Source organism: Cornus florida, unplaced genomic scaffold, assembly GCF_030987335.1.
Source record: "Cornus florida cultivar Cherokee Brave unplaced genomic scaffold, ASM3098733v1 CherokeeBrave_3.0.0_Hap2_Chr06, whole genome shotgun sequence".
NCBI lineage: Eukaryota > Viridiplantae > Streptophyta > Magnoliopsida > Cornales > Cornaceae > Cornus > Cornus florida.
The window spans coordinates 106990900-107107839 of record NW_026775576.1 but is presented as its reverse complement, the minus strand read 5'-3'; the positions used below and the strand labels follow the sequence as shown (position 1 = coordinate 107107839).

General features: G+C 35.9%; 7 protein-coding genes across 8 annotated transcripts in view; all 7 read right to left on the bottom strand.

Moving 5' to 3' along the window:
• Positions 1 to 8298: 8298 nt before the first annotated feature.
• On the bottom strand, positions 8299 to 9416 carry LOC132313749 (NDR1/HIN1-like protein 3). Its single transcript, XM_059812676.1, has one exon. It carries the CDS (start codon positions 9174 to 9176, stop codon positions 8490 to 8492), a length of 687 nt encoding a protein of 228 aa, XP_059668659.1. The 5' UTR covers positions 9177 to 9416; the 3' UTR covers positions 8299 to 8489.
• Positions 9417 to 16363: 6947 nt separating this feature from the next.
• Positions 16364 to 17340, bottom strand: LOC132313748 (NDR1/HIN1-like protein 1). Its single transcript, XM_059812675.1, has one exon. It carries the CDS (start codon positions 17195 to 17197, stop codon positions 16565 to 16567), a length of 633 nt encoding a protein of 210 aa, XP_059668658.1. The 5' UTR covers positions 17198 to 17340; the 3' UTR covers positions 16364 to 16564.
• An 11163-nt stretch (positions 17341 to 28503) lies between these two features.
• On the bottom strand, positions 28504 to 30254 carry LOC132313746 (NDR1/HIN1-like protein 10). The gene is made up of 2 exons (XM_059812673.1): positions 29357 to 30254; positions 28504 to 28696 (listed from the first exon to the last, which is right to left on the bottom strand). The coding sequence occupies exon 1, from the start codon at positions 30104 to 30106 to the stop codon at positions 29384 to 29386; it is 723 nt and encodes a 240-aa protein (XP_059668656.1). The 5' UTR covers positions 30107 to 30254; the 3' UTR covers positions 28504 to 28696; positions 29357 to 29383.
• Positions 30255 to 40091: 9837 nt separating this feature from the next.
• On the bottom strand, positions 40092 to 62032 carry LOC132313745 (exocyst complex component EXO70A1-like). The gene is made up of 11 exons (XM_059812672.1): positions 61785 to 62032; positions 61527 to 61622; positions 60518 to 60723; positions 55702 to 55953; positions 55192 to 55330; positions 54902 to 55114; positions 43800 to 44005; positions 42564 to 42761; positions 42379 to 42478; positions 40544 to 40791; positions 40092 to 40352 (listed from the first exon to the last, which is right to left on the bottom strand). Exons 1-11 carry the CDS (start codon positions 61944 to 61946, stop codon positions 40235 to 40237), a joined length of 1938 nt encoding a protein of 645 aa, XP_059668655.1. The 5' UTR covers positions 61947 to 62032; the 3' UTR covers positions 40092 to 40234.
• A 7556-nt stretch (positions 62033 to 69588) lies between these two features.
• On the bottom strand, positions 69589 to 74009 carry LOC132315112 (protein CHROMOSOME TRANSMISSION FIDELITY 7). Its single transcript, XM_059813870.1, has 6 exons — positions 73194 to 74009; positions 72605 to 72863; positions 72436 to 72531; positions 72226 to 72294; positions 71381 to 71730; positions 69589 to 70220 (listed from the first exon to the last, which is right to left on the bottom strand). Exons 1-6 carry the CDS (start codon positions 73373 to 73375, stop codon positions 70079 to 70081), a joined length of 1098 nt encoding a protein of 365 aa, XP_059669853.1. The 5' UTR covers positions 73376 to 74009; the 3' UTR covers positions 69589 to 70078.
• A 575-nt stretch (positions 74010 to 74584) lies between these two features.
• On the bottom strand, positions 74585 to 109361 carry LOC132313744 (uncharacterized). 2 transcript variants are annotated; one of them, XM_059812670.1, is made up of 21 exons: positions 109154 to 109361; positions 108703 to 108766; positions 108527 to 108599; positions 108057 to 108179; positions 103476 to 103645; positions 102174 to 102323; positions 101535 to 101681; positions 100587 to 100647; positions 92659 to 92981; positions 91107 to 91238; positions 89722 to 89838; positions 89441 to 89527; positions 88975 to 89097; positions 88685 to 88805; positions 88466 to 88591; positions 86017 to 86151; positions 82285 to 82433; positions 81931 to 82071; positions 80278 to 80601; positions 77160 to 77301; positions 74585 to 75076 (listed from the first exon to the last, which is right to left on the bottom strand). In XM_059812670.1, the coding sequence occupies exons 2-20, from the start codon at positions 108757 to 108759 to the stop codon at positions 77215 to 77217; spliced, it is 2646 nt and encodes an 881-aa protein (XP_059668653.1). In that variant the 5' UTR covers positions 108760 to 108766; positions 109154 to 109361; the 3' UTR covers positions 74585 to 75076; positions 77160 to 77214. The 2 variants fall into 2 exon arrangements, with proteins under 2 accessions (XP_059668653.1, XP_059668654.1); XM_059812671.1 differs by having other exon boundaries at positions 109165 to 109361.
• A 5910-nt stretch (positions 109362 to 115271) lies between these two features.
• The window catches only part of LOC132314780 (aluminum-activated malate transporter 8-like), a 2934-nt gene continuing 1265 nt past the window's right edge, over positions 115272 to 116940 (bottom strand). The window contains exons 5-6 of the mRNA XM_059813600.1: positions 116729 to 116872; positions 115272 to 116046 (exon numbers count right to left, since the gene is read on the bottom strand). Of these exons, the coding sequence (XP_059669583.1) occupies positions 115558 to 116046; positions 116729 to 116872 (633 nt within the window). The 3' untranslated portion in view covers positions 115272 to 115557. The remainder of the gene's footprint in view (positions 116047 to 116728; positions 116873 to 116940) is intronic.

Sequence of the window (116940 nt, the reverse complement as noted above, 5' to 3'; positions counted from 1 at the left end):
ATAAGTAGGACTTAACTTTTTATAGTTAATCCAACTCATTCCAAAATATGTAGGATTTAGTATTTTACTAATCCATCCCTAGTATGCCACCATCCCATACCGGTGCACACAATCCTCCAAACAACGTAATTGTAAAAACAATAATTGTTATCTATTAACCATTATCCAGGATATGCATAAATATAGTTTAATACATATAACATAACATTAGGCATTCATTACAGAACCTAAACATCACATTCCAACTATTTAAATTACTAATATGAGTCATACCATTTAAATCCTCCATTTACCATAGTTAACCAAAAATAGTATAAATAGTTATCAATTACATTCCAAAATAAGCACAAATACAATTTCACATGTGTAAAACTAAATCATGCATCCACTAATAGAGTTAGAATCCAAATCCCAGTCCTTTAAATTTGTAAAATAAGATTACACATTTTACCTCTCGAAACAGTACCATACTGGTGCAATGTATAACCGATTTAAACACCAGTTAACTCCATTTAAGCATACACATAATTAAATTACTATATGCCTAAACCACAGCTGAAAACATGATTCTCAATTTAAGATTTTGCAGAGAAATCAAAGTTTCAAAAACAGTAAGCAATAGAAGTTAATTCTCCAATCCTCCACCTACAAACTCTTTGTTTAAGCTTAGATTAATCCCATCCTCAATATCTAAATGTAGGGTTGCTTCCCAACAATTTTATAAGTCTTAAGCAGTGAATTACATTATTCAGTAGCACATAAACAGCCTTAGAAAAATCCAGTTTAACCAAACAGACCTCAATTTATCAGTTTTACGTATTAAAGGAGAAAGAGAAGGCTCTAAAGAGAGCCTTCTCCATCTCAAGGAGAGCTTTCTCCACTTCAAGGAAAGCATAACAGTCTGCAATACCAATCAATTGTTCAATCCTTCACATATAGATCTTGGTTTAATCTTATGTTAATTCTGTCCTCAATATGCAAGAGTAAAACATACTTCCCAACATTAATACAAGCTTTTAGCAATGCATTACACCATTCTGTGACCTTTAAACAATTTTAGAAAACCCCGTTTCACCAAACTGTCCCTAAAAAATCTCGTTTCTGTATGTTTTGAAAGAGAGCAGGCTCTTAAAATGGGAGCCTACTCTATTTTTTCATCTAGAGCCGGCTCTATGCTCTTAGAGCCGGCTCCACAACACCAAGAGCCGGCTTTCCCTTTTAGGAGCCAGCTCTAAGAGGTTTGGGAGCCCTCTCTCCCTCCTCTTAGCAGCCTCTGTTCGTTTCATCTTCCTCCTCTCCGATTCCGATGATCCCCAGTCCTCTGTAGTAGTTTTTAATACATGTTTTAAAGTCCATCCAGATTCCATATTGGTCACGGAACAAGAATATACAACCAAAACTTGAATTGAAACACAAGTTGTTACACAACGGCAGTAAGGTTTCAGGTTAAAATTTTAAAGCAACTAAGAATAGATTTATTTCATGAATTTAATTACAGATTAAACATGCATAACAGATGTAATTAAATCTTAGTTTAATCCCTGGAGTCTTTCTAAGCATGCATAGAACACATATTAAAGGGATAGAATAGAACAGAACTTGCCTTGAGTTTTAGATTTGAAACTCTAATTCACCGTCTCTGAAGGTTCTGTTAATATCCTAGACTGTAGTTCCACACAACCACGCTCCTTCTTCCTTAAGCTATTCTGTATAACACTCAACTCCACTCTGTGTTTCTTTCTCTGTATTTCTGTATCTCTCTATCTCTCTGTTTTACAGAACGTTGTTATATTGTTCTTGTTTTTTTGTCTCCAAACCATAAACCACGGTAATACACATATTTATAGGTTTATCCCAGCAACCTTAGTCCATGTTTAATTTAGAGACCAAGCCCTAATTCCCCTCCTAATCGGCCTATGAAACTATCTAAGTTCTAACCTACAGCGGCTTACCTATACGTGAAATATAAGCCAAAGTTATAACTGATATCACTAAGTTACGATAGACAAGATAAATCACCATTAAATCAAAAATCACAAATAAATAATATAACAGATGTAATACTACAAATAATTCACATAAAACAAAAAAAAAAATTTCAAATAAAACAATTGATTCAAATAACAAATAATTCAAATTAGACAAATAATTCAAATTAAATAATAGTCACTTAAAGCACCATAATATAATTAAATTAAACAAATAATCCAATAAAATGACATATAATCAAGTACAATGCAATCAAATAATAAATTTAATTCCAGAAATATCCTTTTAAAATTTAGGGGTATTACAAAAGTAGAATTAGAGAGGGAGAGCTTGAGAAAGCAAAATTAATATAAACTAAGATTCTGAGGTGTTGGACCTTTTACAACGAATACTTCTACAATTATTTATAGAAATCATAAAGAGTCCTAAAATGAATAACTTCCTAAATATAAGCTACTGGATTACAATTGATTACCAAATTTATTCCATGTATAAGTTTTATTCTCCACAAATTCACCGTAGTTGAAAAATATGATGATATATCTCATCCTTTATCTTCCATAAGATAAGGATAATTAAGGATAACAACACTTCTACTTGATCCAAAACTCTTATCTGTCCACATAATAAATCCTTAATTATCCCCTTTAACAATTTTAATTATCCCTTCATAACCCAAATCGCGTATGTAGCTGCCACATCATCATTCAAATACATGTCACCTCACTACCACATAATTTACCAAAATGGATGTCAACAATTTGTCGAAGCCCCACCGGGCACCTTCAGGAACTCGACTTGTTCTTAGTTTTGTTGTTGAATCTTTGCAAATTGTTTCACATTAGTAAGGGGTAGGACTGTAAGTCTTCAAAAATGTTTAGGGGTATTTTGGACCCTATGTATCCGTGAATAGCATGTATTGATAATTCTTTTTCCTAAACTATTTTTTTGATGAGGTTATTTTTGAATTTTTATATTCTTGATTATGGCTCACTAAAGTGTTTTAAATTAAATTAACTCAAAAGTAAAACTAATCTCAATATAAAATATATATGATGAACTAGTTAGTTCACCTACCACCTCTTTAAATGTCACATGTCAGTATTACAATTGATGTATAATAGAGCAAAGGCATAAAATCTATTTTCAATATCTACATCATATGGGGTTCATTTTGCAACCCAATCTTAATTGTTTATACTAATACTGGAAATGAGTTGATCATAAAGAAGAAATTAGATTTTAGGCTTCTCTAATTTATCTCTTTGAGATTCTCCCTCTAAACAGCAATTAAAATCGACGATGGAAATGATCATATCTAGTTTAAATTTGAATGATCAAATTTATTTCTTTTCTTGGATGTCTTCATACGTTAAATTAAAATGCTAACAAAGGTCAAGTTGTCGAGTCTTGATGTAATGAATGAGAATGCTAGCATATGGTTAGAGTACCTTCACATAATCTACAAGATGCCATTTTAATTAGTGCATGGCATAAATTTTACACCCTAGTGTGATACATGGGACTAGACTTAATTGTAGAGCAAATTAAATCTTCCACCAATGTGTTCCAATAGAATGAAAAAGGGTAGTATAACTTTAAATAGAGGTGTTTATTGAGGAAAAAAAATGGGCTCCACAACCTGACCTTCAAAGAAAGGAATGTTTTGGATTAAAGGGATTTGACGAGAAACAAAGGGATAGGGATTTCATTAAAGGGTAAATTAATTATACAAGTCTTATTAGCATTGAGGATTAGTTCCTGACAGACATCATTGATATGCCCAAAGTGTAAGATATTATTTTGTAATTGGCAATTATCGGAAACAAAACAAGTCCTTGTCGAGTTGTAATTCAAAGTTATAACTATATCAGGATCGACAGTGACTGCGGAATGGAAAGGTTGTTCAAAGTTACCATAATTGAGATCATTTGAAATAAGGTAAGAACAACACATTAGGAAGGATTATAAACAGGTTAGAACACATTATACACTTTCCATATTTTTTAGAACTTACCGTAGAGTGTTTTTAGGCTGAATGAACCAATGATTTCAAGTCTGCCAAACTTGAACCGGTTCAGCCCCTCTGAACCAGTTCAAGATGCTTAAGATTGGCTTCGAAAAACTTCTGCCAATCTTGAACCGGTTCAGCCCCTCTGAACTAGTTCAAGTAGTCCTGATTAGTTTCCAACTTTCAATTTTCTGTTTCAGAATTGTTTCCTAGTTGGTCTAGAATTGTATCAAGTCCTATGCACGAATTTTTGTATATTTTCAGAGGGATTAGGACATTCTAAACTCTGTATAAACGTTGTCATACACATAGGTTAATGGACGGCTTTTGCATTATTAATTTATTATTCTTAAAAGCCTTAGAAAGATTTTTGTTTCAGAAAATCTTAGAGATTTTTCTGTTTGTCTTTCTAGAACACACACATATTCACATGGTGATTTTAGGGTTGTGTTGTTCGAATCCTAATCGTGATCATATAGTTGCATCTACATCGATCAGACAAAAGCGGATCTACTTTTACATCGAATTCAGAAGTTGAAGAACAGAAATAAAAGCGATCACACTTTAAAAGGGTTGGAACATTCGAGGAGTGTTGTTTGATCTACCCGTTACTCTTCTACAAAGATCAAGCATAAGCCTGAGGTCAAGTTGTTGTTGAACGGGTAGTCGCAGAGTTAAATGATTGTCTGTAATTAGTGTTTGGTAAAACGATAGGATATGAACCAGAGTCAAATTTCAATGTATTTTGTTTCAAGTATAGTGGATTGGTTTACTTTGGACTACACAATCCACGAGGTTTTTCCCACGCAAACAATTGACTTATTTTATTAACTCGGATTTCCTTGCTAAAAATTTTGGTGTCACCTCTAACTTTTTCTTTGCTTTATTTTATTGTATGATATTAATTTATCGATTGCTAAAATAAAGAAAGTTAAAAAAACACAAAATGTGTTTTTAAAAATAATCAAAACTTTCTAAAATATTCCACTACGTATAACTCACACAAAGTTTATAGTACTTGTACCCTAAGCAACTGACAAATATGAAAACTCTAAATTTACTCTAGATATATGAGAAAAGAGTTTTTATGTACCCACTAATAAATATTACATTTTGGTTTGTTAACTCAATAAAAATGCACAAAAACATCACTTTATTAAGATTTTTCATTTTTAATGACAGATGTAACTCTATATATATATTTATGTATGTATAATAGTGATCATTCATATCCTATCTACCCAAGGGACATTAAAAGGGTATTTTACAAAAAGACTAACACACATTTCCTCCCTTTTCCTCTGTTTCCTAAGCAAGCAAACAGAGAATAAAGATGCTATGAATTGTCTTCCTTTATTCTCATTGACTCAAGAAATTCCCTTCATTGAGAGCAATAAAGATTATAACATGCGGTAGGGTTGCATTTTATCTATCTTTCCTTGTAGGCAGTTCCAGGTATATATTGAACAAGAGACGTAAAATCCGCCAATATATACATACCTCAAAAAACTCTAAAAATAAGACCCACCATTAGTAAAAAAGGAAGAATTGTTTGTTGGCATTAATCGGAAAAGAAAGAAAGATAGGGCATATATGGAGACAAAGTTTCCACACCTTGAGCTTTTGCAGACTTTAAGAAAAGGCGGAGGGCTAACAAATGCCTCTCTTTTTTAAGGGGTCACCATCCATCTACTATATACCCGTTAATTCCTCTTTTCTTTCTCATATATATTTATATATATATAGGACTCAATTTTTGCATGAAAGTAAGCAAAATATCGGATCCTATATATATTATATATATATATATATATATATAAAGTCCTTAACTTCTATTCAACCCATATTTCAACAACTGTCTCTTTCTTTCTTTTCTCTCTCATATATAACTGAATTGCTGCAGCATGCAGCACATGAAGTACTCTAGCTCTCCTTGGATCCCTCAATCATCACTTTCAAATCATAAATCCATAAAAGCAACACCAGCCAGAAGATTCATTCATTCATTATACATCTATATATATGTATATATGTATAGACATACATACATATATATATATATATATATAGAAAGAGAGAGAGAGGGTCCATTAATATCGAGTTCTGGTAAAGGACTGGTCAAAAAAGAAGGCAGAACACGCGAATAAACAATAAAAGAATGTAGGTGATGATTAGATTTTGGAGATGATGATGCTTTTGATGATTGTTGGGTCGTTTTCTTAAAGCATTTTGTGTGTGTGTGTGTTTTTTGAGATAGAGCTTTTTGTGGCAGTAAGGTTTCTTGCTTTGAACACTGAACAGGTATAGAACCAAAGTTCACCGAAGTACCCGAGTCATTTGGAAATTATTAGGAGTTCCATATATTTCAAGTACCTAACAAAAGGAGGGCCATAAATATCAAAACTCCTCATTTCAATTATCGATACACACACATATGTATATACATATATAATTAGATTAGAGGACTGCGTGCGTATATGTTACGTTGACCACCATGTTTAAATCGATCAAGCTTTTGTTTAAGCGGAAGCTTATATGTGTCATTGGTTTTAATTCAGGTCAACTAAATTGTATTAATTCTCTCTCACATATATATTTTATTTATATTTGTAATTATATATATATATATATATATATATATATATATATAGGTATTAAACCAATCTAATATTGATTCTAAAAAGGCACACTAGCTATACCATTAAAATGTAGGATAATTAGCATACATACATGGCAGTGTTGATCAAATTAAGAGCCTCTGACCAATGGCATAAGCTTTCCATCCGTCTTGGATGGACAAAGTGTTATTACTAATTTAAATTTGTAAATATACTTAAGTAATGTTTGGTAATAATGGACGTAAAAGCCTAACCATCGATCATTACTCTCTCATCTTTCCAAAGTATTCTTCTCAAATCTTTATTCCCATAAGGTAGTTAAAACGGGCTAGGCACAAAGCCTTAGAAGCCCAAATGAACCTTCTGGCCCAATAAACAGTTCAGTTGGAAGGCCAAGGCCCACTAAAAGTGATAGGCTACCTTGTGTCTTAGAAAAGGTGGGCCTAAAAAATTTACCCTACTCCATGACCAGATCATAATCCCATAGTGTAGAAAGTTTGGTATGGACATGATGATGATGATGTTGGCCAATAAGTCTCTTTCTCTGACTTCACCAAACCCATTTGCTTAATTTCAAATGCCAATTAAAGTCATTGTAAGTGTACAAAACAAGCAAGTTCGCAGAGGCCCGTTGCCATAGGAATATGTCAAACATTGATTGCGCCATTTATTTATTTATTCTCTTTTTTTCCGTGTTTAATACGGAGTAACTCTCATACACACACACATATATGTGGAGGCCAATAATTTCAATAGTTTATTAAATGCCGAAAAGATTATTAACTACGGAGTATATATAGTCCTTTCAGTAATAGTTAATTCTTTTTTACAATATATGTATTTTATTTATATTAATTAATTAGCCAGTGATATGTCTAGCAAATGTTAGAAGTCCATTTAAAAATTTATTTTCGCAGAAAGAGACCAGGAGGCATTGGGAGTGTTGTTGCATTACTCCCCCTGTCCCAATTTTTTTTTTTGTTTTCTTGTTTTTTTACAAGGCTTATCTATTCATCGGTGAGTAGATTATTTTCGTTCATAATTACAAAATATGAAAAATAAAGAAATAAAGAAATTAGATAAAGTGACTAAATTTATTCTAAAAAAAATTATTATCCTTATTTATTATTTTTTATTTGATAATTGGACCACATCAACCGTAAGTAGACCAAGTCTTGTTTTTTTTGGAAAACAGAAAGGAGTAATCGACACAGAAGCAGATGTGATCAAGTGAGTATGCTAAATGCAAAAATTTTATTCCTTTTTAATTGACAAATTTGGCAGGTGTATTTACTCCTATTTATTTATTGGTATGACAGCATTTTTTTCTCTTCTTTTTAGTTAATTAAAAAAAGAATTCTGAAGACGGACCCCTCGTTTAAGGGTCAGTTCAGTTGGATTGCGCAACCATGTGAGTCTATGACTTTTAAAGTCAACATTATAACATTCACCAACCAAATATATATGGATCTAGAGCCTTATCATATACAAGTACGTGGAAAATAGAACATCTAGAATGCAACAATTAATTTCGATATTTTCTAATTGTACGTATGCTCTCCGAGCAATGGTTGGTGTTTTGTGTGTTGCCATGTTACTTGTGTAAACTTAATTTTCATTTTGATTCTAGGTCATATATGACAGAGAGAAGACACAAAATAATACTAATAAATAACAAAATGAATGCGAACTAAATTCTTTATTTATTTACCACAACGAGTGACGTTTCGAATGAAACAACGGTCATAAAATAATAATAATAATATATAAATATCAAAATACCCAAAAGAAAAAAAATAAAAAATAAAAACCAGAAAAATCCATGGATCATGGAAACGGAAATGGAAATGGAAATGGAAGGGATCCGTGAACTACCAATCGAAGTCACACTTGGTAGTCTGAAAAGTAGCAGCAGAAAGCAATGGAACCTTCAAATCACATTTAATCTTGGGCTTAAACTTGGGAGTTTTGAAGACGCCAAACTTCAACCTAATCCTCAGATACAACTTCACATCAATATTATATATCCCCGAACTCGTCTGCGAATTATACTTAGAAAGCTCAGAATCTCCCAGCACCACCATAGTCTGTCCTTGAAACGCAGTATTCAAATTGTTCGTCTTCTTGTGACCCTGATAAAACCTGCTCAACTCCTCCGTACCAAACCGTTGATCCTCAAAATAAGCCCTCGCCTCGATTCGGTCATAGTAGATGCCGATCCGCTTGTTTGGGTTTCTGACTGTCATGTTGAGGGAGAGGTTGTAGTATAGGGTGTTGGCGGTGGTTGAGTGGTTGAACTGGGTCAGAGTGGCGTCTGTCACATGGAACTTCACCTCGTTGGGGCGGAATATGAGCCAGACGATGAAGATGGTGACGCCGATGATGAGCACGATTGTGCACAGGATTTGGAATATGAGGCTGCACAGGCAGCTACACAGGCAGCTGCAGATGCCGCAGCCAGGGCCGCCGCGGCCGGGGCGGTGGTAGGTCTTGGTGGGTGGTGGGATAGAGGGCCCGTAGTAGGCTCCGTTCAAGTGGGGTTGCTTCGAATCGGGCATGGCTGATCTATAGATCGAGAGAGGAAGATAGATGTAGGTTAGATGATTGGTGTTGTAGGAGGAGGTGAATGTATATATAGAGAGTACTGAATTGGGACACTAATGTTGAATTGGTATGGAGAGAGAAATAAATAATAATAGGACACGGTTTTTCCTTCCTTCCACATATGGTGTGATAATAAAGCGAATAGGACACGGAACGGCTGTGGCCGTGTCATTGGTGTACACATTTAAAATCAACGCGGTTGCTTTGTGTTTTTTGTGTGTAGAAGAGGATGCTGCCTGGCAACTTCTATAGTCAATGCCTAGCTAGCGTCTTTCTTCATACGCCCAGATATATATATATATATATATATATATATATATATATATATTATAGACTGGATCAATCCACTTGCTCAACGTGTAAAAAGTCTTTTTATAAAAAGTCAATAAAAGAGAGACAGAATGAATTCGTAAGAGTCGTAAATACAGCGTCACAAGTCGAACAGACTATTGCTCTGTTTGGAATCACAATTACTTTTGTCTTTTTATTCGTTTATGCTAAAGTCTGTTTGGTAACGAATACTAATTATAAATTCTTCTTATTCGTTTTTTCTTGCCAAATTAGGAGGAACTCGAATATAAGAACAGAATTAAAGGTTCAACCAATTAGACTAATGAGTAATGCCCTAATAGATTATAGAATAAATTGTACACACACTCTCAAGTTTTGATCACCTTCACTCCGTGATTATCAATAACTTTTTGACATTAACATCTCTTGAGATTTCAAAAATGTGCATTGACACTTTCTCCAAAATTCTGAAATTAAATAAAATTACTTTTTAACCATTTGACTTATCAATAACACATTTAAATAATGAAATTACAAATTTAGTCTCCTAACTTAATTTAATCGACAAAACTAACTTCTTCATCTCTTCTATAAAAAATGATAGGGAGACCGATGAATTAACCCGAATAAATATGGAATCTAATGTATTTTTATCCACCTCATCTACTTAAACAGTTTCCAAAAATAATTATTTAACACCTGATAAGAATTACCAACCACGTCAAATTCAATACTAATTCGATGATTCCTTTTCGGTTCCCCTACCATTACTCCTCTTGTATACATATAAATGAGTAGTGATACATCTACCGAATCTAATCACTGAAAAAAATCACCGAATCTAAATTTATAAGCCACTGTTCGAAATACAACTGTTTTTGTTGTATTGAATTTGTGCCATGAATTTTTGTCTCTCCAGTGCAATCTCTGTAAATCTAAGGAATAAAAGTTTGCTCTTAAGTGGAGGTAGCAGACATTGGCAAGGCTATAAGTCATCTCAACCACATAAGCATTCAACTAAAACTTTGATCCGAATTAGAAGAATTATGCACCTCTAACTCTTTACTAATATATTTCTTGGGTCAAAAAAAAAAAAAAAAACAAGGTATAATCACCGGCCGAAGTGCCATTGCCTGCAACATCTTTGCTTCACGATGAATGTCATACATATTTTTGGAGACCTAAAACCACATACATATTTACATAATTGGAACCAAAAAACAAAAACACTGTAACAGATTCTAAGCGGATGTTAAAATACTTTTATCAATAGAAGTTGTTGAATGACACCGTATAAACCGTCCTTGTTTCCTTGATATTTAGCTTGTAAATTCCTTCATCAATACAAATTTAGACATTATCTTCTTCAACTTGTTTTCTCTTGTTCTATCTACTTAGGCATACATTCTGTTCCAAATTTTTTTTTTTTTAAATTTATTTATTAGCTTCTCATCCAACTCTAAATTAAGCATATGTTCCAAGGCAAGACATGTTTCCATAAAACATATATCATCTGCAAAACCTTCAAAGATTTGCTCACCAGTTACCAAAATTCTTTCTTCTTCCTCGCCTAGATATTTAGGAGACAATTAGCTGCTTGTATCCATTGTTTGATTTTAAGCACCAATTCTTTCTTCTTCTTTTTTTTCTTTAAAAAAAAAAAAAAACACTTTTTTAACAACTCAATGCCAAGCCGTTGAAAATTGTGTCAATGAAAGACTTCCAAATACCTACAGGAATCGGATAGAGAGGAAGAATAATCGATGAATGAAAGGAAATTTAGACAAGAGAGCATCCCTAACAAAGCGCCAAAAATTTTTAGTCTCCTACTTGAACGAGTTAATGAATTACTTGGTTTTGCCATGTAGGATTCGACTATTATTTCGGCTGTTTGGTTCGGTAATGTATCATTATTCCATATAAATATGGTTTATGTATAATAATATTTATACCACCAGCACAACATAAAAATTCAAATTAAAATTAATTATTATTTTTTAAATAGTTAGATAAATGTACACCACCATAACCACCACCATAATATAAAAATAAAAAATAAACAAAAAAATTAATATATATTTTTTAAAATAGTCATATAACTGTACACCGCCATAACAATCACTGCAACATATAAAAAAATATAATAATAAATTAATTAATTAAAATAAATTTTTTAAAATAGTCAGAGATAACTGTACACCACTATAACCATCACCACAAATAAAAATTAAAAATCAAAATATTTATTTTTTGAAATAGTCAGATAACTGTACACCACCATAATTACCACCACCACACCCAAACACCACATTGGAAATTTTTTTTTTTTTTAAAACAATCATGGTCAACCCATACTTATATGTGCCAAATGCCACCAGAACCAACACCACCACCACTATCACACCAAAACAACACCACCAGCACACTCAGACTCTACCAGAACCACCACCACAATAGAAAATAAAAATAAATTTTTTAAAACAAACACCTTGATAACCTAGGCACCACCACAACCACCACCAGAGTAGGAAAAAAAAAATTAAAAACGGCATAGCCAGTCTAGACCCACCACAACAAGGAGAAAAAAAAAAGTAAGCAGACAAGTCCGAGATTGGGAAAAGGGAGAGGGAATGTCGGCAGTTAGGTACTAAAATGAACCAAAATAATAATAATAATAATAATAAATATTGGGGCAAAGAAAGAAGTTTAATGATGAGGGTAGTTTTATCGATTAACATGACTGATATTTTGTAAATGAGAAAATTACAAAACATCAAATCTTTTGATAGTCTGGATTTTCTTAATCACCTTAGCAAAGGAGTATAAATTAATTGAATTAAATAACCAGTACCAAATATGACATTAGAAACTACAGGAGTATCATTGTTTAAAAAAACTCTTGTAAGTGATATTGACAAAAATCTCAAAAAGTGTCAATACAATTTATCATTAGATTATAAATTACTCGCTTTTAGAATAAGGTGCAAAACTAAATTAAAAGACATTTTCAGACATGTGAAGGATTGTTAATAGGGAAAATTACATATAAATGGAGTCAAAGTTCCATATTTACTTAGAAGCTGGGTCAAAGTTCCATATTTCTCTAAAATGAATTGCTGAGGTGGCACATGGTTTTTTACTGTTTAGAAAATTGTGGTGCCTAAAATGCCATTCCCTAACAAAAAAGTAGTACCTTCAGTGCAAAAAAGTAGTACCTTCAGTTCAAAAAAGTAGTACCTTCGGAGAAAAAGTAGTACCTTCGTGGGTGTTTAAAAAACATGGTACCTGGACGCCAAAAAGTAGTACCTTCAGTTCAAAAAAGTAGTACCTTCGAAGAAAAAGTAGTATCTTCGCGGAAGGGTATTTTAGGCACCACAATTTCTAAACGGTAAAAAACCATGTGCCACCTCAGCAATCCATTTTAGAGAAATATGGAACTTTGACTCAGCCTCTAAGTAAATATGAAACTTTGACTCCATTTATATGTAATTTTCCCTTGTTAATAACCAATTGTCCATCCACACACATTACTGAAAAGGAGGAATTGTGTATATATATATATATATATATATATATAGGGTATAACCGTATACGTAGCAGTGGTGGTGTGGTTAAAATTTATGATTTATTATTATGGTTATAAAGCTAATCTAAGACTAAGAGGACTGCTTCCAAAAGTCGTCGTGTCTAGGGCGACCGGATGATTTTAAAATATGAAAATATATATGGATTCACAGGGCCTGTTTGATACAACAATTAGGCAAGAGTTGAATTAGTTGTGTACGTGTCGTGTCCTTCATGAAACGTGTGTGAGTTTTGTATTTTTCTCCACCAACCGGAAGAAGGTGTTGAAGTGAGGTTCGACTTTTTCAATCCAATCAAAAAGAATTAATGGAAGACCCTCTCTCTAAACCACATTTTGGTCTTGGTACCTTTCAGAGACAATTTTGGTGTTGGGCCTGGTGCGGCCTTACTTCATGGTGGTTTTGGGTCCAAATTTCAATCAACAACAATTATTCTTTCAACTGTTCCGTTTGGGTTCGGAACTTTGTGCATATCTACCAACCAGTTAAATATGTGCGTATAAGACCAAATTGGACTCGCTTGTTATGATTTTTGCAACTAATATTTGTGATATACTATTATTTTGTTGCTGTATATGAGGATGATGATGAAGACATTTAGTTGGACCTCATAATCCAAATCGTTTAGCCACTCCACGCCTGCAAGAAGTAGATTTTTTTTTAACGGCATCACAATTATTAATTAATACAAGGTTTCAACTGATTTAAGTAATATTTTTCTGATTTAAGTAATATTTTTCGTGATTTGTAAGAAACTGTGATACACGGGGAGTTTATAATTGTAGCATGCGTACAAAATCTACCTGGTTAACCAAAAAAAGAAGAAAGGAAACTAGATTGAAGTAATTAATTAAAAGGTCAATTTCACATTTTCTCATGGTTTGCAATAATTATAGGGATTTCTTCTATAATTTCATAAATTATTCGAACAAAAAATGAAATTAACCCCTACAAACCTCTACACAAACCTCCGCCACCTGTCCTTGTGGTGGCTACACTCTTTCTCAGTGTATTGTCGTATAAATTAAAACGAAAAATGAAATTGAAGAATGAAGTTCATGTGACAATATATACATAGTCGTGTATTTAACTCAAAAATTAAAGACAAAAAATGAAGAATGAAGGAAGAAGTGAAGAGTAGAAGAAAAGAAGGAATACATATGCAATTGAAAGTTATCAAAACCAATAAATGGTAGGGATAAGAGTATTATGGGCATTTTATTTCATTTAGAACATGACATAATCACAATTTGTCATTAACGTTGACTCTAACATAAGGGAGATCCATGTAAGTTAGTTTTAGTTTTATGAAAGGTCAGAATAATTTATGAAACTATAAAGGAGGTCCGTGTAATAGGTCTTGTTAAAAGTTATAACTATTTTATAAAAAGTAAATCAACAATAATATAAAATTGTTAATCTCTCTCTAAAATGGGTTTGACGATCTCAATGTGATCGATATATTACATGAACTAACAACACTCGTGTGGGTGCAAAATTTTGCAGACGAAGACTAGTCAACTGCAATTACTATACCCAAAATAATAATGAAGAATTAGAAAAATTGTATAGAAATAAGTGGGGTATTTTCATGATATGACCGAACTTATAATTATCTAAATTGCCTAGGCATCTTGCTTCGAGGAACATGTGAGAATCGGGTTCTGACAAGGAGAATTGTTCTATCCCTTTTTTCCTCCCCCCACTAGGGTCTTCAGCCCCGCCTTTGTATACAAGAAAAACCTTAATTGAGTCATTCTCAAACTTTTTCTTCTCATTCAAGTATTTCTTTACTTTTCTATCTCTTTCCTCATCTTAGTGAATCCTTCATTTCCTAGGAAAAGATTTTCTTATGGGACCGGGTTAAACCCACGTTGCAGGACGAAATGGCCCATTGCCTTAGCACGGGTCAAACTTACAATTCATATTTGGGTTTTAAACCTAGACACGTATTGATTTATTATTGATACTTCATTACACACGTGTCATATTTCGATTGGTGATATTTTTTTTGCCCTCACAACAGGGTACATAGCTCATGCATAAGGTGTTGGTATTTGTGCCAAAGGCTCAAAGGATACGTATAATAATGTTTTCTTGCGGTCCGGTCCCTCAACAATAGTCGACCTGTTAATTCCATGCAGTTTGATCTAACTGAATAGTTCCAAATAGTCATGAATTTATTGTGATACACCAACATGACACTATTCATCCAATTTTTCTTTCTTATTTTCCCTACCAATCGAACCCCATTTACATATGATGATCATGTGGGTGAACCCCATTACCCTCCCAAACAAGTGATACATATGTAAAATTAAACAAATCTGGTGATCCAATAGTCTGTTGCCTACTATATTAATATATAGCATGTGTTGTATATAGACAAGATTTGATTATGGAAGATGAGGACCATTGATTTTAATTTCTAGACAATTCTGAATCACTTAGTAAGTAATTAGGAGATGATTATATATTCTAGGTGGAGACCCGGGGTGGGGGTTGAAAAGAAACACCACAAAAGCATGTGTGACACATGAACCCCACCCTAAGCCTCTCACGCTTTGTCTACTATGATGTGTTACTTCAGAAATTGAGACACAAACCAAAATGAATCACCCTAGCTAATGGGTCGCGCACCCAAATAAAGAAAGAAAATTATACATCTTCTTATATATATATTTGTATATACTACATATATGCATATGTGAAATACGTATGTATAGATTACTCCATAACACTTTAGAGCCTGACAGAAAGAAGGGGTACATGTAATGTAAAAGGGCTACCCAACCAGAAGAAATTAAGGAAGCCGCACAATAACAACACATGTAAGTCCCTAGCTAGCTAGGCCGGTAGATCCACCAAACTCAAAATTAATAGTAGCACACAGAATCAACTACTGTAATTAATTAGAAATAACCGCAAATATATACTATATTTCAACTTTGGCCGTCTTGTTTATTCAAATTATCTCGATCCAAAATTCAATTTAAAATTCTGATCGAATTAAAACCAGGCCCATATATCGATCCCTTAATATTGAAAATATATTTTCATATAGTGTATAAAATGAAAAAACATTTATGTATGTAAACTTTTCTCATTGGAAAATAAAAGGAAGTGACACCACAACATCCACAAACCCAATTAAGACTTCTCTATTCAAAAGCAATTAATAAATATTTTATTAATTGCACAATATTTTTTGTATCATATAATTAGAATCATACACCTAGCTGAATTGTTAAAATTGCTATTCTGTGTCGATCATTAATGGTCTCTTTTCCTTTTTATTCAACACTAGCCAGATGTACGATACTGTAAGACCACAAAAACTAAAAATAATTAAGAAAACCAGCTTATACATAGAGAGAGAGAGAGAGAGAGAGAGAGAGAGAGAGAGAGAAAAAGAAGAAAGAAAAAAGAAAAAGAAAAGAAGCAGCCATACTTAATTAAGCTGCGGATCACACATTCACCCTGCACCTCTGGGTGAGCTGGTACTTAATGGCGTTACCGATGACTACTCCGGTAGTCCGGGGGCCAGCGAAGGGAATATAGGTGGGACACCTAACGTGTAGATGATAGCGGCCAGAAGTGAAGGTTCCAACTTTCCACCGGACCCTTCCATCGATCTTGATGGTCAACGATACGGCCCCGGCAGCAGCATCGGAGGTCAAAGAGATGCCGTTATAGGGAGCCACCGGAACGTTGTTGCCGAAAATAAAAGGCGACCAAACGTTAACATCTTTGTGGCCTTGGTAAGTGGGTGGTATGGAAGTGTAGTATGTGATTTGTTGGCTACGATATGTGGCGTACACATGGAGTCTATCGTAGTATATGCCAATTTTGTCGTTAGGATTTCGGGAGGAGATGGTGACTTGGAAGTTGGTGGTGAGGAAGGTGTTGGACGAGACGTTGAAGGCGTAGACAGTGGCGTCTTGGAGAACGAAACGAGGATTTTTGGGCTGCAAGATTGCCCACACCAGCAGGATGAGGAGCAGCACGATAAAATTGAAGATGAGGAGACACGCACATGCACGCCGGACCTGCCTCCGCCGCCTGTCCTTGTGGTGGCTACAGTACTCTTTCCCCGTCATCTTTGAGTTGGGAGATTCGATCGGTAGGTGTAGTCTTAATTAGGATTTAGCAGAGTGTGTGTTGTGTGAGTTCATTACACACTCTCTATTACTACTATAAGGTATAGAAGAAATAAGGGACCTCTCCCCCCCTCTTTGTGTGTGTCTATATATATATATGAACATGGGTACCAAAAGAAAGAAGGCCAACCCATGTAAAGTTTTTTTCTTTTCTTTATTTTTAAGTCAAATGTACGTAAATTGATTTATCATGGTATTAGTGTTGTAGTACAATTTTACGGGGAAAAAAAGAAAGAAATAATAGCACTACTATTGAAAGTTTACAAGAAAATACTTGTCCAAGTGAAAAAAATATCAGGTGGGAGGATGTATATATATTAATTGCTCATTTTTCTGTCAAAATGTTTTTTTGGGGCTGCTGTAATTTTGATTTGAATAGATCTGCCTCATTTCTCAAGATTTGAGTCCCGCAATTCTCAATGACTCGGTTGAAAATACAAATAATATATTAATAACGGATTTGTTTCTAAGTCAAGTGGTGTCAGCTCCTTCTTGTATTTGGGTTAAATTTTCCATACGTGTGTGACTCTAATATTTACTTCTTACTTCAAGTGATAAGGACCTTTTCCCAACCATAGAGGTTAATTTAGGTATGGGTACGTGTAGGGTTTGAAATGGAGCAATTTATAACTTCAGATATGATCCGATTCAAATTCTATTTTAACATGTTTATATTTTAGTTTTGAATCTAATTTTTAAAAGTGGTCGTATATAAATTTTCGGTGGATCCCTTCACAAATTTTGGTCCAGTGTGGATTTGAAAATTTCTTCAAGTGAATTGAGTTTTACACAAGATCCAATCTAAAGCAAATATATTTTATACTATTTGGATTATATTTATTATATGGGTCATATATTGATCATGCTCGCATGATCCAATTTGAGTTCGAATCTATATTAAAATATGAATATGCATTTGAAATCGTTCCATAATTTCGAGCCTAATTGGGTGTGTGGGGGAAACGTTGCAAATGAACAAAGTTTAGTTTGTCAAAGCGAGAAGGGTGTTCAGGCTCTTTTGGCGAGCTTAGCTTGGTTCGTAAGGAAATTTATTTTGTCATTGTTGGAGCTTAAACTTTTTGATGTCGAAAAGTGTATTAATGTGAGTGGCTGTGGTGACCATCCGATGGAAATTGGCATCAGTGGACAAGATTCACTCTGAAAACACGTTTTGGGTCCCACAATCATGATAGAGAAGCTTCACAGCTCAGCCAAACCGACTTTATACCCCAACATGCTTTTTGGCACTAACGATAGAAGAAGAATCATCAAACCCCACATATGGATGATGAAATAAAGTGATGATACATATTTATTTATTTTGATTAATTAAGTTAAAGCGATTAAAATTGACATTTATGTGTCTATTAAAACAAAAATAAAGAGTGCATAATTTGCAAAAATAAAAAAAATAAAATAAAATCATACAATGTTATTTATGAAAATTTGACACTTTAAAATTATGAATAAAAAGTGCTTAGACTAATTGATCAGGTCCTATTGTTTGTGATAAGGAAGCCTAATCCTAATTTTTGGCCCAAAAAACACACGTAAGAGAGATGATTTGAAATGTGATTTATCCTGCATAAAAAATTAAAAAGTGATAGATCATGACAAAAAAAAAAAAAAAGAAGCCTTTTCTAACCACACTCTCTCTTATATTCTAGATGTTCCACGTACCATTGCTCTAACCTATCTCTCTCTCTCTCTCTCTCTCTCTGTATTTACACTTTCATTTTATAGGTAAGAAGAACACACAACCACGTGGCCTTCTGTTTAACGTCAATGTGTAACAAACATAAATAATAAGTTGTTGTTTTGGAAAATTAAATCTGAGGTGAAAAGTCTTTAAAAAAATGAATGACTGACTAGAAGAAGGTTGAAGCATTTTAAAGCTATCTGATGATGCATCAAAGTGGAAAGTTCCATGATTCGGAAGTCACAACTTTATTTGCCATTACTTTTCAAAAAAAAAAAAAAAACTTTATTTGGCATGTAAGCAAATCTAATTCGTAATTAAATTGCTTCTTTTGAAATATTAGTCAGAAAATTAAATTAATTCACAACACCAAGCATACAATAGTAGAATTTTTTTTTTTTTTTTTTTTGTCAGGTACACAACTAATATAAATAAAAACAGGCTGAACATTTTAGGCGTGGCCCATCTCATTTGGTGCTGATGATTATTTAATACAAAATTAATAATAATAACAACTTAAATGAAATAGAGATTAACGCAACAAATTCAAAGTTACATAAATTCAAAATTAATAAATTTACTTATATTTTGAATTGTAATTGATCAGAACCATATAATAATTTTTTTATACAAAATTATTATAAATTCTCGTAGTTTATGGCAAACACTTTTTCTTATATGAAGCCTTTTTTATTTTATTTATTTGTGCAAGTTTTGAGTAGTTGGGTTTGTGCAAAGAGGTGGATGTTGTTGAAATGAATTGAGTGTGTGTTAGAAATAAAAAGGAGTAATGGTTGGATAAGCATCTATCAGTATTACAAGGCCAGGAAATATGTTCTTCATATATTCCTCCTCATGTGCTGTTGTATATATTGGCATTAATGGTTGTTTTGTCCTAATCGCCGCCATACCAAAACCCTTCACTCTTGAGCTGATGATGTGATTCTTATCCTCATACTGTATTTGTACCCATAAAGTCACTACAACATCATCCTTCAAGTTTGAACCACCAAATTTTCCTTTCGTTTCACGCTTCAAATTCTCATTTGTCCTCTAATTATCAACCCTAAAATTAGAGATGCCTAATCCATACTCTCAACCATGTTTCTTACTCTCACCACGCGCTTTAATGCTATTAAACATTTTTTATACATATATATTTGAAATATTACTGCTCTATGTCCCAAACTAAATATATATTTTTTTTTTAGAAAGTGTGACTCACAATTTTTGTTAGTATTATCTTTGAAGTTATCCTCAGTGGCTGGAGATAAAATTCCAAAAGTGGATGGAAATGGAATAAACTTGAAGGTGAGGAGGGAAAGGTGGGAAGTCCTCAAAAAGCCAGCAGAAGCTCCAAGATATATAAAGTAAGTGGAGAAAAGGAATCAGTGGGAAGTGGGAATCAAAAAAACATATTAATCCCTAAAACAAATTATACCCTGATTATTAAACTTCTCAAGTCAATCATGGTTACGAGGGCTTTTTCAACCTTTTATAGACATACCTACTCGGACACCCACTAATACCATGACGCCACTTTCATCCTCGATTAAGTTATTACCAGTAACTTTAAAAGTTAACTATTGTAGGTGTGTGATGACAAAGACATCTAAGCTATCAAAGATAGACTTCCCAATGACCTAGCTTTCAAATTAATGCGTGCATGTATCATGAGATCTTAATTTGCCGGGGGCCCATTGAAGGGATGTGCACCTATGAGAAATATATATATATATATATAAACAGGGGACTGGTCTCCTCCCTTGAACTCTTCCTACTTACTAATAATAATTAGTCATTTCCACAAGCTGAGTAGAGTAAATAAATAAATACAATGGTCCCTTCCTCCCTCTCTAGTCTCTACTCTCCACCTCAGGAATAATACATACATTTACATACAGTGGTCGGTCCCTCCTCTTCTTGTTCCCTGCCCAGGAATAGGAATATTATACCAACTCTCCAAACCCTACACAGTAAAAAAGCTTAAATACCAGCCCAAACTTCAACCATAGACTCCCTGCAAGCTCATAACACAAACAATATATACATTGGCAATGAAGTTTTACTTACTGCAAGCTCTATTATGAAGGAGCTTAAATTCAATACTCACTTCTGATGCAGGAAACAAACAAACAGTCCAGTTAAATAAATATTGTTAGATCTGAAATTTCCAAAATTATCAAACTTCAATCACACCCAAAACACACACTTAAATTGTATGTCCGTCTTTATATGCATGCTAAATCTTTTGTCGGTAACTAAAACAAATGTCAAATAAATTAAAATCATCCCGATGATTCATAATGTAACAACACCTACATTACTCCAACCAAATGCAACCCAGATACTCCCTTTGCAAATGAAGGTAAATCATCAGTCTTTTGCGTGCCAATAAAAATCTTCGAAACCCCTCCCTGTAACCAACCATTCTATGCAAAAATATAGACCGTGTGCCCAACAAAAATGGCCAGCTTAGTAGATGGTTCCATACATCCATCACAACAAGTTCATATTAACTTAAAACCAACAAATTAAATACAAATTCTGGATATACAATGCTTTGCAGACTGAAATACTACTGCATGCTCCAAGCATCAAATTTTGACAAATGCAATAATCCTCCCATTTTAATAGAATGCAGTAAATACATATCTCAAAATGTTAATTATAAGATATTTCCGTGAACTAATATCTAACACCACAAAATTTCCAGAATATATTTCTGATTGGACCAGCACAAAATCAAACATAAGCCTAGATATCCAGATCCTCAGTCTGATTCACATATAACAGAAAATTCCCATACACATGATTAACGCAAAACACTACCTACGACGACAAAATTGGCATGCAAGTTGATTACCTTTGAGACTATAATATGTTACATAAACTACATTAATTTACTTAGTTTGACATCTTCAAACCTGTATAATCAGCTGTTCTTCTTCCTACAAAAATATTTTGCCTAGTGCAATTATCAAGCATAGAGACGGCTATTCCATCAATCACAAAAACTCTCATTTCACTATTGTTTCATAAATGATACACAGGTGTTCCATAATATTTGTATTCAATAAAAAATTTCCTCATCAATAGTGTTTTTCTCTCTGTTTCCTTTTCTATTCATTTTCATCTATGGTTGCATGAGATAATTGATGTTGTCAATAAGAGCAAATCTAAGTACATGATTAACAAAATAATTTTATCCCATGGTATATCGCTTTTCTTTCTTCTTCAACAAGAATAAAGCCAGCAGGTTTTCAGACTAGTAGATGCACAGTGAAATGGTTCTGTATAATTATAAGAGAATCACTATCTTAGTCATTTAATAGCAGCTAAAACACAATAAATCCAACTTGAAGTTACCTTACAAACAAATTACTAGACATCAGTAGTTGTCTAGTCATACAAATAATATTCTAAATAACAATGCATCTATATATATTATACAGGTCACAAAACTTTATGACTCAATCACACAAACATCACTTTGAGGTAACCAGCTATATGCAAAACTAATGAGCGAGGTTAATTAGCCTAGAAGTCAGGTCTTCTGGCCTGAAAGTATGAAATATACCTGTAGTCAACTCAAAAAATCTCTAATCCAATCTACTTTCTGGAGCCATATCCTCCATCATTTTCCTTGATGATATGTCTTCTCTCACTATCTCAACCCACAAGGAAAAAGAATTAAAGATGGATACAAAAGTACGAGACAGAATAACCAAGTATCAGTAAAAGGAATAATTCAAAAGAAAGAAAATTTAATACACAACTTGGCATGGTAAATGCTAGGGCTGTCAAAGGTGAGAAGCAGGTTCAAGTTTGACGAAAGACATACTGTACAAATAATGCCAGAAAGGTTGGTATATTATGTATGTAGCCAGCCACAAGACCTCTGCATTTGTGAAACTGACACTCTGCATTGGTGGAACTGACACTGAATAACTGTCTTTTGGCCTTTATTTTATTTCTCAAACATCATGCTAAGCAAAAGAAGGAAAGAGAAACAATAGAAGCATGATGAAGAGGTATCAAGAAAAAAATTGAACATGATATATATGTGTTTGAAAAATGGAGATCATCCAGCCTTAGAAGCATCAATAAGACTTCCAATACAGCTAGATTATTTGGGCAGTAGATCTCTAATAGACTTCCCAGAGAGATTAAATCCAACTGAATGATCAAATCACCTGAATTGTAAATTTTGAATAATTGTAAAAAAAATTCCAGCTCTAAACAACTCGAACGACATTGTTCATTACACATCATTACAGCTAAATTCCTTCACCAATTTAAAATACATGTACTTAAAGCTTTCACCCCTTTCTTTAGATAACCTGCAATTCACTGTTAACTTCACCTAAAATTCTGCAAGTGCCTTCAGTGAAAACCTATCACTCTACCTTCCGGGGAAAAAAAAAACCTATTTCTCTTTTCATCATTATTGTGAGAAACATTTATGTTGCTCTAACATCTTTAATCACCTAATGTCTTTGTTTCTATGATTGAAGACGATATCTCCTTCATGCTTGTACCAGGACATATTTTTCATATCGTTACTCACATGAGATATATATCCCATTACCAAGGATTTGTATTCATTGATTTAACAGCATTGGCAAAACTGCATCCAATAATGAACCAGAAATTAATAAGTATCTTGCCCCTTAAGCTCTAAAGCAGTATTTACCTATGGAACATCAAAAAATGATGAGGTTCCTCGAGCAACTGAAGTACCAAGGATCGTCGTTGTTGGCATGACCTCCACTGCAAAGGCAAAAAGTAGATAAATTTTACACATACTGACTTTGACATGTGCTATTCTTAGTTACCACTTACCATATAATATGTGCTATCTACTTAAATTTCTATTCCGTGACTCCCAAGTTGCTTCCTCCATTGTGGCTTCCACCAACACGGTTTTCCTCAAGAATCATAGAATAATGCAGTTACTGTCTTACGGACTTGCCTCTAAAAACACGGCACCCCATAACATAAACAAAAGGCAAGTTGACTGCTCTCTTCCTTACCTTGAAGGAGAACAATTTCCAAATTCATTAATTACCTTTAAGATTTTGATTCAGCAGTGGTAAAGGTACATTTACTATTGGCTCTTCACTTCAGACGTCAACTTCACAAATCCTCCTCAACACACAGCACAGATAATAATGAAGAGGCAGTTTTAGGAAAGGATTGTCCAATCTCAGGATCTAAACCCTTAGTTAAAGCTGACACAAATCTTTTGAAATGTCTTCCAGCAATCAGAAATCCTGCTACAATTCTAGAAACTTGTTGCTTGCTTGTAATAACAATATAAAAAACTTATATCTTCATATTGATTACTTCTTACCAATTCTAACTTAAGCAATTTTGTTTTTGTGGTTGACATACAAACTATGCAATTCAGTATACCATAGTAATGTGTGTTCATCTGAGCCTGCTAGCATGAATTAAATGGTCTGTCCTTTGATATCAAGAATAATCCGTAAAACAGAATGCCAACTGGTTATGTTGACTGAGATAAAGTAAGGGTCTGAGTATGACTCTAACCTTGATTGTTATGTTTGAGGAGCATAACCAGATACATCCCTTATTGCATGAACATGCAATTGAAGTATAGATATTCAAAGAATATTCACTACTCAAGCTCGTAAAGCTGAACATATGATAGTTTAGTTTGTATTCTAGTTTCTAGCATTGCACCATCATCAGACATGAGAAACCAAGAGGAATGATACACAAGAAAATCAATTTTCCAGAACAAAAGATAAGACTTAAGAGACGGATCTATTATGATAATGTGGGGAAAAAAAAAAAAAAGAAAAAAAAAAAAAAAACAGAAAGTTCATAGATCATCATAATGAAATAGAGAAGAATGGGATTAAAGCAATTTTGAGGTATGTACAAATGCTAGAAAAAGTAAATTTGAATAAAATTAATCTTAAGAAACACGGAGTGGTAAAAACAATCTTAAAGCTACAGAGAGGTCGAAGAAGAAAAGAGTTCTCAACCGTCAGTAGTTGTTCATGTAGACCAAGGAAAGATCTTAATCATTTTTCTATTTACTGTTATCAAATCATGGATAAAATCATCAAGATAGTCGCAACAAAGCCACCAGGGAACAAAGCAAAAGTAAAATAAAGATCTAGAGCTCCAAATAAAAATCCAACTGAATGATCAAATCACCTGAACAGCAAGTTTCTAATATGCATCTACTGTTGTTATGACTATAAAAGCGCATTACTGAAACAGAGGTATTGCAGCTCAAATTTATTAGCCAGTGCTCAATCCAAACCACCAATTGCACAAGATTGATTAATTTAGGTCTCTTGTCACCATAAAAGATTCAGTTGATACTGGGGACAGAGGTTCTTCCTGGTTGACCGCTTACAACCTTCTAAACACGATTTGTCTAAGACTATGGCCGGTAAACGTAAACTGAATGAAAGCAGAAAAGTAGGAAACTGAAATGTATACATCTGCCTGCAATTATGGAAAACCTAAAGTATACCTTTGAGAAGCAAATAACTTGACAAAAATAAAAAATAATAGCACTGAGAATGAAACTGAAAACCAAAACTGGAAGCGGTAAAAGAAATAAAAATTGCAGTCCTGAAGGATAGAAGGACACAATCCATTGTGATATGGTCAGGAAATCCATCCTGAGCGGATTATTCTAGGCAACCACTTTTGCTATTTATTATGCCAGGAAATCATCTGTTACAGGATCCATTTTCCTAATTTAGAGGATTAGGTGAATATTGCTCCACATAATATATACATCTCCCTTAACTGTCTCCAACTGCCAGAATAGATGCTAGCCTACTACGCTCTAATTTGCTGCCACGTGTCACAATCCTCTTGCCTCAAATGAATTGGCCCACTCATGCTGCACAACTCATATTTGCGGTTCAAAACTTCAAACACATTTACAGATAACCTGACTCATGACTAATCCATATAGCTAGTACCAGAAGTATAAATAAATGAATGTTTCTTCACTTCTTTCTGAGATAGATTAATTTAAACACATACTTCTATATCAGGAAATCTATACAAGAAGCCAACAATGATGCATTACTCACCCCAAGCCCCACCAGCTGAAAGAAGATATGCAGTTAACATTACTTTCACAATCATGTTTTCTTCTTCCTTTAATTTACATCATTTTGAGTCTAATTACAAAAATAAGAAAATAACTAACCATAACTGTAGTATATTATCAAAGTATGACTTTAATATTTGTTTAATCAATATGAATAAAACTTAGAACTAAATCAAAACAGAAATAATTAGTATATTGTAAAGATCAACGAAGCATGGCTTCATGCAGTTTTATTGTGCTTCTTAATTTATATTTGCTTTGAGCCTTTAATCACAAAAATAATAAAATATATAACCAAAAACTGTTGGATATGATCAATCTATGACATGAATATTTGTTTAATCGATATGACTAGACCTTTTAATTAAATAAAAACAGGAAAAAAAAAAATTATTGTAAAGATCAACAAAGCAGGACTCCATACATTATTATTGTGCTTCAATGCTTTGGCATTGAAAACAACGGTCAATGAAATTAAAGTACGAAATGGAGCCTGAAGAACAAGAGCCGAGAAGGAGTGTGAGTTAGTTCAGCAAAAGAAGAGGTTTAGATGTACTATTAATTTATTTTTCAGAAAAACATGATCTAAAAAAGAAAAACTTTTACAATGTCGATGTTAAATAGTAATAGCTACGGTTTCATGCATTTCTAAACTCACACTTAAAGCAAAAGGGATTCTCCGTAGCCCTCAAGGGCACAGCGTGCTTGCATCTTCCACAAGGTCATGTGTAATGGAAGAAATTCTAATATTGACAAACTATCATCAAAAGACAACTTAAATGGTGTGACTACAAAAATATATCCTTTTTGAGTAAAAAACTACAATGCATGCTTGTTAATTCGAAGTTCTTTGGAGATGTCAGGAAGGAAACTTGTCCAACACAGAACTACCATATACCAGTAGCTAAACAATGTAGCATAATGTCATATATCCTTATGTAGATAATTTTGAATCTACAGTGATGAAAAGTCATGAAATTCATAAGACATGCTCTACCCGCCAAGACATTAATATTGGCCATCCATATCAACCCAACACATTGAATGCCACAAATCCCAATTATATCCACCCATCAACAAGAAACCAATAGTTATAACAGAACTGATCAACAATTGGAAATGTTGCATATAATTATGGAGTGTATGTCATCCCGATAATTCAACCGACTATAATCCTTTATTTTCAACCCAACACATTTAGTTCACTATATCTGATTAATTGGAAATTTCAGACAAAACATAAAAACAAAAATTAAATGCAACCAATTGTGCCATTCATTACCAAGCTGACACATTGGATTCTAAGTTAAGAAAAAATGTAATTAAACATTACAAATATCATCCCAAATCGTAAGAACAACAATCAAATGCAACAATTAAAAGATAACTGCTATTTGAGCCACATTATCTACGACCCCACAACAACACACATTAGTATCATCATAAAAACAAAGTTGGCCCCATTTTATAAACACCAGCACATTCACAACACCAAAATAGTAATGGAGACAATAAATGAGAAAGGAACCAAAAACAGAGGGAAAACCTCATAACTGAAATAAGAAAAAAATTATGCTTACCAAGTAGACAATTTCCAAAGATTTTTAATAACCATATTTAAGACTCCCAAAACTATCAATAAGCATAAGGCCCATAGGACACAACAACTGCCTTTACATTCATAAGGCCCTTCAAAGTCACCAACAACTTGAAAATATATATATATATAATTCAACCAATCACAAGTTTGTTATCAACTCAACATGTCAAATGCCAAAGCTCCTACAAACACCCTTAAACTGTTACGAGCATCCTGACAACATGAAACTAAAATCAGAATAATCCAGACGTCATAAAACTTCATAATCAACCCAACATGATAAACTATGTACTTCAAGGATAACTCTTGAACACCAAGAATACACAAACAATAAGAAAACAGAAACTAGAATCTAAACGATTCAACAAAAGGTACTCAACTCAACATGTGATATTCGACGCTTTTGGGAGAATGCGACCATACAAATATCAAATTAAAAGGAAGAATCAAAAACTATTATCCAGCTTAATTTGAGGATAAACCCTAGAAGTTACAACTATCTTCTAGAAACAAGTAAAAAGTGGAATAAAAGAAGTGAAAAGGATAGCGTAAGTTAATTTACCTGTGCTACTCCAATTCTTGAGAACAAATGCATAAATTCTTTACTGCCTCTACCCACATAACTAAAAATTCATTTCCTTTTTTTCCTATCAATATTTCCGAAGTAAGAGGAAGGTTACTATTATCCTTTCCATTCTTTTCCCTGCCAAATTATCCAAGCAAAGGAAGAGTAATCAAAATCCTTCCATTCTTTATTATTATTTTTTTTTCTTTCTTCTCCAAATTAAGTAATGATATCCTTCCCTTTCCTCTGCCTCCTAGTTACTGAAGCATAGTGAAAGAAAAAACAAACAACACAACACTTCATCATCAATCCAGTACATTAGGTATGCTTTAAAGAGAACTTCCCAAAACATAAAATGAGACTACACAAACAAAATCTGTAACCAATCAATTGCAACTCTTACTTCTCGATGAAGTGATTGGACAGTACCATCATTTTATGCTTCTAGGAGTACCCCATTCATCCTGCCAAGAAGAAAGTACTACTTATTGTGAGAGTCGAGAGTTCCTTGTCAATCTGAAGCATTAAATTCCATGATCCATGGAAAACTCGAGCATTTCAAATAGCAAAACAGCAATAAAATTTAAAACTTAAAATGCAGATTAGAACATAGCACGATGAAATTTTACTCTTTATAGGAACCAACTAAGCTAATACAGATGCGCCTACAAAAAGAAACCGAAAGCCATAATCTTGGTTGATGACAGCACTCTATTGTCAACTATCGAATAATTCTGTGATCTAGTGAAAACACTCTCATCTACCATAAAACCAAGTTACCAAAACCATGCTAATTGACCATCAACACTTCATCCACAACCTAACTCACAAATTAAACTGAAAATGACTCTGGCAGTGATGAACTGAGACCATTATCTAAACCAAACAGCCACTTAATTTAAAAGTTAAATGCCACATTATACTTAAAACTATTAAAAATGCATATCAAAGTATAATTAATATGAACTTTAAGTTAATAACCGGAATCAAGAAGACCGCAAAAGCAACAAAATGAAGAAAAGGAGAAACGATGAAGCAAACTAAACATATGAACTACTTTGATTCACTAAGAAATATACTTTATTTTTATTTCTTTTAATAGTAAAGGATTAATAATGCCTTACAAACTTAGACTCTCATGTTCTGTTCCTTCAGATATCAACTTCACATTCTTTAGACGGATTCAGCAAAGTCCCCCGTCCGTTACTCGACGAATACCCAATATTCAGTCCATCGCAGTACACCCTCAATAAATGCTTCCTCATTCGCCACCCTCCGGTCCTAAACCTAACCAAAGAAAGAACCCTAACTCCGAAACTCACCGACCCACGAGCCCGATCACTCGAAATGGCCTTCGCCACGTTGTCCCCCACATTGGCCCTAACCAATGCGAACCTGGAACGAATCAGATTTTGTTTGTTCTTGGGTTGAGAAAAGGGCCGCAATTCGGTCTGGGTTAGTAGAGAATCGCCATAGAAGACCGAGGCATCGAGACTGTCATAGAAGACGGTGAGCTTGGTGTTAGGGTTTTTAATCAGAAGAGAGACGTCCCAGGTGGCGGTGACCTCGGAGGCTGTGGCGTTGATAGGGGAGACGGTGGCGGAGGCGACGGTGAACTCAGGGAGGCGGGGGCGGAGGACGAGCCAGACGATGGAGAAGATGGCTCCAATTATGAGGATGACGGTGAGGAGGGCGGCGATGAGATGGCAGAGTAAAGAGTGGCGAACGTGGGTATGAAATTGGTGGTGGTAAGCGACAGTATAGAAGGCGGAGGGCGGTGGCGCGGCTGCGTGAGGGTATCCGATGGCAACATGACCCGGTGGCGCCGGGTAGCCAGTGACCAGCTTGTTTCGGCCGTCAGTAGAGGAAGCCATTGAACTCAGAGAGAGGGAGGGGGAGAGAATTTGAGAGAGTGAATGAGTTTTTAGAGGAGCGGAGGAGTGGCGGCGATACAGACAAAGTTGTCTGCATGGGCCGCTTTTTTTACAGGATTTATGGGGATTTTTATTTTTTATTTTATAATTTAACCATTGCAATTTGCAGCTTTGAAATTTTACCAAATAACTAAAATTTCACCTTAAGTTGTTGATTGATACGACACAATTTACATAGTTGAATTAATCCAATAAACTTATGATGTCATATGTTGCACAGTAATACTACAGAGTACAGAGTAATACTTTGATGGTCCACTTCACATTTGTCTTTTATAGGAATCACCATTCAAACATGCAATTAACCAACCATTTAAGAGATGGTTGAGTAATAATTATATAGTCAAAGTTTCATATCTAAATCCATTCACAGATCCCCTGAATCAATTAATGAAACTCAATTAAAATTACAATTATGTGGGTGAAGAGAGAAAACAGCTCTCTGGTTTTTGTTCATGGTTGCAGTTTTAAGTAATGCTCTTATGATGCCCTTAAATACCTTATTTTTGGGCTTTTTCTCTCTCTAAAATCGATCCTTTAAAAAAACTATATTTTAATTCAGTGCTTTTCGATAATGTCTCACCCTTGCATTCCCTCTTTTCAGTCACTAACAAAGTCAACTACGATTGAAACATCCAAACCCACACTTCTAATACTAATTTTCATTATGTTGGGTAGGAATTAGTTGGTGCAGATATACGGGGGTGGTGGTGGTGGTGTAACTGTGGCGACAACGGAGCCGGCCAGGTGGATGCTAGTGTTGGTGATGGCGGAAATGGGGATGAGAGTTGCGGTGATATTTATATATAAGCTTTATATGAAATATATGAAATATTTAGTTTTAGTTTGCTTCCCTTGCTTACGTCATCAGTATTGAGATGAGATATACAGTATAATTTAATAAGAGTGAGAGGTAATTTTGTATTTTTATAGGGTGGAGTTCAACATGTGTGAAAAATTAAAAAATAAATAAAAATAAAAATAAAAAATCATTTTAAGGGTATTTTATAATTCTTAAAAAAAAAAAAAAAATAGTTGGAATTGATGATTAAAAAGCAATTCGCTTTAAATTTAAAACATACGGTTTCTTGCAGTATGTTTCTTCAAATTTTTTATACAGCAATATAGTATTTTTTTAGACTTTACCTATATGTGTAAATATATAATATATTAGCTGCAACTTGTGCTCTATTTTTAAATGTGACGAGATAAAAAAGAGCCCTGGACTTGTACAACTATCACGAGCTAATTATGATAATCTTCTTCCTATTATGTTTGGTGTGCATAAATATTTAATATAATTAACTCCCCTTAAATCACTTAACCGTCTGTTGTTATTGAAAATTAAATTTTTTTTTACATCAGATATAATAAAAATATCATCACATCACATCAATACACGCATGTATAAAGATAACAATCATACACATTCATCCATAACACAATCAATGAGAAGCTTGAAGAAGGCAGCAAGGAAGAAGTTTGGTCCCTGCAATGATTTGATGTCTGGAGGGCATCTTGGAGGTTCTTTCTCACCTCCCTTTAAATGATCTCCCTCCTTACATGGAATATTAGGAGGTTAAACCAACCCCCTAAACAATCAAAGATTAAGAGGCTGATCTTTGAAAGGAAAATTGACATAGCCTCAATAGTGGAGACCAGAGTGTCCCCCACAAATGTTGCAGCAATCCACAAGAATCTTGCTCCTACTTGGAGCTTGGTACACAATTACCCCTTCTCTGACTTAGGCAGAATTTGGGTGTTATGGAACCCAAATACCATTAAACTCATTGTCATCACTACCACATCACAGGCTATTCACTGTTCTCTCAAAGTTATTGGGCAAAATGTTGATTTTTTCACTTCATTTGTTTACGCTGCTAATATTGCTTCTGATAGACAGCTTCTCTGCGATGATCTAGTCAATCATTCTCAATTATTCTCTAGCACACCATGGCTCTTAATAGGTGACTTCAATGTTATACCAAATATTGGGGAAACCATGGTGGTTCAATGAGATGGAGCAATGCAATGACAGACTTCAATGACTGTCTGCAAGAAACAGAGTTAGAAGACTTGAAGTTCAATGGAATTCTATTTTCTTGGTCCAACAAAAGCATGGGAAATGCCTGTATTACCAAGAAACTTGATTGAGCCTTGGTTAATCCTACTTGGACTGAAACATTCCCCCTATCTAAATGCACCTTCCTACCCCCAAACATCTCAGACCACAGTCCAATCCTAGTAAATCTAGACCTTACCACCCCAGCAAGACATGTCCCTTTTAGATTTTTCAATGCTTGGTCCACTCATCCAAACTTCCACTCCACAGTACACAATGTCTGGTCCAAATACATCAAGGGTACAGCTATGTTCCAGGTGGTCCAAAAATTAAAGCTATTGAAACATGAGCTGAGATCTAATTGCAAGAAGGAATTTTCTAGAAATTAATTCAAAGCTGCATGCTGTGAGGATGTACTTAAATGCATGTCAAACTGACCTGGACAACACACCAGATGACCACAGCCTTCGAGAATTGGAGAAAACTCTTACTAATGAGATGCTAAGACTTGGCAACATCCAAGAAGATACACTCAAACAAAAATCTAGAATGTCCTGGTTAAAACTTGGGGATTGCAACTCAGGTTTCTTCCACAAATCAGTCTGTTCAAGGATCAATAGAAACAAAGTTATCTCACTCACATCTGCCTCAGGCCACACTCTCTATGATAAGGAAGAGATACAGCTTGAAGTTGTTGCACACTTCCAAAACCTACTGGAAACTACACCTCCAATCACACACCATATTACTGACCTCTACCCATTTATCACAGCTCATATCCCAACTCACCTTCACCAGTACATAGATGACTCCCCTTCCCATATAGAGATACAAAATTGCTTCCTGAACCTAAACACAAACAAAGCACCATGACCTGATGGCTACAATGGACTCTTTTTTCACAAAGCATGAAGTATTATTGGAAGATCTGTCACCCTTGCCATTGCTGAGTTTTTCAGAAATGGGAAATTGCTAGGGGAGGCCAACCACACCTATATATGCTTGGTGCCAAAGTGTCAAAACCCATCATCTGTGCATGATTACAGGCCAATTTCTTGTGTTAACACTATCTACAAGTGCATTGCCAAGTTACTTGCAATGAAGCTGCAACATACCCTACATGAGTTCATTAATTCATCCCAATCAGCTTTCATCCATGGTAGAAAAATCACCGATCCCATACTACTCACCCATGAGCTCTTAAGGGGGTACCACAAGCAATCCAAAACTGCAAAACGTGCCATCAAAATTGACTTGAAGAAAGCCTTTGACTCCATCAAATGGGATTTCATCCTCAATTGTCTCAAACTCCACCAATTCCTTAATAAATTCATCTCTCTCATTCAAGCTTGTGTGACTTCACCATCCTTCACTATTGCCCTTAATGGTGAGTTCAAGGGGTATTTCAAAGGGAAAAGAGGATTAAGGCAAGGGGATCCCCTTTCACCCTTCCTTTTTGTGATTGCAATGGATGCACTCTCTTCCATAATAAAAAACTATGTGGATAGAGTGCACACTTTCAGGTATCATTGGAGGTGTAAGGAACAAAAGATTACTCATTTATCCTATGCTGATGACTTGTTCTTGTTTTGTCATGGGGATATAGCCTCAGTCTCAGTTCTTAAATGTGCCTTGGACCACTTTAGTTATATGTCTGGCCTCGAGATAAACTTGAACAAAAGTTCAGTCTTTTTATCTTGAGCTGAGGATCATACTCAAGCAGCTATCACCTCTCTACTGGGCATTAGGCAAGCTGACCTCCCAGTAAAATGCCTTGGAGTTCCATTGATCACAACATGTTTAAAAGCCTTTCACTGCAGCCAGCTCATCAACAAAATTACTCACAAAATTACTCACTGGACCTCTAGGTCACTTTCCTATGCTGGCAGACTACAATTGATCAAGTCAGTACTGGTTTCAACTCAAATCTACTGGAGTAGTATCTTCATACTTCCAAAAGGAGTCATAGATGAGCTCAATAGAATTTTTAGATCATTCCTATAGTCTTGGGTTAAGATGAAAGCTTCAAGCTCCAAAGTTGCTTGGCACAAGGTATGCAAACCTAAAGAGGCTGGAGGTTTAGGCATCCCAAATTTAGAGCAAGCAAACAAAGCAGGAATAATAAGGCATATTTGGGATCTACAATGTGAAAACATGGAAAGAATCTGGATTAGATGGTATAACACATATCTAATCAAATCCAGAAATTTTTTGATACTTAAATATCCATACTCTTGTTCATGGAGCTGGAGGAAGCTACTACAACTCAGGTATCCAACTAGAATGTTAATCAAGCATAAGGTGGGAAATGGAGCTGATACCTCTCTCTGGTGGGATAACTGGGCTCCAGGAGGTTCACTTTGCACTAGATTCCGTTCTTCAGTCCTCAATATAGCTGGCATCAACGAAGATTCCACTCTTGACTCTTTCATTGACAGCAGCTCCCACTGGTCTTTCCCACAGCCATTAACAGACAACATTCTAGAGCTACTGCACCTACAGCCTCCATGTCCAGCTATCAATGACAAGAAGGTCTGGCTCGCATCATCTACTGGCCATTACAGCTATAAGCATACCACTTCCCACTTAGCAGGGCATCTAGATACAGTCCCTTGGTTTAATTTAGTATGGAGTTCCCCAATCACAGCTCGTATGAAATTTAACCTATGGATGGCAGTCCAATCTAGATTACCGACACTTGACAGCAAATCAATGACCAAATTCCAAAATATATGTCCACTGTGTTCAATTTCTCTGGAATCACATGACCATTTGTTTTTCAATTGCTCCTCCGTCTCTCCAATTTAGAGATTCTTGAAAGACAGATGCCACTTTTCAACAGTAATCACAAACTGGAGTGGTTTGATCCGGCTTATAAGCTCCATGTGGAAGACAAACTCTCCTCAAAACTTGTTGCGGAAAATCTACTTTTCTTCAATGGTTTACCACACTTGGAAAGAGCGCAGCAACAGAATTTTCAAGAAAGGCAAATGTTCGTAAAGAACTCTACTTGCCAGAATTACCTCCTCCATTACTTCATTTCTTAGACTGGGTATTCTAAAGGATTGTGCGGCCTCGAGGTTAATCCTCTCGGAATGGAATTTACCTCCATCATGTTGCAGACCACTTCCTCGTCCCCCAGATCAATCAAGCTAGCCGTCAATCCGGCTACATCCGGCTACAAGCATCCACCGGATTTGTTTCAGTTCTCTCCATTAATGGTTTGGTAGTTAATGGGAGACACTTTTGAACTTGGTTGGGCATGTGCCCTTGTTGCCCATTGGGCTTGCTCTTAACCTCTTTATAATTGGGCTTTAGCCCCAAACTTTGTAATTATTTTAACATTAATGTCAGTTGCTTTACTTTCCAAAAAAAAAAAAAATATTTTACATGGTTTATTCAACTTTAGGATTACATTCATAGGATATGAATCGAGAAAGAGAATATACAACCACACGTCAAAATTACACTCACTTACTCATCATCTCTTTTGAGGCTATATGTATATATTCTTCCCTCTCCTTACAACACTCACCCTTAAACCCCTTACATTTTTTCTCTCTTCTCTCTCTATACCCCTCATACCTATCTCTATTTATAAAGTCTTCAAAATTCAACTCCTTGTTGGACAATCATTCCCCAACTTGCATACAAGGAATTATCGTATCAATCCCAACTCTAAAATAGAAACTTAATGAGATACAATTTCCTCCACAAATTTCAACATTTCAAAACAAGAAAATGAAATTAATTTATGTACACAATTTTGAGCCACAAACCCAACAAAAAATAGAATGGAATATAATGTCCATTTCAATCATTCATTTGTTTGGTATGCAATTTAAGGTACAAATGACAATTTCATTGTTGTAATGAAAATCTATTCCACAACTAAACTTATGGAATAGTCATTCCATTCCCAAGTAATTTTTTTTAAAAAAATCAAGTTCCCAAAAAAACTCTCATGTTTCAAATCCCAAAACCACCACCACAACCACCGTTAACTTTTACCATCACCACCACCTTTATTGCCTTCCACTAACGTCACTACCACCACTACTGCCACCATTGTTGCCACCTTCAACAAATACACCGCCGCCACCTCCACTGCCTTTAGCCACCACCACTACCACTATCACCCAGGGGCGGCCTGAAATTCTCAAAATTTTGAGAGGCCCTGGGCAAACTTTCAAATTCGAGGCCTTTTATAAGATTTAACACATGCAAAAAATTTATAAGAGTGCAAAATTTTCATTAAACTGAAACAATATACACATAAAATATATTAATATTGAGAACACACAAAACAAAATTCGGTCTTAGTGCTTTAGAAAGAGCATGATCCAGTTTACATAAAAAAAAAATTAAAAGAAATATTCAATACAACTTAGTCACAATCAAAATTCCACTTCGATCATATCAAAAGTAAATGTGACCATCATGTGTTTTGAGCTACAAAATTATCAATAAAAGTGCTCCAATCAAATTTCTCTAACATATTTTTTCAATAGATATTATAGTCAATCCATTGGATCTCCCTTGTGATATCGTCGATCGTAAGTAAGATTTGATCAATTTCAATTTTGAAAAACTTTTCTTAATAGATGCAATTGTAATTGGGATAGTTAAAAATACTCTATATGCAATCCAAGCATTTGAAAATAATAACTTAACCTTTTCATAAAATCAAATGCTTTAATTGCCTTTTTTTGTATTAGGAAAGTTTCTCTTAAGAATTGTAACTCTGTAAATAATTTGGTTTAATGGAGCCTGTCATGTATGCACATGAGTCCAAAAATAATATAATAATAAAATAAACGAGTTTATGAGTTTAAATATAATTTTTTTTTTTTTTTGAAGGAGGGGATAAAAACAAATTATTGTTACCATATAAATTATTGTCTAACATATATAAATTGATGTTATAAGTAGTGTGATAGGGAGTACATAAGTATATATTGTCTTTTAATTATGGAAATTATGACCTGTATGTTAGACATATACTACTATATTTGTATTATGATCCTAAATTTGAGACCTTTCCAAATTGGAGTCCTAGGCTCCTAGGCGATCGCCTTGGTCGCCTTACCCTAGGGTCGACCCTGCCATCACGATTACCACTACCACTGTTGCCGCCTTCATCATCACCGCCACCTTCCACCACCACTGCCGCCAGGGCCAGCCCTGAGATTGACAAAATCTTGAAAGGTCTTAGACGAACTTAAATGTGAGGCCCTTTAATTACTGAAATACACACTAACATACACATAAAGTAGTAAAGAGCCATATTTAATTTCGAATTTAATCACCAAGTTTTTAAGGGCCCTAATTTTGAATGAGCTGTGAATTCGTTTAATCGAAGAGCTCTAAGTTTTTTTTTTTTATTTGGGCCTATCACTCATGAAAAGGAGCCTAAGTTTTTTTCTTTTTATTTGGGCCTATCACTCAGGTAAGGGCTTAACGTTTTTATTTATTTATTTATTTATTATTATTATTATTATTTTTAAACCTATCACTAATGGGCTAAAAATTTTGAGTTCTTCTAAATGTTAAGGCCTTAGGCGACCGCTTTGGTTGCCTTGGGCCAGGGCCTGCCCTTACTGCCGCCTTCCACCACTTTCACCACCATATATCACTACCATCGCCACCACTATTACGCCATCGTCGCCTCCGCTACCTTCCACCGCCACTGATTTCCACCATCGACTTCCATCACCTCCACCGCCATCGCCACGACTTCCGCCATCGCCACCGCCACCGCCACCTCCACCTCTACCTCTATCACTAATGCCACCTCCACCGCCATCGTTATCGACTTCCATCACCACCACCACCACCTCCACCCCTACCGCCACCAACACCACCACCTTTACTGCCACCGACTTCCATCACCACTACCACCTTCCACCACCGCCGCCGCCATCTCTACCTCCACCTCCACTGACTTCCATCACCACCACCGCTGTCGGAACCTCTACCTCTACCACTATCGCCATTGCCACCGACTTTCATCACCACCACCGTCGCCACCTTCACCTCTACCGCCACATCCACTGTCGTCTTCCACCCCCGTCACATCCACTGCTTTCCACCACCACCGTCGTCTTCCAAAACCACCACGCCACTGCCTTCCACCATCATCACCTACACCACTGACGCCTTCCACCATTACCACCACCACCACCACCGCCACCACCACCATTGCCTTCTACCAACACCATTGTGCCATCCACCACCACCGCCTTCCAACACCACCACTATCGCTTTCCACTTCCACCACCATCAACCATCGCCAACATTTAAAAAAAAAAAAAAAAAATTATAGAATAATATTATTTTGTAAATTAAAATTATTTATCACTAACAAGGGTATTTTGAAAATTTTAATTTGAAATTCATTCTTTTTTAAATTTTACATTAATTCATTCCTATAAATTACATATTTACAATCAAACAATATAATAAAAATAATCATTTCATTCCATTCTCACTTATACACACCAAACTTAACAACATTCTCAATTAACAAGACTATAATAAAAATAATCATTTCATTCCATTCTCACTCATAGACACCAAACTTAAAAACATTCTCAATTAACAAGACCTTGGTTGGTTGTAACACTCCACTTTTTAAAAAAGATCTCATTGTCAACTCATTTTGTTGCTTCGGCGAAGATATTTTTATTTTTTTATATGGCCCGCAATAATATTCTGTTTGACAATTTCAATATTCTAATTCTAACCTGGGGCTCTTTGAATTCTTCTGAAAGCAACAAAACCATATCTATCTGTCCATTATCATTCCCTAAAATGCAGCCAAATTAATGCGAAGTGCCATGACAACCCTCCCTCACATATAAGGTGCTAATGTTCCTCTTGTACGTGTTGCATCATTTAAATGGAAAATGAGCGTTACTTTTTTTCTTTTTTCTTTTTTTTTTGTCTTTCCCTTCAATTTCTTATTTATACCCGTGGGAGCAAGGGCGGAGCCAATTAAGGCCCAGAGGGGGCACGTGCCCCCCCCTCACTTTGCTCCAACTTACTATACATAGGTACATATTTTTGGTATATACATATACTTACATGGTAATTTTAAACAGTCCCACCCCCTAAAATTTTCAAATTCTTCTAATTTCCTTTTTTTTTTTTAAAAAAAAAGTTACATATATCCCTTCTTGAAGTATACAATATATTTTTCTTTTTCTAATTTTTGTTTCCTTTTTCAAAAATTTTTTTTTTTTCCACTTATGTATAATTATGTATTTTTTTTATTTTTTTAAACTTATTTATTTTTATCGATGACATTTGTGATTGTATTTAATTAAAATATTATTAATTAATATTTTGATTCTTATATTTGTAACTATATTTTTTTTACAATATTTATTTAGCATATTATTTTACAACTACTTTTTTCTTATTTGCCTTTTTGATTTTAAAAAATTATACTTTCTATTTGTCATATTTATTTATTTATTTTTTAACTAGTGCATTGTACCCCCTCTGAAACAAAATTCTAGCTCCGCCCCTGCGTGGGAGCCTTGTGCTGTTGTATACTTGAATCTTTCCAATCCAAGTAACTATAATAAAATGAGTTAAAAGAGTCTGAAAGAAGGCCCGAGTCTCCATTGCGGATCAGCATTCATGATCTTGATGAGCACAAACTGCACTTTTAGGCAGACACATGATTGGCTCTTCTGTGTCATATTTTGGGTACAAGCATGCACACAAACACACCGGCTAAATTGGTTCATCGAGGCAGAGTTGAAAAGAAATGTTCCAGTCAAGGAACACGCAACACAAAACACAAAACACAAACACAAACACACACAAAGATAGGGAGATTAACACTGGCGGAAATAGAGTTAAAACAGAACTCGATAAGAAAAAAATACAAGTGGGAAAGGAATACTCCATCCAAGATTATTGAATCATATCATTGTACAATGAATAACTTCGCCAGTGAACACCTCCACTTACAAGTTTTCAACAAAAATAGTTCTTTACCGTCTTGGTTCATTCCAGGTCTTTCCTTCAAAAAATTCAGCCAACATGTGTTCAAGATCCTCCGGACCGTATCTGATGTACTTAGTGGGATTTTTTCCATTCTGAATAAGAGGCCTGCAGTGAATCAAATCCACAACATCATATTCAACACTACAGAAAGCCTTGGATTTTGGCATTATTGTGCATGAGGTGGCAGTGTTTACCACCTTACCCTTGTCAATCACAACTTTTACCATTGCACAAAGCAACGACCCCTTAAGAATTTGAAGAAAACGAACTCACAAATGCAGAAATAAAAGACATACCCAAAACGTTTAATGAAAGATCTATAGGCAGGCAAAAGAACCTCAGCGACAGCCAGCCTCAAAGACTCTCGCAGCTCACTGTCAGGAACCGTCCATTGCGATTGCCTTTGATGAATCTCCTCAAACTGAATGTTGAACGACTTGAACCTATCTTTCACCGTTGCCCTGGAAACTCCACTATTGCTGCCACTATCCATACCACCACCGCTTGATGAAGAAAGGCCCTGAGCGGAAAGACACTGCAGTATCTACAGAACAAGAACCAGACAGCTAAACTTTCTACAAGAAATAAGTTTGCTTGAACTGAAAATGACTTCGTGAAATTTTCCCGACGAGAATCAATAAGAAGGGTAGGAGATTCTTTGAGCTAGAAAAGGAAAAAAAAACAAAGAAAAGGTCATGCCCAATGCACAAGGCTCTGGCATTAGGCAGGGTTTGGGACAGGTAGATAGTAGACGCCTTACCGTATTTCTAGAGATCCTGATTCTAGGACTCAAACCCGCGCCACTGCATGGGCCGGATGAGCATGACCATTTTGCCAATTCCAGCATCTAAAATATGACATGCTGCTGAGATACCCATTTGTGGAAGTGCAACTTAAAAATAATAGTAAAAAAAAGGAATTTGGACACACCATTAAACAATTGATCAAAAGTTGGACGGCCAGATAACATTGTAAATGAATATTGTAGCTTAATTTAAAAGGAGGTCCCTCCTAGGTCTAACCTAAACACTTAAGAATAAAGAATGCATATTCTAGCTAAAAGTTGAGATGTTGGTCCTCGGCATAAGAATCAGGTAGTTTCACTGAAAGGGGCACAATTGACAAGCTATGACAAACAAGACCTGTTTACAGATATGCTCATTACAATAAGTTCTGTAGAAATCCAATACTGATTTCAGGATTTATCTTCACTTCATATATATTATTTAGGGACAATGAACAGAATGAAATTTCTTGTGCAAATAACTAAGAGTCCAACAATGAAGTGACATAACACGTGTAGACTGCAGTCTATTGCCCAGTTAGTTCTTATAAATAACTAACATTAAATCTAGAACCAAGGTAGTTCTATAATTTATTGTACAACTAGAAACATGTACACTAATAACTCCTACTTATTATATAAAGCCACAACTATGCTGCGTTTGCTTCTCTGAAGTTCTATTTTTGGCAGCATCTCTTAACATAAAATGATCCACCCATCGATATAAAACCCATAATTTCACTTGACTTTTTTCTCATCTGTTCCTTCTATCTCAATCTTTGAAGCATGGACACAGATGAGACATTCAGGCAGATACTGGATAGGATATGATATGATGCAGACACTGATGGGACAAAATCTAAAAAATTAGGATGAAGCTGTAACATATATATATATATAATAAAAAATTAAAAAAAATTATGTTTTTGATTTGCCAAAAACCTTAACACTTGCGACGAAATCTAAAAATTTAGGATGAAGCAGTAATATGTATATAAACAAAAAAAATATGCTGTTTTTGATTTCCCAAATGGTTGTCCCTCCTGGATTATCAAACCTAAATCCCTAATTTATTGAGAACCCTAAATCTTATTCTTTTACTCTTTAATGGTTGAGAGATTTAAGAAATGATTGTAAAACCCCAATCTGAAATCAAAAAGATAATTGAATAAATGCATGCATATCTTATTGTCCAAACAGAACCAGTATGAAAACAACATGATGTCACATTCTATATCTACGAAATTAATAGAGAAATTTAGAAACCGAAAATTATAATCATATCCATACTCCACCATGTAAGCAAAAAAAGACTCCAATGTATTACTTAATTTAGTATATACATACCTTGGCCCAAGAAATCCTCTTGTACTGATTTGCATGCTGCTGGACAATCCTTCGGTGAATTTGCACCCAGTCATCACCTAACAAATCCTTTGCTTCTGACCTAAAAATAAAATATCATAAATGGTGTACATGCGGATAAACAAAGTAGATAACATTTCAATAAATAACCCAGAAATATAACAAACCTGCGCACAGATCTGACAATATAGTGCATGTTGTTCATAAGAAATAAATGAGTCAATGCAGGATCCTTGTACTGCTTAGATTTACCATCCAGGTTAGTCTGAAGAGCCTGCATTATCCGCGTTGTTACAGATGCCAACTGGGCATCTGCATCACCTCTGTCAAACTCTTGGAAAAGCTGCTTCAATGTCGATTGATAGCTGTGCACATATAACACCTACTAGTCAGGTACAAACAAGGATAATGCACCTGCAACAAAAGCAAATCCAAACAAGGAAGAACAAACAAGGGCAGAGCAAGGAAAAAATAATCGGACTACTGAAATGCCATAATTGAGAATACAGTAGGTAAGAAGAATCAAAAGGAAAAGAAGTCGTATTAGAGTATATTAACCTTATACACAAGTATGCATACAACTATACATGTCATCAAGATCAGAAATATTTCTCCAAAGCTATGATGCAAGAACTCTTATACAACATATTTGTATCTCATCTATAACATAAGGTTATTCTCCACAAATACTCACCAATTTGTGCCAAATACTACTCCCTAAAGCTATCCATGATTTGAAAATTACCTTCCAAGTCACATGCATTTAAAACACATATCGGATATATCAACAACAGCATAAGAGCATGTCCAACATGTATTGAACAATGAGGTGTGACATTGAGGTATTAAAATGTAGGAAAAACATAACAAGGATTTCAATACTTGAGCAATTTTTTAGAGAAAAATAATTGAGATATAACAAGATTAAATTGTGTTAAATTTCGTTTCAAGTCAATATCCATGTAACATAACCTCAGTATTCTCATATGAATTTTAATATCATAAATAAAGAACTTAAAGACTATAATATTCACCATTATATGTGTATATAAATAACAAACAATAAAGCTTTAAGTATTATGTATAGATAGGTATATACACATCAGCATATTTTGCCATATCCTTGACAAATCTGTGTCCAGTGTTTTAGCATTTTTCATATCTGAATGTTCGTATAACACGATATCTGTATTCTGTATCCATGTCCATGCTTCATATCTTAAAGCAAATTTTTTACAAAAGCTGGAAGACCATACCAAGCAATAAAAGGTCATAAGTTATTGTTACTTGTGACCTCAATGGAGAAATCGTCAATAATTATCAGAACTCAAGAATACAAGAATTTGCAGCCATTGGAAGAAAAGAACAAGTAGCATAATTAAAATGCAGTAATATGAACTTACTCAAACAAAAACTTCACGTAATTTATCACATAGCTAGTCAAAGGATGGACTGTTCCATCTAGAACAGCAGTCTTCGTGGCATCTTTTTCAACCGCTTCTTCAAAATCGCCAAAAGTCTCTTGGGCTGTTTGAGCCAGACGCTTTGTCAAAATTGAGGCAGATTCTCGCATCTCGGTGCAATATTTACCTTTAAAAATTGTCTCGATCTATCCAAACAAAAGGGGCGGAAAAAAACAAAAGAACAAACAGAATAAATTAATGATAAGAACCAGAAGAACAATTACCATCTATACGTATAAAGACAGTACTTATAAAAAGTATTACATAAAATGAAAATATTCTGAATCTACTCCCGTAAATGTATTTTGGGCAAAATTTCACGATTTTCTACAAAGCATGTCATTGACAATATCTAGCAAACACGGCAGTGATAAACTCACTTCCTCAGTACATCTCCAAATGCATATTACAGGTGACAATAAGACAAGAGACATATAACTAATTCATAAACCTGAAATATGTGATATTTTTCTGAATTCAGATTCGGCCTCATTAGATATTATTTAAGAAAGACTAATTTATCTAAGCATTCAATACATTTGCATCTCCTTGATAATACTAAGGTGATTGAGAACAATGAGACAACTATCACTTCTTCAAACAAAAAAAACTTACTGACAGATTAAACAAATTTAAAACAAGATAAAGGAAATAATAATAAAATGGACAGTTGGGAAACGAATACTAATGAGGTTATACTGGGTGGCACATTTGCATAACACTCAGAATTAAGTTTTAAATTTGAACAGAGACTTAAGATTTGTATATTTTAATCAAGCCAGAACCCACTTGGACAACTCAGAATCAAGTTTTAAAAGTTGAGTCAAGTCCTATATTTTCTCGTAGTTTATTGCTGGTTTAATTTGTATATCCTCCTTTGTATTTCATGAATCAAAAGTTAGTAACTCCAAGATTTGCGATCTAGTAAGTCGAAGGGACGTATTTTGAGTGAAGTTGTCCTGTATGTGTAAATCCTAGTAGATAAAAATATATTTTACTAGTCTAAGTCTCTAATTTAAAGGAGTCATCTACGGCGATGCTGAAACTTTTTATTATTCATTCTCTCTTTAATTTTGTGAAGAGGAGTTCTTGCTCCTCTTCTGATGATTTAATTTCTTTTTTGGATTCTTTGGGGTCCTAGCCCCCGGTTCCACTATTGTTTAAGGGACGCGTTCCCCTCTTGAACGCCTTTTTTAATTCATTATTACTTACAAAAAAAAAAAAAAAGTCTCTAATTTTAAAATATGGAGCCCAACATAAGGTCAATATATGGCTATTTATTTAATTCTATAAATTTCAGTTTTGGTGGTGTTGGGAATTTTCCAGCAGCTTTTGAATCTCTCATGGAATTGTGTAGTGCAACCCCTATTCTGATGTCTATGGATATCTAGAAGTGATGCCCTCCCTCTTCTTCAATCTTTCTCCTTCTTCCTTTTTTCTGCACGATAAGTATCAAAATGTTCACAACGAGATGTTGTTAACCCTTTTTCAATTTTAAAAATCCCATCTATCAAGGCCAATCCCTTTGTTCCTACCTTGAAACGGCAGAAGTAGGCTAAGTGATGATGGTTCACAGGTATCTTCATAGACTCCTAGAGCCTTGTGTTTACTTGTTATATTATAACCCCAAGACATGTACAGATGTACCTCTATCTTACCCACTTACAAATCCTAAATCCCTTATCTCGTGTTCCCTAGACAAACTATATGGAAAAAGGCATTTATAAGCAAAAATTAGAAACAAAATAACTAGAGATATGGATCAAGTTAGATGTAATATGGACGTGGATCAAAATATATTAGTTACAGAGGACATATTGAATGGGTGGCACAATTACTTTCAACAACTTCTAAATGACAAATATCCTAGAGAGGACATTGAGAATAATGAGCCCAATCTTAGTATGATAGATACAATGAATGGGAATAAGGTGGAGAATACATTGCGAAAAATGGGAAACAATAAGGCGGTGGAACCGGACAACATCCTATGAAAGTGTGGAGAACCCTAGGAAAGATAAGAGTTGAATGGTTAACAAATCTATTTAATAAAATTTTAGAAGAAGGAAAAATACCCAATGAATGGAGGAAAAGTACTATAATACCAATTTAAAAGAATAAAGGAGATATACAAAAGTGTAACTATTGTGGAATTGAATTAATTAGACACACTATGAAATTATGGGAAAGGGTAATAGAACAAAGACTAAGAAAAGAATGTACAGTTCTGAAAAACAATTTGGTTTTATGCCAGGGAGATCAACTACAGAAGCCATTTGTCTATTAAGGCAATTAATAGAGAACTGCAGAAGTAAGCAAAAAGATCTACACATGGTTTTTATAGACTTAGAAAAGGCATATGATTGAGTTCTTAGAGACATGATTTGGTGGGCTCTACAAAGAAAACATATTCCGGTTAAATTTATAGATCTTATTCAAGATATTACACCAAGGGTCGGCACTAAGTCCATATTTATTTAAGATAATCTTGGATGACATAACGAAAGACTTACAAGGCGACCTTCCATGGTGCATGTTATTTCGCGGATGACATGGTACTATTGGATAGCTCTAAAGAAGCTTTAGGCTTGGAGAGCGGCATTAGAGTCAAAAGGATTTTTAATTAGTAGAACTAAAACGGAATACATGGAATGTCATTTGGTTATGTTATGGGATATTATAATATAGCATTAAAAAATCAAGACCAAATATTACTCAAAGTAATTATTTTTGGTACTTAGGGCAATTGTACAAAAAGATGGAGAGATTGATGATCATGTAGGTAGTACAATTGGAATAGGTTGGACAAAGTGGAGGAACGCTAGTGGGGTTTTATGCGATAATGAATACCAAATAAGTTAAAACGGAAAAGTATATAAAACAGTCATTAGTCGGCTATGCTATATGGAGCGGAATGTTAGGCGTTAAAAAAGAAACACGAAAAATGCATACATGTGGCGGAAATGTGGGTGTTAAGATGGTTGATAGCAAAAACTACGAAAGATAAGATTAATAATCAAACGATTAGACATAAATTAGGTGTGGTGCCTATTGGCGATAAAATAAGAGAGAGTAGACTAGATGGTGTGGGTATATTCAACGCCAACCTATAGATGCACCCGTGAGGATAGGAAGAGTGATTTGCATAGCATGCAAGAGACAAAGAGGTCAACCTAGACTAACGTGGAATGAGTGATAAGAAATGATTTTAAAAAAATTTAATTTAGCAGGAGAGATGGCTTACGATAAAAAAAGAATGGGAAAAGAGAATACATGTGGCCAACCACGTTTGTACGGGATGAAGGCAAGGATGATGACAACAATGATTATGATGATGCTGATGATGATGAGGACAAAATTAATCAGAACCAGAAAGCTCTTTTTTTTTTTTTTTTTTGATAAGTAAGTCAAATATATAAAAACCGCTCAAAAGGGGGAGCGGATCCCAAACATACAAAAAGGCCAAACAAAAAACAACTCAAGCCTTCAAAGAGGCTAAAAAGAGAACAATCGCCTCAATAGATCTATAATCTCTCTCCGAAACCAAACAAAAAAGAGTGAAAATAATGGAGAACTTAAGTATAGCAATAGGCTTCTTCTTTCCGTCAAAATATCTTCTATTCCTCTTGAGCCAAATGCACCACCAAATACAGAGAGGCGTAGCCCTCCAAGCATCCCGAATGAGAGTCCCAGCAGAGAAACCGCTCCAAGCCTCAATCAATCCTCTAGAGGAACAAGGCATAACCCAAGGAACCCTAAACAAACCAAGCATCAAATCCCAACAAGCTCTAGCCATGTTGCAATGTAACAAAAGGCGATCAACTGTCTCCTCATCGTAAAGGCACAAGTAACAACAATTGACCACCATCTGATTCCTCCTCCTCAAATTATCCTAGGTTAAAATCCCACCGAAGGCAGAATTCCAAGCAAAGAAGGCCACCTTAAGGGGAGCCTTAGAGCGCTAAATAGATCTCCAAAGGAAAGAACCACCATCGCCAACCGTAAGGCACCTAAAAAAGGACCTCACCTCGAACCAACCCTGAGAATTAGGATTCCAAAGCCAACAATCAGACTCCCCATGAGAAATCACCTGACGATACAGTAACTCCAAAAAACGAGTGACCTCCTCAATCTCCCAATCCTGAAAGTGCCTCCTAAACTGAACATCCCAAGACACTCTTCCGTTATGAAGATGATAACAGTCAACCACCAAGGCCTGCCTAACAGAAGCAATCTTGAAGAGCCGTGGGAAAGAAAGAGCTAGGGGAATCTCCCCACACCAAGTATCCTCCCAAAATCTGATCCTCCTACCATCCCTGATCCAAAAATGAATATGTTTGCAAAAATCATCCCACCCCTTTCGAATGACAGTCCAAACTCCCACTCCCCTAGGACCACGTACCTCAAGAGAGCTCCACCTACCCAAATTTGCTCGCAATAACTCTTCTCCAGAGCCACTGCCTCTCAACCCCAAACCTCCAAAGCCATTTCCCAAGGAGAACCTTATTGAAGGGCAACAACCTTCTAATACCTAAGCCTCCACTCCGAATTGGGCAACACACTTGCTCCCATCGAACCAGATGATACTTGAACTCCCCCCCCCCCCCAATAAAAAAAAAAAAGAAGAAAATTGCGCTGCAATCTCTCAATTCTCTCAGCCACAGAGGAAGGAATCTAAAAGAAAGGGATGAAATAAGTAGGGAGGCAAGAAAGTATACTCTTAATCAGAGTAACACGCCCCCCTTTGGAGAGGAATTGCTTCTTCCAACCTGCCAGCCTCTTCTCAAATCTGTCCACAACTGGATCCCAGCTCCCCGCGCATCTCGACGGGGCTCCCAAAGGCAATCCTAAATAAGAAATAGGGAATGACCCAGTGCGACATCCAAGAATCTGAGCAAACCTCTCAATATCAGGAACATCTTCACTCGACACTAAGACACTCTTATCGACATTCACCTTGAGCCCCGAGACAACTTGGAACCAAACCAAAACGCACCTCAAATGTCTCAATTGGGACTCGTCAGCATCACATAGAACAAGAGTATCATCGGCAAACATCAAGTGAGAGATCTCTATCTGACTGGCAACATCCCTGCCCACTCGAAAACCACTCAAAAGACCCAACTCAACAGCCCTTTTCAACAGTCTGTTAAGCGCCTCCATCACAAAAAGGAACAGGAAAGAAGAAAGCGGATCCCCCTGTATCAAACCCCTCGAGCTAAAGAAAAAACCCGTCAGAGCACCATTCACAAGAACAGAAAAACGAACACTAGAAATGCAAAAAAGAATCCATTTCCTCCCTCTCCCCCCAAACCCCATCTTTTCCATCAAGTAGATAAGGAAGCTACAACTCACATGGTCATACGCCTTTTCAATGTCCAACTTGCACAAAACGCCCGAAACCCCACTGTTCAATCTGGAGTCCACACATTCATTGGCAATAAGAACTGAATCCAAAATCTGACGACCTCCCACAAAAGCATTCTGAGAATCCGAAATGACACCATCCAAAACCTTCCTCAGCCTAGAGGCCAAGACTTTGGCAATCAACTTATAAAAGCAACTCACCAAGCTAATGGGGTGAAAATCTTTAACATCAAGCGCCCCTCCCTTTTTCGGAATGAGGGCAATGAAAGTGGCATTCAAACTTTTCTTAAAAGAGCCCCGAGCATGGAAAACATGAAAAGAGCCCATCACTTCCTCACAAACCACCTCCCAACACTCCAAAAGGAATCTCATGGAAAAACCATCAGGGCCGCCTAGAGATTTATCCCCGTTACAGCTCTTCATGGCAGACAAAATTTCCTCTTCAGAAAAAGGCTCCTATAGAGTACAGCACTCATCACTCAAAATAGAATCAAAATGAAGCCCTGCAAGCAACGGTCTCCAACCAACTGGTTCTATGAACAACAAAGAAAAGAAATCAACAAAACCCTTACAAATCTCCTCCTCCTTACTCAAAACCTCCCCATCCACCCGAATCCTCCCAATGTGATTGCCCTTTTTATGAGCATTGGCAAGACGATGAATTTTTTTTGTGTTATTGTCACCTTCCTTGAGCCACAAAGTTCTAGATTTTTGCCTCCACGAGATCTCCTCCATGACAACAATCTCAGTAAACTCCGCCTGACACTCCACCCTCCTAAGGTTTCAAGGAATCCGTCAAAAACCCCTGACCCTCCAATCTATCAATATCTGTAATCTCAGAGAAAACCCAATTCTTCCTCCAAACCAGATTTCCAAAGACCTCCTTGTTCCAAACTTTCAGATCATTCTTCAAAAAACGCAGCTTACCTGTAAGGGAATGCCTTGGGGAACCAACCACTCCATACCCCACCCACCAGGATCGGACTCGCTCCAGAAAACCCTCAGCCCTCAGCCATATATTCTCAAATCTAAATGGGGATCTTCGACTACGCAACCCACCACAATCCAACATTAATGGAACATGGTCAGATAATGGACGAGCCAAAGTGGCCTGAACAACATCTGAAAAATGTTCCTCCCAATCACTCGACACTAGGAATCTGTCAAGTCAAGAGAGAGTAGGAGAAGAGCGACCACTGGACCAAGTAAAGGGCCCACCAACCAAAGGCAAATCAATCAACCTAAATACATCAATGAACTCCGAAAAAGACTTCATCTCAGCCGTCTACCTGCCCCCTGAAGACCTCTCAAAAGGAGATCGCACAACATTGAAATCCCTTCCGATACACCAGGGCAACGACCATCTCCTACGGACCTCACCCAGCTCTTCCCAAAGCAAATGACGAACACTATCCTCTGTAGGACCATAAATACAAGAAAAAACCCACCGAAAATCATCCTCCCTCACAAAGAAGATACATGAAGCAGAGAAAATCACCTGAGACTCCAACATAAAAACCCACTGGTTATCCCACATAACAAGAACACCACCTGAAGCAAACCTCCCCCCCCCCCCAACCCACATGCTACACACAATCAAATCCGTCGTCTCCGTAATTTTTGTTTCTTGAAGACACACAATATGCCCACCCCCTTTCCGAATCACTGACTTCACCACTTTTCTTCGAACCGGGTCATTGAGACCTCGGACATTCCAAGAAAGAAGTTGTAGGTTCATAAGGAAATAATTGGGTTAACATTCTCTCCCCTCTCTCCACAATCCCTCTCCCTAGATCCCTTATTTCTCCTTTCATAAGTGACGAGAGTCGTTAGGCTCAAGAGCCCCCTCTCATCCACCCCCATTGGAAAACCTCCTCTACTCCCCCTACACCCTATTCTCTCCATGTGCTGAGAATTAAGAACTTCAAGAAACAAATTTGTCGCCTCCTCCATACGACCGTCGAAAGAGACTCCCAACCGAGTGCCCACCTCTACCATCTTCCACATCAACCACTCCTGTAGCAAAACCATCCCCATCCGTCCCCTCCTCATCAGGTCTAACAACAGCTAAAGGAGTAACAAAATCAAAATCAGTCACTCCCCCATTCCATTGAACCAACCCTAATTCCTCAAGGAGAGAAGAACACAACCCATCCTCTCCCTCCTCGGGAACAGACGAACATTGTGAGCTGCAAGCAAGAGGAGTTCCACAAACCTCTGCAGCCACATGATCACTCGACTCACTTTGAAGGCCTTTCAAGACAAAATGAGACCGCAAATCACTCAACAACACAGCAGCAGTAACATCATCCAGACAAATCTTCACATCCCTGCACACACACACTGTGGCGCCCTCCCCTTTCTGAACAACAGATCTTGAGGGTCCCAACCCATCAACCAGAGAACCCCCACCCATCACCTTCAGTCCGCTCTCCAACTCATTCTCTAAAACCGCGGCCAAGTTTCTGGAAGTCGAGCCCTTCAACGACTCTACAGAAGAGAGAGAAGGGGAAACAAAAGAGGTAAAAGACGGCGAAACGCAATGCAAAGAAACATTCTTACCCGAATCAAAGGCAACACGAGGAACCCATTTTTGTTTCTCCTTACGAGCCCACCTTCTACGAATGGCAGGGAGAATGATTCGCTTCTTTGATCGCAGATGGTGTCCCTGTGCAGGCAACAAAACTCGTCATCCCTCTTTGAGAGGTGGTGCACTAGGCAACTGAGATGGATCAACCAAAGAGAGCGGAGTAAACCGGTTGTTCACCACATGATCAGAACAAGACGGCCCAGAAACAACCGGCTCGGAGCCTGGCCCAGTCAAAAATCTGCAGCCCAGCTCCGCAGAAGAAGCTTCCGTGCACCCAGACACCTTAGATTAGGCCACCTTACCTTTATCCAGCCCACTCAAAACATGGTCATGCACTTCATTGAAAATAGGCCCAGAAGCCGGATAAGTGCCAAAACTCCTCTCCACCATGACCCCATTCGCTGGCCCAAAACCAAGCCCATCTCCTACTGAAACCATCTTAGCCTTTCTCGTCCATTTGAAATGATTTAAATTGGAGACAGCTGGAATCCACTTTGAACGACTCTCTCCCCTGTGCCAACCACGTGGATGATCACCTCTGCTCCCCTACCCACACGCTGGATGCGCGTGAACCACACCCTGATGGGATCGTCGTTCCCAACCTTGCAAAAATGCCTGACGGCCAAATCCCAAACCTCCACCCCTCTGTAAATCCTACCGACCAAAGTTCCGACCACCAACCGTCGAGTACTCACCCTCCTTTACTAAGTGAAAATCCTTCTGAAGCAAGTTGTGTTTTGTTCCCAAAGCTTATCCCTCCATTCCTTCCACCTCTAAAATTCCTCCATCCCTTTCTTACCCATGGATTCCCATCTCAACCATTCCTTCTCCTTAAGCAGGTGAGACCCATCTCCCCCTTCCAAACTGTCAATCGTCGGAATGAGCTGACGATGTGTCTCCTCCCAAACAGCAACCTTGTAACAAAAAAGATCATCATGAACAAAAATGAACGGCGGGCAAGCATGATAGTCCAAAACAGTGATGCGAACCTTCTCAGCATCAATAGATTCATCAGCGTCAACCCAAATGAAACCTCCACACAAATCCCCAACCGTCACGAAGAAAGCGTGGTTCCACAAGTGAAGAGGAAGGCCGTACAAGGTTACCTTCTTCAACCCTTTCTTTTTCAAAACCTTAGAGCATCCCACCCTAAAATTCCACGAATCCAAGTGAAGAGAAGCCTTTCCCCAGTCACGACATCCCTTCTTAAGCACTCTCTCTGCCTCCGCCTTAGAAGGAAAGCGAAAAAAAAGCAAAGAATCCGGCAAGGGCGCCACAACTACCGCCGGCGAGACCTTCCAAACACGAGAAGCCCAGGCTGCAATCTGAGCACAATCACCAACATCTTTACTAGAACCAGAAAGCTCTTTTAACACCAATTTTGCTAACTTAAGCCTTTCCCCAGTCACGACGTCCCATATATTTTTTTTTATTTCTAGTCATTATCACACAAATAAATTTTCATATCCATGCTTGCTTGAAACTTGTATTGTTTCACTCACTCTTACAGAAATGGAATATGTAATTATTAATAATTGGAAAGTGGAAACAAATTTTATTTGTATGTGAGAACGAGGCTAGTTTAAGATTGGAATAGTCATATATCAATTCGAGAACTTATTCTATTGACATTTCTTGTTTCTTTTTATTATATATAAAATCTTCTTTCCTATTTGGAACTCGCACAGAAACTTAACCCTATAGGGACTTGGACCCCGAACTTCTATTTCGGAAGGTGAAGAACTACCACTAGGCTACCACCCTTGGTGGTTATTATATATAACCTTTCATTTGAATCTACCAACAGTTTTTTGTTGTCAATAAAAAATGCACCTACAATTTCATAAATGTACCATATACGTCAATGATTTCTTTTTTACTCCACTTATGTCTAAAGTTCTAACATTCAAGTAACTCAATCAATCGTTTATTGAATCCATGCATTTTTAAAAAGACTTAACTGACATATCCATAATGTGCTTCCAAACTAGTAGCAAAACCCTCCAATTCTATTTGCGTTTATAAAACATTGCCATCTTTAATGAACTAGAAATCACATTCAAGACATAAGTTGAACCCTGGTCATATGATAATTTCATTAATATTAAATCGAACCTAGATACAATGTCCAACAAAGGCACCTAAGGCACCTAATATCAGTGCAAGTTACAGTAATAAGCCACAAAAGTGTTACCACATTAGAAATATTCTAATAATTTCAGCTAATTGGTCAACCAATCTAAGTGAGAGTGCTTATCGTTATAAACTTCAATTATTTTTCATAATATCAATTTAGCGAAACCTATGAACTCAAACTCCTCATACAATTATACGGTTTATACCACTTAGCATGCACTGGTACCCAAGATCCTATACCTCTGTCATGCATATTGGCACCGTTACAGACAAGTATTTTAGTGACATAAGAATGACAAAAAGACTGACTGAATTTATTTTATAACTAAAACAAAGAAACTTGAAGCTCAAAACGGATGATCAAAAAATTATAATCAGCAGCTTAGCAACTGGCAATCAAAGAACAAATATTATCTTTTATTCTAACAAACTTCTAGGCATTCGATTAACTTACAAGGCATATTAGGAGAAGCAACTATGATTTTTTTTTTTTTTTTTGATAAGTAAGAATTTATTAAAAACGCTCAAAAGGGGAGTGAAGCCCAAAGAAACAAAAGGGCCAAAGGGCGCCTTAGACCTTCAGAGAGGCCAAGAAAACAATAATTTCCTCCATGGCTTAATGATTTATTAAAAATCCAAGATTAAATAGAAAAAAAAATTATGTTGCCTGTGCAAGACAAGCTCAATATTTCAATACCCCTACTATGTCAAACAAGATTTGCATAAGTTCCATTAAACCAACAAAGCATTTTCGAAAAAAATAAGTATAAAGTTGCAATTTAAATAAGTAGAGGTCCACTAAACTGAGCTCCATGTGCCTCTTAAACACACACACACACAAAAAAAAAAAAAGAAGAAGAAGGAATAAAGAAGAAGAAGAAGAATAAACAACTTGCTGGATGATTTCATAGTGATGTAGTCTATATGCAACAGGTAATATTCAACATACCTCTGGCAGAACTTCTCTCATTATCTCGTACATGTCTAAAAGAACAAATAGTTTTTCAGGTGACCTCTTGCTTTTGGCAATGGCCTCTCCAAAACTAAGGAGTACGGAAACACTGTTTGCAGTAACTTCAGCAAAACATTGTTCTCTGAGAGAATCAGCACCGTCAAATATTTGATCACATACTTTCTTTTCCCCAGCAAATAGTAATTTGACCTGTTTAAAGTCTGATGAGAAGGTTGGAAAATACAGGAACACTTTGTAAATCATATTTAAATTGATGTAATACTTACAGCAATCCGCATAAAATGAATCCAATTACCAATCTTGGCCTCCAAAACCTCCCACTGCATTCTTTGGACATCATCTTTACTAAGCTTTTCCACACCTAGTTTTTTGAGGCTCTGTTCCAAAACTGAAGCACGAGTGTCCCTGAATGGACAGGTAATGATTGCCCAATTAATGCAAATTATGATGATTTGAATGTAAGGTCCAAACTAAATTCACGTAAAATATTAAATACGGACAACAATTAACTGAGGGAGTGCAAAAATAAATTAATAAATATGTAAATAATGGACACATTCAATGAAAATACAAAACTCAGCTGACATATTCATTTGGAGCATAAAAGAAGTGTGGTTGAAGCTTTCTTTGAAAAATTAAAAATTATTCCAACGTATTTCCCCAATATTGTCAACTGGTAAAATGGAATACCAAGAAGTCCTGGAAAATATTATTTTAAGAAAAAGAGTTGGGCAATGGTACCACGTATGAATAGATCAAAGAAATAAGTTTTTTACCTGTAAACAGTAAACAGTTGCTGTTGGTGGCCAGCCAGAACCATCTGTTGAGCTAAATCATGCAGTAATGGCAAAATCCTGGGTGGAATGAGAGTTGGAGGTGTGTATATAAAAGTTTTTAAGCTTTTATTTTGATTCTCGTTGGTTGAAGATGGTTTCTTGCCACTAGCATCACCCTGACCAGGCGATCCAGACGATGGTCGCAGAGAATTGGGGAGACAATCAAAAAGACGATCAGGTTCCACAGGTTTGCTGGAATCCAAATGAGAGAAAACTTAGCCTCTGTGGAGTCTTACTGTGTTCATATTGATAAAAAAATTATGTAAATTACCTCTAAAGAACCTATAAAGGGCTTAAAAAATGCATCACATTTAAAAAAAGAAAAGAAAAATAGCAGTTGATCACGGGTGACAGTAGTTTGACAGTTACATTTCCTCGCCACACCCCCATGAAGATGAGAAATAAGGCCATTTTCTGACTGACTTAAGAAGCCCGATGTCAAGCCCATTTCAGGCTGGATCACGGGCCAGCCTCAAGGGGCCATGCCAGGCTTAGGCCCAAGGGGTTTCAATTTAGGCCTCTGGCCCATGAGCCTTTTCTACATCCCTAACCAGTAACCATGTTTGTAATGATACACAAAAATGGACATGGATATGTTAAATACTTCAGCCGTCTCAGTTACTTTATTGAATATTTCAATTACATATACTAGCTGCACTAAGTAACAATGATTCTTTGATACCTTCACTACTCTATAGGTAAAGCTACAATCAATGTTGCATGGACATAGAAATAGGATGCAGACTAATGATACAAGCAAATTCTTAGGAGAAAGAAAAATGCTAACATGTGAGCATATAATGCTTTGATGCGTGTACACACTAGACACGACAAGAGGTGTTTGAATAGACACGTCAAGAATGTGTCGAGCACATGTACAAAGTGTCCGAATAGAGGAGCTCATGTCATTCCTGGCTCCTCCCTAAGAGAGTCTGTGGTACTTGAAACAAGAATGTGTCAAGCACATGTACAAAGTGTCTGAATAGAGGTGCTCATGTCAACTGGTTTGATTCATTTTCCAAGTAGGGAAGCATAAAAGGTCTTCGACCCTTGTGACCTCTATTTCATTCCCGTAATCGAACCTCCCACAGAAAGGAGCAAGCACATTTTAAAGGATTCCTTTTGAGTTGATGGGATTGCCTGTGAGCCCTTTGCTCGAGACTCACTATCTTAGTCGTTAGAATAGAGAGTTCAAACTTTGAACACTTTCCCTCTTCCCCTTCTGTTGTCATTCCTGGCTTTTCCCTAAGAGAATCTGTGATACTTGAACCTTTTTTTCTTCTTTTTATGACTCTAAGCTACTTAGCCGACAATATATAAATAAACATTTATTAATTTGATTGTAAGCAAAGAACAAGAGGAGAAGGAAGGAGGAGGAGAAATAGAAGGAAAAGCATAAGCAGAAGCAAAAGAAGAAGATGATGATGAAGAAAAAATTGTTTCATTAGAGAATGATACTTCCAATCTTATAAGTTTTACAATATTACAATTTTAGATACAAGAAGCATAAGGACGTATAATATAAACATAGAAAATTACACGGACCTCCCTTGAAGATAGGCTAAAATACAGTGAGCACCCCACAAAAACAACCAGGCCTTTTCTCAATTATTTGGGGTGGGCTACATGAATCCCATGTTTCCATTCTGCTCTATTTAAAGCCATAGCCTCAGTCAATCCACATGCAATCATAGCTTTCTTACTAACTCTACCCACGTTAACTTTGGTCTTCCTCTTCCCCTAGTATTTTACTCTCAATGTGGACTATGTCAGTTTTCCTAACCGACGCACTTAAAGGTCGTCTTTGCACATGTCCAAACCATCTTAACCTATTTTCTCTCATTTAATATCCAATTGGTGACCCCTTAGTTTTTTATATTAGACTAGCCTCCCTTAGCAGTGTTGTCAGAGTAACACTACCCTCCCTTGCCATAACGGTTGCCAGTGGTGATAGATGAATCTGATGATGTCGTGGCCTGATAAACCAAAACCCAAATTTTACCCTTAAGACCAAAAAAAGGCATCATTATCCATATGTCCTAATGGTAGATGACTAAAATACCCCAATTACATAAATTATATGGACAAAAGTGCCCTTTGCTCAATCTTTGCAAAAACCTCTTTCAGAAAAGCTTAACCAGAACCCCAAAACCTCCATAAATCAAGCAAATCAAAGCAATTGACAAACCCAAATTTTCCAAAATTGCTTCAATATATCATCTTTGATTCTAGTGGCAAAACCATTCCAATTCATTCGAATCCGTAAATTGCCACACCTAGAGCATTATAGAACATTGAAAACCCTCCAAAACAGGCATCTGCTTCAGAAAAACAAACACATCTTCAACCATAACCACACCCATTGCTCCAATGTCGATTATATTTATATCAGCAAAAATGCTCAGAGGGACTAAATGGGTGAGTGACGAAATCGAATTCAATCCCAATTGGATTTGACTGTTAACAGTCATTTGTTCCACCATTCGATTGCCAATGCAAAAACCTAGCTAGAGTTTTTTTGTTAATAACCCTAGCGTGTCTGTGTATATATATATATGTTTCGAATGTGCATTAATTGACAAAACCGAAAAGATAACAATGTTAATTTAGAGTAGAATGTAGATTACATCATAACAGTTCATCACTACCATTTGATAGGGCATTGGGTTGGTGATTCAACATACTAGTGACAATGCCAAGTGATGTCATCACACCTGTTGATTTAGCTTCGGTCCTTGCAATTCCTTATTAAATTTAGGGACAGTACAGCACATGTGTTATTGATTAATTGGGATTGGGATTGCGTGATTAATAGCTAAGAGAGGATTAATTAGAAGGAACAAAAGCAAAATATTGATGAGCGTTTGTGGCAAGTGACATTGGTGAAGGTTTTGGAAGTGGAAAGGGAGAAACAAGATACATGAAGAAAAAACCAATAATAAACTACACGACAAAGAAGCAGCTGACAGGGTCAACACCGCCAAAGGAGGTGATCTTGGTCTTGGTGAAGCCGAAGGCGATGGAGAAGAGATGGGTGGTATGGAGAGTGGGGTAGTGGTGGAAGGGGGTGGAGAGATATGAAAAGGGAAATGTGGAGGGAAAATTTTCCACCTATAACAGCAAGACACATGTGCAAGACATGAGCCACCCGCAACATGACAGCTAGCCAACACCAACACCAACTCAGATAAGGCGTGGACGGCTGATTGGACCTAACAAGCCGATCGGACCTGACAAGCCAATCGACCACCAATTTTGCCAAACGATGAGTAGAGAGATCCCGTGAATTCAGCAATCAATCATATAAGGATAAAGATCACCCAATTAACTCCCGAAGAGGGGGGATTAGCTCCAATCCCAATCAGGGATTGACAGGCGAAGGGGTTAATTTCTTGTATAGATACCGAGAAAAAAAAAGGGAGGACGAGATATGTAAAACAGTGGAGATCAATGAATTCCTTATATTCATAAAGGCATTGCCTGAGTAATAATAGGGGATTTTCCTCATATTCTTGAATGTTTGGTGTTTTTTTTGTTCTTGCTTTTTTCATTTACAAAAATCTACACCTACGAACCTTGTATTTTTCAAAACAATTTTTTAAAATTAAATTATACATAGAAGAACATGGATATCAAGGTCATTTTGCACTTTCTGTTAACCATGTTACTCTGATATTACAGACAAGGGAGGTCAGTGTAATATTTAGAAACTAAGGGGTGTTCACTATATTTTAGGCTTTTTAGCTATCTTTAGGCCAGGGGAGGTCTGTGTAATGTACCCTATATATATAATACCCTTAGCTCTACCTGAATACTATGTTACAAGGACTCTTCAAAAATAGGTGAAGTACTCGTGTTGGGCACACCGACACTTTTGGTTAGACATGCACCTAAAAATTATATCATATAATTCAATTTCAATATATTAGTATTTCAAAATGAGTGAAACGCCTATATCGGACACTGTGTTGTATATAAAGGCATTATTTTAGTCTAGAAAATAGAATAAAAATATTAAATAATATGTATACTTAGCAGTGTCCCTAACTCTCTTTGTCCGTTTTTCAGATTTGACACATCTGACGTTTGGATACGTACCCGTACCTGCACTGGCACCCGCATACATGTGCCCGAGTCCATGTAACATGGACTAAATGGTAAATCTCCCGGTGTTATCAAGGGCCCAAGGCGCACTAAAGCGCAACGCAAGGCATGCACCTGAGTGAAACGAGGCACACAATTGAAAATTTATATTACTATTAAAGCATATTCATATTCTATATTAAAGGCGCAAATGTTGTCAAAGGTGCACGTGGGCACACAACAGGCACAAATATTGTGCCCGTATGAGCCTACGCGCCTTTAACAACACTGATATACACACATACACATTTAATGCACCTGTATCACATAATGCATAAGTTCGCCCGGTCCCCAAGGAAAAAATAAAATTAGCTGAATCTAACATAAATTTGAAGAAAAAGTTTCACATGAGATACATCAATGGAATCTTCAGCACTTCAAATAAGGAATTATGTGGGGCAAAATGTGATTTAATTCTAAAAAAAGAAGTTCAGCAAAAGAGTGTTAAACAAAAATTTTAATCAATTAAGATATTCATGGGTGAGTTTGCATGTGTGCAAGGTTAGAATTTACTATCCAATTTGATATAGACAGTTAACAATATTGGTTTGTAACAGAAGTAAGAGGAAGCCATGCGCTACAAGTAGTAGTTAGATAAAAAAAAACAACAAACCTGTAAGAGGTTAAGAGCTGTCGAAACTCATCTTCCAACTTGGAGATAGCCTTAGCTAGTAAGTTATTGGCATGGTTAAGCACCCCGATACTACTTCTAAGGCTTTTGTTACCGCTGAAAAAACGAACAATGCTTCTCAGCTGATCAATTGCTTCAAGGTAACTTTCTAAATCCTCATGTGGCCCTCTCAATACTTTAGCCTCCGCCTATAAGTAGAAGTCAAGTATCAAAAGCAGCTAAAGAAGATATATAGTGTCCAACAAAGAAAAAATTTTACTTTATTGAACAATTTAAAAAATAAATAAATAAATAAAAAGAAGAAGAAACTTAACCTTCACTATTTGCAAGGATAATTTTCAACTCTTGCAGAAAAACAACCATTAACAGGAGGAGGTATTGTCAATACAAAGATTATAGTGAATTTCATCGACGATGCTCATCAGTTCAATGATAACATCCGAGGATTATCAATACAAAGATTCTAGTGAATTTCATCGACGATGATCATCAGTTCAATAATTTCACTTGGCAAAGTTACTTATATCGTATTATAATAGGATTAAGACAAGTGGCCCGACACATATATAGTAGTAGTATATGAAAATACAGACTTCCGTTTCTAAAAGGATGGTGCGTAGCTTTTGTTATACATCTTGGGTTGGGCTTTTTTGGCATGTATCTTTCCTTTGGGGGTTCTAATTATCAAGCCCATAACTTTTGGGCTCTGTACAAGTTCTACATTTATACTACGCGAATTAGCTTTACCTTTAGGGGAATTTTTTAAACAAAAAGATAAGTAAAAATGTGTGGCTACATCTACATGTGTCTGTGTGTGTGGAGTATTATATAGATTATTAGACTTTTAAATTGATAGAAAACTAATTCGTCAACAACATTTAAAAAATGGGATAAAAATCAATGACACGAACATGGAATGAATTTTTGACAAGTAATGACATAAACAGAGAATGAAAAAACACACACACACACACACAGAGAAGAAAGCGACCTGGCGCGAGAGATCGAATTGGCCCAAGATAACATCAGCAGCCTTGAGCGTCTTATCAATGTTCTCGTGTGCCCTTCGAATCGAATGAGTCCTTATCTAACAAATGAAAGAAACAGATCATAGCGTAGCCCTAACACAAGTTTCGTTCCTTTCTTGAAATCAATCAATATCTAAGTATGAATGTATATATGCATGAATATAGGTGTATATATAAGTATGAATGGATGGAAAGAAGGGAGGAGTAGAATGAGAGAGTGCCTGAGTGGGGCGCATGGCGGTTTCGAGGGCAGAGAGACGGTGATCGAAGGAGCCGAGAATGGAGACCATGTTCTCGGTGATGGTTTGGCTCTTGTGGAGGGATTCTCTCATGACTGAGGCCCTCTCGCTTAGGGTTTCCATGGCCAGATAATGAACAGTCATTTTTCCAAATTCTTCTTCTTCTTCTTTCTGTGCTTCTTGAGAATGCAAATTCAATGCGCCAGAAATATATAATATATAGTATAGAGAGAGAGAGAAAGAAGTTTGAACCCATACGGAAAATGCGTGGGGGTCGTTATGGCAATCTTTATATACTTTTCCCTTCGTTGTTAAGTTAAAAGGTAAAACAAGGTGTTACCTCTTTTACTTATTTACCGAAAAATAAACAAAGGGTTCCCGACTTACCGCTACTCTATCTTGCGTTCAATTTTCTCCCGACTTTTTATTTTATTTATTTTCTTAATGAGCCTAATTTTGGTCTTTTAACACCATAAGCTTAATTTTGTTTCGAATATACTTTCATATTTGACTCACGCTGATACTCACATAGATTGTGAGTAGTGAGGATCAAGTCCAGTGTGTGCTCAGAGGGGCACATGCCCCTCCTAACCGGTCCACTATAAATTATAATATTTTTTATTTTAATTTATATATTTATAAGAAAATTTTTATATAATGCTCCCTTTTTGCACCCTAAAATAATTTTTTACTTAGCCGTGTGTCAGTTGCTCAATGACTTATGTTCAATATGATGATAAGTTATATATGGCACTTGTGATAATTATTTTGGAACATGCGGTGGAAATAAAGTGGGATAAGAATGAAAGAATTTGGTTTAGGTTTAAATTTAAATATTTAAATGGGAAGTTAACTCCTAGGTGACTTTTACTAACTATCTGAAGATGGATATAAAAAATGCTGATAAAGAGGATGAAAAAGGTCCCAACCAACACAACGTATTTTTTAACAATGTAATCTTTTTCTTATATTTTCTTTCCTTTACATGTATTTTCCTTATTCAATTATTTTCTTCGGAGTGTAAGTTCATATTTATGAAATTGATGAATGCTTGTGCAATATCACCTTTCATTTGTTTCATTTTACCAATCGCCTTGAGTTTCTATTAGGACCGATTTCCTTTTTCAGTCAAAAAGATAAGTTTGGTTAGTTTCAATTTGAGTCAAAAGACTCTGCAAGCCCCTTGCAAAATTTTACAGCCAAACACCCCCCTAAAATTTTACTTTTCTAAATTTTTCTTTCATTTTTCTTTTGCTCTTAATATTCTTTTGATTTACTTTTTAAAAAAAATTCGTTACTCAAATTCTATTTTTTTTTTCTTTTAAATTTCTCATTTTTCTTCCCTTTTTCTTTTTCTTATTATTATTATTTTTTTGACTCCCTATTTTGACTCCCTATTTCTTAACATTCTTCTTTTTGTACTTAAGAATGATGTATATAGTATGTAAATTTTTTTATTATTATTTTTTTATTCTTTTTATTTAAATTATTATTATTTTTTTTTTTTTACACTGCACCCGCTCTGAATTAAAATTATGGCCCTACCCCTTACCACATTATTTTTTTGACTCGTGGTTTGAAAATTTTAGAAAATAATTTTAAAGTCATGAGTTAGACAAAGTTTCTTAACTGAATGCTTTTAATATAAAAAAAAGTGGATCTTTCACTCTTGATGATCAATCAAATATCACTATTTTTTTTTTTAAAAAAAGGAAGGTAATTATGAAAATGAAAGCCAATGAAAATTTTAACATTAGCTAGCGTGATTGTAGGAAAATATATATATATATATATGTGCTATTATTTTCTTTCCTTTTTTTTTTTTGTTTATTTATTTATTTTGGGTAGCTATGGTCTAAGTTGGGCAATAGCTTAATGTTGTCCGAGTCAAATTAAGATGTGGTGTTCAATCTAACACGGATAAATAAGGAATTTTCAATTTGTATTGTGAAAGATGGAGGCACTAAGCTCATCAATATTAGGCCAAGGTAGATCCAACCTGTACCTGGGTCTTAATTTGGCTTTTTTAATTGTGTTTAGTATCTCCAACAATTTGTTAAAATATTTTTTTGTTAAGATATACTGTCATGTCATTAATGTGTAAAATAGTTATATATATATATTTTTTTTTTTTTTTGAATTTTAAAGCGACTGAAATATATTAATCTTTCTCCTTCCTCTTTCTCATTCTATTAACGAATCAATCTTATATTAAGTAGGTTTATAAAAATTATGTGAGATCAGCAAAAAAAAATAGTTGGAACTAAAAACAAATAATCCAAATTTTTTTTATAAATCTATTATGACACATCAAATTTATACAAATATATATATATACACACACACATATATATACACACAACAAGTAAAGATGCTCTTGTTTAGCATCCTGACTCGTTTTCCATGTTCAAGCTTTTGATCAGAATTGTATAGTTAATACCTTGCTTATGTTGTTAATGTAGACAAGCATAATGAGTGGAACAATCCTTACATTATGCTGAATTTGACTTTTGGTTTATGTAATTCACATCTCTTTTGAATATTCATAATCCTCAAGCTTTTGCGGACAGAGTTGAGCATGTTGAAGGCTAAGTAGAGACACAGGATCGTTAAATTGCTATATTGATCTATGCTTGCTAAATGATTGTATTTGCACTAGTTGCTCATCTGTTTCATTCTAGTCTTCTTCAGCATGCTACATATGATGATAGTGCACTTGTAAAAAAAAATACATATTTTGGACACTTTCCTTACTATTCTTTTTTAAGCATATTTTGAGTCGGAAAATACACGACTAATTTACCCAAAAAAAAAAAAATACACGACTAATTTTGTTTTTATTTTTAAAGAAAACCATTTTCCACACTTCCTTTTAAAAGAGTTGGTTTTTATAAAAAAAATTATCTCAGCACCCATTTTAATCACGTCCCACCTTAGGAGCCTGACACAACCCCCTCGTGTGTCACCATATAATTAGCACTAATTTTACTATATATATATATATATATATATATATATATATATATGTATGTATGTATGTATATATGTATATATATTAGTATATATCATTGCATGATTTTTTTTTTTTTCCTGTCAAGAACGGGTTTATAACAAATGAACATGACAATCAACATTACCCTACTTCAACAGTTTGATGTGTGAGGCACCTCATTGTCATTGTCATTGTCATTGTCGTAGGGGAAAATCAACTCTCTCCGATTCACTCAATGATCGCCTATTTTTGAGAATTAAATTTATTCTTCACCATACACAGCAAAAATATCATTACATCACATTAACACAAGCATATATAGATATAACAATCATATATATTCGTGTACAACACAATATTTTACTTGACTCACTCAACTCTAAGATTACATACATGGAGAGAGAAATTTTATTTTTACGTAAAATGTGTAATTTACAAGAAAACACTAAATAAACATGCTAAATTTGTATCCCTCAATCTCTATATGACTGTACTAATAAGTAAGATCAATGGTAAGGTCATAAGCAGATAAACTAATAGATATATATTTTTTTTCTTTTCGTCTCAACCACAAATTTATTATAACTTTTTTTATTATATTTCTTTATCGTATTTTTTTTTATAATTAGTTATTCAAAGAGAGAGTCGTGCAGGGATGGATGGTAATGATGGTGGCAAGGTCTTCCAAGAGGATTTTGATTATTGTAGTAATGATATTTTTATATTATCAGCTAATTAACACCATCAGTTCGGTTTCCAACACAAGACTTTCCAAATCCCTTATTTATTTATTTGTACATCATCTAGCTTGGGTAAAACCACTCTTCTCAGGATAACGGCACTCATCTGTCCGTTTTTTAGGTATCCCATTTAAATTATTGACAAATTCATAACAATTATTATGTTTTTTCATAGAGGAGGTACTCTTGTTATAATTACAACACCTCACAAATCAAGTGTAGTAGGTAAGATAAAAAACAATTAGTAAATAATATATAAAATAATCATCAAACAACTAGGTGTAATTTTGTCACCTTTTTTAAATAATAAATAATTTTTTTTTTACAAGATAAAAAAGGTTAGAAGTTAAATTAGTAGATGCAAAAAGTTGAAGCCTGACACTCTAATGTCCACTGAAAGCACTAATCCACTGCACACTGCATTTATTTACTAAACATTAGATATATATATATATATATACTGATAAGAAAGATTAAAATTGTTTTAAAAAAATTCAAACTAAATTTTAGCTAAAGTTTTACTTATCCTTAATTTCATGACCTTTGTGACTGAATCAAACCCTCACATCATTAATCTATGTGTTACCTTTGAAAGAAGATAAGGTGAGCTCATACCAAGTCAGGACAATGAAAAAGCAACAGTATGGGTATGGGGACCCCAATACTACTTTTAGCTTGAAGAGGAAAAGTCTATCATGATATGTTTTAGGCTTTTCCATCTAGGGACATTTCACATCTTCAACAAGTAAAACCACATTTTTGAGAGCGATCGCAGCGAAGTTCTTAAAAGTATATATATATATATATATATAAGAAAAAGAAAAATAAACGGAACAGTAGGGATTAGATTTTGGTCTTATCCAATGGAAATCTCTTAACTAGCCCTAGCCCTTTTTCCATTGAGAATCATTCACCTAAAAAAATATTTACAACGCAAAATCTAGGATATTTCATGTGGATGTGTCCTAATCCCTACTTACCAAACTTCCGCCCGATACTTGATCAGTGCACACATGGTTAAGAACACATAATACTCTTGGATTACTCACTCATACCATAACCCACCAACTCTTTTATGCTTGAAGATTTTTGACAATGTGACTTTTTAGGTAAATTCGATAAAATCATTCCCAATACTATCTATATACTCCATATATTTGGAATTTGAAAGTTGAATATTCATTTCTTCCTCCTAACTTTGATCACTTCAAACGTATAAGAAAATTCACCCAACTTTTGACTCAACTAATAAAGATATTACATGACTTTCCTTTTTTATTTTTCAAATATTTTACTTTGCCAGAACTACTTTCAACTTGTATATGGGTAAACAAACAATTACTTATCATATACTTAAAAAATAGAGAGATACTAACATTCAACCAATTTATTACTTAAAAAGGTAATGGAATCCGTTCAAATGCAAAAGCACCAAGAAGTCTCTCTCCATTGCATTCCCTCCAATTCATTTTATTTATTGTCAATTGGTTGCATAACTGTAATCAAGGTATTGTGTGAGTTTCTTGATAGGAAATTGAGATTTGAACGGTACCAAGGCTATACTTGCGCTTCAACTTATTAGCTGATACCACTGAGAATGTTCAAAACATAAAAATGTTCATCTTTTAGCATATACAGTAATTATTAACTAGTATATGTATAGCAAATTTTGAACAAAACTAAAAAGTGACCAACACAAAGTGAAACATGATGCAAATTTGCCAAACACAACTTTACTTGATCCAAAAATTATGGAGGGTCCATACACACCCCTACAACAAAAGGGCAAAAAGGAAATGCCAATTAATAATATCCCAATCAAAAGGGTAAATTGGTATTCAAATCCATATTTAGATACACACATTGTTTGTACCAAACAAGAAAAAGCAGCATTTGGAGAGTCCAAAACAAAGTCTAAGAATTACAACCCAACCCAACCCAAATGCAAGAGCACACACCCTTTTCTTTTCTCACCACCACCCAAAAACACTTGCAATTGGACAAACACCCACCTTCTTCACCTTACCAACTACTATACCCTTTCTCCTCCAAAGGGCATATGCAGTGTAAATATATGTCATATCTACTATAATCTATATCATCATTATTCACCAAATACTCTCATCTACTCTATTTACTCATATAGAGTCACCAATCCTATGGTATCAACCAGTGATATACGTTCCATACCGTACACCAAAAAAGCTGTAACAGGGTTTACCAGAAGCACTGAATCAAAAAGCAAATTGACCAGGAAGTGCTTTTTCACAAGCCTTTTCCGGCCGAGCAATCGGACCGGCCGATGAACGGAAACCCACCGTGACGGCGTCGTATATGCACCAGTGAAACGGCGCTGCCTTTCCTCTCCTGTTCGCGTTCATACATTCCTCGCACAAACTTCGATGATCCACATAACCATCTTCAAGGTTCGGAACCGAATCCAGATCGAAATTCGTATTCAAATTCATAGTCGTCAAGTACTGATCTTCTCGAATCTGCAATTTCTTTAGCCTCTCATCGTAATCCAGAAAGTCCGACGGCGTAATCTGATGGTAATAAGGCGAAAAGTAGCCTGAATTTCGTGAATCGTTCGACTCAGGTTTGTTTCTCCGGAGAAGAAGAAACTTTCCCGGTGACGGAGAGATTTTATTTACAGGCAGGTAATCGCTGAACTCAAGGGTACTCTGTTTTGGCTTTCGCTTCCTCTGTCTTCTTGATCGCTTCAACACCACAAGAAAGGAACAATCCTTTTTGAGAGCGATCGCAGCGAAGTTCGCCTTACCGGTGATCGGGATTTTCAGACGACTTCCCGGCGAAAATTTGGAACTCTTCCGGTCGACGAGGTAAATGGAGATCTGGTTAGGGGAGATTCCGACCTTTTCGCTTACAACCGATTGAAACTTCTTGAATTCAAGAGATGGATAAATATTGACGTCGCCTATCACGAATTCGCGATCGCCGTCGAAGAAGGCCACCGGGAAGTGTACGCCACCACGGTCGTCCACCATGTTTGCGTCAGAATCGGTGTCTAAAAGAGGTTTCTGAAGAGAGTTGCGTTTTGGGGGAATGGGGAGGGTTTTATAAGTGGCGCGGGCAGGTTTGGGGGTTTAGGGCTGGAACAGAAATTATATTGTGGCGGTGGGGTCTTTTTGGTACCATAACTATTTATTTTGTAGAGGAGATGCGGAAGCATTCAAAAGTAGTTTCCAGACATTTTTTTTTTTTATGGAAACTTGGGTGTTGCTTGGGCGTCAAGTAACGACCCATTACGCTTAACTAGACTCATTTCTCACGTTCTCAAAAAGCCTCTGGGTCGATACTACCCTTCCAAGTTAGAGAAATTTACATTTCCGTACATCCACCGCATTGAAGTGTTGTTCCAACCGTTTGAGCGCCTAAAAAGTTAATATGAGACTGTAAATCACTCCACTCATTTATTTTAAGCTCCGATTTTACAGTCAAATTCAAACTGAATTCATATCCACCCAAGTCAATTTTAAGCTCACTCTTGAATTCAAGCTTAAAAAATGAGTGAGATCTAAATTAATAAATTAAAAAAAAAAAAAAATTTGAATATAAATCCAACAATTCTTAAAAAAATGAAATCATATTTGAGTTCTTTAGAATATTTTGAAAACAATTCATACTCAACTCATTTGTCAAAAGTATTTAAAAACTGAACTTGACAACCTCTATTTGGTTAACACTTGTTTGGAGCATTAATCAAATCGAGTTAAAAGTTCATTTATAACACTAATTTAATAAACAAGTCAAAACATGAATTTGAGGCTAAACTGCACCAACCCTCCAGCTAACTAACGGAGTTTAGAATTCCGGTGTTAAAGTGCTCATTCGACATTTGGGTTGATTTTTTATTTTAATTTTTACAAAAATACCCTTGTTATCTGGTTCATTCATTGCCCCACTATGAATTTCAAGAATGGGTGGTTCTCCAAGAAAAGCTTAATCAGAACAAGTTGGGGTTAATGGAGGATCAAAAACCTTCCGTGAAATGGAAATGAATGATAAAACGCTATTAAATAATAATAACAAATGAAAAAGACAACATGGAGACATTATAACAGTGCAGTTACCAACTACAAATGAAAAGAGAAACAAAAGAAATTTACCAATTCAGAAACAAGTCAGTTAGGATGCAGCAAATTAGTAATCCATTAACCACACACGGAATCTCAACACTTTGGCAGTTTTTCCTTGATGCTGTGGCAGTGCTAAAGTGTTCTCCTCAAGGCCTGCCCTTCAAAACTTAAATCAGTCAAGTAAAAAGAAAGAAAAAAGGAGGGTACATTTTTTTGAACAAATTGTAAATCAATCTGAAATGGAGGAAACTCATATGCTTGTTGACATTTACATAGAGATGACTATGAAGAGCAGGCCACAGAAGAAGGTATCCATTTCATCATGATTGTAGGTCTAAATACATCATCTCTCCATTATATAGTATAGCAGCATGCAAAGAAGGAGATAACTTAATCCAATGGTTGATGGAGGTTGGGCAATTTATCTATGATATGTAAACCAACCTAGTTGTCCAAGTCACTGGTTTTGTACACCAAGAATGAGCTAGTGCCTGTATATTTCGATGCCAATGCCTTTCCAGCTATGGTCGGCTGGGAGAATGCCAACTGGGAGTGGTCCAGGACAACTCCCTCCCTGAAACTTCTCCTGCATTGGAGAGTAAATATGAGAACACAGAAAATACAAAAGTGCCAACAAATTAATTGAAAAAGGCAGATAGTGGCCAGAACATGAGTGCCCAGAGGTGAGGAGAGGAGAAATATATTCCACATTCATTTTAAGGTTTTCAAAATATCAAAAATAATATTACCTCCTGACTCATTTTAATTGTTCTTTCTATTATGCCAATTGTCATCATCCTTCCCTTTCTCCCATATGAATATTATATACCATGTCTTCTTTTAGATTTAATTTTTTAAATTGTTTTTAATTACTTCCTCCAAGGTAAGTTTTGGTCGGCCTCTATCGTTTATCTTCTACTCTTCTAGACAAACAACTCTTCAGCGTGTCCCCAGTAAGGACCTTCTGAGTATATAGAGTTGTATTTAAAATACCACGGGGGCTATGTGCTTCCGAACTACAGGAGGGAAGCTTTTTAGAAGTCAAAGGATTTCATTGGTGGCACTAAGTATAAAATACAGAAATTCATCACTGCACGGAAAAATTACTTAATCTAGCTTCTGTTACAATAAGATAAAATGAATCAGAGTTAAAAGAAAGATTGAAAATATGTAGGGGAAGGAGATAATTCTTTGAGAAGAAAAGCTAGCTGAATTTAGGTTCCATTGATCTCTAATGAAATTGGATCCACATAAGTGAAAGTAACTAATGCGCAAGCTGAAGGGAAAATTTCTCAAAGCTGAGGATGTTGCAAAAGATGCTGCTCAACCTTGTCGCTTGCGTTGTGAATCCTACCATGATGAGGGCTCTCGGCATTTTCCAGTGAGTAATAGGCGAAGTCAAGCTTTCTGAATAAATATCTCTAGGACGATGGTAAGTTGGATGATTATTTCTGCAGCCATTCTATGAAATAAAAATAAGCTTCATCTTGAGCAGGACATAATTGCTTTACGACTGATTTCAGATGTATTGTTAGACCTGTTAAACTGGGTGGAAGAATAGCTCAATAATTTAGCAAAAAACTGTATTTTTTTAATCCTTCCAAGTCCTCTATTAGGCATATTGCAACCAATCTATCGTATGACAGCCTTTATTTTTTGGTTCACATGAATTGGTTCGTTTAAGAAACCAAACTGAAAACAACCATGAAAAGAGATAGGACATAGACAAAAGTAATAAAATTTTACCTGGTAGCATCAAGTAAATGGCTGGCAACATGTTTTCTTCTGTTAAAGGGAGTGACCCAAATGGCTCTAATGCCACATAGAGCAGGTACAGCTTCCTTTTCACAGAACATTGCCCCATTGAGGTTCCCATCCGACAACTCAGTACTACTGATATAAGAGGTTCTTCTTATCAATTCCCTCTGAAAGCTCACTTCACCAAATTGGAGGGTGGCTGGAATTGATCTTTTTTCCTTCGTGCCAGTACCATCTGATCTTCCATCCACCAAGGTTGAGAGCATCTTATAGGCCTTCTTTATTGGTTCCGCAACCAGACAACCAGCAATCCTTTGAGAGGAAATAAACAGATACACCTGCAATCAGGAAAAATTGTGGTTAAGATCTTTCTATTAGACCGCAAAGGACCAAAACTGTTTTAAAGAAATTAATTAACTATTGAAATATTAGGGATTTAATAAAAATATAGTTAGAAAAAAGTTTTAGAAGCCAGTGATAGCCACAGAAGTGAATAATGAACTTTAATTAGGAAAACAACACATATTAGAAAAGAAATGCAAAATCTACAACTCAATTTCATGGAAAAATTAAACTTTGCAAAATAAAAAGGAAAACAGCTGGAATTTATTCAAGATGTAATTATAAACTCCATCTATCAATTACTTATCAAAATAAATATATATATATATATATATATCAATTGGGGAAAAATATGAATGTGGATATGATCATGTAATCTGTATGCTAATGGAAAAATACAATTTGATCCAAAAATATAAGTTAAAAATTTTGCTAGTGAATCAGAAACACACTGTTATCAAAGCAATCAGGTATAACTCACTGTTCACCACCTTACAGCTCTGATGATATACCCATCCATCTCCAAGTTCCATCTCCATTATCTTTACAACCTCCTGAACCTGCCAATGCAAATGTGTCTGGAATGAAGCTCTAATTTTCATGTTCTTAATGTGTGCACATATATGCGCTTGTGTATATAAATATATGTATTCATGTATAGGTAATAATTATTTATCTGCAATTCAAAGATGAACATGAACCTTGTTTCTCTGATGAAGAGGATCACATTCCAAAACCAAAACAATACGACCAACTTCAACTGAAGGAATCTGAATAACTCTTTCGTTACGCCAACCCTGAAATTTAAGCTTATAATAATCATAAGCAATCATTACAGACACACACACAAACGTATTCTTAGAAAACTACCTTGAATTGGATACCATGTGTATAATTCTTGTGCAATGTCTTGTGAACCTTTTCATCCCCTTCATCACCAGCAGCATACTTGAATCCACATGTAGCACATGTGTGTAGGAGAAAATCAGACTGACCCAAATCCAAATGGTACTGCACATAGCTTCTCTTCTTATTCAGAGTTTTCCCCAATATAGTCAACGCAGGTTTCGACAATGAATTCACTGAATTGAGTCTCTTCTCCGCTTCACCAATCGATCCACCGCACCCACTTTTGAACAAAATACATGTTAGATATATATGTGTGTGTGTGTGTGTGTGAATCAGAAAAATGCAGGTAATGATTAGATAATGTCTCATTCAATAATATCAAGCAAATTGGGGTATATATAAATATCAGAACCCTAGTCCCAAGAAAAAAACATGAAACCCTAGATTGCAGGACAAAGTAATTTGATCCCCTCAGCCCCCTCCCACAAGTATATATATGCATATATACACACACAGAGAGATAACCAGGAAAAAAACACACAGAGAGAGATAAGGGAAGGAAAAAAGAAAAAGAAAAAAAACGTGAGAGAGAGAGAGAGATGGTGAATACCCATCTGGGTTTGGAGATCTGCGCTTGTATGTAATGAGGATCTCTGGTTCTGTCTCATTGTTGTTGTTGTAGTCGCCACCAAATATATCTTCAGGAAATGGAGATGATGATGATGATTGGTCAGGGGATTTGGGAGCTGAAGAGGCAGAGGGTTTGAAGAATGAATTGATCTTTGATTGCATCCTTTTCTTTCTGAGAGCAGGGCTTTGGATTAGGAAAAAGTAAAAGAAAAAAATAACTCGTGTTTTGGCGCTAAAACTTGCTTTCTTGCCAAAATGTGTTTGTTTTAAATTTTTAATTGACTTTCCCGCCAAGAGAGTTTGAATAAGTCATCCATCCATACATTTCATATTTTTTCTCTGGGAATTGCAAAACAAAATTCTCACCAATCTTTTTTTATTTTTATTTTTTTGGAGTGGGTTTTGCGGATCCTCTTCAAGCTGCATTCTCTCTCCTAAATCCACAATTTATCTTAACAAAAAAAAATAATGACGTGGAGTAGTTAACTCTTTTAGTCTCTCTCTTGTTTTTACAAATAAAATAAATATAAATCCCGATTCAAGATGTTTTGACTTTTTTCCATGTCAGAAAACGAATGGAGGTGGAAGAAATTACAACTGAAAAACAATTTGGGATTTTGAATGAAGAAAAAAAAAAAAACTATTCAATAGGAGACTTTTACAGTGTAACGGACCTCCACCAAGAAACTTGCACTTTGTTTGATTACAATGGAAAAATGACTACAAAATCTTTTCAAATTACAAATGTAGAAAAAGAATAATAGATATTGAATTAATCTTTGTTAAGACATTTGATTACATGTTTCTTTGTCCCATCAAAATCGAACTTGATAATTTAGGGAAAACGTAGTATTACATAATGCAGAATGCTCTCTCCATTCACAAGTGTCGGAAAATCATCCTTATTATAAGCTTACTCTTACCAATTTCTTGTCCACTTAGTCATTTGGACGCACCATTGTACAACTTAAGGAGTCATATTTAGTTTTACAGTAAGATCTGTGTAATCCAAGTAATAATAAACAATTATTCATAATCATATTCAAACAATACCCCATTAGCCATTTAGCCAAATTTCTGGTATGCCATGGTTGCTTAAACAACCTCCCCAGAAGCAGCTATGGGCAAATACTTGAACAATTCACACACTTATTACAAGCTCAATACCATTGTTTCAAGCTGCTAGTTTTCTCCACTTGCATTAAGATTATATATGTTTTGCAAAAGATTAAAATATATTGTTGAAACAAACGTTTAAGTTGAGATATATTCTCAGCTTTAAAGGAATGGAACAAACGTTTAAGTTGAGATATTCTCAGTTTTAAAGGAATGGAACAAACCTTTAAGTCGCAACTAATATCTACAAGCGTATCCAGGAAAGAACTAAAATTTTACGGTTCAAGGAATGGAACAGAATTCTACACCCAACACCATCATATTAATTATAGAGATGTGGATCATCTGCTGCACAGTAAAATTGCAGATGTGATTTTAAAGAACTTATGCACGTTACAGAAGAGACATAGTTGTATAAATTTCCTCTCTTCTTCTTCTAATACATACACATTTTTATAGGCAAACCCAATATTGCTATTCTATGCATGTGTTATTTAACTGATCTTGGTGAACCTTGAAGCTCAAACTCACAGCCTTCAACCGGGGACCATTTTAAATTGAGGCGCCATGGTTTTTTACTTGCATAGGCTGAATTAAAATGTGGTATACCACCATCACATGCAAACTTGAGAAATGAATGGTTTGATCTACCAACGCAAATTCCCGTCTTGAGGATCACCAGCAAACACTTTCTTCTGAACACTTCGGTATGTGCAGTCATAATATTCCATTGTCCTCACTAGTAATCTGAGGGAAGAAAAAAAAAAAAGAGAGAAAATTATGAGATATTAAGTAGCACCTCATTCCAAACTACCTGACCAATACCAGCTACCTACCATGAGAAATATCAGTTATCTATCAAGGGTTTAGGTGATTATAAGATGACATAAGAAGGAACAATTACATGACTTCTAAGACAAACGTTTCAGAGTTCATCGCACATGCGATGGTACCAAAAATGCCCTGCATTGTGTTCAAAATAAAGATCCACTGTCAGCCTGATCTAAGCAGGTTGGGCTTCAATTGGATTAACGTGTCACCTGACCTCACCCAAGACCAATCTATTATATATATATAGATACTATCATTTTAGGTATATATAAATTATGTTTGTTCGTAGCGAATAAATCCAGCAATGGCAGATGAATAAACTTTTGAAAAGTTACAAATTACTTCACATCACACACGATCATAGACAAGACAAAGATACAGTCTAATTGGTGTTGCATGTCATAGACAAAGATACAGTCTAATTGGTGTTGTATATATAATTAGAATACTTTTGTTTCATGAGTTGTTTATTGCATTTCTTATCAATATATTTTTAATTATTCCCATTTGTCTACTCTACTATATCTAATATGCAAGCCAACTTGTTATAAAGATATGCTCAATAAATTGACATTGCAAAGGAGTTATCAACAGGACCAAAAACATAAAATGGGTGCAAACTGCTCCCAGAACACAAACAAGCCAGCCATGCAAATGGCTGAAATAACACAAGTTTAGGTCATACATGGAATGTGTGGCCTTTTCAAGACCTCAGCGATTTTATAAGTCATGGTCCCTAGTTTGAATACAAGTCCATCTTATCCCATACCCAAACATGGTGCATGAACTGGGCATATATTCCACAAGAGCACAACGTTCTATGCAAGAGCGGATAGCATAAGGTCCACAAATAACTAACTCTTATCCAGTGATTCCTAACTAAAATAACTAACTCCATCTTTATAACATAACTGTCTCACTACAACACAAGTCTGATCCGGCTAAACTGCTCGAAAAGAAAAGGGAAATAAAAATTAATAAATTTAAGTAGTCCAATCAATTTATTTCTCCATCATAGTCAACCTACACAACGGACCCTTCCTATCATCCCCCAATCTCCTCACTGGACAAATCACCTTCCCCTCCTTGGAATTCAGCACCTTGACTTCTTCCTGTACCCTAGCCTTTCTAATGCTCAGATTTCCACTCAAATTGGTTCCATTTCTTCTCATCAGAATTAAGACATTTAAAGTTAGTTTATCAACACAAATCATGGGAGCCCACCACTGAAAACTCATTTTAGTGAAACAACAGCAGCTACACATCATAAGGGAAAAAAAGAGAGTTTACAAGAAGCTCTAGCAAGCATCCCCACATATTTTCATTGTTCCCAATCCCTGCATTGATTATTCAATAATCAGGAAGATTAGAAGTAACAGACATAACCGAACTCAACCGTGACTGACCAATCAAATCATAGAACTAATGAAGCTCCTTAACAAGTCCAAGTACCGCACTGTTGACAATTTGAGCAAGAAGCTGGTAGGAATCTCGTTGACTCAGCAGGTTTAATTTCATCATTCAACACAACAACTGGGATTGTTTCCATCAAAAACTATGAAGCATGAACGACAAAACAGGAAAACAAAAACATGGAATGGTATTGAAAGCACTCTGCATGGAGTTTCTCTTTCTTCACTAAATTAAATTATAAAAAAACAAAACAGTACCACCCATTAAACAAATAGGAGAATATAAATTATTTTGCTAGTGGGCTGATATGCTTGCTAAATTACAGACATATACAGCACATTTTGAAGTTCTCTAGTAACTCAGAAAAATGTTCTACCAGAAAAGGTCTCTTGCAAAATGCCAAATCCTCTAATTTACTGAACTAAACAGGTGGAATTGAATATCAAATACCATATTATCTCATAAATTAATTGGACACAGACGAAACAAAATGCTTAATTTGTACACAAAGTGCTGGCTGCGATGCGGCAAATAAAAATGAGCACAACATGCCAGCACTGATTCAAATAAAAGGAAGAACACTTACTGGCGAAGTTACATGGTGCAGGAAATTCCTCTGAGATTACTGGCATCACACTGAATTATGTACTTGTTACAGTCTTTAATCTATCAAATGCACATTGTACTTTGTGCCTTTCTTCAATGGTCATGTTGATTTGTTCAGAAGACTGCATTAAATAGATAGAGGAAATTCAAATTGACATGTACATCAATACTCATCTGAGTGCTAGTATCTAATGGTATAATTATGTGCCAGTGTATTTAGTTACTGGCTGTTTGAAGGGAGAATAAAGCAAATAATCAGATTACAAGGTGTCTTAAACTTGACAAGAAAGCAAGTGAAACAGTTTAAGGATGTATCAAAAGCAGATATCGAGTGTAAAATGTGGCAAGTACTACTCCGAAAATGGAGCTCTTTTGCGGTACTTTAAATTTGGGGCACTAAAGGGTTTGCCTTTTTCTTTGGATGGGAATGAAAGTTAGTCAAGGAAAGAAATTAAACTGTGAAGAGATTTCCTTCAAGAAAAAAAAACCTAAAAACACAATAAGGCATGCTATATCTTATATTCTTAGCTTAAAATTTGGGAACTTTTTAAGCACATGATGAATTCTAATTACCAGCCTTGGGATTTCTACTGCAACTAATCAAATTAAGCAATCACCTTCAACAAAATTTTAAACAGCCCCCACTTTTCTTGATAGATTAAGGCCCCTACTTTTGGTTTCTAATGAGATCTTATTTATGCTCCTCTCTACTTCAAATCCATCCCAACAAGTTCCTTGATGAAACACGACATAATGGGGACTCAAATGCCCTTCTTATCAAAGCCTCCATATAGTTCAAATCTTTCCTCTCAATGGAATATCCAAGTAGCAAACTCTTGACTGACTTCTTGTATAACTTCACTTTAAACAATTACATCACAATTCCCACCGGCTGGAAAGATGCCGGTTGCTCTGACCTCTTCGGATCCAAAAATATGCATAACAAAGGAGTCTTGAGATCATGAAAGATATTTGCGGAAAAATTGCATTCTTGGATGCTCTGGTATTTTATAAAGAAGTTTAAGGGTGAACAAAGAACCAATCAAGTTGCTGATTTCTTTGAGGCTGGAGATAATATAATTAGATTGATTTGAGTATCATCTTGTGAAGGCTAATGATGATCAATTTAGTTCCCTTGGCCAGTTCAGTGGGTCTTAATGGTACTACATGGATTGGATTCCAAACACTATTTGATAATTCAATAGTTTAAATAAAAATAAATTTTCACATAGAATACGCTCTTTCCACCGGCAAGTCTCTTTGGGGAGTTTGTAGATAGATACTCATTTCTTTGAGGTGCCAGACATCAAAATAGTCCATAGGCTGATTTTCTTGCAAGAGATGTGAAATGCAAGCTAATATTTATTTAGAGACAATCTTTTTTCTAATTTCCCCATGAAAGTCGAGGTCACATCAGAAAGGGGTTACGAGGATGTTTTAGTTCACAACCTTCAAACTAATTTCTTGCTTCCATCTAAACCATTTATTGAAGTAAGACTCAATGCCACTTGTAAGTTGGTTCTTTCCATTTAATGTTGTTATGACAAACGCAGCGAACCAAGCAACAATTACGAAACACGACAGAAAAATAAACACACCACACAAAGCTCAACAAACGGGTCGTCGGTTTGTAAGCCGGTCACTATAGGACCCGGCACCAAATTCGGGCCACAACATCACAAATGTAGTACTAAGCAACAACCCAATTTGGATGTGAAAAGAAGGGAGGAGAGGAATAGGACAAGTCTTCGTTGTTTGGCACCAGGGAGAGTAGGAGGTAAGGGAAATAATGGATGGATTACGCATCCCTACTAGCCCACCATTTTTCATCACTCCAAAATTGGATGGAAGAGAGGAGGGAAGAGAAGGATAAGTAGGCTATATTATGTATAGTTACGTTATTAACATCATAATTTCTTTACAAAATTATTTAATGAGGATATAGAGGTAAAAACAATATAATACCCCTTCTTCCATTCCCTTTCCTTCACTTTGCCAAACAATGGAAGGTGTCACTTCCTTGTACTCCCTTCCACAGTTCCACTCAACCGAACAAAAATGGATAACGACACCCCCCCTTCCCTAGGATGTCTCATCCATCTTCCAACCCTCCCTTCGATCCACTCTTCCATCTTTATGTCTAATGAAGCATCAAGTAAGCAAGTAAAAATATTTAAAAGAACACTTGTAATGCATAAGAGGAGGTAGCTAATAATTTACAATTTTCCCTGAATTGAGGTTGCAATTATCCAAAATATTAGCACAATGACATCCCTAACATGCGTATCACCTCCAAAGTTAGGACCGTGTAGCATGTATCGATGCTTCGAAGACATACACATTTGCTAACGCGACACGGTAACGAGCACGAAGTCATATTGAGCATAACATAACAGAATTGGTTATCGCAGTTGTGAACTTTTTTCAACTCTGCACATGGAGCCTAAAACACCATGTACACAAATTTTTACAACATAATCCAATAATATGACTTTTTAATAAACTTTAGTGAATTTTTGAAGAACATTTAACACTAGTAATGACTTATAAACGAATTGACTGATTCTTCAAACCTTGCATAGATCCTAATCTTTATGGACTGAGGATATTTCACATTACGATGCTCTTCAACTCTATTGTCACAACAAGCATATTTTATAAACTTTTGTAAAATATGAAATCGTTACATTGATATACAAAATGCAAAAATCTAATACAGTGGGAAGTTCTTAAGACATGGAAAATTTTTAAGTTCGGCTTTGGCTATGATATCATACCTCAAATTCTGTAATTATATTTTTTTCTTATTGAAACCATGTGATGTGTTCTCACAGTAGCAACTTTCTACAAATACTACCAATGGTTGGGACTAACACAGTCAATTCCTGCTAGCACTCTGTGCATGGCAGGACCAACACTAGGCAATGACCTCAAAGGAATTGAAACTACAATGATAAATTTTAGTGAAGGAAATACTTTGTCATACCATAATAAAACATGGACATACTCTGGATAGGGATCTGTTGCCTCAACAGTAAAGGTGAACAAGGAAAAATAAAAATGATGACGAAGTTTTTGCTCAAGAAGCAAAATTATACCTGTACAACAAGAATGTTCTGCAGTATACAGTCAATCTCCGCCTTGCATGATGAAAGAATTCTCTGGATTTTGATATCCTTACGCATCAGCAGAAGGATAGAAACAATTGAAGTTATCCTACTTGAATGGTCAGTGGCAGATCGGATACAAGTACAACAAAAGAGTGATGAACTCTTTTCAGCTACCAATGAACCCATCATGTTTAACACAAGATTTAGAAGTTTGTTAATTCTGTAAAACAAAATGAAGCACGGTAGTAGATAATAGCGGCTTGAGCTTGTTCGAATGGAGATGGTGGACTCATCATCACCTTCCGGAATGCACTGCATCAAAGGGAAAAGCTTCAATCTACACACACACACACATACATAAAGTGACTGTTGCAGTAGTAAATACAATAACAAAATCCTTCTAACTGAGGAACTAGACAATCTTGAAAATGATATCATCAGCAGAAGAGAGCGCGTGAAGTATCAAATAATTGTAATAATAAGGGACCAACAAAAATCACTAAATGAAGAATTTTGTAATACATAGAAACGAATTATTCCCAATGCAAAACCACTTTACATGCACTTTCTCCCTCTTCCTTGAACAAAACAAAACTATCCCATACCATCTATCACTAAATTAGGTATTTCATAGTTCAGGTCCACTAAAGCATAGCTAAAGGTATAAAATTTAAATGGAATCTTTAAACCAGATACTCAAATTCCATAGAAAAAAGAATTTGGCTCCACTGGCCTCAAAAAATAACAATGGTTGAGGGAACTTTACCACCGAGCCTCTAGTTCAACTAATTTCTCTCATCCTCTCATAAAGGGCGTTGAGGATTCAAGTCCTCATCGCGGAATAGTGGGTGCGTGTATTCTTACCAAAAAACAATAAGAATGGGCACAATGAATGAAAAAATAGCAGAAACTGGGGCAGAATTTAATTTCCAGTTACTCCATATTCTAAAGCCATATCCAAATGCCTTGACTGATAACCCAAAGAAGATGATCTATTATACAATTCAAGCCAAACATAATTGCAAAGATGTTGGACCACGAAACATGTAACAATTGAAAAAAAAAAGGGTTTGTTGAGTTAAGGTAGAGTATGACAACAAGCAGATTCTTGTAATAAATTGAAGGTGGAAAAGAGCGAAAGAAAAGTGGATGAGAGAGTCAGAGAGAGAAGAGGGGAGGGGGGATTACCGCAAGTGGTGGAGGAGAATAGAGGTTGATTTAACAGCCTTATATTTTATTGTAGTGGAACAAATCATACAAGGGCGGAATGGAAGATTTTAGATGTAAATTATATGTGAAAGCCATTATTATCCAAAATTGTAACTAATAAAAAAATCAATCAAGCTAGGGTCGAAGGGCATAAGATATGATTTTGTTATTTGAGTTTGATTGATGAAAGAGTTATTCATAAGTTCCTTTTTATAGATATTATGTTGAGAATTTTATTTTGATATTTTCCTTTCAAGAAACTGAAAAAGTACACCACACATTGTATCAACTGAAGGGTAGAAAATCACTCAATGTGACTTGTATCATTAGTTAATATATGCAAATCCAAGATCCAATACAGCCATCATATAAACAGGAGAATTTAAACTGACAGTGATATGAAGCATGCGTCCAAGAAGAAAAATTACTTACAAATACAACATCAATTAAGTATCCTGGAAGGAAACTACTTAAATTGATGATACTCTGTTCCGAAAGTCTTGTTGGCATCGAGTCGAGTGTAACAAGCATTCTGAGCAGAGCACAGGTGTTGTCTAAAGGTGGTTTAAGAGACTGAAATGACCAAAAAATAAAAGTCAGCAGTAAGTTGTATTCAAAGAGGGAAATATTTTTTGCAAACTCATCAACTTACAATTAACTCAAAAGAAACTCAAGAAAATCATTACATGACGAAAAATTTAACCGCTACAAATTATTAGTGTGCAAAAAAGTTAGTAAAATCCATGTAAAGACAAAATATATAATCTGGTTGTTTAGCTGACTTACTATTTGATCAAGAATTACTTTCTCCAGTATTTGCAAAACAAGATAATCATCCCCCATCTGTGACAGGCAAGAGCAAACTACACTAGTGATTGACTTAAAAGTTCCACGATTTGAGATCTCGTCTTTCTCCATAATAGGACAAATCCTTTCTGCAAAAGAAAATCCCTTTTCCAGCGTTAAAACATTAACCAACTCATCAACCAAATATCTGTTTGGAAGCAAAATGAACTGTATCTAAAACATAAGAAACACATGACATTAGTAAATGCTTTTAGAGAAAAACTGAAAACGTGTCATCTCTTCTCTAAAGTTCTATTTGCATTTGACAGTTCAAACTCTATTATGACCTTTCGTTATTTATTGTTATTTTTTTGATAAGTAAGATTACATAAAAGGTGCTGGACGCCAAAGGCGACAACTATAGCTTCAAGCTATCCACAAAATCCAAAAGATGCCCCAAAGATTTACAATTACGCCCATTAACCCAAAAAAATAAAGTATACAATACACTGTATTTGAGAGTCCAAAAAGGAGTCTTCTCTCCATCAAAGGATCTCCTGTTTCTCTCACGCCACAAACCCCTCCATAAACAAAGGGGAATGGTCCTCCAAACATCCCTGGCTCGGCCCTCCACTAGACACTCTCTCCAAGCCTCAATCATATCCACTGTGGATCCTTGGAACACCCAAGACAGGCCAAGCGCAACCAAAAACATAGCCCAAACATCCCTCGGCTTTACAGGATTGCTTCTGACAGGCAAGCCTTGGTGGTTGACTGTTATCACCTTGATAACGGAAGACTAACTTGGAACGTTCAGTTTAGGAGGCATTTTCAGGATTGGGAAATTGAGGAGGTCACTCGTTTTTTGGAGTTACTGTATCGTCAGGTGATCTCTCATGAGGAGGCTGATTGTTGGCTTTGGAGTCCACACTCTCAGGGTCGTTTCAAGGTGAGATCCTTTTTCAGGTGCCTTTCTGATGGGGAGGGTGGCACTTTCCCTTGGAAGGCTATTTGGCATTCCAAGGCTCCCTTTAAGATCGCCTTTTTTGCTTGGACATCTGTCTTGGGTAGGATTTTAACCTAAGATGATTTGAGGAGAATGCAGGTGGTTATCAATCGCTGTTACTTGTGTCGTTGCGATGAGGAGACAGTGGATCACCTTCTGTTGCATTGCAGTATGGCCAGAGATTGTTGGGATTTGATGATTGGGTTATTTGGGGTTCCCTGGGTTATGCCCTATTCCTCTAGAGGGTTGATTGAGGCTTGGAGAGGTGTCTCTGTTGGGGCGCTCATCCGGGATGCTTGGAGGGCTACTCCTCTCTGTGTTTGGTGGTGCATTTGGCTCGAGAGGAATCGAAGATATTTCGATGGCAAGGAGAAACCCATTTCTATGCTTAAGTTTTCTATTATTTCTACTCTTTTTTGTTGGGTCTCAGGGAGAGATTATCGTTTTGTTGAGGAGAATGTTAATTTTGTTGGCCTCTTTGAAGGCTTGAGGCTCTTTATGGGTTTTTCATCTTGTTTCCTTGGGTTTCGCTCCCCTTTGAGCGCTTTTTTATAAAATTCTTACTTATCAAAAAAAAAAAAAAGAATGCTTCCGTGAGCGGCACACCACGCAAAAAAATCCACCTTCAAGGGGGCTTTCAACCTCCATATTGCACCCGTTTTCGTTATAATTGGTAACAACAAAATCTTCTTTACATTTTTTTTTTTTTTTCAAATACCAACATTTTATACTTCAGTATCTGAATCTAAAATAACCATCTTATTGAGGCAACATTTTTCCCCCGCCCAGAACATTGCAAAAAAAACATCACAACAGAGTGCACACCTTTATCACCCATAAAAAACATATTTATGAATCCATAAATACATAGGAAAACATAAGACAAAAATTGATATTTCTTTTTTAGCATACAAATGCGTAGAACAAGGTTCAGTGGCCCTAATAATACACAAAGCGTGCTATATGGTGTTAATTTTTTCCAGATCCCTTGATATTGTTGGGTTTTCTTGTTGCAGATAAAGCAGGAGTCATACGAATATGTAGTCAAATTGTGCTTCTTGTAGACTTTTTCTGGTGGTAAATCTAGTTACATGGAAAAGTAAGAGAGAATTTTGTGGCTTGATAAAGTGCGGAGACATTTTTTTTTTTTATAAGTAAGATTTTATAAAAGGCACACAAAAGGGGAGAGCTCCCAAATAAGACAGCAAGCGTCCAAGACAAACACTATAACTTTAAGCTACCCACAAAATCCAAATGACATTCCATTGAATTACAATCCCGCCCATTAATCCAAAAGAATAAAGTATACTATATTTAATAGCCCATATAATATATGAGATGATGGCAATGTTATCTAGCAATAAAATTGAAATTGTATATTGTTAACAATCCATTATTTATCAGTAAGCCCTCAGCTCAAGTATATTCCTTCCTCCTGTGTGGAAGGTTGAGGTTCAAGTCTATAGGGGACAATAATGGGTGGGTGTATGAGTTTTGTACGTGAGTAACTTACCTACCAAAAGATAATAATAATACATAGTAATATTCATAATAAGATGAAAAATGTAAAAGTTGATTCTTATAAGAAGAAATAAAAATGCCAGAAGAGTAGTTAGATGTGTGTTTACATGGTCGTTTAAAAAAGGGATGTTTTCTTTGTTATATGCAACAATAGACATGATAGATTTCTATTCCCCAGCTTGAAGGGAGAGCTTTGAACCAAGCCATCTTGTGTCTTGCTGGGTAACATGCTATGTTTCACACTTGATGGCAAGGGTTCAAGGCTTGGTAGATGATGAAGATGAAAGGGGAGCTTTGAGAAAATATAAGGGAAGAAATAATCTAGTTTTACTTTTATGAGCAACAGCATAAATCAAAAGGAGCAATGGCAATTCAGTTTTGGCTCTCTCACATATATTTTCTTTTTCTCTTGTGTCTCTCCCTCTTATTTATACTAGCTACTTGTAAGTATACAATAAATTTTTTCCCCTCAAGTACAAGTATTGAATGACAGTGTAAACAAGAAGATCGATTAAAATAGGTAAGTTTTATAGGGAACAGTATACATAAACCACCAGAACTAACTATAAAGCCAAAACTGAATAAGTGGGCTCAAGCTCTATGCTAGGTTTTCAACCTTCAATGCTGTAACACCAAAAGGCAGCAAAAGAGAAGCCTCTACACCTCAAGAAATACATCAATTTATTTCTATCCCAGACCAAAATATAGCCAAAACACTTTATTTTCACATCCAATGGACCGAGGGATACCATTTCTCAAAAAAAAAAAAAAGAAGTACGAATTCTGAGTGCATTTTCCAAAAAAGCAAAAACCACAACGCGTCAAAACACTCATCTACAGACTGGCATTTAAATAAGAAACATTGCTCTATAACACAAAACTGGCATTTCAAGGAGATTACTCATACATGGTACCTCTTGCAAGGAGATTCTAAGTAATAAAGAGCCTAACAAAATACAGTTACTGACCAGATGACCATTAATACATTTTTGCTTCTTTAATGCATAAAATTAACAAATTCTTATTATACATGAAACTAATAAAGCGAAAATGCCTTCATGTAACACAAAACTTAAACTGAATAGTGATACATTATTGCATTCATAACATAGAATTTATGCTAAGGTAGGCAAGGAAAAAGTGGACATCAGAAGGTAACTGTTACTTAAAATAAATGAGCAATGATAAATTTGTTTTCAAGTTACCAGGAAGAACTTTGAAGCAGGAGGTTAAAGTGATGAAGAAACTAATGTGGTCTGTAATCTGGATATGTCCAGCTTTATAGGCTGAATGCAAAACCTCTATGATTCGAAATAATACAAACGGTTCCAAGTCATGACCTGAGAATGAATTGGCAAGAAAGGAAATGAGAATGTCATAAGTTTATACAGATATGATAGATATGTGGCAATTAAATATTTTTTAATTCAGAGACACCGCTATCAACAAAAAACTGTCCCTATGTGATGATGTTTTCATCAATCACAATAGTTAAAAAGATAAAGATGCATAATTGCCTTCTCTGACTCGTCAAACCATGTTCATCATGGCACAAACCGTTTGCCAAAGAAGTAAACCATTAAGGGACAGTCTGACACCTACCTTCGCGTTAGTAAGCTAGCCAGACCTTTCTAAGGACAAGTGAAGCTGAATAATACTAGGTGAACAAATATGATAGTGCCCTGTGCGTTAGCTAATATTCTCACCAAACCTCTCCAAGAGCAATAGTTCACTATAGCTTTTACATCCAGGGTTCAGGACCTCTGCATTTCGACACTGTCCAATGATCGGACAAAGGATTCCTCTTCAACAACTTCAGACCCATCCTCGGAGATGTCAAGGTTTACCGGTCGTCCAACTGAGCCTTGCGCAAAAGACCCAAGGAACTGTAATCAGCGTCCAGGTCTGAATAGAAGCAGGCCCGAAGAAGGAATGGTCACTTCCGAAAAGTAATCCATCCTGGCAGTACAGGATATCATCTCAGAAGGCTTTTGAGAAGTCCTTGCTGTTTTCTCCACCTAGAGAGAAGTTATTACAGCTCCCTCACAGGAACAATATCCAAGGACACTGAATCCCGCACATGTATGAATCATCACAAATGCTTTGTCACAGGCTAAACACACATGACTTCAGAACAAGTGATCAAGGTGAGGGCATCTCTGCTGCACAACTCCATGATCACATAGGATTACAACTTCAGGGAGCTTGACCGCACCACTCTCTAACTTTTTCCCCATAACACATTCTAATCAGACAGCCCCCATGCACATGGAGGAATCCCACTAGACTGCAGTAGGGACATACAGCATTACTTCATGAGAATTCCACATCAGCAAAAACACCGTCTTACTATTGCTCTTGAACTATAAATGAACTTCTACTATACAATTAAGACAGTCTTCTGAACCAAAAATAGCCCTCTAGAAAATATAATACCACACTGAAGAGCCTCGAGAATGTTGACTAGACCTCAACCCCTTTAGAATTGAAACAGACTAGGACCACACCTCAACTTGGTGGAGTTTGTGGTGCATTTCATATTGCTACTCTCTTTCACTCTTTTTTACAAGTTAGTCTCAACTTCTACCTAACTAGTCCAATGTATTACATGCAATACCTCCATTTTTAGCAAGAAGTAACATTATATAACGACTACACTGGATATCACTCTCGCAATAGGTAGATAGAAGAAAATGCAACAAGGACAACATTGCCAAAGTTTTACTAGCATCAGTAATCTTCAATAAACCAAAACAATTATCCTAGATGGTAGAGGACCTCTTGTGACCTTATTGCAGACATGCAATCACAGAGGGTTGAAAATGAATTGGGTTGTTGTCATGTTGATGAAGAACTCAAGCTCATCACTAAAAAGCCCAGCCCATGTTCCAGCATTAACAGGAGATGAGTTCGAGCTCATATTCAAGACTCATATCCCCAAAAATAAAGTCATGAAGGAGATGATTTAGTCCAAGCAAGCCTTGCAGAAACATGGAAAAGGAGGTGATGTAGTTAAGCTAGATTAAGAATTTGTTTGGTAGGGAGGATGAATGGAAGGAAGATGGGAGAAGGATTTTCTTTTCTTTGGTAGTGGGAAGGAGGGAATCAAAAAGGAAGAGGGCAGCCCCTTTCCACGCACCCACCATATCCCTTCCTTCCAGAGGAGGAGGGAGCAATTTTCTTCATTCTTTTTATTTATTCATTTATTATTTTTATTTTTTAACATTTTACCCTTCCAAAAAAGTCTCCTTCCTAATTATGAAATGTGTATAATGTTCAAATCACATAACACTCCTTCAAATCCTTTCTAAATAAATTCCTGCTTAACCATAAAACACGACACAAGGGCAAGTCTCCTTCCTTTCCCTAAAAATACCTATTCCATCCATACTACTTTACCATCCTTTGAATTTTCCATTCTCCATAGCAAACGAAGAATAAAGGTGCTCCAGTAATTTAACGAAGAAAGCCCATCGCAGCAAAGATTGTGGAAAATATAAACATCAAACTAACCCATTTTTAGTACTGAGATATGTATCAAATGTTTCACAATCAAAATTAGGTTACAAATACAACAAGAGAAACTTATACTGCATTGAATATAATGTAGAATGAAACTAATGAAGCTTTAAGCAGTAGACATGTCGTACTCACATAAGCAACATAAAGCTAGTGACTTAAGCAGCAGAGAGTCCAACAAAGAGAAATAGGAAAGGCAACAAACAGAGAGTTCCTGAGAATCTCTGGACAGCCTTATGAAAGGACCGTAACATATAGTTCCTGCAATATAGAGAAGTGTATAACCAATAAGCCAATTAATGGTGCCCAGATGTAATATAACCGATAGAAAAAAATTCTACTTCTAAGTCTTACTTTCATCTAGGCATGAACTATAAAATTCTCTTAATGAGTACTGCATGTTGTCATATTCCTGTATGAAGGAAGAGTTCAACGGAGCACATTGTCCCAAGCGAAGTAGAAGATGAAACACAACCTGCCAGAAGAATTGTCACAAGGGAAAAGATACCCGTCTGATGATGACTGGAGTTTAAAATCAAATCTAAGGACCTGGGAATCTAAGATTCTACACCGTGATTGTCTACTATTTTAACATTCTAGAAAGGGTGCCTAAAAAAATATTTTAAAATAAAACAAATCAATACCTTGGAAGCCGATGGGTGCCTATCATCCAACAGGATTAGCAGCAAAGGAAGCTCTCTTATCCAAGTTATCTGATAGTCCAGAATTTCTGGATCACTACTATCAAGGTACGGCAAGTTTTGTCCCTGTGATTTGCACAGCAATTTGGGATCAGAATGAGAAGGAGAAACAAATAAAGAAAGAGATAATCCTTTTCCTGTTTCTTTTTTTTTTTTCCTTTTTTTGGATGGGAGCAGACAAATGATGCATTTCTATCCCCAAAAAAAGTAAAAAGTAAGAGAGAGGATGTGAGCTTCATATTGTTTGCATGACAACACCCATGTGATGGACCCTAACCACCCATTGCCACCTGCCCTTCCAGGGTGGGGAAAAAAAGAAGGTAGCAGAGACAATAGGAGACTATTGCTTCAGAGCAAATGATACGCAATCATGTAGAATTCATGCTGAAGTAAAAAACCAAGAGCTTACAGGAACTAGCATTTCTTCTATTGCAGAAAGGCAAGCCAATTTTAGAGCAGACTCTGGATTGCAACTCTTGAAAACGTTAGTAAAAGCCTGCAATCAAATTCTCAATTAATCAAAAATTATGATCAAGGGAATTCAGAGTTCTGGAAAAGCTCCAATATCTTTACAGACTAAAGTTAGAACACTGATAACCAAAGCTGTTGAGCAAACAGAGAGCACAAATGAGAGAAAGTAAATTGCCCAAGGACAAGCCCTTAATTATTTCTAGGAATGCTGTATCTAACCTGAAGAATACGAGACCTCCAATTTCCTACAACTTGCAGTACAAGTTTTGGGAGAAAAGAAGTAAGTGAAACTAACTGCTTTTCGAATGCTTTAACAGAATGTGTGCTGCTGTACACCTGCAACAGGTATGTCATCTTTTAAAGGATATATAACATGAGACATTGGAACATGTAAAGTATAAATTGTAAAATTTAGAGCAGTAAATCTAAAGAATAGATAAATGTAGAAAATAAAAATAAATCAATAAAAATTCTTAAGTTTAAATGTTTTACCAAGATAGTTATGCATCATCGATTCAGATTAAGAAAACATCAAATTTTCAGAAAAATCTGGGTTCTGTTTTCTATTTTTGTTCTCTTCTTTTTAAAAAAGTCAAATTTTTTCCCCCCAAAAAAGTCAATTTGAAAGGGTCAATAATAATGTTTAAAAATTAACAAATAAAAAACCATGGGTCATTTGAAGATGCAGATGTTAACCAGAACAAAGGGTTATTCTGAATCGCATATAGAAAGTACTTGGGACCATTAGTAATCAAGTTTTGATCTTTTTTCACTTTTATTATATGTTCCCAACAGATTAGTTTTGCATCTGAGTTCTAATTTAATATTTAATACTTCATATACTTTATAGTGCCAAGGGTACATCAAGAAATTCCATACTTTCTGGGTTTGGGAATTTTGGGGCCCATGATTTCCCTTTTACTACAAGTTGGTTATAAGTAGGCCAGTGCGCCTTTATGTGCGGCCAAAACTACATTTAGATAGTTGTATAAGTCTTAAATCTAGAACTTCATAGTTTTAGAATCCTATTCCTGGAACAAAACTCTTATCTTAAGACAATGCCTGGCAGATTCCAGACGAGATTCCAAATATATTCTCATCTATAATTTATCAGTTACAGATTGTATAGTTTTAACTACAATAATTTCACATTTTCTTTATTTCATCCTAAATCTTTATTGCTTTAACCATGAGGTCCAAAATCCATTTCCTACCCTAAAGAATTTTTCTATGCATGCAACACCTTAAATGAGTTACCGTCCAGAAACTCCAGTAATCTACATTATGAAGTTCCAGCAACAAAACCCCAACAAATCCAACCTTGCTAAAAACATTTTCCTCTATATAGTGTAAAATCCACTTTCCATCTCTTTTACTTTCAGCAAACACATTTACCATAACCTTAGCTACATGCAGCATTGTCAGTTCAGGAATACACAACGAATATAATATATAAATTTATGGTTCTACTAACTCAATTCAATTCCCACATTGAATTTGTATCTTGCCAGGAGATTCTATACATTGAATGATTGCACATAAAAAACATCTAAGCCCATGCAATTTCTATAAATTCTAAGAACACAGAAGTTCAAGGATTACACCTTTTTAGATAGGGCGCTTTCAATGAATTCAAGAAATTTCTCCAGCAAAGCAGTGGGAGGGCAGATACGGTCACTTAAGCGAAGAAAGGTTTCAGTAATTATAACATTCAAGACGAAACATCGATGATCATCCTGCCAACAAAGAAAATAGAACAATTAGAGCAATCCAAGTCACAACAATACACCCTAGGCCTCAGATTAGGTGGTAAAGGGCTGGGGTGGTCTTAGATTTCAGTTCTGGTTAGCAAAGTTAAAAATAAAATAAATAAAAAAGAATACAGGAACAAGAAGCCACAACGAAGAAATTGCATTTAAAAGAATCTTAATGATACCACTGAGAAACTTAAATCCCTCATGGAGGAGAAATTTTACATCAGATTAGATATGCCCCAAATTGGGAACAGGGCAGTTGTTTTTTAGGCAGTACAACCAAACACCTGAAATTCTAGGATTTGAGAAGTGACAAGATGTTGGTACTACATGTAACCTCCATACATGTGTTAATCCATGTCATAAGGATGTCACATCATGTTTCACCGTAGGTTGAACAATTAAAATATGAGCCAACCTGACTTGAATACTGGAAGCTCAGCTTCAAAAGTTATCAAGCTCCAAACTTGTTGACTATAGCTCAATTCTCTTGCAAAGGAATTCAATAAGCTTCTATGGGAGTTGGACTGAGATCAAGATTGAAACTCAGAAAACTTTAAGAAAAAGCTTGGCTCATTTGCCAAAGAAAAATCCAATTGACACAGCATTAACTCGAGATTCGCAATTCATTTGGCAGCATGATTAACACGTCATGTCAAAAGTCTATATATTTTCAAATGGAAATTACAGCATATGGCAAAATTTAAATGCTCAATATCTAGAAGAGTCTAATGCCTATTAACTTTTGAGAACACTGTCCAGGACCTAGACCAAGACACACAATACATGTATTCACATACACACAGTTTGAAGAAAAGCCCGTAGGTGCACCTAACCTCTGGCACTACTCACATGCTAAAATCAAATTTATAGTTTATAATGTTGGACCGCTATTAAACCACTTTTCATAAAATGGGTGTACTAGAAATACAAATGGTGAAATAGAAATGTGGTAAAAACGAAAGGATAACTTAGAAATTTATACAGTTGTGCGTTGTTGAAATAGAACTAAATGGAGATTAAACAAGAGAATCAGCTAAGATGGTTTGGCCATAGATCCTTAGGTAATGTTAGAGGAAGGGGGAAGTCAAAAGTAACATTGACAAGGGAAAAATATGATTGCATGTGGTTTAACTGAGGTTATGGATTTATAGATAGAGTGGAATGGAAATTTTTTATTCATGTCAACGGCCCCATATAGTTGGAAAAAAGCTTTGATGAGCGGAATTGAGTTGCATGTTTGGTTGACAAACTAAAAAGAAAAATAAGATTTGAAGGTAATAAATAAAAGATCTTAGGTCATTACAGAAAAAATTACATAAGGATACCATATCATGATTAGCAAAAACATTAATCTGTTCAAAGCAAATGAGATGGCTTTGAATAAACACCAAGATCATACCTTTTCTGGAAGGTGATGCAGCGAGTTGAGGGGGAATACATCAAATAACTTCTTCAACAATACGGGTGATACAGTTTGACCCCACGTGGTTATGCCAGGTCCTTCATGAGGAGGTTTAGAAGCTCGTAACTGTTGCTGACTCTCACCAATTCCGTAAACAAAAAACCTGACTACAAGATCTATACTCTGAAGTATAAATAACATACAATCAAATGATTGTGCATCAAGCAGTGGCATGGCGTGAACCAAGGGAACAAAATCCTGGAAACAACTAACTAGAACGGGGATAAGGTCCTTTAGTTTCTGGGTGATGGTAGAATACCCTACAAAAGAAAGATAGCAATGGGAGACAATTAAACCAATATTTACCATAATATGAGAAAAACGAAGTGGAAAAACCGTCATAATATTACCATATATTAATATCATGTGCTGTGATAAAATATGAACACAAATTGTCTATTCATTTTCAAGTTGGTGGGTGGGTGGATTGATGTGGGGAATGGGGGTTATAGTACCAAGGACCATCTATAGGATCACACGTCATGCTTGAACCCAAGTGCACAAAGAGCAGATCCTTCAGAATATGACTTAACAGGTTAGAGAACACATTACTTGAAGTTTTTCAAGAATATTCCATGCTAAGTTGCATTACTTGAAACCTAGAGCCAGGGTTACCATAGTGGAGAATGCCAAGCTACAGCGAGTAACGAATGGAATGTCCTAAAATATTTCAGGGCCCAAAATCCAACAATCATCTAGAAATGAAGAGAAGAGAACCCAATTCCGAAAGAACCAAATATTGAGAACCGTTACTCTCTAACCTTCTTCATTAATGAATTGCTCGAAGTAAAGGCAGTAAGATCACCCCAAGGAGTTGGCTCAAGTGGATAAGAATTTGGCCCTGGTGCCTCATGAAGCATCGGGTCTAAGGTTCGAATCCTCTTGGGTGCAAACAATTAGGTTTTTTTTTTCTTTTTTTGGGGGGGGTTGGTTGTGAGTACCAACTAGGGGGAAAAAAAAGGCAGTAAGATCCAATGGAAACTTTACGGATCTAAAAGGCGAAAAACTAAGAGATTGAGGAAGGAAACTAGATGGATCTAAAAGCTACAAACCAAAGTTTTTGGATTAGAGCAGCCAAGAGAATCATTATTAATCATATTAAGTAACCAAAAGAGAGAGAGAGAGAAGAAAAGAAATGAGGTGGACTCTGCAGAAATTGGTTTCCACTGATGCAGGACCTTCAGAAATTTAGCAATTAAGGGGGCTTCCCGGTTAAATGTTTGCATAGTACAGTAAATGAATGTGTTAGAATCAGTAGAAAAGGGTTTCGCAGAAGAAATTATGGTTTATGAAGACAGTTTTAAGTACTAAAAGTGCGTTTTTACAGGGAATGGTGGGACCGTACATGGTGTATGATCTATCAGGTTTTAAATTGGCTGGAAAACTGAACAAGCTTCAGAAGGATATGTAGAAATGGAACAAGGAGGTTCTCCGTGGGGTGGACCTATCTCAGCAGAAATCAAGAGATCGATGAGACTGAAAGGAAATGAGCTTTGACAAGAAAAGGAAGACTTAGAAGGGAACAGAAAAAGGGCGGGATGGGAAAACGTTTGATAACAGAATAAATGTTTTGGATTCAAAAGTCTGGATCTTTTTGGTTTAACGGGCAGAAAAGGAAGCGAAGTTCTTCCATCAAACTTCCATCAGATGGTGAATGCCCATAGAAATACAATTCATATTGCCTAATATTAAATGCAAATTATGGAGAAAGATTGGCTTGAGAAGCCTTCAAGAAGAGGTGGTCGAGGCTGTAAAGAGTACTAACGGGTACAAGGCTCCTGCCTCAGGTGGCATGACTATGATTTCTTTAAATGCCGTTGGACTGTAGCTAGGGAGGATGAGATGTCCTTCATGCATTTCTTATAACGGCGTGTGACTTTCTCTGACACTTGATGCATCCTTCATATGTTTCCATCATAAGAAACAAGAAGCAACAATAATCAGGGATTTCAGATCTCAGCTTGGTGGGGAGTGTGTGCAAGTTATTGATCATAGCAGTCTTTGAGGCTCAGATGAGTGGTAAACGGAAATATCAGAAGACCCATAATTATTTTGTTCGGGACAGTCAAATATTGAAAGCAAATTTTAGTGGCTTAAGTTATAGACTCGGAGCTGAGAAATGATGAGCTAGGGGTCCTTTGCAAGTTACAAAGGACTTCAAATAATTCATCTCCAATGCTAAATGAGTCCTCTTCGAATCCAAATCCATCCATCACCAAAGGAATAAGGAATGAAGTCACTTCTTCATCCACTCCTATCCTTGAGACTGCATATAAGCCCAAAGCTCCATTCCCTCAACGTCTCATGGAACCTTCCTATTTTGGGAAACAAGGAGAGAAAATTCAAGAAATGATGGAAGTCTTCAAACAAGTGAAAATCAATCTACCTATACAAAGTTTCTGAAGGACTCGTGCACCCAAAAGCGCAAATCAAAAAGTCAAGTCCCTAAAAAAATCTCTCTTACCGAACAAGTGAGTGCCATAATTCAACATAACACTCCTCCAAAATTCAAGGATTCTGTCCTACAATTTCCTGTTTCATTGGAAACAATGAGATAGAGAGAGCTCTCCTTGACCTAGGAGCTAGTGTTAATCTCCTTCCTTACTCGGTCTATTTGTAATTGAGCTTGGGACAGCTTAAGCAACCATATGGGATCATTGAAGATATGCTCATTAAAGTGGACAAGTTCTACTTTCCGGTTGACTTCCTACTTCTTGACACAGATCTTGTCCACAATCCCAAAAGGCACATACCCGTCATCCTTGGTCGTCCTTTCTTAGCCACAACAAATGCTTGCATTAACTGTAGGACCAGGGCTATGGATATTTATTTTGGGAACATGAAGATAAAGTTGAACATCTTCAATGCTACTCCACATTACCACGATGAGAGTGAGTGTTTCCTCCTTGATGTCATTGATGAATTGGTTAAGGATTCACTCCCAGTTTTCTGCAAAAGAGCCTCTTCCATTGATATCATGTACTCCTCTAATTCCTTCTCTTAAGTCTACTCATAAAATTGAGCTTAAGCCACCACCGGATAAGCTTAAGTATGTTTTCTTGGGTCCCAATAGAACTATACCGGTTCTTTTTGCTACAAATTTTAATGCCCAAGAGAGTAATATGTCGAGTGTGCTTCAAGAGCACACAAAGGCCATTGTGATGAAGGAGGTAGTCGAGTTGTTGGATGCGGGCTAGAGAGTGGCATTCCGTCTTGCTAGAGACGTTAAACTTAGCACCCATGGGACACATTGTGTCTTATTTGTAATTGTAGTAATCTTGTCTTGTCTTAATAAAAATAAAAAATAAAATTCATTTTGATTTTGTAGTTTTTAGTTATTTTCTATTTTGTTTGTCATGACTCTTTATTCTATGTGCATGCGATTTTGTGATGTAGTTTCATAATCTTTGGGGACTTGTTGACTCTCACGTGGTGGTGTCTAGTTGCTTTCTTTGACAGGTTGTTGCATTCAAGTTTTGGGGGAGACCGCCTTGCTTGACAATTTCCTGTGCCTTGATGGTTTGCTTTATGTGACATTCATCACTGCTATGGTAATATTGTTCTAACCCTTCTGATATTTTTGTTCTCAATGCACATTGTGGACAATGTATGGTTCAAGTTTAGGGGTAAAACAATGCATTAAAATTTTCAGTCTCTCTTTTTGAGATTGCATGTGTATATGAGTATTAGTAATTGTTAGCCATGATTTTGTGCCAGTGAAGTGAGTTTGGTATCTCATAATAGTTTTCCAATGATTAATACATCATGTATGTGGAATAGTGCCATTTTCGGGGTAATTTAAAATTTTTGACCTCATGTCTAGACATAGTTGTACACATAATTGATCTTTTTAGCTATCTTATAATTGTCAACTTTTAAAGGACTTCACTTTGCACAAGAGCACACTTGCATCTATTTTGTGAGGTACAAACTTGATATCTTGCTACATTGTGTAATTGACTGATATGAGTTAGTGAACTTTGAAAATTTGATAACTTGGACATAATTGTAATTAAGTATGCAAGAATAGGTCGCCCTTTTCACCGAGTAACTCGGACTCTTGCCTCAGTAAGCATTGAAGATTCACGTCAAAAGGTGAAGGGTATAGGATAAACGAAAAAAAGCTTACGAGTTAGTTTGGATTCGTAGCGTGGTTGACTCAAGTGATTAAGTCCTTTGGGGTGTCTCTACACCTAATGTCCTAAAACTACCTGGTTTGGGAGTCATTTACCTAAAGCTTGTTACAAGGGTCTTCTAGAGAGCTTAATGGATCTAGACATTGCACGAAACTCTTAAAAAAAATTGATGAAAAGAGTGTTAGAAAAAAATAATAAAAAAAGAAATTGAAAAAAAATGCATACAAGTGTCAAATATAATCCTTGTGCCTTGGAAGTTATTTTTGAAGAGAGATGCTAGCGTCAGTCAACTAAGGCGACTGACACTAACAGTTGAGTGACGTGTTAGCATTTTATTGGTCCCTGATTTTTATCATTTTTTATTTTTTTGTTTTTAGGGCCGGTCTCTTTATGTTTATGTTTATTTTATTATTTTTGTTGTTCCGTTTCGGCCTGTTGGCTCTTCTTCTCCCTCTCACGCTGTTCTCTTTCTCTCACTACGTGCAAGTCGCAGACCCAAAATTCCCCTTCTTCCCTTTCACTCACCAGCGGGCAAAGAACCGGCTGTCCAAGCCGCCGGCAACATCGTGAAGTCGTCCCAGAATTCACCACCATCCCACCTTTACCTCCTATATCAACCTGAGAGAAGGTGGAGAGCTGAGCCGGCAAGGAGAGGAGTCCACGGTCGAACCCGGCAACGCCGATGGGCTTGGCAAGGGCGGAGTGAGTGCAGCCGAAGGTGAAGTTCCGGCGAGGGCATCGAGCCATGGCACAGAGATCGGAGAAGGGAAGAGAAGAGTGGTCGGCGGCTTATACGGCCGGTTCTTCGCCCGCCAGTGAGTAGAGAGAGAGAGGCTGAGAGTAAAGAGAGAAGAAGTGTTTTGGGGTTAGGAAGTAGGGGAAGAAGAAGGGGAATTTTGGGTCTACAAAATATTGGGTTTTGGGTTTGGAGGCAGATTGTGATGAAGGTGAAAGTGATGGTGAAGGAAAAGGAGAACAGGGTGAGAGACAGAGAGAGGAAGGAATGGTTCAGCGGCGTAATAAAGCCACGACGAAGGTGTAGGACTCAAGCGACTGTTGGGGCTTTGATGATCCGAAAACCCAGAAATAAACCATGGCGATGAGGGCAAGGTTTTTGGGTTTGCAAATATGGATCTGCAAATAGGAAAAAGGGGAAGAATGGGAATTTGGATCTGCAAATATGGGGGTTTTCTTCCAATGTGCTACCTGGACCAGGTGGAGGGGAAGATGAGGAAGCCAAGGCTAGGGAGAAGAAGGTCGGCGGATAGATTCTTCGCCGCCGGTGACTTGGACATAGAGAGAAAGAGAGAAGGGGGAGAGAGAGAAGAAGAACCGACGGAAGAACAAAAAAATAATAAAAAGTAAACTAAAAGGCACCGGCTCGAAAAATTGAAAGTACAAAAATTAGTAAAAGTCAGCAGCCTTAGGCAGCTGACACATTGTGCGACTGTTGGTGACAGTCGCCTTAGGCGACTGCCGCTAGCATCCCTCATTTTTGAAAAAGATTGCTAATGAATTGATGGATGTTATGGAATGTATGTGAGAATGGACGGTAAGCCACATAAATGGGTGTTGGTTCACTACTAAGGATGATAGAGTTAATTATTATTTGATATGTGGATTCGAGCTTTCTGTGGGGACCATTATTGTTGTGCATGATGTATGAAAGTTTGAGGTGATTTCTGGATACGCAAAATCTACATGTTGTAATCTTCTCTTCGATGATTGTTGGGATACCTTTGCTTGCTAAATAGGTGATAAATGAGCTAAGTGTAGGATTGCTACACAAATTTTGGAGGTTTGTGGGTATCATCTCTGAAAACCCTCACGAGGCTATAACTCATCCGCTAGGGGTAACTTAGGGGTTTAAAGGCTTGTTGCATATGCTAAATGCAATCGTGATTCCCACGAAAGATGCTGTTTTGTTTTTGTTTTTGTTTAGTTTTGTATTGCGAATAGACTAGCAATATGTAACTTTTGGGGTGTGATAAGCACTGAATATTGCATAGTCGAGCCCTTAAACAAGCATATGTTATCTCCTTAAATCTCGATTCTTATGATTGTTTTTGTTTATTTGCTTTTTGTAGGTTTTTACCCAAGGAGACGAACAATTCCATGGATTTAAAGCTTATAACGATGTTCCCGATGCTCAAGGAGAAGTTCTAAGCTTTTCAAGTTAACTTTGGGTGCAACTGGGATGATTTGAAGCAAAATGACCCTCAAAGCTCGAGCATTGCTTCCTAGTGCTCGAGCACTTATCAAAGAAGAATGAAGAAAAATGGCTATGTATCAAAAGCTCAAGCACGAAGGTCCAAGGCTCAAGCATTCTTGAGCACAATTGCTCTCGGAAAGATGAAAAGACGCCATGGATTCTCGTTTAAAAGAGCTCGAGCTCTCAACCCTAGAGCTCGAGCATTAGAGTGGAAGCTCGAGCACTGGCTAAAATGCTCGAGCACAAGGAGAAAAACTCGAGCACTGAAGAAAATACTCAAGCACTAAACACCCAGAAGTTTCCAAAAGTTGTGGGAAAGTTGTAAAAATCTTCTTTGATTCCTTATGGGCCTAATTGTCCATAACAGCTGTGAAACCCATCCAAGGGGGATTAGGACTTGATCTCCACTATAAAAGAAGAAGAGAAGACACAAGGAAAATCGACTTGGCGGCTTAGGGTTTTGGAGTTCTCATTGAAGATTGAAGAAGAAGATTCCAAGGAGAATTGCGGTCCATGGAGAAGATTTTTGCAACAATAACGATGATATCTTCCTTCTCCATGAGTAACTAAATCTTCTCTTAGGACATTGAAGTAAACCTAGCCGAGTAGCATGGTTTGATTGTTCTTAACTTTGGGGTTTTTTCTGGATTATGTATATTGATTGCATGGTTGTGAGCAATTGACTTAGTTGTGCTAAGCAAATGATTATAATCATTTTTAATGAAATTAATCTCTTGCCTTAGAATTGTTTTATTATAATTGAATTCAAACTTCTCTTATTTTCTGTGATTATAGGAGTAGTGGTCATGCAATGGTGTTTAACGAATGTGTGAATGAATGTTTTGATAATTCATGCCTAGGGAAGACGAGTTGTACTACACCCTAGATTAGAGTAGTTAGGTAGACAATTCGTGCAAACCGAAGATGACTTACGGCTTAGTATTCATTCATATATACCATCTTAATTGAATTAAAGTGTACTTGTAGCCACTTGGTTCCCGAATATACGTAAGGATGAATTCCCCATAGTTGAGACAATTGACTATGTTATGAGGCTAGTGATGAAGTCAATCCCTAAGTTCCCTTTCTTCTTGATACCTATTATTCCATAACTTAGTTTAATTTCAGCAATCTTTAATTTCTTTGCAATTTAGAAGTAGCAAAACACCAATCAATCTCTCTCTTGAATCAAATTGGAACCAATTTCATACTTAACAATACCAACACAGTCCTTGAGATTTGACACCCTCTTAATAGCCCTATCCTATAAGGATTCGTACTATTGCGAGGTCTTTTATTATTGACACACATCAACAATACGACCTTTTTAATAACTTATTTAACCCGTTTAAATTAAATAGCAAGTAACTTTAATAATTTATTTAACCCGTTAAATTAAATAGACACATAACCCGTTTATTAATCTTTTATTTAAGTATAATACGAATATATGATGAAAAAAATTGATATAATTGATGACCAAATTCATTAAACAGGTACAATGTCATTTCACTTACCAGCAGAATCTTTACACTGATCAGGCTCAAAAGAATGCAAAATTTCCCGGGCATTAGCTTCCTATTAAAATTAAATTAAGAAACAAAAAACAATGATAACTACCAAAAAAAAAACGTGCCTGAAAGTAGAGAGGCAAAAGACTGAATAAGCAGGAGAAATGCACCATAATTTTACAGAAAATACACTTAAGTAGGGAACAACTTATGAGTAGTTATATAATAATAACAATAACAATGATAATCTTGTTAAGAGAAGTTTTTACCATAACCTTACTGAAAAAACCATACCCAAAAAAAAAAAAAGACCGAGGAACTACCACTTTGACATGAGGAGAAAACAAAGATGCCACTACCATATGGCATACTGTTACTTATTCAATCTCTCCACAAACCTTATATCAAATTATTCAAATTTTTGAAGCAAGATCTTAACGTATCTGAACCCCAGATTGAATCAGCAAGTGAATTAGTTAGAGAAAACTTATCCAGATTCACTAAGTTTCAATTATTTTTCATCCAAGCAATAAATATCATGAATAATGGAGTCAACCATCTATTCCAAATCTGAAACTTACACGTGATTCATTCATCCTAAATCATAAACAAGCTGCACTTAGGGCACCACTTTGCTCAGGGAAACCAAAAAGGAGAGCTTCAAAAGCAAATTATAGTCAACCTGAGGATCTCAAGATCCTAAACTAACAGTTACTAATATCTTAAAAAGTTATAATAATGACAATTACCAATAATTAAAATAACAATAATAGAGAACTAAATAAATAAAGAACTTTCAACTGTGAGACGAAAAACATGATACTAAGGCTAAAATGCAAGCCTCTGAAAACTCTCCATGGAACACATTAAATACCAAGAGATGATAATATATATATATATATATATATTGCACGAGACTAAATGATACTTTTGGTATTGGTAAATAGAAGGTACTTTTTCACTTGATGTGTTATCTCCTCTCATATTACATGGCAAAATCGACAAGCACCGCACCAACCCAACAAGAGCACCCTTAAGCTTGCCTTTGTCCTGTAAATAGAACTGGTTCTTCCGCAAAATATCTTCATAGTTCTGAAGAATCTGTGATGGAAATAACAAATGAAAGAACTACCTTAGACATGAAACAAAACATGAAGCAAAACGAATAGCACTAATATAGAATTAAAACATCACTTTGAAACATACTAGTTGCCATCTTGGACTAAAAGGTGAAAGAAGGGAAAGGAAAACAGGATTTATGAAAATATATATAAATTTTCATCACATTACAGGCAATAGCAAATAAAGCAATAATGGCAGTTAAAGTTTTGAAATAATTTAAGAATAAGTACCTGCCCCACCTACTAAAAGAACAAGTATTTGTTTTAGAGGTGATGAATCAAACACATGACAAAGACAAACACATAGATTAATTATTATTGAGTTGAAACTCAAGTATGCATCTGACTAAGTAAATCACATAGCTTGGTGCCTCTTTGGCAAACCATCAATATATGGCAGAAATGCCATGCTATGTAAATGCAACTAATACATAAATTACAACATCTCACAAAGAGAAACAACATTAGCTACCTTTTCGGCATGTAAAGAAAATGAGGATGGGTAATGCTGGACAACAAGGTCAAAGAATTTGAAAGCCATCAACCGAACATCAACTGCCAAATGTGTCATTGCATTAAAAATGTATGACATCATCAAGGAAATGAAAGGCCCTTGATTATCCTGGAAAAAAAACAGAGGATCATTTACTTCCAACAATTGGAGACATCAAAGATAATAATCACATGGAAAGAAGGGAATGTGCTTCCAAAATGCATATATACTCATAAGAATTGCAAGGATGATGAAACAAGTACAGACCATAAAGCACAATTCTTAATTAAAAGAATTCAACAATTATATTTATGAAAAGAAAAGGGTTCAGTTCACCTCACTTCACCCAATTCAGAACTTCTTAGCAAATCCATTCCTTCACATGCGATTGATACATCCCACCCCATCAACTTGTATTCCGTCCCTTCTAATCATTGTTTGAACTTAAGAACAACCACTTACAACTGATAAGCTCTAAACCTATTTAAAAATATTGGGATATAAAAAGAAATACAGACTACCTTACCAATAAAAGGTAAAGTACACTCATTTTTCACTATTTATAGAAATACTGACTACCTTGCCAATTAAGGGGTAAAGAACTCTCATCTTTCAACACCCCTCCCCCTCCCCCACAAACTTTATATTTAATTAGAAAAGTTGATAATAGGGGTTTCATTGCTACTATGCAAGAGTAATTCGAAAGAACTAATGCACTATATATGCAAATATAGTATGCATTTTCACTGTTTCCTGATTGACAGTCCGTACACCTGTATTTTAATCTAAAAGAGGGAGTGCAGTCAAGAAGCTTTTTGAAATATCCAACTAAAGAATGCTGATATTCCCAGATATTTTTCCAAACAAAACACAACAAACAAAAAAGCCAAAAAAGTAAAAAAGGAATAACATGAGAATTAAGAAATTAAGCCCACATAAAGATAAGTAGGTAATGATCAAACGTGACCAAAATAATAAGGTTATATAGTCTCCTATGTGAGTAAATATAAGGACAGATTAAGACAAAAGGGACCAGTATTCTTTGTTTCCGTTTCTCTTGCCATTAGAGAAGTTTAACCGCCAAAATAAAATGAAAAAAAGAGGAGGAAAAAGAACAACAGGATTGGGCTATATTTCTCATAGGAAAATAAATTAAAAAAATCCAATAATGACACCACGTCGTCCATGGAACCAAATTCTAGGGAATGCATCAAATGAACGAATATTGAAAGTAAATGTAAACATAACCAAAAAACATTTAAATGTAAGAGTAACTAGAACCTCTTTACAGCCAGGGAAAATCACAGACTTAAGAAGTTGATATAGCGTTTCCCGAACTAGTTTATCATCATCACTGATACGTTCACGCAATTTCTCTATCACTGCAAGTTTGTGCAACTTCAGCTCCGCTGGGTATTTAAGGAATATATCCCTAATACCAATCAATGCATCTTGAAAAAAAAAAAAAAAAAAACCACTAAATGTTAATATTTAATTATTCCCAGCCAAAACAAAGGAGAACATCAAATGGGACCTAAATCTAGAAAACAAAGTCAGCAGAGGGGCAATGATTTCAAGCCAATCACTATGCTCAGTCAATAAAGCAATAAAATGGTTGATAATTATATTCATTATTCACAAAAAAAATTTAACTTTTATGGGAAACAAAAGGCTAAGATGGTTACACAAATGATAAGAAGAGTGATAACACTGTTTTCCAAGGATAGAATAGTTAAAACTGTTTTGATGGTAAAAAATAAAACAAGTGGTTTTATTAGGATCAACACAACAGTCATCTAAAATGAATTGTGCCACAAATTTTCTCCAAAAAACCTTAAAAGAGATGTGGACGTAGTGGAAGCAGGAAAAGAGATAAATATCTCACCAAGCAAAAGCTCAAACAAATTATTAAACTGATATATTGTTAATTTCATTCAAGCAGCCTCAACAAGACAAAGGTGAGCCTTATTTATAGCCTAATCTGAACTTGCTCACTAAGGAAAGGAATGCAACTTGCATTCACTTTCATAATGATGCGATCCTCACTTTCTCACATGTCACCTCCTTACTCACTAAGTAAAAGAATGCAATTTGCACTTACTTTCATAATTGTTGGGGCAGCGGAAGTGCACGAACAATGAGGATCCAATAAAAGCCAACAAAGCAATCACGCACAAACACAAGATATACATGGTTCAGCCAAAACTGGCCTACGTCCATGGATGAGAAGAGATTCCACTATGATTCGTAGAGATATTACAACAATAGAATACCAACACCACCACTCCACGAGTCTATTTCCTCGCTACCAGCGTCACCGGTATTTTTCCAACTCTACCAACCTGCATACTACCTGATCAACTCCCTCGCGAGACTACATCTCTCTCAATCTCATAAGCCTCAACTCAAAGCCTATGTATCTATTTAGAGAGTTCCAAACCCAATTATTGGTTGGACAAGGATTACAATCTCTTAGAGGCCAAGACTTGTCAAACAAGAAATTACCAAAAAGAATACAATTCTAAAATAGAAACATAATTAGAATAGGAATTTGAGAAACAAATTCCAACAATCTCCACTTTGGCTCAAATTCCATCCAACCAATCATCACTTCCCATGGCATTGATTAGGACAAATCTTTTGCAACTTCAATCTTGACGTACTCCAGCAAAACTCCGATAGTCCACATTATACGTTGCTCGATCAATCACACCTCCAAGGCTCCACCTGGACTACTCGAGCTCTATGCCATGTAACCAAGTTGATTGACTCCACCTACAACTGAAGCCCGTTACAACACATGTTGAGACTTCTTGTGTTTTCTTAATCTCCTTCACCTTTGGCTCTAATACCAATTTGTTGGGCGTAGCGAAAGCGCGTGAATAAGAAAGTTTTGATGAAAGCCAACAAAGCAATCACACACAAACAAAAGATATACATGGTTCAGCCAAAACCGACCTACGTCCATGGATGAGAAGTTAGGAAGCACGGACACGCCAAAATGGGCGAAGAATCTGTGTCCGACACGTGTCAGACACCGACACTCGTCGGACACGCCCCGGCACGTGTCAAACACACCATAAAACATGTCTGGAATTTTTTATTTCGAACACAACACAGATGCTCCGCGGCACACGTCCGACACGCCAGGGGTGTGTGTCCAACACGCGTGTCTTATTTTTAGAGGTCTACAAAATAATTTTTTTAAAAAAATTGGGTTAAAGTATAAATATGTGAAGTTATTAAACAACTTTTACTCATTTATGTGGTCAGTACATAATAATTTTAAACTTGTAAGGTTAATATGCAATTTTAGACAAAACAAATAGATATTTAACGGCCAGTCATTACACTATTACAGTAGATGAGTTATGATTTGTGTATTTTTTTCATTATGAGATTGATGAAAAATAGTAACACTCAGTAATTTTTAAAGTACTACATCATATATATATACTATTTGCCGTGTCCCTGCTGTGTCCGTGTCCTAATTTTTTTTAATTTGCCGTGTCGCCTTGTCCGTGTCGTGTCGTATCCGTGTCCATGCTTCTTAGATGAAAAGAGATTCCACTATGATTCGTAGAGTTACTACAACAATAGAGTACCAACACCACCACTTCACGAGTCTATTTCCTCGCTACCAGCGTCACCGGTGTTTTTCCTACCCTACCAACCCGCATACTACCTGATCAACTCCCTCGTGAGACTACATCTCTCTCAATCTCATAAGCCTATGTGTCTATTTATAGAGTTCCGAACCCAATTCCTGGTTGGACAAGAATTACAATTTCTTAGAGGCCAAGACTTGCCAAACAGAATACAATTCTAAAATAGAAACATAATTAGAATAGGAATTTGAGAGACAAATTCCAACAATAACGATGCCCTCACATGTCACCTCCATGCACACTAAGTAAAAGAATGCAACCTCCTTGCTCACTAAGCAAAAGAATGCAACTTGCAACCTCCTTGCTTTTATGGTCTGGGAATGCTGACCAGAGGGTTCATCCTTTACTTAGCTGGGAGAAGGTTACACTGCCATAGGGGGAAGGTGGGCTAAGGATAAGGTGTCTTCAGAGCACCACTCAGGCAAGCAAGTGTATGTTACTTTGGGATTTTCTGCACCTTAAAGAAGCTTTATGGGTAAGGTGGTTCAGGGACGAGTATGTGAGGTTTCAATTTTGGAATTTGATGGGTAAAGTCTCTGATTCTGCAATTTGGAGGGACATCTTGTCAGTAAGGAGAAATTACTTCAGAAGTTAGTTTACAAGATTAATAATGGTCAAACATCCGGTCTTTTTTTTTACCCGTGGGATGATAGACTATCTCCACAACAGAGGTTTGGTCTAAATACCTCTTGCTGCTGGTTTTAACCTTAATGCCACTGTAAGTGTACTGCAACAGCAATCCAGGTGGAATGTTCCACCTTCCTGGCCTTCAGAGATTGCTCATTTTCTAAATAGCTTCACTAATTATACAGTGGATGATGAGGTTGGATGGGCCGATGGTCAATTCACTTTCAAAGCTGCATGGAACTATTGTAGACATCAGAGTACTGAAGCTCCATGGTTTTCATTGCTTTGGAATGGTAGTAGACCCAGAGTTTCAATTTTTGCTGTGTTGGTGATGCAACAAGCAAACAAATCCCTGGTGCACCTCCAGAGCCGGACTAACATTAACAGCAATATGTCACAACTGTTATAAAGATGAGGACTCGAACAGTCATTTATTCTGGCCATGCCCTTTTGCTAAGGAGGTGTGGCAGTGGTTTTATGATATTTGTAAGTGGAAGAAGCTTCTTCTCATGTCTTCTTTTGAGGATGCCAATCATGCCATTCACTGGTTTATTCTGCAATCATCCCACTCATGAGGAATAAGATTTTGATGTGTTTTTTCACCGCTATCCAATGGAGTGTTTGGAATCAGATGAACAAGGTGTTACATGATGGTCAGCCTTCCACTGCTGCTGAAGTAGCAAAGGAAGCCTGTCTTGAAAGCTTAAGTTCTCTGAATACTTATCAAATAAAAAAGCTTAAGTTCTCTGAATATGACCATAGTGGATTTGCAAGCTATTTTCTGATGTATTTTCTTGCTTTTTGGCCTATGTCTGGTTGTTTCAGCGTATACCCTAAACCAGTATGTGTTTTTTTCTGTTTTCCTTGTGATCTTTCCCAATGATCACTTATCCTATTGTACTTTTATTGTTCATCTGTATTAATAATATCTCTACCATTCAGGAAAAAAATGCAACTTGCACCTTTTTGTTTACCCATATATATTACTATATATTAAATCATGGATGTCCTGCATCATTCTCATACTTCAAATAGATACACAGTCAAAAAAAACATGACCAAACCAAAAGTTATTATCATCGTCATCCTTGCCTTTATCCAGTACCAACGGAGTCGGCCACATGGATTCCCTTTTTCCAATCTTTTCTATCATAATCCATTTCTCCTATTAGATTTAATTTTTAAAAATCATTTTTTATCACTTCATCCAATGTTAGTTTTAGTTGACCTCTTTGTCTTTTACCTTCTATGCAAATCAATCTTCCTCTACTCACTGGCACATCCATAGGTCAGGGTTGAATATGACCATATCACCTAAGTCTCCTGTCTTTTATTTTCTCGCTAACAGGCCGTACAACTGACTTCTTCCTAATCCTTTGATTATTAATCGTATATTAATCAATCGTGACATTCGCAAAAAGTTATTATCAGTCAAGAAAAGTGAATTTACCACACAGTAAGGTATGCGTATATAACAGCCCTCACAAAGTGGCAATAGCGAATGAAAATAATATTAGTTGCCTCTTATACTTTGTTTTCATGTTTCCGTGTTATGAGATGGAAATACCTTTACGAACTTTTGGATTGTGATGAGATGTTTGCTGAAGGAGCTCTCTCAAAGTCAGACCTTTCCTGCTCACCGCTAAACCTGTTTTCTCAGATGCTACACTCTGCTCGGGAAGAATAATTGCTGCTCATACACATATAATAACACTCTCATCAACAATGTTGGTTGAGTAAAAAAATCAAACCACACCTCATAACAATGCAAAAGCCATTTTAATCTCAGGAAGTATAACAAAAAACCAAAAGGGAGGGGAGGGGTGCAAGGGGAGGTTTTGTTTTACCTTTCTTGTATGCTCATTCTTATAGAACCATGCTAAGAACAAGGGTCAGGGTCCACTTGTTTTTACAAAATATACAATTTGAGATATTTATAACAACGCTCCAATTCTATTTGGAGAACAGCAAACAACGAACTTTTTCGCAGTAACAAATTTTTCCATGAACAAGCATTGAATTGGAGAGACATTTTACCTTTGGATTTGATTTCAGTGTTTGTAGCATTCTTTGGCGGGGGCAATTTCCTACCAATCTTTCTTTTTATTTTCTGAAAAAAAAAAAAAATTGGAATAAGAAGATCGACAAATATCTTAGCCATGTAAGTATCAAAACTGCAATTTCACACAGATGCATTTAAACATAGAAATTACTTTGAAGTCTATTCCTCGCTTTTGCTGCTTCTTTGACAGAGCCTTGGACCGCACCATTTTCACACTGCAGTGAAAGACAATAAATATAAACAATTGTATTTGTTCCTGAAAAAAATAATAATTTCAATGCTCTATTTGGTTTCAGAGAAACAGGAAGAGAAAGTAAAGAAAACAAATCCAGGGAAAAAAATGTAACGAAAACAAAAGATAGTTGAGATCATCTATTTTCCGTTTATTTAGTTGTCAACAAAACCCAATTTTACTCATCTGCGTCTCTTCCAAACATCCCGCTCAGTTGAAATTTTATTCCTTTTCCGCAGTAAGGAGAAGGTTTAAGGATAAAAAATATTTTACTGTTTCTTTCCCTTACACTTTCTCGGCAACCAAACAATATGAATACAAAACAAATAAACGTTATGATTATGCGAAGATGAATGTGAATTAAACTCACCTGGAACGAACCTTAGATGAGCTTACGCGAAGAAGAGAGCTTGTGATGGCAACAATGAAAACCCAGACCTTCGGAAAAAACAAAAAACAATGAAAAACCAGACCAGACCGTCCGAAAAAACAAAAAACAATGAAAACCCAGGAAGGTTTTTAGGGTTTAAGGGAGGGATCCACTCCGCTACGTTTGAGGTTCCAAACTTCCAATCCGTCCCGCTGCTCAATCGAACGGTAGACAGCGCGCCACGTAGGGGTGAGCGGATCTCAAAATTTTTTAGAGAAATAGCACGAAACGATGGCGTTTACTCTTTACAACCTGACCATCTCTCTCTCTCCCAACTGAACCGGCGTTGAGCCAGTTTTAAATTCCCTCCCCTGCTGGACCGGATCTTGAACTTGGGTCTCTACCTCAAGGTTAATTGGTTCAAATCATTTAGGTTGCTGACTTTCAAGTTTCAATATTTAACATGAAAATACAATAGTAGGCCCATGATTTTCAACATTGGGCTTAGGTTTCGTTGATTTATACGCCCAATTAAATATGGTAATAGAAAGTCCGGCTCGTGAAACCCATTTTCTGCGTGCCAAGGCACTCTGCGCGGAAATATGGGCCCGTTTTGCAGGTCTTAAAAAATAAATTTTTTTTTTTTTTTTGGCCCTTTCTTTTAACCTTTATAAATATATCAACCTATACCACCATCCCACCTGACATTCAACTCATCTTTATTCTCTACTTCTTCAATTTACAAATTATTTATTAAAAAATAAAAAATATTAGTATTTATAGAGAATAAAAACACACCATTGTGGCACCTTCATAGCCAAAAATTGAAGAATCCAAAACGCAGATATAATTCTTAAAAAAAATTGACATGACAATTTTGGAGAGCTAAAATTTAGAGTCCATTGGAGATGCCATGAATATCAAATAGGAAAAAATGAAAGAAAATATGAAGCCCCAAAACTAGATTGCATACCTCCAGTCGTGAAATCAGTGTTGTTAATACTTGCAAAACAAAGTGAGAAATCCTCAAGATGTTTACACCTCTGCAAGTCTTTATGCATGTGCTTGGTATAGACAACACAAAGGAACTGTATGAACATATGAAGGAGGAAGTATCATACAATCTTTCTTTTTATTCTAATTTAAAATGGTAGCTATTAAACCATCGTAACTTTCCAAAAAACCACACGTCTGTAACTCCTCAAAACTGCAAGGTTATGTCAGATTTAGTGGATTAGAATATTAATTTAGTGTGGCAATTTGTGTCAAACACGTGTCTAACAAAAAATAGATTTTAGTTACTAATTTTAAACAAATTTATTATAAAGCGATAAAGTGACCTTATATTAAAAATTATTCTTTAAGTTTCCCTTGGTTGTGACAATTTCACTTCACACTTATCTCTTTCTCACACACTTCTTGAACACCCACAGCCTCGTCGCCGACAATTCCTCTAGCAAGTTTGTTGGTAATTTAGGGAATAGTTCTGTTATTCGTGTCAACCATATTTGTTAAAAGAGCCTACTCTCATCATCATTATACAGTATTGACTTCGGAAACTTCTTTCTCTACTTCCTTGTGAAACAAAGTCAGAAAGAGGAGTTTCGAATTCGATCAACCAAACCCCCTCCTTCAAAACCCCTTACTCATATTCATTTTTTGTTTTTGTAGTTACTGCAATTGAATTGGTGATATTTTTGTGTGTGCACACTTAAATTGGGGTTCGTACATGATACCAGGCACAGACCCAGCATAGGACCAGGCGGGGCCGATGTTGGATTTTTTATATTTTTATTTTATACCTCAATTTTTTTAGAATTTATGAATACACCCCCACTAAAATTATAATTCGCACCCACTGGATTCTTTCTTTCCATTTTATACTTCAAATTTCTGAGAATTTATAAAGATACCCCCACTAAAATTATAATTCGCCCCCATTGATTTTATTTTATTTTTCATTTTATACTTTAAATTTTTAAAAATTTATGAAGAAAACTCCATTGAAATTACAACAATGGACCCACTATATAATTTGCCCCTACAAATTAAAAGGTTGCCACCCTCACAAAAATTTTTGGGTCCGTCACCGCATGATGCACATATAGGTGTTTCTCAACGATTGGCTCTTGGTTTATAAATTAATATTGAAGTTAATCTGCAGGTAACAAACCAAGCTGCCAACCTAGTAGTCATATGACAATGAGGAGTGTGGAAGTGTAAGTGTAATCTAGGAAATAAATTTCAAAAGTCACTTCTCTACCATCTGCAACTAGGTTTTAAATTTGGCGATTATACATCTTTTCCTTACTTTATGATCATTTCAGAGTAATTTTATTTATAATTGGTCACTCAAATCTAATATTTAGGTTGCTTTCTTGAAACAGGCTACATGGTGGTGGCGGTGGTGTGTTTTTTTCCTTCAAACATGTAAATGAGCAAAAATTTATTTTCAAAAGTTTTGAAATGGGATAGTGAGATATATGAGTGGTGACAGCCTTACCCTAAAGTCATTGTTTCTATTTAAATATTTTTGGCCTAATTATTTTTGGATCAATTTCTTTACCCATTTTCTAGTGAAACGTGTGACGCTTGACCATTTACTTAAAAGTTTAAGCTCTTACGTAGTGCTACATACCCAGCCATTTATACCGTCCATTTCACTTTCCATCTGGATCCGATGTGGAACAAGTCTCTCCTTGTAACATTCTCCGCCACTCTACCTACCCGGGTGGCACACCTGAAAGCCTTTCGGGCCGGACGTTTGACGTAACACCAGTTTAAGGACTGAGTCTGGCTCTGATATCAATTGAAACAGGTGAACGCTTACCTATTGATCCAAAAACTTTGAATAATGCTATATATCTATCCATTTATACCTATTTCATTTTTCATCTGAATTCGATGTGAAATAAATCACCCTTTGGCCACTTCAATTCTTCAATCACAATATGGCTTAACCATGTGATAACCATGTGGTTGGACTAAATAGTAAATAGTGTTGACCCTTCAACAAGAAGACTAGAAATTTAGAGTGGTTAAAAGAAAAGCCAGATAGATATCTGAACCAACTGTTCGGTTCAAGCGTGCAACATTTAGACATCAATAAAGATAGAAAATGATGTAGATCCAAAAAAAACAACTTCGTTATTGAATCACATTATAAAGTTTTTCTTATAGTGGTTGACTCTCTCAGGTTCTAAGGTTTGTCTTTGAGCGTTTAATTTGCAGAAATATTGTTATGACAATCACCAAAAAAAAAAAAAAAAAAAAAAAAAAAAACCAACCTATTGTTGTGAGTTATGAGTTCGGTTGTATATTACTGTTATATTTTAGCTACCAAAAAATAAAATAAAAATGAAAGTATATATAATTGAATACTGTAATAAAACTAGTCATTTTACGAAGCAATGATTAAGGATTGATTTTATTATTATTTACAAAGTACCTATTCCTAAAGCTATATGGGGAGTATGATTAATGGAAGCAGTTTTGTGATGGAGACAAAAAGGAGTTGGGTTGGGGAGAGGGCAATGAATGGTGGGTGTCCTTATAAATAAATAAATAGAGGTACTCACTACTCTCTAACTAACCACCTCAACTACTCTCTTTTACATACTTACATGACAGCTACTTAGATGTGGCTGGCTTTATGAAACTCCCAAGGGTTTAGCTACATCCAACCAAAACCGAGTTGAGTACGTGGATATGATGTCATATGACCTTTCTTCTTCTTCTTTTTTCTTTTTCTTTTTTTTTTTCTTTTTTTTTTTAAAAAAAAAAAATTCTGAAAAACTCATGAGTACTCATGGATTATTTGAAGTACGTGGATGGATCCTCTTCTAATTATTAAATTAAGGCAATCTCTACAAATCACACATGTATATAAATAAGGTGTAAAGTGTAAACCAGTCATTTTCCTAGTCTACTACCTCTTTCTGATTATCAAACTCTTAGAAGAATAGCTTCAAAATCACATTTTAATTATATATATGGCATCTACTTGTCATTTATCTAAAACCTTTAACTATTATTACTTCATGTGCTAGGGATGGGAGAGTATCCACATAACACACAACTCTTCCAACTCACATGATGCAATGAAACTTTATATGTGTGACATATATATATATATATATATATATATATATATTTAATTGGATATGGTTCAAGTCCTTTCATGTGCAATAAGTAAGTACTTTCATGTGCATATTGTGTTTTTTCCCTATGTGAACTAAAAAGGTTTAATTGAGTGGAGGAGGTATGCTTATAACTAACACCCGTGGTATATTATATTGTAAGCATGGAGCACCAAGTACCGAGCTTTGCTTTTCAAGGAATAAAAGACCAACTAAGAGGAAAAAAAAAGCATTAATCATAATTATATTGATTTTGTTAGTAACATTTCTTCTTTAGTGGAATCCTATGGTGGAAGTAATTAGTTAATAAATTTACATAAAATTTAGGGTTCATGCGCAGTGCAGGTGCATGTTGATATCAAATAAGTTGTTGTGAGGATTCTAAAAAACAACCATTAACACTATAAAAACAAAAAATAACCATTAATTTGGTATTATTAAGTTGGATAAATTAAATTATTTAAAAGTTTTACCAGAATATTGTTTCAAATAGGAAGACTATTAAGAGGCACAAGAGTTTCAAGTTATTGAAATACTTTATGAATAGAAGTATGAAGTCGTAAGTTTCATTACCAAAAATGGGAGGATATTAAAAAGAAACAACCAAGAGAGCCAAACAAATTGTACGGATCGATCACTTGTTTAATTCATTCACAGAAGTCACATAATGCAAGTGGCCATGCTGGGAGTGGATTCACCCCAAATCATTGAGTCCCCGAATTCAGTTTTTCAAGTAAAAAAACAGTGCTGTAAAAAAAAAGTAAGAAAAACTGAATGAATTACTTTGGTGATAATACATTAGGCATTGTTTAGGTTTCTCCACTCAAACAAATGTTTAGAATTTGGTCCAAATCGGATACGATCATCAAAGACTAAATTCAATTCCAAAGAGAATTGAAAAGGACAGAAGAAAATTATGAATTGCCCACTTGCATGAGCTAGTAGTATTCAAGTGGGAAACAACTCAGCTCTGAAATTCCTCTTTGATTTATTTTCCTGATATGGATGGATGGTGGTCATCGATCCCTCATTTGATAAAATTATATTCTTACTTACCAAAAAAGTGAGCTTCTTAACCTATTAATTATTGTAACATTGCTTATGTGAATATAATCAGTAGGACTAGCTCTTGACTATGTAATATATTCTTGTACTGGCATGGTGGCTACCGTACGTACCATCACTCATGTATAGTACTCTGCTTCTCTGGGATTATGCTTAATGTAACCCATTCATAGTTTTCGTGTGCATGCTTAATTAGCAAAACACCCAATTAAAAGTTTTATTAATCTAATACTAACACAAAATGATTTTTAAAGCTTCATTAGACTTTTCCATTCTCAAATTCACGAAACTTGAGTTTCAGCCCACACTCGTAGAAACATTTTCAACACTACTCCCCTGTTTGGCCTATTCAAAGCTTATAATACTTTTCGGTTTCCTTACTTTGTTACAATAATTTGAACTTGTTTTAAAAGAGAAAATGCTCTCTGTTTTTTTTTTTTTTTTTTTTTTTTACCCAAAATCCCTCAATTTTCCTGAAAATTCAATATTAATAAGCACCTCTATACTTTTTTACATCATGAAGCTTCTTTATGCAAAGTCAAACACACACACACACAGTATAAACTACTCTTCTTTTGTTTAGTTTGGTTGTGATTGTATTTGGCTTCTTGCCCTGTTTTCCCTTGGTTGCTTCTTCTGCCTCCTGACCCCCTTTTATTCTTGTATTAATTCTTTCTTGCTTCTTTGTAGACTTGCCCTTTACCAATAAATAAAATAAATACTTGTTAATTGTTTCTTTTATTTTTCTATATTCCTTCTCCTTTTTCTATTTAGGGGTCCAATATTTTGTGCTTCAAATGATAACAACTTATTTTATAATCTGTTGGATCTCCTATATATATATATATATATATATATTATCATTTGAGATGCACATTAACTATAAACCTTAATTAATGTACCAAAGAAAGGTATAAGCTAAGCATCACCATTGCTTATTAAAAAAAAGAGCACTAGAGCTTTCTCTTTTTTTTTGGTTCAGTACATATCAAAGAACAACATTTCATAGAATTAAGGAAATGTTACTAGAAATAAACACATAGAATTAGGAAACCATTTCCTAATATAATTACTTCCCCTCTGAAACTTCTTACACTAGTTAAGAGTGGAGATTAAAGCTAGCTAACTAGGCACCACATTTAACTCAAAACTACCAAGTATATACAAAGTTACAGGTTACATGTTAGAAGCTATTAATATTTACACTTCCTCTGCCTTGTTGTTTCTTCCATCTTTAGTGCTTGAGAAATCACCCTCTTCGGGTGACACTGTGATAACCACATGGTCACCATCACCGTCGCTGAAAGGTTTAATGGTTCCACGATGAAGTAGTAACTGTGGCTTCTCCGGTGACACTATCGATTCCACACTATTGAAGTGTGCTAGATTGGATAGCTCATGAATGGACTCTGAAATTTTTTCAACACATTCAGTGATATCCATTAGTATTGAAGCAACTGTGACAGCTGGTATGATTTCTAAAACATCTTCTTTCTGTGTTACTGAGGCAGCTTCAAGGACACTCTTGAGTTCATCCACTGCTATTTTGGAGTTTTGTACATGAACATTTGCAGAGGATGGATTTTTCATCTTTTTTATGGCTGATGCTAGTTCTTTCAAAGCCTTGCCGGATTCTGAGCTCATCTTTGTACACGGTTCTCGAATTTTTTGTCGAAATTCTAATGGTGCCTGCAAAGGTAATATAAGTACTCAGTGGGCTGCAGGAACAAAAATGTTATATATATATATATATATTGGTCAGATTAATTTTAGTGTAAAAATTAGGAAGAAGCCAGCTAAAAAGTTTATATTCCCAACATTAGAGTACAAACTTAAGAATGCTTTCTTAAATACTAGGGGTATTTTGGAATTATTCCTGATAGTCAGTTGAAGGTGGTGATATGCTTTACTTTTAGTTTTAGGGACAACTTGTCAAAACTTGCATAATACATGATTTTTTTTTTTTTTTTTTTTTTTTTCAATTAACCCAAAATACTACTACTTCCAAATTGAACCAGCTCCCTTGGTTTATCTAGTGATAGAACTGATTTCAATGGCACAAAAGCATTTGAGGAAACTGATAGTATAAATTTTTGGATACCTACTGGAAATGTATAACACTCATATATAATACTGTCTCCAGCAAGGTTCGAAAACTCAACCTCTCATTTGGGAAGAAAAATCATACCATAGGGCTAATGCCCATTGGCTACTAAAATTTTGATCTGTTTTTCTAGTTACGTATTTGTTCTTGTTTCTATATATATATATATATTATATATATATATATATCATTTAATTTTATTCTTTTATGCCTAGCCCTTATGTTCACTATTAGTATTAGGATGTAGAAAGAGTTTTGATGTAGTACTTGGACATGAGAGTTTATGTAGCCACTAAGAGCTTCAATTTTGCAGGCACATTGCCGAGAGAGTAGTCCAATCTTCAAGTATTGTTTCCATGGGTGACGGAATTTGAAACGACCATGACAAGGTTCCCACCATGCAAAATTTGCCTGCAAATTTGGTTTGAATTAAATCAAATATGAAATGGACCAAACATGACATATATGGTAGCAAATTA

Bases quoted from the DNA above. Each gene is read 5' to 3' on its own strand.
- LOC132313749 (XM_059812676.1), bottom strand. From the start codon at position 9,176: ATGCCCGATTCGAAGCAACCCCACTTGAACGGAGCCTACTACGGGCCC.
- LOC132313748 (XM_059812675.1), bottom strand. From the start codon at position 17,197: ATGACGGGGAAAGAGTACTGTAGCCACCACAAGGACAGGCGGCGGAGG.
- LOC132313746 (XM_059812673.1), bottom strand. From the start codon at position 30,106: ATGGCTTCCTCTACTGACGGCCGAAACAAGCTGGTCACTGGCTACCCG.
- LOC132313745 (XM_059812672.1), bottom strand. From the start codon at position 61,946: ATGACTGTTCATTATCTGGCCATGGAAACCCTAAGCGAGAGGGCCTCA. The intron at 55,115-55,191 runs GTAAGTATTACA...GACTTTAAACAG, and splicing joins TTCATTTTATGCGGATTGCT to GTCAAATTACTATTTGCTGG. The intron at 40,353-40,543 runs GTATGTCTTTTA...GATTCACTGCAG, and splicing joins TCTTTCATTAAACGTTTTGG to GCCTCTTATTCAGAATGGAA.
- LOC132315112 (XM_059813870.1), bottom strand. From the start codon at position 73,375: ATGCAATCAAAGATCAATTCATTCTTCAAACCCTCTGCCTCTTCAGCT. The intron at 72,532-72,604 runs GTAGTTTTCTAA...CTTAAATTTCAG, and splicing joins CACATGGTATCCAATTCAAG to GGTTGGCGTAACGAAAGAGT. The intron at 71,731-72,225 runs GTGGTGAACAGT...TCCTGATTGCAG, and splicing joins TATATCATCAGAGCTGTAAG to GTGTATCTGTTTATTTCCTC.
- LOC132313744 (XM_059812670.1), bottom strand. From the start codon at position 108,759: ATGGTGCGGTCCAAGGCTCTGTCAAAGAAGCAGCAAAAGCGAGGAATA. The intron at 108,180-108,526 runs GTAAAATGTCTC...GTGTATGAGCAG, and splicing joins CACTGAAATCAAATCCAAAG to CAATTATTCTTCCCGAGCAG. The intron at 89,098-89,440 runs GTAAGCTCTTGG...TGCAAATCACAG, and splicing joins TAGAAGAAATGCTAGTTCCT to GGACAAAACTTGCCGTACCT.